The sequence below is a fragment of the Leptinotarsa decemlineata genome, unplaced genomic scaffold, assembly GCF_025532065.1.
Source record: "Leptinotarsa decemlineata unplaced genomic scaffold, Ldec_3_MD MMD2_tig00026369_RagTag_RagTag, whole genome shotgun sequence".
NCBI lineage: Eukaryota > Metazoa > Arthropoda > Insecta > Coleoptera > Chrysomelidae > Leptinotarsa > Leptinotarsa decemlineata.
Genome location: NW_027412709.1, coordinates 2,341,798 through 2,452,580, shown reverse-complemented (window position 1 = coordinate 2,452,580; position 110,783 = coordinate 2,341,798). Strand labels below are relative to the sequence as shown.

Here is a 110,783-nt window from a genome sequence, read left to right as displayed (position 1 = left end):
AACAGAAACATTCATTTTAAATGGAATAATACAAATGAACATTTGCATATAGAGAAATCAACTTCCAGAAAAGATTCGGAATAAATTGATTAGGAATTTTAAGAACAAACATACTAGATCCTTTTTTATTAATGACCATTTGAATGGTGAAATGCATCTACTTTTATCATCCAGTGAGTTTGATGGCTAGGTACTTTGAAGAATTGACACTGAACATTTTCAAGGATAAAGTTTTTCAACGCCTAGTACAGATATCGACCATCTCGAACAAAAAATAAGAGATGCATGTAACGTAACAGCATTACACCCATCATGCTAGACAACAGCCACAGAAATTGTATGGACATATAATTTATGTGCATTCAACAAAGAGGTTGTCAATCCGAATATTTAGTTTAGTTTTTCATCTAGAATCCATTTCTGTATTGGTTTGGTTGTTGTCACTGATAATGCACCTTATTTTGAATGAAATGCTATAAAAATGTCAAGTGTGATATACCTCTGAATTGTGATTTTATCGTTTTATCAATATTTGTAATAAAAGAGACAGGTCCGTATGTGAAAAAGAGGTTGATGGTGGAAGTGTTGACACCACATGTTCAATCAAAGATTTATTGTCACATCGTTATAAAATACATTTTGAATAAAATAAAACTTCCGTTTTCCATTGTTTATATTTTCTGAAATAACAATTATATTCGTAAAAAACTAAGACAGCATTTTCAGTTTTCCCTGTATAACCCGAGAAGGGCAAAAGTCCCTGTAAATGTTTTTTTTCCACGATAATAACCTTTCTATCCCATTTAATCTTCTTCATATCTGTTCCTGTTTAGAATATAGCAATGTTACAACACGATAAACGAAACGTATTGAAATTCTTTTGAAATAAAGTAAACAATAATACAAAATTCAATAGAGTGTCAAAATCTATTTTTTAGGTTTTACGTGAAATAGGAACACCAATTCATATTCACTTTAATGGGTCAACCAGGTCTAGTGCATTTAATCGACATACACCTTTGTAATAGCTATCTTTAATTTTTTCTTCGTTTTTATGCATTGAGGAAAATACTTTATATTTTACTGTCAACCAATTTCGATTTGAAAGTAATCATAATTATTATCCATTGTTCCTATATGGGGAAGAAATATATTTCATGCAATTCCGTTATGGTCCCGCCCACTAGATGTGCGTTCGTTAGAAGACTATGAGAGGAAGAGAGAGAGAGATAATTCTCAAGTCTCCTCCTATATAGTTTTGACAAGCTTTAGTTAGATATATTTATTTTCAATACAACTGATTAGTGAGCTGAAACTAGATACCCTTAATTGTAATTGCATTTACTGTAGTGAATGTCATTCAAAAAATACATTTAAATTACTAGTCATGGCTGTTGTGAAATAGGTAAAAGGCAGTTCAATTCTCCAACGGAAGTCTGATTACAAGTTCGCAAAAATATACATTTTTAATATTTCCACTCACAAACTTCAAATGACTGAGTTTTAATGTTATTCTCCGCACTTGAAAGCTACAGAAGGAAGACATTTTCAAATTGATATTCAGAAAGTTAACATAAAATTTTCAAGAAATAAGGTGGAAATTTGTATTAAATATTAATTGCCTACTATTGTAATGAGATGAAACAGAATATGGATTGATCCGTTCTTTACAATGAAGAGTGTGTTTTCCTTTTTCCTGGCACCGAAAAAATGTGAAATAACTTGTTTTGAAAGCATTTTTTGTTTTCTACTCACATTAGAAGATGAAGATTAAAATGAAAGAAGTTACAAATTAGAAAAGATAGTACATCCATTAACTACCTACTTTTCTCTCTTCAGATACCAAATTCTCTTTAAATCACTGCCTAAGTTATTTATATTTTCAACATTTTTGAATGGTACTTGAATAAGTGTTATAAAGTCATTTCGGGAATTTGAGAGGATGTGAAGAAAAAATGATTTTTAGAAAAATGTTTCTTCTACAGAAATATTTCAGAAAAATTTAAATTCTTTTTGTATTTAATTCTATTCAAAGCATTTATTAACAATGATGAAATGAATGTTTCACATTCACATGTAAATACTAGAAAAATCTTGCAACACTGAGTTCATTTTAATACGGTTGCGTAGAACTTACTGAGCGAGTGACGAAGGTGGAAAAAATGATGAGAGTGGTGAAAGGTTAATATAATATAATACCACAGTAAAAGCTAAAGACCATAATACCGGGTGACAACGGAATCATTGTACGCCTTGCCATTCAATTGTAACTGGGGTAAGAAATTTGAAACGAAGATACAGTTCGTTTGAACTTATATTTCTTGTGAAAAAACAATTGATTAATTGTTATAATAATTACTTTATCTTACTATAAAGTAATTGTCGAAAATGAAAAAAGGAGTTTTCCACCGACACACAAAAATGAACCCTGTTGTATCTATTTTCTGGTTTTTTTATAGTTCAAGAGGTAGATACAACTCAATTTTAAAGTTTAAAAAATACCACTTTCTGTTAAGAGTTTCAATTATTGAATTTTTACTTCACATCAAGTTGCTTAACAATATTTCCATAGATAACATCATAAGGCCGTCATATTGAATTTGGAGATAATTTTCTCTCATATCAATTTTTTTTCCGAAAATTAATCTAATATAGGTATAAATATTATGAGAAATATTAGGCATAGTATAATTCAGTTTCTACATTTTTTTTGTTATTTATAGTTTCACGATGGCGAATCATTCTAAATTATTACTTTATTTATTTTTCAATTCTTATGAAATGTATTTATGATCTATTCTTGAATTAACATTTTACGGATACCAATTATGTTTTCTTTTTTTTTCGATTTTACTGAATATATTGTTTTTTTGTTGGTTACTGATAGGTATTTTGATAAAATAGATTATCAATTTTTTGTCATTGCAATTTTTTGCTTTTTAAATAATCTTTATCATAATTTCCCAAAATAACATATGCCTACCTAATTCAAGTGAGCCATCAGAATCGTCACTGTTCTAGAAACTTAATACCAGATGACTTCTTGATCTTTTCTCTTAAAAGGATTCAAAAATCTGAAAATTTTTACATTACATAAGTACCTAGTTGCTGATCAGAGGACGAAACTTTTTCTTAAATATTTTAATTCCTATTTAGTGTTACTTTCTGATATTCAACACTACAAAGAAAAAAAACGTTTTCTTTAGGAAATCTTTCAAGTGGAAGAAAATTTTCTTTAGTGTACCTTATTTTTTAAAGTGAATGATAAATATAGAGTTTTCTATGAGCCAGTCACAACGGTTGGTACAAACATACATGGTACCTATATACAAGTAGATACGAAGCAAAATATACGTCATTTTTTAACAGAGTAGTTTTGAACAACACTGATGGATCTCACATAGATATCAAACACAATGACAATGAACAACAATAACAAAAAACATAATAATAAGCAATAAATACTCAAAAAAAATGAATGGCCCTTTAGGAAGATGAGTCACTACTCACTACGATTCACTTGTTGATACATAAAATAAATGCCTTCTCTACGTACTTGTTCAGTTGAAAAACATCAATATGTAGCAACCGAGCATACTCAAGGTAAAATTGTTGGTTGCATAATCTAAGTTATATTCGGTCATAAGACAAGAGATTCTTCTCTTGTCCAAGAATTCGGTAAGTATATATACCTGACCTGTATGAGAAGCTTCTCCACCAAAAGTTTGCCTGATTTTGAGAAAATTATACAGGAATTCCTTATACTTTTATTATTTTGACAATAATAAAAAATGTTGAAAACAGCATTTTATTTCGGGGAAGGATAAACCTTGAAACTAATGGTTTTTGGGATTTTAATAAACGTAGGCTGCAAAAATATAAGAAACTGGAGAACTGAATTTTTTAAGAAAGAAAGATTTTGGCTTCTACTTCTTCATTTTTCACAAAAAAAATTGGAAAATTTCCTAAGGAAGAAAGTAATTGATTTCAAAATGAACTCTGTACAAAAATATGTAGATCATGCATAGAAGTTACTTTCAGACACAAACATGAAGAAAAGCCCTCTTGAAACAGCTACTTTCATATAAACATTGAATTACACGAAAGAAAGAGTACTTTCGAAACAACTACTTTTATATGAACATTGAACTATACAAAAAAAAACGTCCTCCAAATATTCATTATGAAATTGAATCAGATATCATTCATAGGATTCGTACACAATAACACAATATAGTGCATGAAAATAATAAAATATCACTTACATGAAACACTGCCTTCCTCAATGACAAACATGGATGTTTCGAACATTTGTCTTATTGTTTCTTCAGCACCACTCTGAATAACATTACGAAATGAAGCACTCAATTCATTCATAATATTACGACTTTATGTCACGATAAGTTGAATCTACCCATGTAATCGATGACATTCATTAGCTTATTTGATTTAACCCCATGATAGAAATCTTGTTCGAATTGAATGATACCTGATTCAATTCCATAACGAATGTTTGGAGTACAAACTGAATTGAAAAAATTTTTTTCTATAGATCAATGTTCACATAAAAGTAGTTGTTTCGAAAGCACCCTTTTTTTCGTCTAATTCAATTTTTATATGAAAGTAGTTGTTTAGAGAAGATTTTTTCTTTCAGTTTGTTTCTGAAAGTTACTTCTATGCATCTTTGTAAAGAGTTCATTTTGAAATGAATTGCTTTCTTCCTTCTTACTGTCCCATATCTTTTGTATAACTATGCAGATGTACTCTATGGACCAAACCTCACAATTAGGAACAATAAAAGACTTCAAAAGATTCAAAACTCCTGCCTTCGCCTTATTCATGGGGTACCTAGAAGGAACAGAATCTCATCAAAGCTGTCAGAAACTTGTTGGCTCAATATGAAAAACCGAAGGTCGTTACACTCAGCGTGTATCTATTCTAAGGTTATCTGCAAAAAAATTCCTACTTATCTACATAATAAAATTACTTTTTGAAAAAAATTGAAAATTTAACTACTAGGTAAACAAACTTGACTACTTAATAATTTATCCATATGTATATGTTTTTCGTTATTCGAATGCTGTTTGATATCAGGTGTATAATGTATTGCTTTTCCTATATTTTTTGTATTTGTTATATTTTTGTTGCCAGTTCTCGTAGCTGGGGCAAATTGTCTAAGAACAATTCGTTCAGGCCAGTCTCAACTCCCTACACAGTAGGTTAAAGGACTGACACCTATCAGAAAACAACTACTCCCCTGGCTAATACCACGAAGGACGTTGGATTATATCAGACAGGTGTCAGTGCAGGATTCTTCACAGAAGTTATTCCTGCATATTTATGCTGTTGCCGATACAACTGCCGCAATAGATTTTCAATTATTGGAACACACTTGCAGACCGGTTTCGGGCTGTTTGGCCGGTATGCCTGTAGTGTTCTATACTGCCTCTTCGCCTCTTATTCATAATATATATCAATGACCTCTTTTCCCATATATTACCAAATGAAAGCATAGCTTTTGCTGACGTCACAACTTTCTTCAGCACTATCAAGAATGAGAGTGGGCTACGCAATCAAACTATCTTGGCTCAGGACAGAGCTTCATCCTGGTTCAGGTGCAACAATCTCATGCTGAATGAAATTAAAACCCAAAAACTATACTTTTCAACTAATGCCTCTGTTGTAAACGGACATCATGTTAAACTGCTGGGTATCATCCTTGATGACTCCCTGAACTGGTCAGATCACGTAGAGCAGCTATGTTTGAAAATATCAAAATATATATTCCTTCTTCGAAAGCTGAGAACTATGATTAGTTATCATGCATTATTATCTGCCTATCATGCGTTCTTTCACTCTCACATATCATATGGAACAATTCTATGGGGTAATAGTACTAGAGCAAATAAAGTTTTTGTTCTTCAGAAAAAGGCGGTAAGAATAATCTCACAGGCCAAGCAGAGTGATTCCTGCAGACTCCTTTTCGCGACATTGAAAATTATGACTTTGCCATCTATATTTATATATCATACACTTTTAGAAATACATAAAAATAAAAGCAATCTCGAAATTAATGCTGATGTCCATGATCATAATACTAGGAGCCGCCTACTCATAAGACCGAACAGATTCGGACAAATCAAGAAAAAATTCTATAAACGTTGACTGTTATAATATCTTGCCTCCTCAAGTTAAAGCTTTCGATTATAATACTTTCAAAAAATACCTAAAGAATCATCTTATCTCAAACACATTCTATTCTATGGATGAATATATGGCTGCCCAACTCTAGATATAATGCCAATGATCTAGTGCTTGTATTAGCTTTTCTAATGATATTAACTTTGATGTATGTCTATATTTATATAGACATTTTATGATGTATTTTATACTGTTCGCTTTGCATAGCCGTGCCTTGTCTTATGTGTACAATGTGTCTGTATGAGTTAATTGTACACCTAAAAGATAAATAAATTAATATACAATATTCTATTTCACCCAAAAAAGACCATGATTATTATTATTAAATGGTGTCAAAACATTTCTTTCCCAACAATTATTCTCTTCTCAAAATATACTCCTTTCACTTTGAACTTTCCATATTTCGATCCCCATGTAATGAGCAAGTGTTACTTTCGTGTCAGTTTTTGAAAGAACTCTATATCCAGCTCCTGAAACTGAAAATTCTTAGATATCTATGGTTGTTTTAGCATCGCTTATTGTGAAAATGATAAGACAGAAAAGTTCAAGTTTGATTTTTTATATTTTGAAGGAAATAACATCTCATAACTTCGTTAAAGTCATCTCCCTGTCTCTTTCTTGCATTTAACGCATTGAGACAATTTACAGATTCTAAAGTTGTGACTTTGTATTTTAAAGTGAAGAAAGTTTTAAACTAAGTATTTTCGTAACCTATATTTTTATTTAACGCATACTGATTATCTGATTTTTTTAAAAGTCGTGTTACCATCAACTCGAATTTTATTTTTCCATATTCAATGTTTTCGCATTATTTGATTGGAGGATGAATACATATTTTTTTAAATAAATAGTACCTAATTCCAAATGAAGGATAACCTCTTCTGACGATATCATATACTATTTCAATGGACGTACATGACTGAGTCATGGCCGGTGGGAGACATCGTATCTGCGTAAAATTTGGGTCGTAAGATTTAATACGGTCCTGAATTTGGATGTTTACGGCCCGAATAGTCTAACAGACTGATAACATAATTCTACACATCTACTGCACATCTTAGGGAGGTGCTTCTCACCGGCTATGACTCAGTCCGGCAGCTGTAATATCTATCGTAAAATATACTTTCTTATTAGTTAGTGGGCTATGTTTGAAGACAGGCAGTTAAGAAATCTAAAGAAATGAACTTCAAATGTTCAACCTACACAGTAGGTTGAATGGACTGACGCCTATCAGAAAACAACTACTGGCTAATACCACGAACGGCGTTGGTTTATATCCGACAGGCGTCAGTGCAGGAATCTTCACAGAAAATTTCCTGCATATGCAATTGGCAATAAAATTGAAAGAGTCGACCTTCAATTTTGGAACGGGCACACTTGCAGACCGGCTTCGGGCTCTAGTGCAAGATAGTGACCATCATCGACCTAAAGTCAATGATATTACATAATTGAAAATGGAAATTCTTTCAGTGTATTTCATTCCTCGTCCTAAGTTGGAGCGAACAACAAAATTGTCACTCCACCTCGTGGACGAGGGACTAACCAACTGCATATCCGAAATTTGTCCGATTCCTCTGAAGTCCGCTCATACCAAAATTGAAGGTCGACTCTTTCAGTTGTATTGCCAATTGCATATGCAGGAAATTTTCTATGAAGATTCCTGCATTGACGCCTATCGGATATAATCCAACGCCGTTCGTGGTATTAGCCACGGGAGTAGTTGTTTTCTGATAGGCGTCAGGCCATTCAACCTACTGTGTAGGTATATTCGAGACTGGCTTGAACATTTAAAGATCATTTCTTTAGATTTATCGAAGAATAGTGTTTGACCATATCTGGAAAGTTTTACCTGCAGTATGATGGTTATTGACCTCGATGGGTACTTAATCCTCGAATAGGTACCCTACCATTCTCATTTCCACTTGTAGTTGAAAACTTGATATTTATGCTGAACACATTTCATCGGTATTTTAACCGCCGGGAATTTCCCAACATTTAAATACTTAACAAATATATCAAATATCAAACTCTCATTAGATAAATTGACTCTTCATGAATCTCACAAAGAAGTAACCTTGATTTCTTTAGAATTTTAGTTTGGTTGGAAAATTTACGGGCCCTGAACTCAAAAACAATTTTGATTCTTGATGGCATCGGCTTACGAGAGTAAAAAAATTATATATATAACTCTCATCTCTCACCTCTCTCTATATTTTCCATATTTTTATAACCTGCATTTATTAAAATCCTAAAAACCATCAAATTTCTCATTGTTTCAAGGTTTGTCCTCTCCCAAAATAAAATGCTGTTTACAACATTTTCATATTATTTTCAAAATAATAAAAGTATATCGATTCTCAGTATAACTTTCCCAAAATTGTCATAATTGTGGTAGAGAAGCTTTTCATACATTTTATGTTCAATATTTCTTCACCTGTAGTGCCTATCCTACTCATTGATTCTTAATATATACAGGGTGAGTCAGAATAAGACCGACAAACTCCGACTACAGATTCCTCGCCTCATTTTGAGATGAAAAGTTTCTATCAAGGTAGGTATGTCCTAAAATGCATCCCCTCTGAGATACAGGGTGTCAAAAGTAGGAAAAAAATTTAGATTTATTGTTTTTCTCTAAAACTCCTGGAGGAAAAATTTTCAAAATTGGTGCACTAATCAAAGTTTATCAACGTGATCATTTGAAGTTGTGATTTTTAATTTTCGTAAACCAGTGTAGTTACGATGGTATGTGGTCATATTTTTCCTCATATTTTCTTTGGACGACTGAATTGACAAATGAGCATTTGACATCAGTTACAGGTTCATCGATACTCAAGCTAAAAGTCATATTGCAAAAAACTGAAGATATGCCCTGAGAAGAGACATAACATCCTGTGTGCAAAAATCGCATGAACTTTCTAATAACAATTGTCAACCTCCTGAACATTTTTTAATGTTGGGAGTATTTATAACATAGTAGAATGAGACCGACAAACTCCGTTTTTTTATTCATCATATTATTTGAACGAATCGATTTCTAAAATTCACCGATATGTGACCATATATTTTTGCATGATGATTATTTTGAAACATCAACCGACAAACCAAGCCTCAAATTTTAATACTCCTGTTAGATATCAGTTAAAAACTAAAATAATATTTGCGAAAAACTGAAAATAAATACTTTTGATTTGTTAAATTTTATTTTGGAATGTCATTATCAAAGTCATTTCACACTGAATTATCTACAAAAATATTTTCCAATCATCATGTTTTTGGTGAAGAAAAACAATTATTGTGTATTAATATCTACTCAAATGATAGAAACGGTTTATAGGGTAGGTACAATACATAGAAACAAAAAAGGCTCATATTAGTATGTCGTTATATATTAAAGAATTACATCAATCAAGTATTACTTTAAAATCAAGAAGAAGAAAACGAATTCATATGAATATAAAACTAATCACTAATAGATGTATTAAATTAGTTTGTGTTCAAACATTGTTACTGTCCTTGCATTTTTTTATCATTTGTATAAGTAAAGATCTAAATAGGATCTAGATAGGAATCTAAACCTTTGGAGAACAGAGAATTCATGACCCTTTTCAGATTTGTTCTATTTATATGTAAATTTACACTATTTCTATAGTGTAATAATTGTGGATGCTATGATTTAAAATAACAAATTCATTAAAATATTCAGGTTGACCTTCCTGTGTTATCTTGAATATGAATGTCATCTAATATATAAAAATGGATGTTTGTTGGTTGGTTGGTAAGTGATAAACTTCTACATCGCTCAACCGATCGTGATGAAACATGACATGAATAAGTTATTTTTCATAGAGAAGGTTTTTAGGCTATCAATTTTTCTGTAACTCGCCACTAGATGGCGCTGAAGAATACTTTTTTGAAAGAACTGTTTTATAACGCTGCGCACGCCAAAGTCCGTTGATTCTGATTCTGTCAAAACATTGGAACAGCAGCGATACAGCAACATAGTAGTAGTTAGTACTACAACTACCAAATTCTACGCGGGCGAAGCCGCGGGCAACAACTAGTAGTCATATAAAACAATCAACAATATCTTTTATACTTTCCCCAAAATATATATTGAAAATTGAAATAGCTCGCCATCTCATCTTCCTTTCTCACTACTTTGATTTTATTATTGATAGTGAAGATTGTTTTTCAAAATTGTTTTTTTTTCTCACAATTTGTAAGTTGCTTCAAATTTTTCCACATTCATTGCATCATATCTATATTTATCAATTTGATTCTCATATTATATTTTTTTTTTTCATTTTTAATTTATTTACAAACTGATTTCTATAATATTTATACCTCTCCCGATACCCAGTTTTATCAGCATCCGTTTTTATAAAGTTTTCATAAGCTCTATCTCTTTTCCTTGCAATATTTGTCAATTCCTCATCAATCCACGGACCTTCATTAGTTCTTTTGCCACAGATTTAATCGGCGCTACTTCGTTCATAATCAGTTCACAGTTATCATATAGAGAGTTGACATTCACATCATAACAAACCCAATTAACATCTCGTAATCATGTTTTTATAGCAAACAAGTAATCTTCTTTGAGATTTCTAACCTTTATCATATCCCAGATTTTCCCATTAATAGGTATTCTTATTATTCAATGTATAACAGATATAATAGAGTGATCACTGATTTTTGGAGAATAATGCACATTTGCTTTCACATTTTCTACGTTAGTTATTACATAATCAATTAAAGATTCACTTTTATTTAAAACTCTGGTGAAATCATTCACAATTTGTTGCATTCCAAACATATTCATAAGATTCATCTATTACTTGTTTGCTATAAAAACCGTTCTTTTCATTAAAATCAATATTTATATCTCCTACTAATACCATTTGGTTATTATTCACAGAAGATTCCCCTAATATATCTTCTAATTTTTCTAGAAACGTCCTATCACTAGCTCTAGGAGAATGGTACACTCCACCAATTAACCACTTTTGATTCCCTAATCAGACGGAAAGAAACTGAATCTAATAGTTTCCTTCCAATAGAGGAGAGTGAACAAATATGGAATAGTAATCCTAATATGGAATACAGGCATTTCTATAAAACAAAACAAATGTTTTATTACATTGTTGTTTTCGTCCTTTCTTTCTTGCCTATTTTGCCCTTAAAAGGATCCGCAATATTCACACAATTAAATGTTTTTCTCTTCCTTGCCTTTCTTTCAATTCTGACACAATTATTGCCATTTGTTTTGATTCTTGGATATTCTTTTTTTCTTCTTCCTGAGTTGTTGCTTTTTTCCCTTTAATAATTTTGATTTCGCTCTTCATATTTTCAACTTCTTTTTTCAAGTTATCAACTTGACATGTTAATTCCATTATCTGCCTCAGAAGCATTGGTCCATTTTAAAACGCTTCTTTGCACTCAAAACAAAAGAATAGAGTGCTATTTCTTGTAGCATTACAGCTCGATAATGACCATATGTGACCATATATTTTTGCATGATGATTATTTTGAAACATCAACCGACAAACCCAGCCTCAAATTTTAATACTCCTGTTAGATATCAGTTAAAAACTAAAATAATATTTGCGAAAAACTGAAAATAAATACTTTTGATTTGTTAAATTTTATTTTGGAGTGTCATTATCAAAGTCATTTCACACTGCATTATCTACAAAAATATTTTCCAATCATCATGTTTTTGGTGAAGAAAAACAATTATTGTGTATTAATATCTACTCAAATGATAGAAACGGTTTATAGGGTAGGTACAATATATAGAAACAAAAAAGGCTTAAAGTAAAAGTTCAAATTGGACCACCATTGTGTTCGATACATAATTGGCATCTCCGTACCATTGACTATCCACGCTTTGGAATACTCCTGGTGTATCATGTATTAACGTATATGCTGCTAAAATTCTTGCCGTAAAATCTTCAATCGATTCTACAGGTGTCGAATACACCAGAGACTTAAGATATCTTCGCCAAAAAAGTCTGGTGACGTTAAATTTGTAGAACGTGCAGACCAGTGTATGAGACCACCTCTACCTATCCACCGATCATGGAATGTTACACCAAGAAACTGACGAACGATTTGTTGAAAATGGGTCGGTACTCACTACTCCGTCATATTACAACCACAGCCTTTGACGAACCAATAGAGGTACTTCTTGAAGTAGCTTAGGTTAAACATGTTCAAGAAAAACTCGGTGATTCTGTCCATTCAAACGGGGGGCAGAAGATATGGGCCAACGATATGATTTTCGATAATTCCTACCCAAATATTGACTGAAAACTTCTATTGGTAGTCTTTTCTTCTACATCTTCTTCGTACATCCACAAAAACCATTCACAAAATATTCTACGAGGGCCATAATCACCAGCATCTAGGTCCATCATCTTCTGCAGGCGTAATGGGTAACAATAATTGTTCACGTGCTACCCGACTTACTGTTGATTGTGACACTTGTAAACTATAAGTACGAAATGGCTCGAATGCTCGCAGAAGGATCTGCTGCTAATTGTTCAAGAATTTGTTCTTCCATAAAATTATCTTTTGCTTTATTCGTACCACAATGGTGTTTACTGAATTTGAAGGTTTTCTTCAATCGTTGATGCAATAAAAGTAGTGAAATGTGGATGACGTCTGTTTGGATATCTATTTTGATATAATTCAGCAGCGGCTCTGGCATTTCCCCCTGTTTCACCATCAACCACAAATGAAATGGGATTCACACGTATTATATCTAACTCAAAAATTACGAGGATTTTTGTTTCACTTCAAACTATTGAAACAATGGCTCGAAATTCCCTATATGACTACTGTATATTATGGTTTAGTTCAATCGCAACTCTCTTATGGTTTTATTATAGGTTGGGGAGGTATTAGGGATACCTACCCACTTGAGATGTCTGGATACTTTACAAAAAAAATTCTAAAAATTCTGTTGAGTAAAGGTAGAACGTTCTCCAGTGAGCTCTTATTTGAAGAAAGTAATGTCCTAGATATACGGCAGCTATACTGCCAAAAGATTATTCTGAATGTCGTTGAGAACAAAATAAAACCAGTGGAACATATGTATAATACCCGTAGAAAAGAAAATACATTTTTAGCTCCTAGATGCCAAAAATTGGTAGGTCGAAGACACTAATTATCTCAGCCCAAAGATCTGGAGCATAGTACCGGAAAATATGCAACTTATTAATAAACAAGTTAAATCCAAATTCAAGAAAGAACTGAAAAATTGACTCAGAAATTCTGATCAAACTCTGTTTCATCAAATTATTAATCAGCACACTTTCTAAAAAATTAAACCCACTGTAGAATGAACTCAATAAAAAATACTTAATTTCAATCCCATTATGTCTTTATTTGTTTCATATTATGTATATAGTTTTTTTTCATCAGTTTATATCTATTCATTGTATAGAATACTCTTGCATACATAATTTTTAGTTTAGTTATAGTTTAGAATTTGGCAATATCATGCACAAGGAACATTTTTTCGGAAATGTTGCTTCTGTGATGCCTACGTTCATTTACCGGATCTCTGTTATATACATGTGATCCAATATGATGAATAAACATTATTATTATTATTATATATTCTTCAAATGAATATACCATTTTGACACGATCTTCACTGACTAAAATGATGAGATGACTTGACAATAATACAAACTTGTTTGGGTTCTGTCAATCATGTCTAATGTAAGTGCCTATATATATATATAGTAATAGTAGTAGTTTATTTAAATAGGAATTCCTAATATACACTAATAAAAAACATTTAACTTATTCAAAATACATTCACTTAAGATTCAAAATTATTTTATAACTATAAAATATTAGTATGTCGTTATATATTAAAGAATTACATCAATCAAGTATTACTTTAAAATCAAGAAGAAGAAAACGAATTCATATGAATATAAAACTAATCATTAATATTATATGCCTAGTAAACAACATTGGGTTGATTTATGATGTATTAAATTAGTTTGTATTTAAACATTGTTACTGTCCTTGCATTTTTTTTATCATTTGTATAAGTATATTATAGGAATCTAAACCTTTGAAGAACAGAGAATTCATGACCCTTTTCAGATTTGTTCTATTTATATGTAAATTTACACTATTTCTATAGTGTAATAATTGTGGATGCTATGATTTAAAATAACAAATTCATTAAAATATTCAGGTTGACCTTCCTGTATTATCTTGAATATGAATGTCATCTAATATATAAAAATGGATGTTTGTTGGTTGGTTGGTAAGTGATAAACTTCTACATCGCTCAACCGATCGTGATGAAACGTGACATGAATAAGTTATTTTTCATAGAGAAGGTTTTTAGGCCATCAATTTTTCTGTAACTCGCCACTAGATGGCGCTAAAGAATACTTTTTTGAAAGAACTGTTCTATAACACTGCGCACGACAAAGTCCGTTGATTCTGGTTCTGTCAAAACATTGGAACAGCAGCGATACAGCAACATAGTACTAGTTAGTACTACAACTACCAAATTCTACGCGGGCGAAGCCGCGGGCAACAACTAGTAGTCATATAAAACAATCTGCTTACAACTAGTAACCATTTCAGTGCATCCAGCGTTAAAGCTATAGGTGTTAATTTATTACATGCCAGAATTATCCTCATCCCTCTATTTTGCATTTTTTGTAATTGAGATTTTTCATTCAAATATAATAATGAGCTGCAATAATCAAAATGTGGTTGAATGATGTAATTATAGCAAGTAATTCGGGAGTTTATGGAAAGATAACAAGAAAATCTTTTTTTTTTATATTTTATTTTTGATGTACTTGGCATGCTTGTGAAAATTTGGATTATTATCAACAATGAATCCAAGATATTCAAATTCAGTTTCAATTTATAGTTGAGTATTTTCTATTTTTATTTTGATCATTTATGTTTATTTGATCATACCTATCTATATATATTCACAATTATCATTGCCTTCGTTTTTTGAACATTCAATTTCGGTTTGTTCATTTTTTTAAATTTTCAATGTATACTATTCATTTTTTCCATTTGGAAATAGTCAGTTGCAAAGATGTTTCACATGAGTGTTTTTTTCTGAAAGCTGACTGATTCAACATAATTATTTGATTGAAATCTAAAAAACTCTTCAACTTGTCTATACACTGCTATTTCTAAAATGTTTTCCAGTCCGGGCAATGTATTAACAGGACGAAAATTTATCGCTTCTATCATGGTCGTAATTTTTGGTATAAGTGTTACTGTTATCAAATTTCATTTCTCTTTGATACTCAAAGTTTTGAATTTCGACATCTGAATTTTACTTTTCCTTTGTTTGTTTTCAATCCATGTTTGATTTTGTATACTTTCAACAATATCTTTTATACTCTCCCCAAAATATATATTGAAAATTAAAATAGCTCGCCATCTCATCTTCCTTTCTCACTACTTTGATTTTATTATTGATAGTGAAGATTGTTTTTCAAAATTGTTTTTTTTCTCACAATTTGTAAGTTGCTTCAAATTTTTCCACATTTATTGCATCATATCTATATTTATCAATTTGATTCTCATATTATATATTTTTTTTCCATTTTTAATTTATTTACAAACTGATTTCTATAATATTTATACCTCTCCCAATACCCAGTTTTATCAGCATCCGTTTTTATAAAGTTTTCATAAGCTCTATCTCTTTCCCTTGCAATATTTGTCAATTCCTCATCATTCCACGGACCTTCATTAGTTCTTTTGCCACAGATTTAATCGGCGCTACTTCGTTCATAATCAGTTCACAGTTATCATATAGAGAGTTGACATTCACATCATAACAAACCCAATTAACATCTCGTAATCATGTTTTTATAGCAAACAAGTAATCTTCATTGAGATTTCCAACCTGTATCATTTCCCAGATTTTCCCATTAATAGGTATTCTTATTATTCAATGTATAACAGATATAATAGAGTGATCACTGATTTTTGGAGAATAATGCACATTTGCTTTCACATTTTCTACGTTAGTTATTACATAATCAATTAAAGATTCACTTGTATTTTGTAACTCTGGTGAAATCATTCACAATTTGTTGCATTCCAAACATATTCATAAGATTCATCTATTACTTGTTTGCTATAAAAACCGTTCTTTTCATTAAAATCAATATTTATATCTCCTACTAATACCATTTGGTTATTATTCACAGAAGATTCCCCTAATATATCTTCTAATTTTTCTAGAAACGTCCTATCCCTAGCTCTAGGAGAATGGTACACTCCACCAATGAACCACTTTTGATTCCCTAATCAGACGGAAAGAAACTGAATCTAATAGTTTCCTTCCAATAGAGGAAAGTGACCAAATATGGAATAGTAATCCTAATATGGAATACAGGCATTTCTATCAAACAAAACAAATGTTTTATTACATTGTTGTTTTCGTCCTTTCTTTCTTGCCTATTTTGCCCTTAAAAGGATCCGCAATATTCAACACAATTAAATGTTTTTCTCTTCCTTGCCTTTCTTTCAATTCTGACACAATTATTGCCATTTGTTTTGATTCTTAGATATTTTTTTTTCTTCTTCCTGAGTTGTTGCTTTTTTCCCTTTAATAATTTTGATTTCGCTCTTCATATTTTCAACTTCTTTTTTCAAGTTATCAACTTGACATGTTAATTCCATTATCTGCCTCAGAAGCATTGGTCCATTTTAAAACGCTTCTTTGCACTCAAAACAAAAGAATAGAGTGCTATTTCTTGTAGCATTACAGCTCGATAATTCTGTTGTTGACATGTCAGAACAATTTTTTCCTTGGTAGTGTGGAATACAGCCTTACAACTATCACACATAATCCTTTCCTCATTGTCATTTATCGATTTTTCACATCCTTTGCAATGCTCTCCCATTATATCTTAATTTATAAACCTTTGTATTTATATTTGGGTCCGGTCCTGCTTTGGTATTCTGATACTTCAGCTCTTGTACTAGTAAAAAACAAACACTTATCTCTCTTGTTTTTGTTCATGTGTTTTTATCTTGGTAACAAAAACTGGTTTTGATAAAATTAAAATGATTTTCTTTGTTTGATTGTTTCAAACTATCAATTTGATAACTGTTTATCCAAAATTAATTTCGGGAGAACATCTGTCACATCCAATAGTTTGCACCGTATAAATTTCACGATTTTCACTTCATTATTGACTTTTTTTTTTAACTAAACAATGTGGAGCAATTTGACATGTGTTTTGCTGCAATATACAGAGTTGATAGAAACAAACTGTTTCTACCGGGAATAATGACGGTCTATTAGCTTCAGCTTTTAGCTTCTGAGGATGCTCACTAAATCAATCGACTGTAATGTTCCTGAATTTTTTTCTTCTAATTCGTGATAACTAATTGCAAAGTCGAAACTTCCAAACTAGTTTGAATGTCATTGATCAATGCATAAAAAATATACAAAAGTTTTATTCTTGTACTTCTTGGAAACTACATGCTGAATGGATTAATTTTCCTCGATATACTAGTTGGAAAAGGCTCTAAAAATGATACTCCAACATAAAATTCAACAAATCAAGAGTATTTATCTTCAGCTTTCCTCAAATATTGGTTCAGATCTAAACTCTTAGGTATTTGATTGGAGTATTATGAATTTAAAGTTGGGCTTTTTTTTCAGCAGGTATGTCAAAACGATCATATGGAAGAAAGTATGGTAACATATCAGTGAATGCATGTCATCGATTCGATCAAATAATATAACGAACGAAAAAATGGATTTGTCGGCCTCATTCTGACTCACCCAAATTATGTTTTTGATTCTGCCTACATTGAAAAATGTTCTGAGAGTTGACAAATATTCCAATATGTTGTAGGACATTAGCATTATGCGATCATTGCACATAGGAAATTACGTTGATACTCAGGACATATCTTCAGTTTTTCTCAATTATCTCAGAAATCTTCACTTTTGGACACAGAATGTTATGACTTTTGGGTTATTATGGATGAGCCTAACTTATGTCGAACGCTCTTTTATCAATTCAGTTGTCCAAAGAAAATTCGTTCAAATAATAAAACGAATAAAAAAACGAAATTTGTCGGCCTCATTCTGACTTCCTGTACTTTGTTATGAATACTCCCAACATTAAAAAATGTTTGGGAGGTTGACAATTATTCCTATATGTTATAAGAAAGTTGCATCATGTAATTATTGCACACAGGATGTTAAGTCCCTTCTCAGAACATATCTTCTGTTTTTCGCAAATATCTCAAAAACCTTAACTTTTAGACAAATGGAATATCATGACTTTCAGGTTGAGTATCAATGATACTGTTGTCCAAAGAAAATATGAGGAAAAATATGACCACATACCATCATAACTACGCCACTGGCTTACGAAAATTAAAAATTATCACTTCAAATTATCACGTTGATAAACCTCGATTAGTTCACCAAGTAAGATTTTTCTTTCTTCAGGAGTTTTAAAGAAAAAAAAAATAAATCTAATTTTTTTCGTACTTTTGACACCCTGTATCTCAAGAGTCCCCTCTACATTTCAAGACATACCTTGATAAAAGCTTTTCATCTCAAAATGAGCTGAGTCAGAGTTTGTCGGTCTCATTCTGACTCACCCTGTATAATTCAAAGTCCAAGATCAGGATTGTATACTTCAGTTTGTTATTTATACTTAGATTATGCAACCAACAATTACTTCTTCGGCATACTCAGCTGCTATTCCTACATATTGACGATAGAGAAGACATTCATTTATCAACAATCAACAAGTGCTTACTATTGTTTGTTGTCATGATATCTGTGTGATATTCATCAGTGTTGTTTAAAACTACTCTGTTAAAAAAAGAGGTAAGTATATTTTGCTTCGGACTTGTATAGTTATATCTTCTTACAATCCGTTGTGGCTGGCTCTTAGAAAACCCTGAATTCGTCTTTGACACCACACTAAACCACAAATGCATTACTGGAATTAACTGTTCTTAAAGAACTCTCTGGTTTACAACTAGTTGCCTTGAAGTAAAAGCTGCAGGGGAGAAATGGAGGACAAATCTCGTCGGCAGTCAATGTTAAAGCTGGCCTTTGCAACTGACTGTATGGGAAGCCTAGTTTATCTTTGATATTAAAGGATTGAGTTCTCTGTTGATCCCATAGATGGCGTCTTCGTAAGGAGAGGTGCCCTTATTTCCTCAGGAAATTTTCCTCAGGCTTATTCTTATTCTTTAACGACAGTTGAGTCCAGCAATACATGTGTGGTCAAGCTCAGCACCACTGAAGAGACCTATATAGCGGGTCGAAACTGCGCTGTTTGGTGTTGAATCATAAGTGCATTGTATTTGGGCTCTGGTTTTCAACTATTTGCTTTACAGTGAAAGACAGAGGATACGAATCTTGTCGGCGGTCGATGTTGAAGCTTGGCTTTCCAAATGGCCGCCTTTGGGAGCTCCATTTATCTTTGATATCCGAAGATAGAGTTCTCTGTAGATCGACATTATTTCATAAAGTTATTGTCAATAGAACACCTCCCTACCTCTATAACAAAATAACTTATCGAACTGATGTTCATAATGTGAACATCAGTTCACATTATGAACAACAAAATGATCCATGTTGTTAGACACTCCATAGAACTATTCAAAAGGTCATTTACATATACGATAGCTGAATTCTATAACAACCTACCACCTTCCTTTCGGTCGAAATTTGTTTCCAGTTTCAGGTACTGCCTGAAAAAACACCTTCTGAAAGATCAATAATACCCGAATATATTCTATGACACATTGGCTCTTGTAGGCCATACCCAAAATATTTGTAGTATCCTTATGTTTGTATCGATATCCGCCTCAAGAATTAAATGTTGTACCCACTATTACAATTCCAATTTTATTTTAGGTCCTTTGTTACTTTTTTTTTTTGTTTTTCATCTTTTTCATTTTTTTTTGTAAGGTGCAAGAGGAAGAATGAACTCTGTTCAATCTTGTATCCTATTGACAAATTTGTATTTTGTTTTTCTCCATATTGTATCATGTTATTTCAGCTGTCAATAAATTCATTTATTATTATTATTATTATATAGATGGACTATTCTGTATGGCAAGATGTAATCGCCCTCATATGAGAAAGAAGGGCACATTCCAGATCTCGACGTCGATGAAATTATATAGAATAAAATAATAGAAAAAAGCGAGAATCCAGTAAAACACTTGAAAACAACATTTTAAATGTCATTCTCTCAAAAACTACACCCGAATAATAAATGAGAATTTGTAATATCTTTTGGATAACATATAGAAAATATTAAATTTTTGCTGGTTCATCTGTAACGAATTTTTTGTCGTTTGCGGGCAACACTGACAAACATTTCCCTGCATTTTTCAACTCATTGACTGACAGAGTTGAAAGTGTTTTATGGCTTACATCGTTGTTGAATTGTTCTATGATACCCAACCAATCCTCATCATTGTAGTGGCCTCCTCGATGTTTAAACCAGTAAAATCACTCCACCTCCACTAAATTGGAATAAATAAAATGTTTCTAACCTGCCACCTGTTCGTTTGACTGACGTTAGTGACGTTTCTTCACTATTAAGAGAGGAATGAGGCTAAGTTAGAAGGAATTATTTCAATATTGATGTGATAAACACTGTAAATGGTAATTTAAAAAATACGGAGGAAAATTATTCAAATCAATTTATTTGAAATTTAGTAAGTTTTACCTTTCAGTTAAGTATTTTATTAGGGATAACCTCAATTTGTTAACTGTTTTTTCAGGTTACCATGAAATTTTCAATTATTATTACATTTTTGCTAGCATGTTACATGAAGGTGACTTACATAAATGCTTTAGCTGTGATGTCGGTAGATTTGGGTTCAGAATGGATGAAAGTTGGCATAGTATCACCTGGCGTTCCAATGGAAATAGCTCTAAATAAGGAATCGAAACGAAAAACTCCAGCAGTGATCAGTTTCAGAGATAATACAAGACTATTTGGTGAAGATGCTCAAACTGTTGGTATACGTTTCCCAAAACTAGCTTTCAGTTACTTGTTAGACTTGCTGGGTAAAAATGTGAACCATCCACTGGTAAAACTTTATCAAGAAAGATTTCCATACTATGATATCCTAGAAGATTCAGAAAGAGGTACAATACAGTTTAAACTTGATGAAGACACGTTTTATAGTCCAGAGGAACTTATAGCTCAATTACTTGTGAAAGCAAAGGAATTTGCTGAAAGTAGTGCTCACCAGCCAATCAAAGAATGTGTTTTAACAGTACCAGGATTTTTTAATCAAGTTGAAAGGAAAGCTCTTCTTCAAGCTGCTGAACTTGCTGGATTGAAAGTTTTGCAATTAATAAATGATTACACTGCAGTTGCATTGAATTATGGGATATTCCGATCCAAAACATTCAACGAAACTTCTCAGTATGTAATATTTTATGATATGGGTGCCTCATCAACTACTGCAACACTTATTAGCTATCAGACAATTAAAACTAAAGAAAAAGGTTATGTTGAAACTCACCCTCAAGCTTTAGTTTTGGGTGTTGGATTTGATAGAACTTTGGGGGGTCTAGAAATGCAAATTCGCCTGAGAAATTTTCTAGCAACTAAATTCAACGAAATGAAAAAAACTAAGAATGATATCTTTAAAAATCCTAGAGCTATGGCCAAATTGTTTAAGGAAGCTGGTAGGGTGAAAAACGTATTATCAGCAAATGCAGAGCATTATGCACAAGTGGAAGGCCTTTTGGATGAACAAGATTTCAAACTCCTGGTTAAAAGAGAAGAAATGGAAAATTTATTCATTGACCTATTTGAGCGAGTTGGTAAACCAGTGGAACAAGCATTGAAAACTGCTCACTTGACTATGGATGTTGTCAGTCAAGTTGTTCTTGTAGGTGCTGGTACAAGAGTACCTAAAGTTCAGGAGTATTTACAAAAAGCTGTTGGTATTGAACTTGCAAAAAATTTGAATACTGATGAAGCAGCAGCAATGGGAGCAGTTTATAAAGCAGCTGATTTGAGTACAGGTTTCAAAGTATCCAAATTTATCACAAAAGATGCTGTAATTTATCCCATACAAGTTTTATTTGAACGTGAAACAGAAAATGGTCTGAAGCATGTTAAAAGAACACTTTTTGGTTTAATGAACCCATATCCCCAAAAGAAAATAATTACTTTCAATAAACATACCACAGATTTTACTTTCAACGTGAATTATGCTGATTTAGATTACTTACCAGAACAGGAGGCTGCTTATATTGGTTCAACAAATTTGTCAGAATACAAATTAACTGGAGTGGCTGAAGCTCTAAAAAAAAACTCCGGTGAGAATACTGAAACTAAAGGAATTAAAGTACATTTTTCAATGGATGATTCTGGTGTGTTGAATTTGATAAATGTTGATTTAGTTGTGGAAAAAACCATTTCACCATCTGATCAGGAAGAAGGAACCTTATCAAAATTGGGTGAGTTCATAAACTGAACAGTTGAGATTTTTTCTTATTTGATTATTTTTATGGTTCAAATTATTCATAGGATTGACTTGAACTTTTTTGAGTATTTGAAATAACAAAAAATATTACTTAATTTTTCATTCAAATCAGCACTAAAGTTGAACAGTCCTTGAAAATTACACTCACAGATATTGAAAAGTATTTTGTTTTTCCGTTGACTAGCTTTATGGTCGGTCGGTAGCCAGGCGGTTCGACGTGGGTGCTTTGTTCACTCACTTGAATTGACTGTCATGTTGGTCGGTGGTTCAAGCCCTAGTCTGAACGATCGATTTTCACTTGTTATCGTCCAACCCGTCTTAGGAATCACACGTTAAAAGGTAAGATCTCGGTAATCCTTAGCTCGCACAAGTTTCGACTTTTGAGGGTTGACGTTCGTAGGGGTGCGATAGCTGGTTAACGGAAAAACAGATTTTAAACAGATTTAAACCTCATTAGGAATGACAAACTTCTTTTTTTTAATGACAAAACACAAGCACTATAAAAAATCCTCAAGGCGCTTTCAGAGCGGTGCCTGTGCGACAGTAGTGATTCACATTGGATTCGAATAGCTGGAGAATAAATCCATTTGGAAAAACATTCTCAGAAAATGTATTTCATATAAACGCAGTTCTCCAGATGAAAGAGTTCTTAAATAGTGAAGTTCAAGGTGTACTGAGTTGAACCTCAAAACGATGAGCAGCCACAGTCCGTCGCGTATTTCTGATATGTACCGCTCTTAGTGGAATCAAATGTGCCAAGTCACTCGAACACCTCCCGTGAAAGTATCTATTGAAGAGAGACAAATCTTCAACCTTTCTTCGATGTTCCAGGCTATTAAGGTTGCATGTGATGTTATCGTCTTCAATCAGGCAGATGTCTCAGTTTCTGGATGCCTTACCTTTTAACAAGCATTTCCTTGTTTTGGACGGTACACAAAAGTCTGTCATCCTACTCGAACTTCCGTGCTAATCAACTGGCTACAGTTTCTATACAAAATGTGTAAATACTAATGTATTTAATTTCCTTCTTTGTTAAGAAGTTTTCCTATTTCTATGTGATGATGAGGAAATGGAAAACCTAAAAGGTTTTTTTCTCAAAAACTTATCACTCTTAAAAATATCTCCAGAGATTCAAAAGACAGATTCTAGTCCGATGAAACAGATTGCAGCGCTCTCCCTTGTAAGAGAGTCAACAGCTTCATTTTATTCCAGGCCAGTGCAGACAGAAATCCACGCCAGAGATTATTTTTCAAATCTTCCTATTGAGGAGAGTCTTTTTGGTAGTTCTCACAATTTAAACGCTAGGCGAGATAATTTCTCCAAACGCATATCAATATCATAAATTTCTGCTTGCACATGTCTGCACTAGAACCCGAAGGTATTTTTAATCCAACAGTGAACCAATGGCTATATATCTGCTCATAATATCTCTGTAGATCCAATCCTCTCTTAGTGAGATTAGGACTGTGAAACACAGTTTGTAGCTGGCAGTTGGAAGCAATAAGTCAGAGTCATTCTCAGAATACTGGGACTTTCAGTGTCAGCTATACTGTGTATAAGCCTGTTTTATGCAATTGGCAATATACACAATTCTGTATGATGTCCATCTAGCCTCCCTCTCCAGAAAGACATCAGAAATAACCAGGCAAGCCTGTCTCTGTACATCGAGAGATTCACCTTAGCCGTTTACTATGAAACTTTCTATCATCAAGGCAATTGCTCAGTACATTGGTCTGATGATCATTATATATATTCAATGGGTGTGTTTTGAGCTTAGCTCCAAGATTTTATATAATCAAGTAACACTTTGTGATTTTCACTGGATCGTTTACAAAACTGCAATACGTGTTTCTCTATACAATAGCTTTCTCGGAAGTGTTTATTTCTGATTGAATTCTACGTAATTAGTGTATTAGTGGATCATAAGTATTATATAACAATTTGAATGATGTTTAGGTACAAACTAATTAATTTTTTCTAAATATTATAGAAGAAATGGACATTTTATAAACCAATTAGCAGTTTCCAAACTAGAAGCTAGATTTATTGTATTATATTGAGTGTGTAAAAGCCAAATGGATTAAATTCATTATTTCGGTTACTGTACATATTTTTAAAAAAATCCGAAACACGTCAAATGTAAATTATAATTTGACATTCTTCAACGTAAAAATTCCACCCCTACCTTCAACCCCCTTCGAATGACAGGTACAAACCCCATTTTTTTAAAGGGGAAGTATAGGTTTGTGATAAATCATTTGAAAGGTCTCTTCATTCTCTATTCAAAAAGTTATCGCTTTCAAGTTTATTGCAACAATTAAGATAAAATAAATTAAAATCATGTGGTTACCGAAATTCGATAAAATACACTCAAAAACTGAAATGTAATGCAAAACGAAATGAAATGTAGAATACGAAAAAGAACTATGGATTTTAACGAAGTAGATGTTCAAAATGTTCACCGCTAACGTCTTGGCAACATGATAATCTCAAATAAAACTGTCTTCTAACATTATTTAATTTTGTACACATTGCTCTTTACATATTCCCATAAAAGGAAATCTAACGATGAAAGATCAGGTGATCACGCTGGCCATTCAATCGATCCTCGCCTCCTCATCCGCCAATTGAAAAATGTTGTATCGAGGTATTGCCAGACATTAACTTGGTAATATGCTGGTGCTCCATCCTACTGAAACCATATCGTATTCACTGGAATTTGAAGGTTTCCTGGATCAGAATATAAATTTGCTGAACTTGGAATGACATCATTTTGAAGTAGTGCCAAATAGTTATCGCCCTCAAAGAAAAAGGGACCAATGATATGGTTTCCTACAATCCCAGCCCAAACATTAACGTTTTGAGGGTATTGCGTGTGTTCTCTCATCCAGTGAGGATTTTCCGTTGACCAGTAGCGGCAATTTTGCCGATTAGCATGACCGTTAAGAGACAAAGTACCCATCAGAGAACATGACGTCTTCTAATTGGATGATATTGTTATCCAACATGTCCATCATTTGCTCACAAAAATAAGTTATTCTATCAAAATCGTCTTTCATGAGCTCCTGAGTATGTATCATTTTATAGAGATGCATTTTTTTTTCTTTTAATATGTTTACTATCGATGTATGACTAACATTGAATGTAGTGCATGCTTGTCTTCTCGATGTATGTGGGTTTTCCCCAACATCAAACATCACATTTAATTTGAGTTCATCACTCATTGCATTGGCAGTATGGCAGTTGGTTTTTTTATGTGCTCCACATGACCAAGCTCGCGAAACTGCTTCTCTATTTTGCTTATTGTTCCTTGATATATGAGCGGTAAATTAGGAAATTTTGTTAAAATATGTATTGTAACCGAAATAATGAATTTATTCCATTTGGCTTTAACACACTGTATGTATTCATTTCCAAGCATTCCAAAAGATTGAGTTCCAAACCTTTATCTTTCAAATGTAGTAAGTCATAGTTGTGGTCGAACTCATGTCCCTCTGCCAAAACATGGCTTGCAAATGTGGTATTGTTTTTCACATTCAAAAAACTTCCGACATGGTTATATTAATGTGGTTATATTATTGGTGGGTTCACCAAAATATAATGTACTATGTCTTTCTTGAAGTGGGATAGACCTGGCAATGGCTTGATTTTGTTGTTTTTTGGAAAGAATGGAGTTGATAATATCTACCTAGTAACCGTTGTGGACAGCAATTTGATACAACTCAGTTCTCTCTGAAAATTACTCTCTGACAGTAGAATATTCAATAGCCTGTAAAGTATACTATTGAATGCTGCTACTTTATTCTGATAGGGATGTGTCGAGGGATGTGTCCCTATAAGATGGTTTTTGGAAAATTGCAAAATCATGTTTATTATTAATTTTAGAAACATTTTTATTGAATTATTTACCACCATTTCAGTGTTGAATTTAATTGATGGGTGAGTGGAATTGACAAATTTGACTACTGCCTACCTATACCAGTAAAACAGACTGAGATATCATTTATGCATCTCTACCACTGTGAAAAACTTTATTCAAATGATTATTATGAATTTTTTTGTCAAGATAGTCAAAAAAAATTTGCTAGCAAAGGACTCAACAGATTTTCAATTATTAGCCTTTTGCTGCAGGAATAAAACTTTTCATTAAATTTAAAATAATTTTAAGATAGATAAATAATAGGTAGACGTAGAATTTCCTGTTTTGCTACAAGATTATTATGGTTTCTGTCTAAGAGACACTCAACCAGCTCAATTCTTTCAATTGGCAAAATACTGGGAAATAAATTTTGGACATCAAACAAACATTATGAATTTAGTTTGAATTGAAAGGGGTATATTTAAAAAAAAATATACAAAAAAATGTGGGAATCTTCCAAAAAAGGGAAGAAAGCAATAAATTTCAGAAGAAACTACATTTTTTTGTATAAAGATGGAGAATGTGAGAGCTTAAAACCTTTCTCATAAATTTATTATCATCAGATAGATTTACATTTTTAATGTCATTCACCAATTGATATCTATTATATTAAATTATGGTTTAAAATAAGTATAAATTTTAGTCAATTGTGTGAGCATTTCTGAGGTTTTCACAGATGGATGGACAAATGACAACACAGGTCTAATTGCAAAATTGGTTGTATGTAATTCATTGAGCCAATAAAGTTTGAGTGATTGTGAATACATGATCACCATCCTGCATTTATCACTTCCATACATAACCAGCTCTATTGACTTTAGGTAGGGTTTCCTTTACCTCTTTCTGGTACAGAGTTGTTGGATCATGCCTCAGAACATCGAAGATTCCTGAATTAATGAAATCTAGAGTCTTACCAACGTATTCTTTTTTGTCTATTGCAATAACAGTTTTACCTTTGTCTGCTCTCGTAAATATAACCTCATTATCATTACTTTTTGTTTAATTGATTTTGCAGTTTTCATTTTCATATTGAACTGGATTTGATCAACAGGTTCGGACTTCAATATATTCAGAACAGATCGTTTGAACATACGTCCCATGTTTTCATTCGTTGAGAAAAATAGGTATACCATTTTTTATAATACACAACACCATAAGTCTTAATAATTAACTACTAGAATATTTTCGAGTAATGCCTGTCAAAAAGTCAAAACCAAATTTTAAAAAAATTGCTATCCAAGGCCTAGAGCCTAGATTATTGACGAATTTTTTGAAGATGTGTATAATTTTCAATTTACTTATTTTGCATTAATTTTAGCACGATTGTATACATTATTTTTATAAATTTTTGTCTTAAAATGTGCTATATATATATATATATATATATATATATATATATATATATATATATATATATATATATATGATAGTGTAACGACCGTATGTATGTATAGAATAGTAGTTTTTCGGGGATTCGGTCTGATTAGAATAAATATTTACTCTTTTTAGCTGCCCGAGCTTTCGCTAATGTTTATTAGCTTTATCGAGGGCTGTAATATAAAAAGGACATAATAAATATATTATATATATATATATATATATATATATATATATATATATATATATATATATATATATAAAACATAATAACGGATAAAACAGAATACCTGTGCTATGTGAGAATATTCAATTTAGAAATTTCAATTTTGAAAGAAGTCTTCAACATCAAAATGACAACTTTTTGACATTGAATAATGTGAAATACTTTTTCAAATTTTTATTATCGTTCATTATGGGGATTTATACTGTGTTAATATTACAGGATGTATTCAGATTTATATTTTTTATTAGTAAAAATGAATAAATTTTGCTGAGGTTGTCGATGTCTGTCTTTTTGTTGATATTGTTTTCTTTAATTTTGATCTCAGCCATTTCCAGAAATTGCCTTTTATTTGAATCTGGTTCGAAATGGAGAATTTTGGTGTTAGTATAATAGTTGTGATAAGATATATATAGGTCAAACAAAAAACAATTTAAAAACCCGCATAGCTCTTCATAAAAGTAATTGTAAAAATTTAAAACGAAATTCTTGTGCACTCACACAACATGTTCTAGATAATGATCATTCAGCCAATTATACTAACACCAAAATTCTCCATTTCGAACCAGATTCAAATAAAAGGCAATTTCTGGAAATGGCTGAGATCAAAATTAAAGAAAACAATATCAACAAAAAGACATACATCGACAACCTCAGCAAAATTTATTCATTTTTACTAACAAAAAATATAAATCTGAATACATCCTGTAATATTAACACAGTATAAATCCCCATAATGAACGATAATAAAAATTTGAAAAAGTATTTCACATTATTCAATGTCAAAAAGTTGTCATTTTGATGTTGAAGACTTCTTTCAAAATTGAAATTTCTAAATTGAATATTCTCACATAGCACAGGTATTCTGTTTTATCTGTTATTATGTTTTATATATATATATATATTTATTTATTTATATATATATATATATATATATATATATATATATATATATATATATATATATATATATATATATATATTTATTATGTCCTTTTTATATTACAGCCCTCGATAAAGCTAATAAACATTAGCGAAAGCTCGGGCAGCTAAAGTAAATATTTATTGTAATCAGACCGAATCCTCGAAAAACTACTATTCTATATATATATATATATATATATATATATATATAATATATAATATATATATATATATATATAATATATATATATATATATATATATATATATATATATATATATATATATATATATATATATATATATATATATATTAGTTTCTTTACTCGTGTAGCAGCGCATATTGAAATTGTTTTATTTAGTACCGTCTCCTACTGATCACATTCCTCATGTGATCATAATTGTCAGATTCCATAGAAATAAGATTACATCTAAAACAAATTCTCTAATATTGCTTCAAGACCATTAATCTTCTTTCATTTATTCTAATGAATAACATTTTTAGAGTCATAACTCATAAATTGATGAACGGAGCTGTTACTATGTGGTAGGCTAACTTTTATCGTATGTCACTCATATTTGGAATAATGCAATCAAGCCGAGAGCTGTAGTCCTTGATATTTCTAAGGCATTTGACCGTGTGTGGCATAAGAGTTTGCTGGCCAAACTTCAAAGCAATGGCTTGTCGGATCATTTTTGTGTATGGCTCTTCAGCTTCCTGAAAAAACATTCCCTGCGGATATCTTTCGAATACTTTTACCATCAACGCTGGTGTTGCCCAGGGATCTATATTGTCTCCAACCCTCTTTCTATTGTATATCAAAGACTTATTGGAAAAAACCAAGAATCCAATATATTGCTTTGCTGACGGCAGCACACTTGTTTCGTCATTTTATTTGGATTCAAGGACATCGGCGGCGGATGCACATCTTCACCGGTAGCAGGAGGTTGCATATCTTAATGAGAATCTAGAAGTAATTTCGAATTGGGGTGAAAGTAACCAGATTCAATTCAGTGCCACAAAAACCCATGCATCGGTTTTCTCCAAAAAGATAAATACCTCCGAACCACATATAATAATGTCAGGTTAGACAATTCCACTTTCTGCTTTGATATGTTTGTTGGGGGTTAAAATGGTCACCAATATGTCTTGGCACAATCATGTCACTGGAATTGCAAAAGCCGCTTCTCAAAACATGGAACACTGTTCCGAACCAGAAAACTGTACACACCTCTGCAACTTTTGATGCTTTATGAAGCTCAGATGAGACCTTCTTTGGAGCATTGTTCTCATGTATGGCGCTCCGCCCCTAAGCGTACCCTGAAGCTGCTGGATTCTATTCAAAAAAGAAACATTCGCCTGATTGGAGATTCAAACATCACTTGCATTCTTGGTAGTCTGGAACATCGAAGAAAGGTTCGAGATTTATCTCCCTTCTATAGATACTTCTACGAGAAGTGTTCAAGTGACTTGGTACATTTGATTCCACCAAGAGCTGACTGTGGCTACTCATCGTTTTGAGGTTCAACTCAGTACACCTAGAACTTCACTGTTCAAGAACTCTTTCAACTGGAGAACTGCGTTTATGTGGAATAAACTTCCTGAAAACGTTTTTTCAAATGGATTTAATCTCCAGCGATTCAAATCCAATGTGAATCACTACTTTCGCACAGGCACCACTCTTAGAACGTCTTTAGGATTTTTTGTAGTACTTGTGTTTTGTCCTTAAAAAAATCATGGTAAATAAGAAATGAAACTTTCTATAGGTATGTTTTTACCACTTTCAATTGTAACTAACGTTACTGCAGTTTGACGTTATTAGTTTGAAAATCTCCTTATAGGACGAAACTACAATAACGGTAATTACAAATAAAGGTGTTAAAAAACAAGAACGGATCATTTCTCATTTTTTATCATAACTGTTTCTTGATGTTAATTCTATTGGATAATTCAATGGCTGAATCGGTGTTTCTACACATTTTGTTGAAGATGTTTGGTTTAATTTTTCAAGTTTTAGGATAGATTCAAATAATCCTAATTCAGTTTTAATAAATTATTTACATTTTCCGAATACTTCTCAATTAATTGTATCTATTTCTATTGTAGGTAGTACGTTCAGTAAACTATTTGGAGGGGAAGAAAAACCCACTGAAGATCAACCAAATGAGGAAAAACAGTCTGAGGATAAATTTGCAGACGAAAAGCCAGTCCATGAGAAAGAAGATAATAAAAAGGAGGAAAGTGATAAAGACACAGATAAAACAATCGGTAATGAAACCTCAAAAAATATAACTGAAAAAGTTAAGGAATTGAAACCGAAAGTAGTCACTATCAAAGAACCTATCAGTGCATTAGAAAATGTTTTATCTATAAAGATCCTAGATAAAAATCAACTCAGTGTATCATCTGCGAAGTTATCAAAACTGGAGAAAATAGAAAATGAAATTAATCGAAGAGCATCGGCTTTGAATAATTTAGAGAGTTTTGTAATAGACGTTCAAAATAAATTATATGAAGATGAGTACGTACAAGCAGGTGTTGAATCAGAAATAGAAAAAATAAAAACTGCTTGCTCAGATACATCAAGCTGGCTCTATGAGGAAGGGTCTGATGCTGATGCTGACACATATGAAAAAAAACTGGATGAACTACACATTTTAACGAAAGATTTGTTTTCAAGAGTATGGGAACACAAGGAAAGGCCTGAAGCATTGAAAGCATTAAAATCCTTACTGAATCATTCATCAAACTTCCTAGAAAGTGCCAAGAACCTCACAAAAACTGCTAATCCGGAGAAAGATATATTTACAGATATTGAAATTGATACTCTTAGTAAATTAATAAAGGAAACAATTGAATGGAGAGATAATATCATGAAAGAACAAGAAGCATTGAAAAATTATGAACCTTTAAAAGTGACGGTGAAAATGTTAATGGACAAGATGGCCGCCCTTGATAGAGAAGTCAAGTATTTACTAAATAAAGCCAAACTTTGGAAGCCCAAAACTATTGAAAAACCTGTCAAGGAAACCTCAGACAGCAACGCAACCAATTCAGTTGATGAAAATCCAAGTATTGTAGAAGAAGAATTGGCTGATGAAACAACTATTGAAGAGCCTATTGAAGACAGTGAGGCAAAGGAAGGAGATGGTGAAATTCATCCTACTAGAACTTCAGAACACCCGGAAGATAGTCACACAGAACTGTAATTAGTGAAATTCGTTAGGTTATGAACAATTTTTAGTTTATATCTCAAAGTTTAAACCTTTTTTATCGCTTCAGTGTGTATTGAATGTATTTCGTCAAAATAAGATTTACATTTTCAAAAGTGAATAAAAGATTGATTGTCTTGAATGAATATACCTAAGGCAAAGACATTTTCATTATTTATTTTTTTTTTCATTATTTATGGAATGGTTAAATAGGCATTAATGTGATATTAGTAGTACTATAGTATTCACTGCTGGGTGGTTCTGATTGACAAATACATGTATAATGATCAAATATTAGGTTTTTATTTCAATAATTTTACACAATTTCAGAATGGAATTTGAAATAACGATGAATTATTTTGCAAACTAACTTAAATGTTACCAAAAGCCATTTCGAGATCTGTTTTTAACGATTTTTATGTGAAGAATTCAAAAACTCTGGATATTCGGATCTTCTACAGATTATCTGTGTATGAATCATTTCAATATAAATAAAGAAAAAATCTACGCCTTCTCTGACCATTATCGAAAGATACCTGATACTTCGATCAACATTATTTGTACACCTTGAATTGATAAATTTTTTTCTACACCAGTTGTTGATTTTCCTTTCTTGTCTAATTTTTCAATAGGTTTTATCGCCTCACTTTCCACTACCAAAAAACAGTCAATTACTCTGGTATGTGGGATAGAGTTACATCCGCTCTTCCATACTACTCAAGTGCTGAGTTGACAATACAAATTTATATGAATCAGAATTTAACTCCGGTTCACTTAACCAATCTTACAAATGTCAAAATAAAATATTTTTGAAAATGTAACTTCATATATTGAATATGTAACCGGTTCAGTCGGTAGCATAAGAGCAATTTTTACCAGAATACACAGCATCGTGACCGGTTTCGGACTAGGAAAACGTGGCTTTTTACTCTTCGGCACTTGATGATATTTTCAATGGTTTGATCTTTGTTTCTGTGCACCAAAAAGGGATTGAGTTAACCTGAGGGGCCTTGCGAGGAGTTCTGGTAATTCGAATAGGAGCAGAAAATTACTAGAAGAAGGAAGTACATTGTTGAGTTCAAGTATTCTATTTTTCTTTCTGAATTCTATTTCCTTGGTAAGGAAAATTGGAATTATTTAATTATAGTTGATCAATCAATAAAATTTAATTTTTTTTTGTACAAAAATTCTATGAATAATAGTCAACCAAATATAATATTTCCTTGAACGTTTCTGATTTATCTGAAATCAAGACTACCAAATATTGCTCAACTGGCAAAAGCAAATGTTATGTTGAGTATCTTGAAAATATTTGTCAACACCATACCTAATTATGATGGCGACTTGAATACTTCAACTAGTTGTACATCTTGTGAATTTCTCTTTGACACATGGAACCAACAATAACCTTATTTTGGAAAGATATTTGATTATAGTAACTCAAACCAAATCGATAAACAGAATTCATTTACTACTATTTTGTAAAAATGAATTGAAAATTTTGCATTCAGTTAATGGTGCACTAATTCAATGTTTTGGGGATAAACGCAATCTTGAATGTTTGGCACAAGATTTGCTCATGATTGAAAAATTAATTTCTTTTGGATTTTGGCAACAGAATCTACAGAAATGGATGCTGTTACACATTTCATTTAAGACAATACCACCAATTTGTTTGAGAACTTTCATAGAAGTCTATCAGGACCGTTAGAAAGTCTGATTAGATAAAAGAACCCAGATTTTTTGGAATCTGCTATAGCTTACATTATAGAGGAAGAAAATATATTATATGTTCGAAAGCTGTCACTCGACCCTAATTTCGGAACGCACAAAGTTGAAGGATTTTCTGTAACACCCCAAATTTCATTCATACTCCTCCTCAAAGATCTCAATTCAAAATACGACAACCACCCTCAATCATATTATGCACACTCAATCTCCAGACAACCTATCAACGTTCAGCCACGACCTCTCCACAGAAAATTTCCAACAAACAGATAAGTCTTTAGTAGGTACACCTCCCAATGTTTTCAAACCTAGAGGAAGGACACCTTCATATCAAACTTAAACGATGTAGACTACATCCAGAAACACATTCCATAGGCAGTCGAGTAAGCCCTATAATAAATTTGTATCATCTGGTCCTAAGTTTTACCTCTCAGGAAATCATTCAATTGACGGAGTGTTACCTGGATCTGTGGAGACTAGGTACTAGTATTTCAAACTATTCCAACAATATCCCCAAACACAAAAACTTAGGATTCGAACACAACTACTTTACTTATAACCGTCATTCAGACGTAAATACTAAAACTGAAATCTACAAAAACTGGAGATTTTACCGAAACCCTCGAAAATTTTCAACAGATGAGCCATATCAACTAGGTATGGAACATTACCACTAACCCCCCCTCAATGAAATTACTAATTACTGCAGCACCACATCATGCAGCTGCAGTTTCGTAAGAATGTATCATCTTTCCCTCCAACCGATTTCCTGGAGGCTTTGAAGTCTACTAGATACTCGTTAGGACAAGAGGATATTCTTGTTGAATAATCTTCGTGAGCAAAACAATAGCAGAATCAATACTCCTGACCGCTCTGGATTAAATAATTCCATACAGTATATCTTGTCTTGTATTTGTAAATCTTTCACTTGAAAAATCCTCACTTGTTTACTTTGTAGTCAATGTTTAAGAAGTAGCAAAAACGTATGTGAATTTCTGGAACTTCAACTAGCGTTTCCTCATATGAGTAATAACTAGTCCGTGCAACCCCAACGTCGGAAAGGTTTGTGTCCCAAGTTGCGGAGACCATGGCAAGGACCTTACTTGGTAACCAAAAAGATAAACGATCTGGTGTACAGAATCCAATTGTTACCCAGAAGCAAGCCTAAAGTTGTCCATATAGAGAGGCCGAGTCCTTACATGGGTCGTGATGTACCCTCTTGAAATGTTGTTCGGGGTGAACAACCTCAAGGAAGGGGGTAGTGTTGTAAACAATTTCCTAAAGAAAATAACGCCGGCCGCCACTGTTTGCCATAAACTAATCGTGTCGTAGCTAAGAGCGCGCGAATGTTCCCTGCCGCTCTAGAAGCAGCGAGAATAATGCTACCGATTTCGATGGAACTTCGGCGAAATTTCTACTGCATTCGATTACGATATATAAACGCTAGCCAGGAGCGTATCCCCGACAGTCAAGTGGACGTTACAGTGTGGTACGCGAAGTGATCTAGTAAGGCGATAGACATTCAAATAATAGTTGAAGTGTTTGTTGTATTTGAAGTGAAATAAAGTTAAGTTTGATTATTCAGTGTAGTCAATTATTAGTCAACCCACGGGGAATATATATATATATATATATATATATATATATATATATATATATATATATGAAATCTGAAGTTTTCACGGATAGGAATATGCTGAACTGGTTTTCCGGGTATTTGATCCGTGTATGTGATATTATCTCTAATTTCACCGACGTTTCGACAAAATCTCATTTGTCATTATCTAGGTGTGCTAATACGTGTTCAGAAGTTTTGTTGACCTTGCTCAACTCACTTCTTACTATACTGGTAAAACGGTATTCGTTACGTGTTCAGATATAGAGGGTCCATAAACTCTCTACTACCTACCCTTTAAATGTTGTTGAGTTTTACCTGAGTTCTTCTTCTTCTTAGTTGACCTCATCTCCCCGTTAAGGTATCGAATATGAAATCTGAAGTTTTCACGGATAGGAATATGCTGAACTGGTTTTCCGGGTATTTGATCCGTGTATGTGATATTATCTCTAATTTCACCGACGTTTCGACAAAATCTCATTTGTCATTATCTAGGTGTGCTAATACGTGTTCAGAAGTTTTGTTGACCTTGCTCAACTCACTTCTTACTATACTGGAAAAACGGTATTCGTTACGTGTTCAGATATAGAGGGTCCATAAACTCTCTACTACCTACTACTTAAATGTTGTTGAGTTTTACCTGAGTTCTTCTTCTTCTTAGTTGACCTCATCTCCCCGTTAAAGTATCGAATATGAAATCTGAAGTTTTCACGGATAGGAATATGCTGAACTGGTTTTCCGGGTATTTGATGCGTGTATGTGATATTATCTCTAATTTCACCGACGTTTCGACAAAATCTCATTTGTCATTATCTAGGTGTGCTAATACGTGTTCAGAAGTTTTGTTGACCTTGCTCAACTCACTTCTTACTATACTGGTAAAACGGTATTCGTTACGTGTTCAGATATAGAGATATGATATCAAAATATCATTAATTTTATTGATAGCTGTTTGTAATTCAGGATCACTCACTGCAATCAGAGTATCATTTGCAAATAGGTTGATAAATTCACATCCATTAATGAAGTTGATGTTATTAATGTAAAGAACAAATAGAAGCGGGCCCAAGACACTACCTTGAGGTACACCATTATTGACACATCTTTGGTTTGAATAAGTCTCGTTAATTTTAGTCTGTGGAGTTCAACCAAAGTAATGATAATATTCTTTATTGCCATAAAATCAACTGAGGACAGCACGTCAGGGGTTATAAAACAATGCATTAAAATGTATGTACAGTGACAAAGGTTACAATACAATTCATTGACTAAATAAAGTAAATACAAGTACGCATAAATACATCTACTAAAAATTATTGTAGTTTGAAAGTTTATGAGACAACTACATTAAGACCCATCACCAACTGTTGAAACTGTAATAATTTTTTTCTTTCAGATACTCTATCGTTAGGAGTCTGAATTTTCTAAGGTACTGAGTATTTTTTATTTCAGTTGGGAGTGACTGATATGCCTTATACATGCTTTATAGTGGGGTACCTTCTCATAAAATGATGTTATGTGTTTTGGTATACTGAGGTCAGTTCTTCCTCTAGTATTCATTGCCATTTGATCGGAATAATGACCTCAGTACAAGGAAGGAACGGTTAATATAGCAAGTTCTTTGAAGTATGGTCTACATGTTGATCCATAAGGTAATTTTAACATAGAGCGAATTATATTCTTTTGAGTTCAGAATATTTTGTTCGCCATAGTAGATGTGCCCCAAAATATAATGCCATATTGAATAAGTGCATAGTAATATACCTTCATGCTGTTCAACAAGACTTGGTCCCTTGTTGCTCGAATTACTCCTGCTACAGAACAGAGCCTTGAGTTCAGTTTATTCACGTGTGTGTCCCATCTGATACTGCTATCAACTGTGACCCCCAAAAATTTGAAATCGTTTATGCAATAGTTCAATTTGACATAGATCAATTCCTGTCTATTTTGGAAAGTTCTCAAGTGGATTAGTCATGTTTTGTTTGTATTCAATTTTAATCCGTTCTCCGAACACCACCTGAACATTTTTTCCGCTACCTCAGATAACCCTGTGGAGAGAGCTTTTGAATCAGACCCAGACACTGTTACCGACGTATCATCTGCGAATTGACAGACTAGATCTGTACCAAGTGGTTATGAAAGGTCATTCACGTATATCAAGAACAATATTGGTCCTAGGATAGACCCCCTGTGAAACTCCTTGAGTAATTAGATTTCTATCAGAATAAGTTTGTTGATCATTTTGAATGTCTACGACTTGGTGTCTTCCTGACAAATATGATTTTATAAGGTCGTGTGCATTGCCTCTAATTTCATAATCTTCTAGTTTATCTAGTAAAATAGTATGACTGACCATGTCAAAGGCCTTTGATAGATCAAAGTACAAGCTTCCTACCCTATTATTTTCTTCAATATTATTCAGAATTTCTGTTATCGCATTATGAATTGCAAGTTCAGTTGACATCCCTTGTCTAAATACGTATTGTTGTGGAGCAAGCATCTTATTTAGATTCAAGAATGTTTGCAATCGCTTGTAGATTACTCTCTCAAAAACCTTTGAAGGCGAAGGTAGAATGGATATCGGTCTATACTTATTTGAATCTGCTTTCGATCTTTTTTTGTGGATCGGTATTACTCTTGCTATTTTCAACTTATCTGCGAAGATACCAGATACTAGACTTTCATTTATTGCATCTACCAGATGATCACAAATGTATCTTCCAGCTTTTTTAGAATTAAAGGGGGAATGGAGTCAAGTCCACTAGCATCACCAGAAGACGATTGTGGATACTAACAAATGAAACGTCGTGAACTAACTTGGCTTGAAATTAACGTTATCTTTATTTTAATTTTGTATTTCTTTATTTTTATTTTCTGTTCATTTGTTTTATTTTTACTTGTATTTTAGATAAATAGATAGATAATTATTTAATCTCTTATGGTTGATTTACAACATGAGACAAGTCACAGTACATAAAGAGGGAAAAATTCTCATTATATAAACATTAAGAAAAAAAACATCACAAACATTCTAGTCGTTACAAATTGATTAAGAATAATAATAAAATAAAATAAAAAATATTTAAATATAAACACATGTTAAAATACATTGAAACAAAACTGCCTAGTTGCTCCGTTTTTTATACTCGTCTAATGAATAAAAGGCATGGCGGATGAGAAACTTTTTCAAAGATAGTTTAAAATGTTTCATATTGGTGATGAGTTTCAAGTCTTCAGGCAAAAAATTGAACAAATGTGCTCCAGAATATTGAAGGCTCTTTATATGTTGCTTTCTTTGCAAGTGGTTCAAATGGAAGTCATTCTTCTGTCTGGTATCATATTCATGGTAGTCAGTTTCTATTCATATTTTTAGCATTTTGATGGGTATACATTAATAATTTTTAGAGATAGATAGATGTTAATGTTAGGATATTGTTTCCAATGAACGTGTTTCTGCACGTTTCTTTATAGTCCAAATCATATATTAACCTTATGAATTTTTTTTGTGATATGAAAATTCTGCATGTGTCTGTAGCTCTTCCCCACACAATGATGTTACTACTAATGATACTGTATATTAAAGAATAATATAGGTTTACTAGGTGATGCCTATGAAAACTCTATTTCAGAGTAATAAATGCAAAGTACAGCTTGTTGAGTTTTTTACACAGAGCATCAACTTGTCTATTGTAAGGAAGTTTTTGGTCTAGTTCGAGGCCTAGGAATCTCGTTGATTCTGAGTTGTGAACTTCTGTGTTACCAACATTTATTGATAATTTATTACTGCGCTTTAAGGTACTAGTGAATTCAATGGAGACCATTATTGATGAGGTGATTTACTTCACACCAGTATATAAATTCTTTTATTATAGTATCTATTTTGGCCTGTACCTAATTGATAGTTTCAGCTGTAATGATTGTTGTGTCATCTGCGTAGACGAAAGTACGTCCTTGACTGATATGGTTAGGAAGGTCGTTGACATACAGCAGAAATAGCAATGGCCAAAGAACCCTACCTTGGGGTGTGCCAATCTTTATATCAAAATTTTTGGAGAACTGCTTCTCAACCTGCACCTTAATAGATCTACCGGACATATATGACTCATCCATTTTTGAATTGGACCTCGGATGCCTAGAGCTTACAGTTTTATTTGCAGATACCTAGGGTTGATTGTGTCAAATGCACGAGATAGATCAAAGAATAGTCCAACCACAAGCTTATTTTCGTTGATGCTATCATGTATATATTGTACAAGATCTGCTGAGGCTGTTTCGACAGAATAGCCAGGTCGGAATCCAAACTGTCGTGGGGTTAATAAATAATTATGTTTAGTTAGGTATGATGTTATTTGATTATAGACTGCCATTTCCATAATTTTGGAAAAACAGCTCAGCAGACATTTGCCTATTATTTCATTTCAGGTTTTTTTGTTTGATATAATTGTTATTTACAGCTATTTATTTTTAATTCTTCTTTTTTAGTTGTTTCAGGGACTTCAAATCATTTTATATATTAGACAATGGAAGTCCGAACTTTTGAAATTAATCAGAAATTCCATAATATTAGAGTTTATTAGTAGGATAGTAACATCAATTGTCTCAAATGCCCTTTTAATGTCTAGAAACACTGCAACAATATATTTATTATCATCAACAGCAAGTTTCCATTCGGATATGGAAACTTGTAATGTTGTTTCACATGAGTGTTTAGATCGAAATCCGGATTGGTTCATCATAATCAGTTAATTACTTTCAATGTAATTAATCAATTGTTCATATACTGCCATCTCAATAATTTTTTCAAGGGGAGATAAAGTATTTATCGGACGAAAGTTGATGGCTTCATTAGTATTTTAATTTTTGGTACAGGAATAACTGTACTATTTTTTAGTTTTTGCGGTATTTTACCAGTTCTGAGTGAGGTATTAACCAAATTTAATAATACTCCACCGATTACCTCAAACACACTTTTAAGTAATTTGTTGTTTATATAATTGGAGTTACTTTCTATGTTTTTTAACACTTTTATTTGTAACTAAAGTTACTGCAGTTTCGAAATATATGAACATTTTCAAAATTATAGAATAGAATATTCTTTATTCGCCATAAAAAAATACAATAGTATTATAAGGTTTTGTCAAATATCATATACCATAAGAATATCATAAAAACACTAAATGTGTAAGTAAATAAAAAATAAAACAAATAAGGAAATGAGATGTGAACAATTTCAATATAAATATCACTGTCTAACCTAGCAGACCACTGTTATAATATTCATGCAGTCATTGTTCACTGTGGTTCTGGCGTTGAATGTGGTCATTATTACGCCTTGGTCAAAGAAGAAACGGACTGGTTTAAGTTTGACGATAGTCGTGTCACGAAGTGTTCTGGCGATGCATTGAATTTATTGGAGCCTCTGGAGACACCCTACATTTTGTTTTATGAGAGAGAGGACATTGTTAGATCAAGATCTTCAGATGATGTGGTGCTGCAGGTTTTTCCGGGTTTTCCTGCAGCTGAAAAAGCAAATGCGCCACTGGAATCAATGAAGTCACCCCGGAGCGCCAATTAATTTTTATTGTTGTATTTATTTTACCCACGAAATTAAATATTGGGTAGGTAATAAAAAAAAAAAAATATTGTAAATTCAAAATATTAGTTGGTGTTGAAGTCAAATGATAAAAATTCGTCGATACTATAAAAAGCGTTTTCCAGGCAGATATTCTTCATATAATTTGTAAACGAGGCTGTATTTAAATTTTTTATATCTTCTGGTAGTTTGTTAAATAAAATAGGACCATAATAATTTTTCAAAAAACAGCAGTGATTTAGTCTTGTGAATTCAATTTTAATCTGTTGTGCTTGTCTGGTGTTATGTGAATGAAAATCGTTTTGATTCAGGTATAAGTGAGGATTTTTTTTACATAATTTATACATGAATAGACGTAAAGAGAAGGTAGTGTAAATAATTTATTATTAATAAATGTTGTTTTAACGTCTTCTTGATATCCCAGTTTGAAGATAACTCGCAAAACTTTTCTTTGCAGTCCAAACACTCTTTTTGCATGAGGCGAGTGCCCCCAGAGTACTAGACCATAAGATACATGGGACATAAAAAGTGAATGATAAGCAGTGATAATGGTTTCAATAGATGAGATGCCCATTAAACTTCTTATAATATAAATGCTCGTTGCCAATTTTTTGCAAATAAAATCTACATGTTTTTCCCAAGAGAGCTTTGGATCCATTTGGAATCCAAGAAATTTAATCGATTCATTTTGGTCTATAGGCAGTCGTTTGTGTGTAAAAAAGTAATGTTGCGTTTTATTTGTATTCAATTTTAATTTATTATTTGTCAGCCATCTATTAGCATTCGATTCTGCTACTTTCATTTCTTTAACTATAGCCTCGTAATTTGTGTTTTGGAGCGTTAATGACGTTATACATTAATGTATAAGCTTGAAAATGTCGGTGAAATACAAAATTCATCAGTTGCAACTCAATGGAATGGAATTCGTGTTCCTGGCAAATTGAACGTTGCCGACAAAGCATGATAGGGGTATCAAATAAAATGGTTAGCTAAATACAAGACAGTAGACAGCCCAAGATGGTGGACTAATTTTTTAACGCACCTTTATGATATGAATTTCATATGAAAAGGGGTTTACCAAAAAGAATACAGAAAATAAAATGATGTCACTCCAATATGGATAACTCCAAAAGATGGTAGACTTATGAACTATTTTTTATGAACACCCATGGTATGGATATCATATAAAAGGTTCAAGAAAAAAAAAGGTTAAGTTGAAGTTATAACACGGCAAATATTAATGATAGTTTGATGGTACTTGAGCAAATATTGTGACTGACCATAGAACAATGTCGCATTCAATGAAATGAACAGATAAAATATATGAAAAATAAACTAATATAAAAAAACATTTTCAAAAACACGTTTCTAGTGACACCTCTGAATGGAAGAAAATAAACTTTGAATTATATTAAACCCACCAATCTATTACATTACACGACTTGAATGATATAAAACAAGAATAAAATATGTAATTTGATATTGACATATGCAATGCAGTACCTATATTGATAAGTTTGATTACATATAATTCATCTTCTTTTTTTTGAGCATGTTGATGAAAGATTGTTTTCAATTTTTTTTTTATATTGATTCGTTCTCATTTCTTTTCTGTCTTTTATTCGTTATGTTCCATCTCGAAACCTTTTTCTGGTCTTTTGCTCATTTAAAACAAGCCTCGTGAAATATTTCACTGCACTTGATAGAATTCACTTTGTCACATTTTTTGACAGTATTTACATATTGAATCGCTTTTCAGATAGTGGGATAACACAGAAAATGTCATTTCCAACATCTTGAAACAATCATGAAAAGTATATCTTATGATTATGATGAATGAGATACTTATCCATGAAAATATGTTTATAACAAACTCAGCAGTGTGGAATAGAATGGCAATATTATTAGACTAAGTCAGTTTCAAATCATTTATTTGATATCATTAGATGAGTATGAAGTGAAACTTATTAGTAAAATAAACCTATTTGTAGAATTCATGTTCACTCTCGTCCTTCTTGATATTATTTTTATATCCCTTTTCAAAATCTTTAGGCAAAACAATGTAACGATTTTCTCTTACAGCATGCATACCAGCTTCTTGACAAATAGCATTGATATCTGCCCCAGAAATTCTGTCAGGTCTGGCAACGTAATCTTCCAAATCCACCTGTAACAAAAAAAAAAAGAAATGAAAACAAATTAGCAATTCAACAATTTAATCAAAATAATTCAGTTTTTTGTTGTTAGTATAGGTCAAACAAATACAATAGATAACCTAGATAATGATTTTTCTCTGGTTACATATTCTATAAATTATTAGATTGAGATTTTTTATTCTTCAGTGGTACTTGAGGATCTAGTTTTACTTTTTCTAGATTCGAATTAAATAATTTGAGGGGTTGTTTTTACAAAAATTCTATTGAGGTGTTGAAGTTGGTTTTGGCAGCTCCTCAGTAGGTCAGATATTAATAATTTTAGATCAATTAGTCTTTTGACAGACAAGACTAACGTCTTTCTTATCAAACTTTAATGTTTTCTAGTCACCAACACGCCTATTTGAAAAAGAAATCCATGGAGGCAGCTCTTGGTAATTTTAATAATGAAATTCTGGAAGCGATGGAAAGAGGGGATCTATCCTGTGGGAACTGAACTTGAAAGATACAACAGCACAATCGGAGACTTTGGACACGTCTATGAGAGTTCCGCAGAGTAGTATATTGGGCCCAATACCCTTCATTATATTTACAACTGACATAAATATGGTGGTAAATTCAAATTCCACTCACATAGTTAATTATGCTGATGATACTAACTTATTGTTGACAGGTGCGAACTTACCACACATAATAAAACATGGTATAGTACTGTAATAGAAAGGACTAAAAACTTTTTTCTGGAAAATAAATTGATTTAAATGATGAACAAACAGATTGCATCATGTTCAAAATTTATAACAGCATGGAGACACCGAAGAGCATCACATTCAATGATTTTAGAGTGACCTGCGACACCTCCGTGAAGTTTTTAGGTATGTATATCAAAGGGAAAATTTGTGGACAGAACACTCAAAAAATGGAGGCAAACCGCGGACACGTGTTTCTGGCTATTGGCCTCATCAGCGCGGTTCAGCCAATTGCAAAGATGGACAACAACTGGTTACCAAAAATGAAAAACTTTATATATATATATATATATATATATGTATATATATATATATATATATATATATATATATATATATATATATATATATATATGCCGAAAGCAGGAAACAACACATATGCACGGAGTCAACAACAGGAGCCAACCACACATTTGTGGTTCCTAGAATTCCCAGGCTACATCTAACATGACCACGTAGGCAGCTATAGCTACCTGCGTGACATCCGGGTCCAGGCTCCTGTCGTTGACTCCGTGCATATGTGCTGTTTCCTGCTTTCGGCAAACAAGTGTTGCCCACCTTTACTGCACCGCGCTGATGAGGCCAATAGCCAGAAACACGTGTCCGCGGTTTGCCCCCCTTTTTGGAGTGTTATGTCTACTAATTGTTTCATTTTTGATTTGTACATCATACACACTTGATAAAATCTTTATATATATATATATATATATATATATATATATATATATATATATATATATATTAGCAGAAGTGACTGGACTGGACTGTAGACAGAAGTATTCGGATACTACCAACTCTGTTGCAGATGATAAATCATTGATAACCCATGGGGAAAATAAGTATTGAAACCATTTTCATCATTTCCATTTTTCTTATGGTTTTTCCACAAGGTTCTGCTCCTCCGAGCAGGACCCTGTGGAAAAACCCGTGGTATGACGTCACCAAACTTCGAATCGTGACTAGTGGCACGTAAAATGAATGGGGAGAGGATGCTGTGTGCCCAGAAGATAAGTCTCATTTTCGAGGTGTGGACGTGTTAAAAATAATGGTTTGGTGTTAGGATAAAACTCCAGTAATATTAAAATGACTACAAGCTTGCCAAATAAGCACTAAGTCGATTTATTATAATAGTAAGATAGTGACGTGTATGGTGTATGACATGTTAAATGAAAAGGAAGTAGATGCTAAATTGAGAAAAAAAATAGTGATTCGTAATTATTAGCAAACTGTTTACCAAAATCTTTGGAACGGCGGCGGTTGACCTCAAGAATGGCCACCAAGGTCTCCAGACTTCAATGCCTTAGATTTCTTTTTGTTAATATATCTTAAAACTCTAGTGTACAAAGTCCCTTTGAAGAGGAATTGAGAGAAATAATATTTGCAGCATGTGGTACAATAAAAAATACGCTTGGGATTTTTCAATGAGTGCGAAATTTCGTAAGAAGGAGAGCATTCATATTAAGTGACGTTTCCTTTACTCAAAAATGGCGCATCACAGAAAAAACTCAAGAGAACTCTCTTGTAAGCAGTATCTTTTTTTTTTCACAAATATCAAAGTCAATTCCCATACCCACGCCTATTTTGAAGTTGTAAATAATTTTTTTTAATTGAAAATTATGAAATTTTACCAACTGTTTCTGTTAACCAAATATCACTAAAATATCCCAAATGGTTTAATTTTTTTCTTAAAACTTCAACACCTCGTATTTTTGTAACGGGAACATTTTTGGACCATACTTTATTTATATAGCAACCTATCATTATTTTTTCCTGTAGATTTACACCCTTGAATACTTGCATATCATTGAGGAACAACCTGTATAATAATGAAAAATCTCATGCCAAAATTGGCAAACATTGAGTAATTCAGGGATCCATATTAATGATCTTTACACCTATGAAGACAAAGCAGAGGTTTTTCTATATGTCGATGATGCAACTTTTGTTACAAGTGATAAACAAGTGCAGTTAGATAACTTGTCATGTAAAACACTGCTGAAAAACAAAACTTACAGTCATCACCCGAAGACGATTGTAGATACCAACAATCGAAACGTCGTGAACTAACGTGACTTGGAATCTCTACACTTTTTTATTTTTTATTATTTTCTTTTTGCATTCCTTTAATTTTTATTTATTCAATTATTATATTTTTACTTGTAGGTTATTTCACTATCATTGCATTTCAGGTTTATTGTTGCTTAATATAATTGTTATTTTCAACTATTCTTTTTTAATTATTCTTTTTTACTTGTTTCAGGGATTTCAAATCATTTTATATAGTAGACAATGGAAGTCCGAACTAGTGAAATTCAAAACTTACTTTAGTGCTAAGATAGTAATATTATCAACACGAAAAAACTACTTTTTGAGCCCTGAAGAAGAACTTGATAAAATTGGAAACGTCGGCAAGAAAACAATGGTTTTTTTTAAGAAAAAATTGATTCTGTTACCGAACCAACCCAATGTTCTATGCTTGAAATCAAATATTACACAAGAAATAACTATTGTAAATATCTGATAGTGACAATGAGATATATTCACTAGGATTCTACATTGACAATAAATTAAATTGGAAGGTACATACAGATCATCTATCATGTGAAATACTGTCGAAAAGGGGAACTCCCTTCAGCGCTAATGTTCTGTGCTTGCTTGCAAATATAACAAGAATAATCATCACAAAAGTGTGAAAACAGATATGTCTACTAGGATTCCACCTTGATAATAAATCAAATTGGAAGGTACATACGACACCTTATGTGAAAAGCTCTTGCGATATCTAAGAACTGAGGAGTTTAGTTTCACTGGTTGTGCTCAGAATAACATATTTTGGTGTCACATAAACTGTGAAACGCTGGTATGGGGTACTCCCCATAATCGAATGAAAGAAGATTATGATATACTTAGACTAAGTTACTTTCATAATAAGTACGAAACCCATAATGACATTGTACTTAAAATAAAAGTCAATATAATGGTGGATCCAGAATTCACATTTATCACACACATAGAAATTATCAGAGTTCTGAAGATGCATTATCAAAATACAGCTGATGAGGTATCATTTTAAGTTATTATGAACTATAAGTTGTTACTGTCCTATAGGAGTTTTTGTTTAAAAAGTATCCAATGTATTTATTGTACGTATGACGTACCTGAGCAAAATTTGTAATTTCAGATTTTCTCTAATGTAACAGAAGTTGTACTTGGGGTATATAAAATGTAATCATTCATTCATGGCTGAATTTGTCGTTCTGATTGTGGCTTATAAAATTGATGAAAAAACTATTGAAAATTGGTTCATACTAGATCCTTACAAATATGAAATAATTCAAAAGTTCCTCTTCCTTATTTTCATACTATTTGAATGAAATCCCGTAATTAAAGTTTTTTCTGAATAACATAAAAACACCCATTTCTTTTATAAGGACAAAACACAAGCACTACAGAAAATACCTATTTCCCCGGATATTTTAAACAATTACTTTTGTACAATTGCTAATCAGCTTAGTAATAGTCTAAATCCCATAGAAGATTCTTTTATTCATATAAAATATCATCAAATTAATGAAACGTTCATTTTGTATGACAGTGATCTCCAAGAACTGAAATTAACTATTTCAAATATTAAAAATAAGAAAACATCCGGTATTGATGAAATATCAATCCGTATTATAGAAAGTCTACCTGATGAAACATTATCAATTCTGGTTCACCTATTTAATAAATCTTTCCATATTGGTCTATTTCCTCACCAACTTAAAACCTCTGTAATAATTCCATTATTTAAAGGAGGGGACCCCGAAGTTTCAGCCAACTACCGTCCAATTGCCATCATTCCCACTATTGCGAAAATAATAGAAAAATTAGTGAAACATAGACTCCTTAACTTTTTAGAAAAGCACAAAGTTATAAGTACTGCACAATTTGGATTCCAAAATAAAAGAAATACAACTGATGCAATTTTTCACACACTTTTTGAAATTTACACTGGAATCAATGGTGGCGAAGGGGTTGCGGCAGTGTCTTGTGATCTGCCTAAAGCATTTGATTGCGTTGATCATAAAATTCTGCTGCAAAAACTTCACTACTATGGTTTCAGGGGTCTTTCCTACCAGTGGATTCAATCATACATATCAAAAAGAAAACAAATGGTCAAAACTACAGAATGCTCGGGTATGGAAAAAGTCAATTGCGGGGTTCCTCGGGGCTCCGTCCTCGGACCAATTCTATTCCTACTTTACATAAATGATTTAACATACATCAAAATCTCGGGCAAATTCACTCTATTTGCCGATGACATCTCTATTATTTGGCGTAATAAAGACACTGATGTTCTAAAAATACAAGTTGAGAACGATTTAACAAAAGTCTTCATCTGGTGTGAATCGAATCGTCTCTCATTCAATACACAGAAAACCAATTTGATGACTTTCAAATGTAATTTTGATGACTTAAATATTAACTCAAAGAATATTGGAAATATAGGTACTGTGAAAACACTGGGAATACTAATTGATGATAGACTTAAATTTGATAATCACTTGACTGTTCTTAAAAAAAAATTATCTTCCGGTTGCTATGCAGTTAGACTAATCTCTAAAGAATTAAGTTTTCCAACTGCTAAAATTGTATATTATTCATTATTTGAATCACACTTAAGATATGGCATTCCATTTTGGGGCAGTTGCTGTAATTTTCTGTTCAATAGCATATTCATTTTACAAAAACGTGCCATTAGTTACATGTGTAAAGCTAAATTTAACGACCACTGTAAACCTCTATTTAAATCTCATAAAATTCTAACTGTAGTAGCATTGTATATTTTAGAAACGGTACTTATTGTAAAAAAACATTTGAATAAATTTGGTTCAAATTCTTCACATTACGTAACTCGGCAAAGTAATGACATCAAACTCCCACTGCCTACCACGTCTCTTGTATATGACTCTTTTATCTACAAAGGTGGCAAAATATATAATCACTTACCACTTGCAATAAAAATCATTGGATCCTTCTATAAATTCAAAAGAGCAGTAAAAAATCTATTATTAGACAGAGCCTATTACAGTCTGAATGAATACTTTGGTGAAACACTAGAATAATCCTTATTTAATTTCCATATGTCGCATAGTGTTGCTCATCTTTTATTATGTATAGTTGTGTAGATTTTAGTATTAAGTGTGACATGTTACCTTTTATTAACAAGTTTAATTGTTGTTGACATATTTTCTCTGGTATCAGTGCTATGTATATTTTATATATTTTTTTTTATTTTTTAACTTTGTAACCATGATGTTATTCATGAACAATAAAGTACTTTCTCTCTCTCTCTCTTGAGGCGATCCAAGAGCAGTGCCTGTGCGAAAGTAGCGATTCACATTGGATTTGAATCGCTGGCGATTGAATCCATTTGGAAAAACGTACCAAGAAAGTTATAAACGCATTGATAGTTAATATCTGAAAAATATTTTTATTGTCTCCCCAAATATGCAATTTATCAATCTTGTAAGTCTACCACTTCCGAGACACCAATAGTGAGATTAGTTTGACAAAACAGTCTGTTTCTGTTTTGAAATCAGTTTAAAATCCGTTTTTTCAGTTAACCAGCTGTCGCACCCCTACAAACGACAACCCTCAGAAGTCGAAATTTGTGCGAGCTAAGGATTAACGAGGTCTTGCCTTTTTAATGTGTGATTCTTAACACGATCTATATATTAAAATTATATACTTGAATAAATGATTGATTGATTTCTCATACAAACTCACCTCTTCAGATAAATTCATTTTTGATGTGATAGTGCTGAATATCAAACGTTTTTGTCTACGGTCTGGCAGAGGAAATTCAATTTTCCTATCCAAACGACCAGGTCTGAGCAGAGCAGGATCTAAGGTGTCTGCTCTATTTGTTGCCATTATAACCTAAAAAAAAAACTTGATATGAGGAATTTTCAAGTTAGTCGACAAAGCTGAACAATAGAATTCCACTATATGATAATATAGTGCAAGCTTATATTACTTTACTTCTTTGTATGATGATAATCTTATTTCAATCAGATTAAATTATAAATTAAAAATAGTTTTAGAAATGTTTTACATATAGATGATAAAAGAAAAAAAATCTAGTAAATGGTATCACATAGCATAATACTTAATAGACTAGATTCGGCAATAGCTCATCAATCAGAATATAATCACAAATGTACATAATGTATTGTTAGGATGATACTAAGAATAACTAAAAATGTTTCGAGTTGCTGATTGACAGGTTTTACAGTTTTTACGTGAATTACTCTCTTTCAGGTCGTTTCAAATGATAAGGAAAGTACTTTCAGCAACAAGATTCATAAAACATGCCTTATTCAAAATGTTTACCGAATTTCTTCAGTAAATTGTGATGGTTCTACAAGATTTTCAAGTTTCATGTATACTGGATTATACATGTTCAAATTTTCCTTGTTTATTGTGTGAGAGCCATTACCTGCTTATTGTGAAAAAATATCTTCACTGTCATACTCCATAAACATAACCGATGGATGTTCAACAGGAAAAACAAGTTACCACAACTATGTGCTGGGAGAAAAATTTAGAAAATAAAGACCCCTTTATTAACTTTCAAACATATTTCCAAAGAATATATGGAACCAAATAATGGAACAGAACTTTATTTTACCAGAGTTTTAAAGAAGTTTGAGTTGTGGCATCATTATTGCTAGGGTGCGATGTAATAACACGAATATGTCTTAGATATATAATAATAATTGATTTATGAATTGAAAATCCTAATATGAGTATACAAAAGAGTGACAATGTGATGATATCTGAAACATTGTTTGAAGATGATGTATCTATTTCAAAGACCCAAATACCAGGCTATAATCTGCACAATTTGTTTACATTGGATCACCCCCTCAATAATATGAAACCAAGGGGTGGCAGTATACCCATCATACTAAAAACTCTCCATGATATTAAGTCATTGGAAATCACTTCAGCCTACTTACTTTAACATTTGTAGTTTGGTCAAAACCATCCATTTGATTGAGCAACTCTAGTAAAATTCTTTGAACTTCACGATCTGCCCCAGTTTGAGCATCAAATCTCTTAGTTGCTATAGCATCAATTTCATCAATGAATATAATGGCAGGAGAATTTTCTTTGGCCAAACGAAACACATCTCGTACCATACGGGGTCCTTCTCCAAGGTACTTTTGAACAAATTCAGATCCCACTACTCGGATAAAAGCAGCTAAAAAAAATTGAACATCAATAATAATAACAATAATTATAATATGTCTTTATTGGAACAGCATGGAAAACAAAACAAATGTGTTTTACATTCATTTACACATAATTGCTGACCTAAAAGGCGAAGTTCAGTAGCCCACTATGTATAAACTAGTGAGGTCCTGTTCTACCACTTAACCTTCGACCCTAATATTATCAGATACTTGGACACCACACTAGCTTAACCTACCTTATCCTAACTTAACCTACAAGGTTCTCCTAGTTTACATTCATTTAGAAGACCTTATCCAAAGTAACCAAATGTCAATATACTTGTTTGTTTGCTCCAAGGAAATTTAATTAGTGAAAGTGTTTAATTAATTTTAATAAATTAAAACTACATGGTTCAGATGTGATTGTAAAATCAATTAGAAAAGTTGGGAAATACTATGTTAACTAACGGTACATCAGATTTGATCTCTTATTAAAAGTTGACAATAGCTATATATGATATGAGAGTTGAAAGTTAGGTGAAAAAGTTTTCGAAACGAGGGTATCGAGTTGAGGTATTTCACGAACAAAATAAAATTTACTTTCAACACAAATGTCATGCAGAGTTTTTTGTATAACTGTCCTGTTTTCATAATAAAATAGATAAACTTAATACTCCCATAAAAACACATTTTAACATCTCTTGTCAGTTAACTATTTTCATGTTATTGCATTTGCTGTGAAATGGCCGTGTCAGGTGACGCCGAATCACCTGGTTACCAACAAACAGTATTGTTTACAGCTCACACGTTTTATTTAAAGTCACATTTAAAGTTCTTGCTGGTGTTTAATGTCTTGCATAATGAAGAACAATAGTGAGGAATTGTGTATTCCTGACGATATTGAAGAGTTTGCAAAAAGAGCTTCAATTGAATTGTTACCAAAAAAATCGGCTCAGCAGTACGACATCACATTTTCTAATTTTCGTAGCTGGTGTAGACTTAAAAACGTCAAAGGAAATTTCAGCGAAACCGTCTTCTTAGCCTATCTAGAAGAGAAATCAAAAATATGGAACTCGTCAACTTTGTGGAGCAAGTTTTCAATGATAAAGTCGAGAGCGCTCGTTAAAAATAGTGTTGATACAAGCAAATATTTCAAGGTAATAGCATTATTAAAGCAGAAAAATGAAAGTTATAGGCCCAAAAAATCAAATACTCTCACATCTGAATAAGTCTAGAGGTTTATAAATGACACGCCAGATGAAAAATATTTGATGATAAAAGTTGCTACTATTTTCGGAATATATGAAGCCTGCCAGCGTGAAGAGCTGTACCATTTAATGATAGAAGACATTAAATTAATGGATAAATCATTGATTGTTCAAATTACCTCTCGGAACCAAAGGAATATACAGGTCACTGTGTCAGGTCTTCTGCTTCTTTGTTAGTAGAATCAGGGGCAAATATAACGGATATAAAGAAGCACGGAGGATGGAAGTCTACAACAGTAGCTGAAGGTTACATCGATCAATCTATTTATCATAAAAAGGCTATTGCTGAAAGAATAATCCCAACAGCTAGCTCCAGCGTTACAGCATCGTCTTCTTCACTTCAATCATTAAATGTAAATGCTTAATAAATTGTCAACTCAGATAGTTCAAATATACAGTGTCACCATTAAAGTGCGCACCATAAGGGAAACCTTTTTTTCGAAAAGTTTCAATGAAGTTTAACTTCGGCACTTGTTTGTGCTTTAAATTTAACTTAAAATGATGCGGCCAACTGCGACCCACTGACGTTCAGTGTTTGTCAAATTCAACTTTTTTTTTAATTGAAAAAGTGCGTTTCTAGATCGAATTTAACAAAAAGTTACTTGAAAAAGTTGTTTCTACGGCAATTTTATATCCATATGACAAATTTTATGCAACTAGGATAAAGTTTACGTTTTGCTTATTTTTGACAGATATCCCCTTTATTTTAAAAAACAAGTTCGGTTAATTGTCATCAATTCATGTATACATAACAAACTCATCATGGAGTTTAACTTTTCTGATACATTTTTACTTATAATAATTCAGCAGTTGTTCTAATTGTACTTTTCATATTAATGTTCATAAATAATAAAAATAATGTAATTAATGTATATAATACATTTGTAACAGAATTTAATTGTACCTTTATATATTGTTCATAATAAAACTTCCTTGAACATTGAATAATTATGTTTTGTTTATTGTTATTTGGTTGAAAAAAATCGTTTTAAAAATATTTTTAACACGCTACTTTGTAAACATCATCTTTTAATACTCTTGACAACCATTAAAAATGTCACTTTTAATTTATTTTATTTATCGGTCAAGTACACTACAGAATTATTATAAAATCCCAAATGGTACATCAAGAAAGTTTCAATTGTTGAAACCAGTCAAGCATTAGAGTTCAGTTATGAACCCAACAAGTAAAATCCTTGATATAAACTATTGTAATTGCTTGAAAATAAATAAACCTATTTATTTTTCATTAGTCCAGTGCACCACAAACTATTAATAAAATACCAAATGGAACATAAAAAAGAAAAGAATAAGCTTAAAGACATTCAACACTAATGATCAATTAAATTAATGACAGTTGTACAAAAACGTTCTTTTTGAACTTTTAATAAGAGGTATTTATAATATCTGAGGCAATGCATTCAGGATACTACCTATATTATAAGAAAATGAACGTTTAAATAAGCTTGAATTGTGTCGTGAGATATGGATTCGATTTTTCTGTCGAATGTTTACAGAGTAAATTTGCAATCAAAATGATATTTTGCTATATAGATATTCAGGTATCTTTTCTATAAAAATTTTGTGAAAGGTACATGCACTATGAAGGAATATTCTTTTTTTCATATTCAGGCAACTGAGTTCCTCAAGTTTAACTGATACATGGGAATGATATCTTGTCAAACCCTTTATGAATCTGATACACAAATTCTGAATTTTTTGTAATCATGACTTATCTTTTACACTCAAACAAGGACCATAAATCACATCGCCAAAGGTAGGTTGGGACAAGATCAACAATTCTGATTTCTGAAGAATAATCACAAAAGGTTACAAAAACAGAAATAACGTCACCAGTAAGATAGATATCAGACAGTATGGCTGAGGTATTCAGCTATAGTATAGGGTTCTATATTCAATAGAATCTTATGAATTCCCTTTTTGAATTCACCAAGTTTATTCATTTGTTTAATGCTGGTGGGGAGTTTGTCGAACGCTTTCATGCTTTGATAGAACGGGCGCTTTTTTGTAACAGTTAGTGTATGTTTTGGGTATACATAGTAAAAATTTCTAGTGTTATATACATTTTGTGGTAGACTATTTTCAAAAAGATGTTTGTTTCTAAAAAGGAATAACAAGGGTTCCTGTATATAGACTCCTATAAGTGTTAGTACTTTAAGACTAGTGAATTTGCCTCTACATGATTCTCTTGAGTTTAGTTTCAGCATAGTCCATATAGAAACCCAAGTCTCTGACATTGTCAACTATTGTGAGGATTTCATTGTTAATTTTAATAACAAAATCTTTCAGAAATTTTAAACGCTTAGCCTTAGATCCAAACAGTAACACTACGGATTTGGAAGGATTCATTTGGAGACAGTGGTCATTTGCATCTGCATATGAGGTATACACCGATAACAACAGAGGACCTAAGATTGTTCCTTGTGGAACTTTACGGCTTGAATTCTGTCACACAGATAATCGCTTAGTAAAAGCCTTGCACCATCATTCAATCCAATGTAGTTCAAAATTGCTAATAAAAGGCAATGATTAATAGTATCAAATGCTCTTGAGTAATTCAGAAGTACAAGAGCGTTCAGCTCTCCAGTATCCTGTAAAGTGAATGCACTGTCTGTAACTTTGAGCTATGCTGTAATGTAACCACAATTTTCTCTGAAACCAGATTGAGTTTCAAGCAAAATTGAATATTTATCTAAGTGATAACGTAACTGATTTTCAATAACATGTTTCATGCCATTTTGTGTTGGTGTTGTCTCGGAAGTTTGGTTGTTGCAATGTTTTTTATTTATTTTTTTAATATGTATCTAATATGTCTGATGGTTATAAATAGTAATATTATCAACATGCAGAAACTACTTTTCGAGCCCTGAAAAATAACTTAATCAAATTCGAAACGTCGGCAAGAAAACAATTGCTTTTTCAGGAAAATTATTTGATCACTAAACTAGTTAACTAAAAATAATAACTACACTTCATTTCCAAAAAAACTGTGTAACAAAGTCAATAGAAATGAAAAAAAAAGGATGAAAAGCATAAAATGTTCCATCTCATGAGAAACATGAGAAATAGTTACATGAGTAAAATAAAAGAAACTAAATCTAGTTGTTATAATGACAACATTTTGAACATTGAAAATGTTGGTAAAACAACGTGGTCAATAATGAATCAATTTAATGGAAAGTCACAAGTCTTCCATAAAAATTCAGATATTTCTGCTGATACTTTCAATGACTATTCAACTTCTGCAATTGATGAGCTGATTACAAATATTACTGTCCCATGTACTGATGGTGCAGATCTGATGAAGATTTCACTGAAAGGCTCATTTTTCTTGAAGCCAACAAATGAAACTGAAGTGCAAACTGTAATTGCTATAGTGAAGATGGCATGTGATGTTCTTAGTAAGCCTATAGCACAAATATTTGCTTCTCATGTGGAATGTTTCCAACGAACCTAAAATTATGCCGAGCAACACCAATCTAAAAACTGGAGATCTTAATGATTGCAATAACTCTAGATTTATTATCATAACTACCATTATATCAGAGATTATTGAAATTCTAGTCAAAAACAGACTTCTTGATTTCTTTGAAGGGAGTAGATACTTGAATGGTGATCAATATGGGTTCAGATTGATGCACAAGCAATGATGGAAATTGTTCACACCATTGCTCATAATAAAGATTTGGGTATCTGCACTGGCTTACTTCTTTGTGGTCTATCTAAACCATTTGACAGTGTTTCACATGACATATTATTGAGAAAACTTGAAAAATATGGTATTAGAGGCATAGCATATGACCTAATACATTCTTTTTTAACAGACAGGCTGCAATACATATTATATAACAATGTGAAATCTGATACCAAAATTGTCAAGCATGGAGTACCTCAGGGGTCCGTACTTGGACCCCTTTCATTTCAAATCTATATAAGTGATCCTTCTACATATTGTATTGATACAGATGTGTTTTTTTTTTATATGCCGATGATGAAACTTTTGTCATAAGTAACCAACAAGTGGAGGAGCTAGATCAGTTGTCATGTGAAACACTAACAAAAAGCGAAACATACTTCAGCGATAATGTTTTATGCTTGAACGCAAATAAATCTCAGGAAATAACTATCGCAGATAGATCCTAAATGTCTGACGGTGACAAAAGGGTGTGTTTACTAGGATTCCACCTCGACAATAAATCAAATTGGAATGGATATATGGCATCGTTATGTAACAAGTTCTCAAGGTGTTGCTACGCATTGAGAGGAATGAGGAGTTTAGTTTTGAATGATGTGCTGAGAATTGCATATTTTGGTATGGCTCACTGCCACATAAACTATGGAATACTGATATGGGGTACTTCCTCACCTGCAAGTGAAGTATTCATTCTCCAAAAAAAAGATAATGAAAGATTCAGAAAAAGTTGATTCCAGAATCCATGCTAAACCAATCTTTATAAAATGAGTCATACTTATATTACCTTCCATTTATATTCTAGAAGTAATATTGTTTGTACATAAAAATAAATATAATAGTGGCTCCAGGATTCACAACCATGACATCAAACACAAGGACACCATCCTTTTATTCCAATAAATTTGATATTAGAAATGCCAAACTTGATACCAACTAAAAAACGGATTTACTTTCTATGACTGATATTCATAAAATAGTAGATAACTTATCACCAACTTATTTGAATGTCATTTATAATATAATATTTATCATAATACAAAAAACAGAACACAGATTCATGTACCTAACCAAGTCAGGTCATCACAAAAACTATTATTTTCATAAGTTTACAACACTTCAATAGTCTTCCTGGTACTGTAAAAAATGCAGGTAGTCTTCTCCAGTTCAAGCATAATTTACTTGGAAATGAAATTAAATATGTTCGTGAATAACTAATTTATTTCTTAGCCGTATAGATCCATTTATGTAAATTTGTTAATATGATGCTTTGTACTTATTAATTAATTCATATAGTTTTGTAAATTAGGTGATTATTTTTTTAGATAAATATCATTATTAACCCCTACAGATAGATGTCTTTTGCAAATAACCCTATGTGTCTTTCATTAGTATTTAGCCATCAGGATATCACAACAATCGCAATTACGATATCTATATGTGGAAAATAGCAGAGTTAATCTCAAAGTTTTGATTTACTTAATTCTATTTTTTCCGTTAGAGCGAAAAAAATATCAGAGTTGTTTCACGGTTTATCAGCTATTAGGATAAAAAAAAGTTAAACTTCATTTCAGTTCCACTAATCTATAGGTAGGCAATGTATGTCTGATATTACTAAATATTTTAATGAAGTTACCATATATATACATGACAAGAAGGGCAGCATTTAACATATTTACTCTACTTACTAAGAACATTATGCTATTATTACCTGTTGTATGATGGGCAACAGCCTTTGCCAACATGGTTTTTCCACATCCAGGAGGTCCATACATCAACACCCCTCTAGGTGGATCAATACCAATTTGTTTGTATAGCTCAAAATGAGTAAGTGGTAATTCAACTGCCTCTCTAATTTCTTGTTTCTGCATATCCATTCCTCCAATATCACTATACTGTACATCTGGTTTTTCATCAGCTTGCAGCATACTTATGGAGGAATCTGCTTCTGGAGGAAGCACATCGACAAGTGCATTACTGTGCTTGTGAAGAGCAACACTTGCTGAAGGTTTCAAAAGTTCCCGATCGATTGTGGAGAGAATACGAACAAAGTAATTGGAACCTATAACAAAAAAAAAGATATTCATAACATGTACCATCTAAAGCCTTCTACATCTACGTTAATGAAAATAATGTACCAATAATATTTCAGGTATGAGACCTATAGATATTGAAGTGCTTCTAGGTTGAAATATGAGACTCACCCTATTCATAATATAAAAGGATAAACTGAAATATTTTACTGTTATATAAATGTTGTTACACCTATGTTTCAGTTAAATGGGTATCACACTTATAAATTTACGAACTTATTTAATGACACATCCAACGGTAGCTAGTTGGGTTGGCGTGAGTAGTTTGTTCCACTCATTCAATCGAACGTCAGGTGAAACGGAGGTTCGTGGCCGGACGATCGAATTTCATTGCCTATCGTCCAACCCGTGCTAGAAATTGCACGTTAAAAGGTAAAACCTTGTTTATCCGTAGCTCGCACAAGTTTTGACTTTTGAGGTCTGTTGTTCGTAAGGGGGCTACAGGTGGTTAACGGAAAAAACAGATTTTAGCGACACAAGCGTCGAGAGATAGTATTTTTGTTCGGGTGAGGAAAGAGTGTTTTTAATAAACTAGTTCATTTAGCTTCCTTTTGTCTGGTATCACTGATACTATTTAATATAAATTCTGTTTTTGTTTTTTCACAAATAGATGAAAACGGAAAATTTTATTGTATTTGAAATGTACTATAACGATGTAACAATAAATGTAAGGCTCTATTGAGTAATTGGTATGTATCTTTGTGTAAACAAGCTATTGAAATCAACACGAAATGGCTATCAATGTTCATTACGTAGCATTATATATTTACATTTACTCAATATTCATGTACTTATCTGTTTAGCTGGGCTTAATATTGTTCTGTCCATATTCTGACCTCCTTCAAATCTCCTGGAGAGGATGGCATATTTCCAGCATTTTTTCAAAACTGACTGGAAATAATTTCACCTATTCTCATTAAATTTTATAGAGCTAGTCTGGCATGGAACTATATACCACCCTGTTGGTTGGCAGCAAGTGTGGTATATATACCAAAAATGAGTCGGACAGACCCACACCCTAAATCGGTATGACCAATTAGCCTTAGATCCTTCCTGTTGAAAGGTATTGAGAGGATCCTGGAAGGACACATCAGGAGGGTGGCACTATATGCACCCCCTACCTGAATAACCTCCAGTATGCTTATCAAACTGGCAAATCGACAGATTTAGCATTAAACAACCTTGTAGAGAAAATGTACCAATTCCTTGACAACAGATTGCCGTGACTATATTTCTCGATATTGAAGGAGCATTTGACAATGAACTACCCAAATCTATAGGATCATCACTGGTTAGGAAAGGTATAGAATCGACCATAATTGGCTGGATCTATGCCATGCTAGTAAACAGAACTGCCACTACGACTCTTTAAGGCGAGGCCATTAGGTTCAGGGTCACAACAACTGTGAACAACAACCCCAGCAAAACTGTGATAATCCCCTTTATCAGGAAGAGAAAATTGGAAGATCTAACGCCACTTTCCTTCAATGCAATGGTGAGGTCATTCCATTTGAAACGGAGGTGAAATATCTTGGCATTGATAAAAAACTCACCTGGAACGCTCACCTGGAAAAAATTTTACACAAAGCGAGACTGTTCCTATGGATATGTCGAAGGATTTGTGGTAAAACTTGGGGTTTAGGTCCCAAACAAATCCAATGGATTTATGTGATGATTGTCAAACCAATGAATACATCAAACCACATTTTTCTGGAGAGGCTAGAGGCTAGATGGACTGCATATAGATTTGTGGACATTGCCAATTGCACAAATAAATTTAATGCAGAATGCAACAGACTGTTGGTTGATACTACAAGTCACAGCATTCTAGAAATGACCTCTGACTTTATGCCTCCAACTGTCAACTAGAAACTGCCTTATAAAGTATTATTCCTGATTAGAGAGGACTGGATCCTTCGGGAGAAGGAAATATTAAGAGTATTTCAAACGGAAATTTACGCTATTGAATTGTGTGCGGAGAGATTGGAAGAATCCAACCTCATACACAAGTCAATAAAAATATTCTCAGTCAAGCGGCGTTGGAAGAACTTGGCTCCTACCGTGTAACGTCTAAATTGGTAGCAAATTGCCAAAAACGACTCTTCTCGATAGGAAGACTTAACAGATTGTCTCTGGTCTGAATTCCTGGCCATACTGGCCTGGAAGGCAATGAGGCTGCTGACTCCCTTGCAATGCTGACTAACTTGCGATGAAGCTGCAAGCAGCTTTATCGGACCAGAACCTGTCATTGGCATCGCTTTAGGCTTTGCCACACAAAGATTGAACACCTGGATGGCAAGAAGATTTATGAACTTCTGGCAGAATCTTCCAGGATTGGCTCAATCCAAGGCGTTTATTCACCATTCGAAGCTTGATACCAAACAGTTGGACTACAGTAGGAATGAACTACGATGTCTAACAGGCCTTCTTACAGGTTACTGTCATTTGAATCATCATATAGAAATGATGAAACAGCAGAGCACATACTTTGTGCCTGCCCCGCTGGGGACCGAATCCGGTTATTAGAGTTTGGCAGAACCATACTCTTACCATATGACCTGAAAGACCACTCACCATACAAACTAATTGGCTTCGTTAAGAAGTTGGGTTTATTTGGTCGAGGGTGAATAGGTGTGAGCCACAATAAACCCTTGCGGGTTGCGGTGGAGTGTCAAATAGACCCACTCCCTTTGGACCTAACCTAACCTAATCTGAATCAATTTATATATACAACATTTTTATAAATCTCAATCGTGGAAGTAACGAAAATATTAGTTTTTGGTCAAAATATGATTGTTGTGTAATTTGGTACGATTAAATAGCATCTTACTTCATAACATATTAAAGATGTATTCAAATGACGAAAGGACTGATATGCTTTTTACTTACGAAAAATCAAATAGAAATCCTGTTTTGGCAAGAAATATGTATAGTGAGCTATACTCAAATCGTCTTATTCCGAATTTGATATTGTGGTGCATTTGACAAAAATGAAATTAAAAGATGTGTTGTTACTGAAGTGTGAGGAACCAAATCAATGTTTTGGGTAAGCAAATATCACCTCATAAAGATTAGCAATATTTAAAAAAAAATATGTAGAATTCAGGATTGGTTAGTAAAAAAAATATTTACAATCAAGATTGTTTGTTATGAGAAATTGGCCACGAACTAGTGATTTCTATAAAATCTACCAGACACATTTAAAAAAAGAAAAAATACAAATGCTACAGGATACGCAAAGTTAATCACTCTATGAGCTGCGAAGTGGTCGAAACGTAGTAATAGGAAAGTTGAAAATATTTGTGAAAAAATAATGTGGACGGACCATTAAAATTCACCAGCAATGGTTGGTTTAACAGAAACAACCATTATAGGTGGAATGATACAAATGAACATTTACATAGAGAAACCAATTTCCAGGAAAGGTTTGGAATGAAGATATGGTTGGGAATTTTGGGAACAAACATAATAATAATAATAATAATAATAATATTTATTCATCCTCAAAGACGTTGACAAACGTATAGGATAGGTCAGTATTAAGCAGATAAAAATCACATCAAACGATAAAATTGTAGATCAGTAGATAAAAATAATACAATAAAAATTTATACAAATAAGTCAGAATAACAAAAATTAAAACAATTGTAGTTATAAAAATTGAATACGTCATGCCAAAGCCGCATGAACCCATTCAGTCGAGATGGTCCGAGAGAAATTCGCCAATACTATAGTAGGCCTTAGAAAGAAGCAATGTTTTAACTGCTTTTTTAAATGCTACAGTCTTCATCTGTTTGAAATGGTCTGGTAACCGATTGAATAATTTTATTCCCATATATTTGGGAGAATGTTCGAATTTTATAGTTTTATGTTTAGGAATGCTCAACTCCTCTGCATATCGAGTTGGGTAGCTATGATAGAATGAGTTCTTAGTACAGTCTGTTATACATTCGCGAACATATAAAAGTATTTTAAAGATGTAGATGCAGGGAAAGGTTAAAATTTGATGACTAATGAAAAATGTCTTGCATGATTCCCTCCAAGGGATGCCTAGTAATTTCCTAACGACTTTTTTTTGAGCAATGAAAACTCTATCTTTGTCAACACTGTTTCCCCATAGGATCACATTATAACTTAGATGGCTATAGACCAGACTGTAATATACATCTAAAATGGCGCGTAAAGGCATACAATTCTTAATTCTTGAGATTGCATAATACCCTTGATTGATTTTTTTACAAACAACTGTGATATGGTCAGACCACTTCAAACAGTTGTCTACATGAACGCCAAGGAATTTTGTACAACTTGTGCATGCCAGTGTCATTCCATTGATTAGTAAGGCAAGCGATTGCTTTTTCGGATCGTTTTTTAAATTAAAATAGATATATTTTGTTTTGGTCAAGTTTACAATCAGATTGTTCCTTTCACACCAATTTAAGAACAGTGATATTAATTCCTCTGTTTTTGATTTTAATTCCTCCTGACTCTCTGCTGATACAGCTAAAGACGTGTCATCTGCGAAAAGAGTGAGAGCATGTTCATTACTGGTGAAATAAGTAGGTAGATCATTAACAAACAATAGAAAGATCAGCGGACCTAACACAGAGCCTTGAGGAACTCCAGAACATATATCGTGATAGTCTGATTTCATATCTTTAATCTTGACGAACATCCTACGATCTGTAAGAAAGTCAATGATCCATTCTAGGAAGTCCCCTCTAAATCCTAGATTATATAATTTGCTCTCGATGAATTTAAAATTTAAACAATCGAACGCACGTGACAGATCGAAGAATACTCCTGCAACATGCTTACCCCTATCTAAAGAAGCGTATATGATTTCTAAGAATCTCCAAGTAGCTGATTGAGTGGACTTGCCTTTGCAAAAACCATGTTGAGAATCGGACAGGATCTTGAACCTTGATAAAAATCTCAATATTCTCTCATTCACAACCTTTTCAAAAATTTTTGAGAAAATGCTAAGCAGGGCCACGGGGCGATAGTTTGTAATATCCGATGTATCGTTCTTCTTATGAACTGGTATGATCATGGCTGTTTTTAGAATTGAAGGGAATTTGCCACTTGTGACTGATAGATTCAACAAATAAGCTAAATGTTTTGAAATGTGTAACTTAATTTCTTTTAAAATTCTCACTGATATATTATCAATTCCTGTACTTTTTTTATTTTTTAGATTGTTAATTACTGCGTCAATTTCACATTCGTTAACGGGCATAAAGAAAAAAGTATTCGATTCAATTCCAGAAACCGTGCATACGGATGATCTATTGTCGCCAAAATGGTCTGCTAAGCTATTTTCTACTACTGAAGAGAAATAGTCCCCAAATATGTTCGCAACATGATCTCTGTCTGAGATTACTTTATTATTATAGTTGAGAGTAATATCTCTTTGGATTTGTTTTCTGTTCGTTTCTTTGTTAACTAGGTTCCAAACTGTTCTATTTTTATTGTTAGAATTCTTAATTACATTTTCGTGAAAATTCAACTTTGAAGCTTTTATTAATGATTCATAGTCTTTCTTCGCTTTTTTGTATGCAGCACGAGAATCTTTGTTGCCTATATTTTTACATAACCAATGCATACTTTTTAAATCAAGACTGGCCTGTTTCACTTCAGGAGTTATCCAGTTATGTTTGTTACTAGCGGACGATTTGTGTTTTTTGGTCGGACAACATTTATCGATAGCATCACTTATAATATTCATGAAGGCCAGAAAGCTCTCATCTATATCAGTTTTGTTATATATTACATCAAAACTGGTTTTGGACAATGTCGAGGAGAGTTGTTTCATGTTGTGCTCTGATACATCTCTATAAATAACATAAGATTGTTCAATAAGTTTAGATTTTTCTAATGGCATATTATAAGTAACTGTGAATACTTTGTGATCACTGAAACTACCTTCATAAACATTGGATTTGCAAAACATGTTCTCAACATTTGTTAGTATGTAATCGACTTTAGTAGATGAAGTTTTCCCTGACTGGTTGGTAAAAACTCTAGTAGGAGTCAAAGATGTCACTTGTAAATTGAAATTGAGTAGTAGTTCATCTAATTTGATCTTTTCAGTAGTATTTTCTAGGTAATTGACATTCAAGTCGCCACAAACAAAGATATCATCAGCATAGCCTACACTGTTCTCTAATATGCAAAATAATTTATTCAAAAACGTATCAAAGTTACCGATTGGAGATCTATAAATACTAAGTATACAAATCTTTCTGTCCTCTATAACTAATTGTATCCCACTGCATTCGCAATGGATTTCTTCGGACCATCTCCCAAAATTTAGGCTCCGCGATGCATTGGATGATTTAACATAAATTGCCGTTCCCCCATGTATATGAGTTGTGCGACAAAATTTGGATACAATTTCATAACCAGGTATAGACATGAACTCAATATTTTCAATATCACACCAGTGTTCAACAATACTAATAATGTCCGGTTTCTCTACTGATGCGAGAACTTCCAATTTGTTAATTTTATTAGTCACTGACTGTGCATTCAATTGAAGTATTTTTAATGAATAGTTATTACTTTGTTTTTCCTCGGATAAAAACCCTGAGTTACCATCAGCAGAGATTTCGGATGAGGTATATGTAGCATATTGTTGATCACTGATCGTGAAAGGGACGTATAGATAAATTAGAGGGCCAGTTATCAGGATCCAGAAGTTCGTCCAAAGATAAATCGAAACTTCCTATTTTGAAGCACTTCTTTTTGTATTTAGATTTCAGGTCAAAACAGTCAATGCTTTTATCTGGAAACGCTTCCCTCAAATATCGTTTAACATTTTCAAGGGTGGTGCACTGATCAAGACCACCAATCCAAATCCAATTTCTTTTTGGTGCAACTGGGAGTAGGTTGTTCGGTTGCCCTGTGCCATACGATTTAGGAGGAAATGGTGACCCATCAATTTTTTTATTTATGTGTTTCTTGTAAGAGACTGATTTCCAATTGTTATCATTGGGGTTGCTGTCATGGCTAGCTTCAAGATCGTCATTCAAGTGAATAATTTCACTGCACTTCACTAATGTTTTTTCTTGCAACAGCTGAAATTCTTTGTTTTCTGTCTTGCTTGGGACATCCTGTATTTCCATAGAGACAACTGTGTCCGCCCATTTGTTTTCTTTTGATGTCTTTTTGCTACTTTTGTTTGTTTGCTGAGATAAGTTTTTATTTTCAGCTTTTTTTGTCGCACCAGTGGAATTAAATGAGTTAATTTCAAGAGATGCCCTGTCAGATAATGGATTTACCAATAAACGAAGTGAATTGCTTTCTAACAAAGTTATTTTTTCTTTGAGAAGTGTTATGAGAGTTTCTTTATCACTGATAATTGTGTCCTTGTCCAAAAGTATCTGCCTTAGGAGCTTGTTCTCCTCTTTCAAGTAATCCACTTCAGATAGAACCTCTGTATTTTGATCTGCTGCCTGGTATATTATGTTAGGAAACACATCACAACATACTTTAACTCGTTTTGCACAACTGTTATGGTAGGTAGAATCACAGGTGATACAGCATAACCCCGAATTGATGTATTTTTTACAATAATTGCAACATTTTTTCGACCCATCTAAACCAACACTTTTGACGGCCGCCATATTGCACTAATAATACTAATACTAATAATACTAATAATATACTAATAATACTGAGTCCTTTCTGTATAACTCGAAAAGGGTGAAAGTCCCTTTACATTTTCTTTGACCATTGTATTGCTCCCCACGATAGTTACCTTTTTCTCATTCAATCGTCTTTGTATCTGTTACACAAATATCAATTTTTATTTTAAATCATTATAGTCCTCCTGTATGTATGCTATGTGTGATTGACGACTTGTTTACTTTATGGTAATTCATGATCCCTTAAATAAAATTATACAACTGACAAGTCATAAAATATGCTACAATACAATACATGAATTGCATACATACAGTTAAATGAAATGAATAAAAACACTTTTGTCTAAATACCACTGGTAGATTTTATTTATAGATTTATTTGTAGCATATTTTATGACTTGTCACTTGTATAATACACTTTATCCATTGTCGAATAAATACTACTACTATACAAGAAACTAATGGTGGAGCAAAGATGGAAATTAGCAGCAAAATCGACGAAAAGAATAACTTGTCAAATGTATGAATAGCTTTCTAAATTTCGATATGGTTCCGCCCACTAGATGCGCATTCTTTAGAAGACTGTGTAAAAGAAAGAGAGAAAATCCTCAAGTATATTTATGAAATTTGATATGTCGTCATTGCGACACCTGTCCCAAAAAACCTATTTGTATTCATTTATTCAATGGGCTCATTTAACAATTTTTTTTCATTTCATTATTTGAAAGTTTATGTTTCAAATAGAACATCTGCAAAAAATCTGAAATTTCACTCTTAATCTTCCCCCTCAAATTAATAGTTGAGTGTGGTCAAGCTTGACGTCGGCGACAAGGGAGTGCTGGCGGCGATGGCAGCGATTCACAATCTCCAACTACAGGCCCTGTTGCCACCGCTCAAAGCTCGTTGCCTGGTGTAACGTCAAAATGTATCGCGGGCGATCTCACATTTTCAATTGATCTTGCTCAGTTGTTAATTGACATAAAAACCGGAAAATTGTGTGGGATACTTGGGATATCATTTACTTTTATAATATTATATAATTTTCAATAAAAATATAAATTATCCTGAATGAGCCCATTGCGGACATGCCATTTTACAATAAACATATAGTGAACTGGAAACCAAAAATACCTACATAAATATTAATTGATTATTGATAATAAGAGGAAGTTTTTTCATAGAAGGTGAATATGTTGTATCTGACTTATGAGTGAGTACATGGAAAAATCGAATACATCAATAACGACACTTATCTTGTTTACCATCCTGAGAATTCTAGTGATGATTTCGTTCAAGCCATAAATTAGTAGCATGGCAAGGAACCTTGAACATCTCCAACTCTCTGGTTCTCTTGGAATTCACATTCGTATCAATAAACTGCATTAAACCTGGACAACTCTTATCACCTTTCATAACTTTACGTAGAAGTCAATCTGGCTCAGCGATGCGTCAAATTAGACAAATTCAAAAGTAGCAGAACATCAGAGAACTCTTAGTCGGTCTTCTGATGTCCAAGCTCAAGACACAATCTCAGAATTTTGTTTCGTACTTTCTCAATCCTAGAAATATGTGTCTGATGTAGAGAATTCCATATTCCGCAATTGAATGCTTAGAATGAGCATACCAAAGAACAATACAATTTTTCAAAAGTATTTACAGAAAATTCATCTGTAGATAATTTAACAAATTTCAGTATTTTCAGTGAGTTTGATATGTAATCAATATGACCTTTAAGTTACCGTAGTATCAAACTTGATTTAATAAGAATATTCGAAAGGGTTCACAAATATTGAGAAAGTTATTTGATAACATTTATTTATATTCAAGTAGGGCATGCTTGAATAAAAATGAGATCAGTTGCTTGAATATAGGTGAAACTACTCTGCATCCAAAAGGCTGTAAAACTCCCCTATAAAGCTTCGAATTGTCTGATAAGTTCAAATGATGGCTGTGGTGTATAATAATAATTTATTTGGCCATTTTCAGTACAAATTAAATACATAGATAGATAGATTTTTATTTAATCACATAATGAACATACATTTGTGAAAAGTCATAGACAGTTGGCACAAATTAGTGTGCAAATAGAGAGAATATAAAAGCAGCATTACATATAAATTTTGAAAATGATTTAAAAAATAGTTTCAAATAAAGAATCGAATTATAAAAAAAAAGATTCCTAAATATATAAATAGTAATGTTAAAAAAATATATGTAAGGCTAATTACTTTACTTCTCCAAATGCTATTTCAATCAAGGCAAAATTATTTATGCCAAAATAATTACTATTTTGAAAACGAAATAATATCCATTATAATCAATTTGTAATTTTGTGTTGAAATTCAGGATGCAGGTGGATGCAATGTAATGCACATTTTTGGAAACAGTAGGTAAATCTAATAGTTCATAAATATATAAATATTTTTTTGATAAATAAAAAAATAGTTGCAAAATAAATGTCCCAACTGGTACATCGAGAGAAAAACTGGATGTCTCTCAGTTTTGAACTGTTGATTTTAGAGTCATGCATTTTTACAATTAGGTAGCTAATTGGACTCCAAGAAAAATATAAATTGAAACATTACCTGTAGTGGACCCAACAATACCAGTATTTTGATCAACAGCTTCCAAAAATTGACCAATTACTAGAGGAACTGATTGAATACGCTTCACTTCTTCTTGGGCATGTAAATATTCCTTCTTCAGATTTCTTTGTTCATCTTTGATATATTCTTCTTGAACCTCTAAAAACTCGAGCATTTGTTGTAACTTTTTATATTTGGTATACAAATCTTCAATATCCACGTCCTGTAAGGTCTGTTTTGCGTCTGAAGGGCTACCTTCTTCCTGCAAGTTAAATATTAGTGAAAATCAATCAAACATTTTTTTTTACCATTTTACGCTTATTCATTCTGATACATCAAACTGACACAATCTCTGATTATTCTTACCTTTTCAGGAACAACAACTTCCATAGCCTCCATTGTTTCTAAATTTTCAAATGCTATTAAAAAGTATTGAAATTGCAGAAAAACTCAAACTCATTTCACTTGACACTTGACAAAAATGACAATGAGTAAGCATCTCTCTCTCTAGGTTTTCTTGGCCTTTGCTTCCGTACGGCGCATTTAGCCAAGCATCGCATATAGCATCGCATATATTCCAAAAATAACCATTTATAGAACGCTATTAACCAAAATTTGTGACAACGGTTACCTGAAAAATATAATATTGAAATAATACGGTTATGTCAATTGTCAAGCGCAGTGTTGTTATTTGAAGCAGTATTACCTATATATATATCAATTTATTGTACAATTAATTCGTAAATATCTTCACGGCCGCAATCGTTATCAATTTTCCTGTTTTACATTCAGCAATAAATTTATGAATCTCTTCATGATGAAATACAGAACAGAATCTATTTTCATGAATAAATTCATGAATTTATTCACGACAATAGATTCTGTTCTATACTTTATCAATTTATTCATGAATTTCTAGGATTTTTTTTACCAAACCAATATTATTTACTCGATCTTAACTTTGACCTTGAAACTTTTTGAGGGAACTTTCAACACTTTCGGTTTTAGCTAGTCAGCATTATCTTCAGGAGGAAAATGTCACAAAAGAACATGCAACATATTATATCAACATCATCCCAGTTCATATGGAGTAGCAAAAGAAGTTTTCCAAAATTACTCTCGTTAAGACGAAGAAACTTTGTATTGAGTAGAATCGCTTTTGAATGTTTATTTGACGAGCTTCAGAACGGTCGTTTTCTCATTTTGAAGCCATGCAGGCCTCACTAATCAATTCTTGATGAATACTTCAGATTATACTTATTATAAGAGTTCGAAAACTATGTGGAAGTGAAATTTGTAAGTACTTACTCGGCTGCTGATCTTGAATGGTATAAATAATTAATACTAAACAAATCGTGATTATTCAACATGTCATATCAAATCTAATATTATAACTTGGGGTTCTTTAAATGATATTGAAACTTCGTGTTCCTTTTCATTCATTGTTGCTTCGAAGTTTCGAATCGAACATCAATTTACGGATATCAGGCCCAACGAAAATCTCTTCTTCCAACTTAGCTTCTGATAAATGAGGAAATTTCGTATACAAGTATTTCAAACAATCACCATCTTTAGGTAAAGCTTTAACACATTTTGTTCAAAGGCGGTTAACAATGTTTCGTTTCATGAATTTCATTTGAAATCCCTGAAAGAACATTCAAAATTGACAATTACTTGGAGCAAAAAATCCTGATATGAAATTACAATCAAATAAAAATCATACAAAAAATTTAAAATTGAACAATCAAAATGAAATAAAAATTAAATTTTAGGCCAAGTTACTTCACGACGTTTCTATTGTTAATATCCACAATCGTATTCGGGTGATGACTAGTTCTTTCAGGGATTTCAAATCGTATTATATCATATCAGACAATGGAATTCCAAACTATGAAACTTCAAGAAATTATTTAATTAAACCCAACTTTATGTGAAGTGGAGGTGAAAGAATCTTCTTGGGGTCAACTTAAGTCCGTGTAAAATGTTTCATGCAAGGAATTGAAGTTTTTCGCAAGAGTAATTGTTTTCGAGTAATTGTTTTACTGAAGAGTAATTGTTTTGATCAACCAATGTTGATCCCTTGCTCTGGTGTCCCATTCACATATAAACACGGAAACTTTGTGAACACCTGTTGTCAACCAAGGGGCATGGAGACAACTTTTAAATCCCCACACAGCATTCATTCATGAGCAGTATAGTTAATTTTCTCTAAAATTACATATATTGAAATTATCATAAGTTTCCTTCATATATATTGAATTTTATGCCACAGGCACAGAAGTATAAGTATTTCCGTTAGTTAATAACACACCTTTCGAGATTGTTTTTGATGTGTCAATAAAAAGTATCAATGTTTCTTTTTTCTATTCAATACCAAATTCATTCATAAGACTGTTCCAGGTTCCAAAAATGTTTCTCTTTTGGTTTAGAACCCAGTAATTCTGATTTATCCTTAGTCAAACCTCTATACGGAGTACACTGAGAATCGTCATCACTCGATTGACTTTGACTATATTCGGGCACAGAATACTAGTTCCGATATTCTGTGATTCAGGATTACACTGTAATATATCATCGATAACCTCAATATTTCCAAAGGAACTAGGTATGGAGGTGGTTTTTAAAACAAGTCATATATACAAAGCCTTTTAGGAAGTCCAAAAGTCGAGAATTTGGAAAAGTCTGTGGAATTTACAAAATTGAATGTTACGAATGCAAGGCAAAACATTATGGACGGACAAAAATATCTATTGAAATAAGATATAAGGAACACTTAGCACACTTAAAATATGGAAGACCTGAAAAATCAGCAGTCGCCCATCATATTTTGCAACAAAACCATTCCATAGACTTCAGTTCATTAAGATTAGTTAGACAAGTTAACAACAACAGGCATCCAGATGCCTACGAGAGTGTAGAAATAAGTAAACATAAAAATATTATGAATAACCATGGTGGACCAATACCTAATAGTTTACTACATAGCTTTATTAGATTTACCTGACTATTACATAAGGACACATTGTAAAATTATTTTAAAACAAATAGATATGGCGACATTGTGAAATTAATTCAAGACACTTAAGACGCAGGTACCTAGAAGAGGTATCTATGGTATAAATAAGGATAGCTTTGTAAGTGTGATTGAAGATGATAAGTTGGTGATCGAAATACGTGTCAAGGTGTTGAAATAACGGTTTGGTGTTGGGGAAAAATTCCAGTAATATTCATTACTACACCAAAGGTTCCAAACAGTGCATCACATGTAATCAAAATATCTTGTACGGAAATTGGAGATGAAGAATTCAAAAGTCATTTCAGTTACATGATTTTCTATCACATAATACGCTGTAAATTTTGAAAATGCCATGATTGATTGCAAACATGAATTATACTCTTAAATTTATGCTACTCTTAAATTTACTTCATTGCGTGTAAGTAATTATTCCATTGATTACTTATGAGATTGAATAATGGAATAAATTAAGAAATTAGAAATGAGAATTACGAGTGACAGATAACATTAATGGGTTAGATCGTTGTGAGCTTGTGTGAGCGAGAGACGAGAGTAATGACGTCATGAATGACGTTTTCGAGGCGACCACAACGACCGCGGTTATTATGTGGAACAGTTTTAGAAGTATTTTGATCGTTGTGAGCGCTTAGTGTAGCCATCCAGCCAGTAATGTCATTCGACGATATTACGAAATCAAGTGAATTTAGTTATTGACTAGCTAGGTAAACTGCTGTACGTGCGGTGGTGAATACAGTGAGTGATGTCATTAGCAAGTTTTTGAAGACAAAATTATGTCGGAAGCAAAAAAGAAGAAACGGCAGTATAGCGCGGAATATATAAAATATGGATTTATTGAAAATCCCACAAATCCTTCATCGCCTATGTGCCTCCTTTGTCAAAAAACATTTTCGAATTAAGCGATGAAAAAACTCTCAAAAATAAAATGCATTCAGATAAAAAAGACAAAAGTGTGACTTATTTTCAAGAACTGGAAAAGAAACACTCAGCTCAGCCAACTCTGTGTCAAAACTATTTCCAGCGGCTCTTAAGCAAGGCGACGACGGACTCCGAGCTTCCTACAATATCTCCTTGCTGATTGCTCAAACAGGTAAACATCACACTATTGGAGAGGATTTAATTTTACCAGCAATAACAGCTGTAATAACTAACTGTGCTCCATAAACCAGCGGCAGAGCAAAAACGAATTGATGAGATGGCTGGAAACTTCGAAGAGTCATTGTGCAACCATCTGAAGACTTCTAAATTCTAAATGAGTCCACTTTACCAACCAAGGAAGTATTGTTGTTGTCATACGTGAGGTTTATTAAAAATGAGAAAATATATCAAGATGTACTATTTGCCAGACATTTAGAGATGGATACAAAAGGAGAAACTATATATTATGCACTGGAAAAATTTTGTGATGAGGAAGAAATTCTACTGAAGAATATAATATCAGCTGCTACGGATGGCGCTTCAGCTATGACAGAACGTCACAAAGGCTTCATAGCGTACTTAAAAAAATTAAATTCCTGATGTGCTCGCTGTACATTGCGTCATTCATAAGCAACATTTGGTGGCGAAATGAGTGCCCCTCTCTATCACTGCAATATATCATCAAAGCAGTCAATAAAATCCGAATAAGTTCTTTAAATGACAGATTATTTAACCAGCTTTGTGTTGCTAATGATGAAGATTTCAACCGGTTGGTATTTCACACAGAAGTGCGTTGGTTATAAAGAGGTAATTATCTGACTCGATTTTACAATCTATTTGACTCTGGACGAGATGGGATGTCCTGCACACATTAACCGTATGGGGAAGATTTCAACTCGGACCACTCAACTCGGTAGGGGCATGTGAGGGGGGATACGAAGAATTTTGGCTACAAAAGCCAATCCTGGATTATGGTCCACCGTTCAACGATTTTTGATAGCATTCCCATCATCGTATTTGTGTAAACGTGGATTTAGTTCTGTGGCAACGTTGCTAACTTAAAAGAGAAATCGGTCGCAGATTATCGAACACGGTGACTTACGGCTGTTTTTGAGTAAATTCGAGCCTGACATTGACAAACTTGTAAAAAATCATCAAACTCATATTTCACATCAGATTAGTTTCAAAATTCAAATTGAAATGTTCGTTTAACATGAATAAAAGTTTACCTAATATTACAAAATGGAGTTTTACATTACCCTTATCAGAAAGTCTTATTTTCACATGACACAAATAATTTAATTAATAAAATAATGACTGCGATTGTGATTCTTGAGATGTAGTAAAGTAGAAAAATGGGGGGGCTAGAAAAGAATTGATTCTTGAAGTGGGCGGTAGGCAAAATAAATTTGAGAACCTCTGGCTTAGTGGAACGCACGGATGATGATTCAAAACTAGCGTGAGATTGGTTTTGAAACGGATTTTGACGTTACGTTACAAATTCGATTCTAATTGAGGTTAGAGGTTGTTTTTAATATTGTATTTGAATCTGAGTAATTTTATTCTGGCGAATCTCATTATTAATAACGTCATTACGAATCGTTTTTGAATACACGCTTTAATACGATCAAACGCCAGAAAACACCTCTGAGGTTTCAGCACGTATTCATCCTACACAATCTTGACCGAAGAAACATCGTACCTCAAACATCAGTTGTAACCGACGTGGAAGGCATCGGTCACATTCAAGTATACTAAGTGTATCATGATTGGTTAATAAATATTCTTATCTTATATCAAACGCCAATCGAGACGTCTTTGAGAAACACACCTATTGGCAGTACTGGTGTTGTGCTAGATCAGTAAGTCACTAGGCAAGTTCTTAAATTCAACAGAAAAAAATCATGTGGATTTTTTCTACCATTAGAAATGCCCTAATAGATGATTCTATCGGATCAGGTGCTGACAGATAAGTTTAAGAACTCACCACCTGTCAGTTGTCAGTACTGTCAGGTGGTGCAGGTGTCACTCTGGTGAGTCTAGTGGAAAAGAAGTGGAAATTTTATTTTGTATTTGTGTTACTTTATTGCGTGTAATTTTTCTGGTAAAATCTTGATCAATATTAATAGAATATTACCTCGTGTAAAATATTATTTATTTGTTTTAGATGGATCCAATAAACTTGTTAGAGAGCCGTATTGAAAATCTGGAAATTCAGATTTTCGGAGATAAATTACCAACTACAAATACTAAAAATGTTACTAGTTTACTTTTGGAAACTCATGCAATGATTACTTCAGCTTTAAGTTGCAGAGAAGTAATTAGTTCCATGCTTCACCATTTGTCTATTATAAATGAATATCTAGATCCAAACCTTGGAGTAGATGAGCTAGAAGCTGAAGCTAAGAGGTATCACTTACTCCAATTATACTCGGAATTGAAAGATACTGTACAGAAGATTGGAACTTTAGAGTCACTGTTACCCTTCATTGATTCTGAGAACATAGCGAAAGTAACTGAACTATCAGGAAATATAGAGCAGCTGGCAGTTGGTAATATGAATATATATTCTGAATGCCAAGAAGTTACTCAGAATGTATTGAAATCTTTGCGAAATTACAATGAGATCATTTCGACTATAAAGATATTATTTGCTGATCTGGATACTGAAGTTTCTCTTCTGGAAAATTCTTTAATTACAGAAGAATAGTTTTATCCAACTCTCTCACAATAATAATAATACTGTCCTAGTCATAATACTTTCTGAACTTGTACTTGTATACTTAGAAATGATACTGTAATCCAAATCATTGAAAACTAAACATTGTTCTAATGAAATATCTGGAATTATTCTGAATCTCCCAAATTCATGGGGACCATTGTCGTAAAAAACTAGAAATAATAATTTTTTTCATGGATATAATTGGATTGTGATTCAAGGTGTCATACCTCATATTGGTAATATATTTTTCATATCATTTGTACTTTTCTGGGTGTTGACTTTGAATTCAACAAAGAATATCAGTTACCTGAAAGAAAACGACTGAAATGAATGAGATAAGAAGAAAGCTTTCACAGCTGGAGATAACTATGCCGAATCTATTTGCCAGGTTTGTCAGCCATGGTCTGCAGGTTTTTATAATTGAAGGTTTATTTACACCACGGGTTCCCAACCCGCATTATGCTTACCACTGGTGGTACGTGTGGGTGAGTGAGGGTGAGGAGTGATGGCGCCCGACGTAATGTGAAGAGAGCTGTGCTCTCCACTTCCCCCCACGCCAACATTCTTCGGCCTCACAATATTGCCAGTGATTGTGCAATGTTTATATGTTTTTGTAGTGGTCCATTGTGGGTGTTGTAATATTTAATTGTGATTTTGTATAAGAAAACTGAACTATGAAACAATTTCTGACGTCCTCTTCTACTTCAAAGGGTTGTGCTAAAAAAACCTAAATCACTGGTCAATTGTAAATATGATGAAAGCTACTTACAGTATGGTTTTATAGTAAAGCCAGGGACTGAAACCAGTGACATCCCATCCCTATTATTCCTATTCCTCAATGTGTTATATGTCTTGAAACACTTTCGAACCAAAGCATGAAGCCTTTTTTACTGATGCGACACCAAACTACTAAGCACTCTGATTTGATTGGTAAGCCTATTGCATTTTTTAACAGAAAAATCTTTTTTTTTCAAGAAAGACAAAGTTTGTCAATATCGATACTAGTTTGTCAATACCGATACTAACTTGATAAAGACGTCATACCTTGCTAGTTTAAGAATCGCAAAAGATGGAAACCCGCACACAATCAGTGAGACGGTTTTACTGCCAGCTGCTGTGCATATGGTGCAAGCCGTTTTAGGAGAAAAGGCAGCCAAAGAAATTACAAAAATACCACTGTCAAATAAGACAGTAAAGAGACGAATTGTCGATATGTCTAATTATATTGAAGAAAAACTGGCTTTTAAATTTCAAGAATGCACTTATTTTGCACTTCAGGTTAACGAGAGCACCAATGTGACAAACATGGTGGAGCTACTTGTTTTCCTGCAATTTGATTATAATGAAGAGGTGGTAGAAGAGTTTTTGTTCTGAAAACCATTCGAATCAAATACCACAGCAGAACTCATTTTTAAGGTAATTGTTGAATATGTGCTCAAAGTGGGCATTCCCTGGTCCTAGTGTATTGACTTGTGTACAGATAGGGCAAAAGCTATGTCAGGTTGAATGCCAAGGCTTGCAGCAAAAATAAGGGAAATTGCTCCTAAATGCAAAAGTACTTAGGTGTTGTGCTTGATACGAAAATTTCATGGGAAAACCAAATCACCACTTTATGTTGAAAACTCGTCACAATCACGTACATTATTAGGATCAGAAGTTCTTATGTTTTTAACTGGAAAAAATCATAACATGAAAACATTTGCTGATGAAGAATGGTTGTCAAGACTGGCTTGTCTAACCGACATTTTTGACAAACTCAACATACTGAACTTGGTACTTCAGGGACCAAACACAACAGCCTTCACATCCAGTGACAAAATGAACTCCTTCAAGAAAAAGTTGGTCCTTTTTATGTTCACAAATACAATAGGAGAATTTATCTGCATTTTCCACTCTTATCATCAGTTTTTGAAGAAAATGAAATATCTTCAATGACAGATGTGGTTGCAGATATCATTGTTCACTTGGAAGGCATTCAGCGCCCGATCCAGCTATTTTGCCGCTCCGGGCAAAATTATATTTGCTGCCTTTTATCCATGTGTTATTCAATAGATGGTATAATTTTAACCTATTTTTGCCGCCCGGGCAATTGTCCGGTTTGCCCCTCTCCCTAGATCGGGCGCTGAAGGCATTCAAAAAGCTTTAGGAAGTATTTCTCTGAAGATTATTCAAAAGTGGACTGGATCAGAAATATTTTATCGGAATCTCACCAAATGAATTGGAACTAAAAGTTTACAGAAGATAGTTCCATGAAAGATTATTTTTTAGAGAAACCTTCAATTTTAACTTCTGGGTCGGATATAAAACCAAGTACTCTTTGATCTTCTGACAAGCTCTGCTATTTTTGATATCATTTGTTACGAGTTACTTGTGTGACATTGGTTTTTTTGAACATTTGTACATGAAAAATAATCATGGAGGCAGAATAAGTTTTTACTAACTTTTTATTCAAATTTAAATATCAGTCAAAGAAAATGAAGCATAAATTAATGGATGTGGTTGTTACTACGTAGTAGGAGATCATCATGAAAATGAGAAATTAAACTTTTTATGTTTTTTACCACTTTTATTTGTAACTAACGTCACTGCAGTTTCGTCCTATGACATTTTCAAACTATTACAATAAATAATAATAGTTTGAAAATACCCTTATAGGACGAAACTGCAGTAAAGTAATTACAAATAAAAGTGGTTGAAAACAGAAAGTTTCATTTCTCATTTGTTGAAGAGACTAAATAACTAGAAAAGTCCTATCCTAGTGGATCTGAAAAACGGGAAAAAGCTGTACATCAGAAGAAAGTAATTGAAAAGTTACCAAAATTAACATCATATTTTACTACTACTAATAGAGAAACTTCTGTAAGTAGCAACCAAACCAAAAACCTTCCACATGATGAGTCGTGTCGTTCACAAATTGCGCTAATTTCTAAATCCTCATTCTTCAATAATTTCTACCAACTTTGGAAAAGACATTGAATCAGAAAGCGACCGTCCCTATGACGAAAGAGCAACAAATTCGGTGATTTCACAAACAGCGACAACTGTGTCAGTCGAACGACAGTTTTCCAACCCGGAAGAAATATCACGCGATCTCGCTGATTATTTTTTTGAAAATTTTACAGAAGAAAATCGCGAAATATTGATTCGTAAGGGATCCGCATATTTTCAAAATGAAGATTCTGACTTTTCAGATACATCCAGAACCTACAAAGATAGAAATACATCAGTAACTAGATCGGGCGCTGATTTTAGTTTCAGTATATGTTTTATCGCAAAAAAGAACCCTAGCGATACATTCCATGTAGTTTGCAAGACCTCAGTTGAAAGTTGGTGGGGAAAAGTTTCTCCAAAAATTTGAATAACGCGTTTCAAAAGAACCATGATGACACATTCCGTAGTTTGTAAGGCTGCGGGTGGGGGTTGGTGAGAAGTAGTTTCACAAAATATTCTTATACTTCGTTTTGTTGAAGTAATTTTCTTATATGTTTTTACCGCAAAAAACCCCGATGTTACATTTCGTAGTTTGTAAGGCTGAGTTTCATCTTCAAAATTGTATTTTGTGAAGCACCTTCTTACTTCAATAAGTTCATCACATACATTAGTGAAATTCATGATTATCCAACACGTAGCAATACTCACCTATATATGTTTCTTGTACTCATTATTCGCAATCTATGAAATTAATAAATTGATGGATGTAGCCGTTACTACGTGGTAGGAGATCATAATGAAAAGAGAAATGAAAATTTCTATGTTTTTTACCACTTTTATTTGTAACTAACGTTAGTGTAGTTTCGTCCTATACGGACATTCTCAAACTTATACAATAAACTTTTTTTTTGTTTATTTATTATTATACTTATTAGGTACATATTATTATTTTTATTTTGTTTATTGTATAAGTTTGAGAATGTCCGTATAGGATGAAACTGCAGTAACGTTAGTTACAAATAAAAATGGTAAAAAACATAGAAATTTTCATTTCTCTTTTCACTATGAACTCAACTATTCATCGTGGTTTGTTAAAATTAAATAAACTTCCAATAGAGGTGGAGCAGTATTGTTCAGTGAGAAAATTCAAGGATGCTTTGATTGAACATATAAAATTAACACTTTAGATTATTTATTAATGTAACACATTTATTGCATACTTATGGCAAATATTTGTTTGTTTCATTTATTTATTTGCTTTTTGTTGTTAGATGTACATTTATTCATGTTTGTATTTATTATGGTTACCAAGAAAATTCTTTGTTTATAGAGGGATAAATCAAGCAATTTACTTGTATATGTATTGAGTTCTATTTTATTGTTCTATTATATTTTATAAAGATTTGTAAACAATTTTAAGTAGGGTTTGGTGAGCAGAGGCGGCGTAAGGCAAGGGCGGTGCGGGCCATACGTTAGAAAATTCTCAACTTGAAGATATTCCACTTTTCGGCGCACGAAAGCATATGAAGTAAACATTCGTGAATATTTTTTTTTTCTGATGAACTATATTATATTATAAAATTAACTCATTAAAAAAAATTCTCATCTTTATTAACGCGTGTCAATACCATAAGCACATTTTTGCAATCTGTATAGTTCGAAGTGTGAATATTATTTATTATTATGGATAATGTTATATCTGTAGCATATCGTATAAACAAAATTTGATTTTATGACGATATATATCAACTACATTGCCTCGAAAGTAAATTTTTGGTTTTTTATTAGTCGAAGCTTTGTTCCTTGAAAAACAATATTATTATATACCTATGTAGGTACTTTCAATAGGTGATATGGGACCAAAGTTGCATTCTAGCACTGACAAAAAAGTATTGAATCGAAAAGAGAATATTTTTAGGAGAGATTAATTTAGGGTAGAAAAGGTTTTGTCCGAAATATTCCCTCAAATCCACTAGCTGAATAAATCGCGACTATGTACCAATACCGAAACAGTGACCCTTTTACCTCAATTCAACTAGTCAAATAAAACGCGAATAATTCCCAAATAAACTTTGAGAAACATTGACTTGAAATATTTCGTATTTCCCCGGCCAGGGGCCCTCGCACGACTCACTAAAAACTTTTCCAACCTATTTAGCTACCATCCCCTAGGGGGTGCAGTTCAAAAATCCTACCAATCTATAAAAGAGTCCAAAAAATTTTCTTGACGGGCACCTTCGAAAAAAATATGTAGGAATTGTTCACGGTTATCGGTTATTAGATAAAAAATCAGCTATATCTATATGGACAGAAACAAACCACACAATAAATAAAGAAAATATGAAAATACGTGCAATATAGGAAGGAGATAAATTTGTTGTAAGTATTGGAAATGAATAAACTGTACAAAAACTCCAATTTCAAAACTCTCAAAAACCAACTAGAATTCTACAGCTCTCCCCTTTTGAAATGAATTTTGATAACTATATAATATCACATGAGATGCGTTATAGTTCACTAATTATTTGAATCACAAAATCATTGTATTTATGAAATGTTGAGCCAAGCGACTTTTATCATATTATAGAGAGATCATATGAAGACGTAGGGGAAGGCCGGGCAACGTGAACACCCCAGGCAAAGCGAATACTCCCCACTACTTCTATATTATTCATTCGACTGTCATCATACCACCGTAGTGACATTCCGCCATCTTGATTTAGTGCGCGGCAAATACTAAAGCATGAGGCCGCGTCGCTTGCCGGCCGCAGAGAAGAGATTTGTGTTTTTGTAAAAAAAGATTGATTTTACGAGGTAAGTATATTGATTTTATTTCCGTTGCTATTGGTTCTTGATCTTTAGAAATATTTCAATTCAGTACCATGTCAAAGTAGGTTTTTGTTGTATCTTTCACAGAAGTTAAGCATTATTCGTTTTGTACAAAATTTGTTAACCTCAAAAGTTACCTAGTCGGGCAAAGTGAATATGGTATCCACTTTGCCCGCTATTCCTTATTATTGACTTATAATTTCATCATGTTGTTCATTTGTTTCAGATCGATAATAAATATAAAAAAAAAAAACTAAACAAGGGTCGTGGGATGAGAATGTCATGAAAACAGCTATCAATTTGTGCAAAGCTGGCAAATCCATAAAAAGCACAGCTAAAAAGTATGGGTTGGCCTATGCAACCGAGAGTAACAAAGAGTGACGAATATTGGAAAAAACCTGTCATGCTAGATATCTCGAAAACCGTCAAAATTTTCGAAGTGGATATATACATAAAGTGTCTTTTATTTTCTATATAAAAACCTTAATAGCGATAAAAAATCTAGGTTGCCTTTTGAAAAAACACAGTTGGGATCCGCCCAGAAAAAATTGAACACCCTGTGTGACTGCAAATATTTTCATTTTGTCGAGGTCAAGCAATAAGGTGATATTATAGAAATTCAGATTGCTATCAGTTTTCTAAATGAAATGATAAGTTGAACCGAGAGCAACTCTAGATGATATTATTGAGATTTAATATGAAGGGGCCCTTCAGTTCCCTTTCGTTATGCATCTTTTCATAAAGAAATCAGTTTAATGAGCATTCCTGACACCGACGGATCCCAACTCCTCAGATACGACTGTTACCTAAGTCGATTTCTTTACCTGTTTCAATGTATCTGGTCGTCAATAATAGGGAAATAAAATTTTCCAAACTGAATCAATATGCATTTACTTTACATACTCTCACGTGAGATGCGAAATGTTGAGCCAAGCGACTTTTATGACATTATTGAGAGATACGAAGAACTTCGCTTTTCATTCGAAAAGAAAGTCCTCGAATGATAATTTCTTAACTGAATCAATATGTAATCCTTTCACATAATTTTACGTGAAATTGTTTATAGTTCACTAATTATTGAATTGAATAATTATCATTAAATCGAACAAATAATGTATATATGAAATGTCAAAACCAGTGAATATACAGTATATGCAAATTTCAGAAGGAATCAGTACGATTGGCATTCTTAACAGCGGCGAATCTCCAGTCCTCAGATACGATTGTTATTTGGGTCTGTTTTTTCTGTTTCAAAGTGTCTGTTCGTCAATAAGAGTGTTATAAAATTTCTCAAGCTTAATCATTATATATATTTTTACATCCATTAACGTGAGATGCATTATAATTCACTGAATATTTGAATCATGAAATTAATATATATATGAAAATGCTGAGCCAAGCAACTCAAGATTATATTTTTGAGAGATCATATGAAAAATAACTTCGGTGCTCATTCGAAAAGAGAGTCCTCAAATAATTTGGTACATTAGTAATTTTTTTGTCACCTGTACCAATGTATCTGTTCGTTAATAATAGTGAAATATCTCATTTGATTAAAATCCATCGAAATTCATAAGTGACGCCCCCACTCGAACAAATCTGCAGGTACTATGCGGACGGCCGATTAGACACATAGTATAAAAGAGTCTGGAAATTAGAGTAGTGAACATCAGTATACTTGTTGATATACGTATTAATCGAGTGATTGCCAAGTAAGGATAATTTTCTAGTTCTATCATATTCCAGATTAACAATCAAACTTTTCCATCTTAACGATATTTTCTGCTCAGAAATGGAGGGTTACCAGCAACGTCAGTTCAGTAATCATTCACAAGAAGATGTTTTGGTATCATTAGCAATCAGTAATCCACAAAATGATCGAATAAATTCAGGGGAAGTTAATCAATTCGTTGGAGAACTGAATGACTGTCATTTTCAGTGTGATCAAAAAGGCGTTAATGCCGTTGAACAATCAGAACAGCACTCTGAGAAAATTCCCTTTGAAGCAACGGCAACATATTTTTATCAAACGTTCATGGACCAGGAGAAGGATATTGATTGTTTGAAGGTGATTGACAATGTTTCGTGATGAATTTCACTAGTTCGGACTTCCATTGTCTATTATATAAGGGATTTCAAATCATTTTATATAATAGACAATGGAAGTCCGAACTAGTGAAATTCAAGGATATTGATGTTTTCGCGAACCCGATCTTTTTTCAGAATGAACCTGGGGACAGACAGCAAATTCCGGAAATTTCTTTACAAGAAGACGGTTTGGCATCTTCAGCAATTCACTAAACGACCAAATAAATTCAGGGGAAGTTCAACAATTCGTTGGAGAACTGAATGACTGTCATTTTCAGTGTGATCAAAAAGGAGTTAATGCCGTTAAACAATCAGAACAGCACTCTGAGAAAATTCCCTTTGAAGCAACGGCAGCATCAAACGTTTATGGAACATGAGTCTGATATGATGGAGGACGCGAACGCGAATGAAACTGGGGACGGTGAGCGAATTTCGAAATCTGCTGATCAGCAAACAAATCCCTTCGTGGGATATGATGGTATCAATCAGGAGAGGACTCCGAACCACGTTGAAGAAAGAAACAATGGGCAAGAAATTGTCATCGGTCAGGATTGTTTCGATGAGAATCATTTTCGACAACAAATAAGTCGTTTTTTTGGATAATAAAGAAGATGGGTCAAGTTCAGGAGTCGAGATCCCCCGCAGTTTCGGAGACATGAATCGAAAAGGTGGGGTTAATGCTGAAAACGACACTGAAATCCCCAAATTCAGATGTTCAATCTGCAATAGGTGTTTCAGGCGATCTTGTTATCTCCAACAGCATATGAATTCAATTCATGGGGAAGCAAGACATTTTAAATGCAGCAAATGTGGAAAGAGGTTTTTGACCGCCGAGCTCCTGAAAACGCATTTTGGACGCCATGTTTCGAACAAAGAGTTTCAATGTGAATGCTGTCCAAAAGGCTTTCATTATAAAGGCGATTTAAAGCGGCATCTGTACATACACGCCGGAGTTAAGCCTTTTATTTGTAACGAATGTGGCAAACGCTTCACCAGGCGTGATCACATGCAGAAGCACTTCGGTACCCATTCGAAAACAAAGTCATCGAATTGAATTGTTACATGAATCCAAAGTCTTTTTTTTAACTGTTTCAATGTGTCTGGTCGTCAATTTTAAAGGATTACAATTTTCAAACCTAAATGAATATGTATTTACTTTTTAGGATTCATTGGTAGTTGTACCAATCCACAAGTACTATAGTTTTTGTGATCAATATTGGGTAATTGTTTTGGTATTGATTGATTGATTGGTATTGATTATTGTTTTGGTATTGTATCGATAATTCAGGTAACATTTTGCTATTGCCAGGTACCTGTTGCAGGTACCAAAAGCACCTTAACTATTTCATTGTATATTTGGGAACTTGTTTGTGAAACATACTCCAGGTTACTTGAATATGGTTTAACGAACCAAAACCGGTCGTGAAAAATAAAAATCGCAGTAGAAATCAGACATATATTCAATTGTTTACGGATTGTTCAAGATTGAATTTATTTAAGTACCTACAAATTTTTCATTCTCTATTGGTGGAATACATATGTTTTCGAATAAAAATTAGAAAGATATCTGCATCGATTGTTGTTTACCAAAAGTTATGCATCTCCGGACGCGAAATTAACATTGAAATCTCCTGCTGAAATTAATGGCAACGTATGATAGTTTTCTCCTAATTCTTCAGAGCTTACTCGACCGTAAATGTGTGCTCGCACCTCTCTCTCTTGCCCCTACAGTAATTTACAAAACGTAACTCTCTTTTTCTATCTTCTCTAAGTTAATCTTTGGGCGAGACGAACTTTCGCAATGGTCTCATCACGCATTCACCAGCTCACTCCCCAAATCAAGCGCACTTACAGAAGTTTCACTTCAAATATCCTTTTGCAATGTTCCTCAGAGAACAGGAATCAAGTTACAAAGGCATCCTAGCAAACAACCAACTAGCAAAATTTTGTTTCGATACCTGCAAGTTGTCCACCTGCCGGCAAATTCGGCATCTATTTGTGCAATGTTCTTCAAGGACAACACTTGCGGTGGTACTGGTGACAAAGCAATAAGTATGATTCTTTATTCAGTTGACAATAACCACCTGCGTACATGTATGTTTCAATGTTGTTGCATCTCAAGACAACCAGCTGGGTAGGACAAGCAAATCAATTATCTTCATTCGTCAGAAACTTTCCGACATGATTTTATACGTTTCATATTATTCATACAGTATGCAAAAAAAATTGTATTTCATCCATTTCTGAGTTCTGTTTGAAGTTGCAAGTCCCTTTAGCTCCCCAAAAACTTATTTTCAAATCGATTGCAAAATTTGAACCAAACAGACAAGGAAGGAGTAAAAACGTGGAACAATTCGAATGAAAAATTCAAAGCGTATTATAATATTCTACATTATTACGAAACACCCATTTAATTTTCCATGAAATGTGTTTTACTGTCGAGTAGTTCATATATATTATTCACTTGTTGAGCAGTGTGTAAAATATCAAACGCTGACAAATCCACACGTGGTCCTAATAAACTGAAACTGTGTCAGTGAGACACAAACACCAAAGGTTTCGACAAGAATGACACTACTGGTTTGAGCTTTATTGTGGCCGAGGTACCTTTTCATAATCGCCCATCGAAATATTTCAAGTCCAAACTCGTTATCTGCCAATTTGTCACTTTCACCACGAAAAACTATCGGTTAGTATTTTTACGGTTGGTTCACCAGTTTTCAGGGAACCGTGTTCCATATATCCAGAACAGGGGTACATTTTTGTCGAGTCAAAACAATTTTTCTTTTCATTTATTTATTATGAAAATATTGAAATTTTATTTGTAATTTCAACTAGTTTTCATAGTTTGAAATCAAAATATTTTAAAACTGAGACATATGCGTGGCCCCTATTCATTACTAAATTATTCGCATGGCAACCCTGTCATGATTTATGCGAGGTTAACAAAACTATAAAAGAAAGATATGTGTATATTTTGGGAGTAATTAATATATGAAATCCGGCTTGAAAGAACCCTGGTATAATTTTTTTAATAATCTGCTTCATTTTTATTTCAATGGTATATTAATAAAATAGTATCAGTTATAAAAGTATTTTTAATTTTTTAGGTTAGATCTCTACTTCTTGGTCATAAAATTCGAGAGGATCTTTCAATAATATGTCATGTCTGACTTAAGGAGAAATATATTACGTTTCCCTGGTAAACGGACAGGAATCGTAAAGACCTCCATGCAAAATTTTTCACCAATAAAATGGTCAGAGTACTTCAGTGAAGAAGAAGGAATTCAGACCACAGATGGTGTTTTTCATGTTTATGGTAGAGGTACAGATGGTCCTATTTTATTGTGTCTCCATGGTGGTGGATATTCTGGGTTGACATGGTCATTATTTGCTGCTGAAATAGTGAAACTAATAAACTGTCAAGTAAAGGCAGTTGATTTAAGAGGTCATGGGAAAACTACCACATCCAATGATGCCGATCTTTCTTTAGAAGTAATGGCAAATGATGTTATTGAAGTAGCCAATAAATTGTCTGAGAAAACTGGGCAGCCAATTATTTTAATGGGTCACAGTATGGGTGGAGCAATAGCAGTTGAAACAGCTCGGAAATTAGATTCAATTCTGGGACTTTGTGTTATTGATGTAGTTGAAGGAACCGCACTTGATGCATTATCTTCTATGCAAAGTATTCTAAGAGGTAGGCCCTCACATTTTAAAAGCCTCCCTCATGCCATACAGTGGTGTTACAAAGGTGGGCAAACTCATAACTTAGAAGCTGCTAGAGTATCTATGCCAGGTCAAGTTCTTAATACGAAGACAGGGAAATTGGCAGCCGATGAGTGTGACAATGCGGGTTTGTCAACTGTAGACGAATCACCTTCTCATAGTGATGATTTAGTAGCATCATCATATACCATTGCAGAAGTAGAGGAAGAGTTGGAAGAAAGTGAACAATCTGATAAGTGTACTGACTGTGGAAAACCCCCTCTCCCTAAATCTCAAAAGACCAATACTTTCAAAGATCCAAATATCATCAAACTAGAAGATAATGGAATGATCTTCAAATGGAGAATCGATCTCAGCAAAACTGAAAAGTTTTGGACTGGATGGTTTAAAGGCCTGTCACAAAAATTTCTGGATATTCATGCTCCTAAATTGTTGCTTCTGGCTAATATTCATGGACTTGATACAGCTTTAACTGTTGGACAAATGCAAGGAAAGTTTCAGATGAGGGTATTAGCGAAATCTGGTCATGCTATACATGAAGATCAACCGCAAAAAGTAGCAGAGGTTTTAAGTGGATATGTAGTTAAGCAGAAACTAGCAACACCAAAGCCTGCATTTGTTCATCCAGATTTACCTGAATGTTGATATGTACTGTTCATGGTATTGACTAATAATGTGTTCTATGATTTCTAATAAATTCAATTCTTCAAAAATACAGTTTGGACAATAAAAGAGTATATATGTATCATCAACAAAATATATTATAAAACAAATTTTGTTTTATACCATTCTTTTCTTCTTTGGTGAAAAAGGTAGACAACGTGTAATTTTTGTGTTTAGTCAGAGAGGGTTCTTATTTAGATGATAACTGAACAAATGTGTTTTGAACAATTTCTTTTATTTTGAGAACTTTTGGCTTTATTGTTTATTGAGAAGTTTCTATGGTTTCAATTCTTTTATGCCACACAAATAGTTGTTTTCACAACAAATGAACTTTTATGCACTTCATACTTCACAGTAAGTAAATTTAAAATTGTAATTATAAAGACCAACTTCAAATTGAGAATGCCTCTGTATAATGTTCTGCATACTAGAAATTTTAAATTGATAGAAAAAATGAATATAAAATATGTTTTTACCAAATACTTAGTGTTGACTAACAATATGAATTTGACCCAAAATATTAATGGAAGCCTTCAACTATTAGTGAATTCCAAAAATAAATGCAATTCTTCATTAAAAAGTTTGGTTGTTCAGAGCTGTAGCTACATTGTGTAATTTTCATTAGTTTGTGGACTTATATGGATGCACAAAGTGATAACACATGTATATTCTTCTATTGTCCCAAAGGTATATCAGATGTAAGTACAAAATTTGAATATTCAAGTTTTTCAAACAACACCTGACTTGGTTCACTTTTCCTTAAATTAAGATGATTGCTTCTTCCAGAAAAAAAAAAACTAGAATTCAGTTCTGATTTATACAGACCGCTTTTTTTAGCTGATTGTATTATTGCTATTTTGGAAATGGTAGGACTTGGAAGGTTGGTTAAATTAGAAAAATGTTGCCTATTTGCGGAACAATAAAAATTGTTTTTTCAGTAAGTTATCATCAATGGTCATTTTTGTAATTATTGCTTTGTTGTAATTATTGTAACAAATTGCTTTATTTCATTTGTTGGCTATACCACCTTCATTTCAAATATTGTGAAATAAGGCAGGGACACTTTTTTGTGCCATTTCATGTTCTTATGATCTAGTATGAACCAATTGTTCGATGCAACAATCTGTTCATTGAATTTCATCAACTTTTTTTCAATTTATGGAAATCTAGTTTTTTTCCATCAATTTTAATAGCCACTGTTATGAAACATTCAGCTATGTATCATAACAAAAATATTGGAAATGAAAAAAATCAAGGCTGGTAGGCCGTGGTAGAACCAAACATTTTTTCTGCTATGTCAAAGTTTCCGTCATTGCCCATACTTCAAAATACTGTCTTCATCCTCACAGTCAATACTTACACCACTGAAGATATCTGCCTTGGTAGTAGATTAAACATTTGATTACTTACTTTCGATCATTGTTCAACAACCCAGCTTTTGTTCTTTTTAATCGTTACTCCTGTTGTGAAAGCCTGTATTCAATATGTATGTATTCAAGTTATACAATTCTTTGTCAGAAAGATGTATAAAAAAATTAGAGATCAATATTCTTTGTTATAGTAAACAAAAATTGTTTGAAAAATAATTTTTATAGAAAATAATGTACATATTTTGATGTAATTTCGTTTTGTTCATCAGTATTTTACATATTTTTCAATATGAATTTTTCTCAAATAGAATATTTGGAAAATTTTAAATAACGAATTTTTATAATTTACAATAGACACGTCAAAAATATAACTAACAACTGTTTTGGAGTGATATTTGATTTTTTAGAAGCATTTGTTTTCTCAATAGTAGGATCAGCTAAAAACAACCCCTATATTAAATTATTTATATGAACATAACTGTAATTCATTGGAATTCAATAATAGGGAACACATATGGTATTTTTTGTATTATTACTTCAAATAATTGATGTGGACCTCAGATATCTCAATACTCATAATGAAAGGTCCATATGTTTATAAATTCTCTACAGATTGAGAAAGAGATGGATTTTTCAAGGTCAGGCGAGCAAAAGGTGTTCTAACAGTAAAATATATTTTTGCTCAGGAGATGAAAAATGTCTTTCCAAAATAGAGTCAACTAACTCAAAATCCGTTTGTGTTAATGAAGGCTATTGGAGTATTATTCAAAAATTGGTCAGAAAGAAAATTATATGAAGTGTCTGTGGGTCAAATGTGGAAAAATTTTCATGAAAAAAGTGATAATTCGAAAGTGTCCCTATACGATAGAATCAGCAAATAGTCTTAATGCTATCCAGTAATAATAAAGTGAAAATGTTAACTGATTGTTTCAATAGTATGAGTATGTTGGCTTTTGATCTAGCTGCTCTTACAGAGACTTGGTTGAACCCATCTGTGTACAATAATGAACTAATTGGTGGTATAAATTATTTATAAATGACAGGAATTTTATAAGGATCAGTAAAGCTACAGGCGGGGAATTATTACCCATATCATGTAATTGTATTATTAAAGATTTTATTGATAGAACTAGAATCGCTATTTTACACTCTGTATACAGCGTGACTCACGGTCGATGTTAGGTTAGACGTTTATGGTAAACGCAACGTATGATTTTTCTGAAAATTTCACATCTTACATTACCTGACCTGTTATATCGATCGAAAATATTTTCAGCATTGCGGCGTTGCCACTTTATTTTTTACCCCATATATTTACACCTTTTTGGAATCGTTCTTTTATTATAATACTTTTTTGTTTCACTCCATTAACGCAGAGAAGACAACGATAAAAATAAAATAAATACAACAATAAAAATTAATTGGCGCTCCGGGGCGACTTCATTGATTCCAGTGGCGCATTTGCTTTTTCAGCTGCAGGAAAACCCGGAAAAACCTGCAGCACCACATCATCTGAAGATCTTGATCCAACAATGTCCTCTCTCTCATAAAACAAAATGTAGGGTGTCTCCAGAGGCTCCAATAAATTCAATGCATCGCCAGAACACTTCGTGACACGACTATCGTCAAACTTATACCAGTCCGTTTCTTCTTTGACCAAGGCGTAATAATGACCACATTCAACGCCAGAACCACAGTGAACAATGACTGCATGCATATTATAACAATGGTCTTCTAGGTTGAAATGTTCATCTATTTCGAACCTTCCAAAGAGTTTCTTGCTTCCGTTAGAGGTTGAGTCTTGTTTGAAAATCATCAGTGTTATTATTAGATTGACTGGTGCCTCAGCTATACTTGTTTCCTTATAACAGTCAGTTAGTTTGGCGCATGTTTGACAATACAGTCGATCATCACCTGTTAAAAATTCCATTTTCAGATGATTTAACAATAAGCTTTGCACGGACTGGTAATTAGTCGTATTAGGAAAAGCTAGATGAAGTTCCAGAAATTCACATAAGTTTTCAGTACTTCTTGAACATTTACCACAAAGTAAACAAGTGAGGATTTTTCCAGCAAAAGATTTACAAACACAAGACGAGATGGGTTGTACGGAATCATTCAGTCCAGAGCGGCTGGGAGTATTGATTTTGTTAATTGTTAATTGTTAATAATGTCCTTTACCAATCTCTATTGGTTTTCGAGATAAAAAATAATATGTGCTAAATAACGTCCATTACCTAATAGTCTTAATTGACCTTGAGTACATCAGTACTCTCAATTCATGAAAAAGTAATATTTTGATGATAGTTTGGACAAACTAGAAATATTTAATTAGCACCAGAAAAATCGACTCCATATCAAACAGGCCGTACTAAAATTACTATTTTTGCCATTATGCATAAAAGTGGTCAAATGTTCATTTTTCAAATAAAATCCCTGTTCCTTTATGTGTGGTAGAGAGTAGACGTGTTTCAGGTCGCTCCCCAAAATTCGTTGTTAGTTTCAACTTCTGTGTTGAACCAAAATGTCTAGATCAAGAAAAGAAAACCAACTTGATGTGGATGTGGAACATACATGTTCCACATCCAGACACGGCATGTTCCACGATAAGACAAAAGTTTTAGTACTGTTTTAACGAACTTCTAAGACTGAAAAATTAACTTCAAATTTGATTGCTGTCGTTTTGTTGTTCCCACGTGTGGTGGTTTTGGTAACACCATCTTAATGTTTTCCAAGCATACCAAAGAGACGTCTTCTATTTCGGGGTAAATTAAGCTGTTATCATACTTAACGTACTTTTTCAGAAATTTAACTTCACATTCCTTATCTCTTTTACATACTACTTCAGCTATGTAATACATTTTTTCTTTTTGTCTATAAATTCTATCAAAATAAAATCGGCAACTTCTGGCTCTTTATTAAGCTTGTCTAGAAGAAGTGGTGGATCGATTTCTCCTACAAAATTAATATCATCATCAGAATCTTCAGTTATCAGCATCGCCGCGTTCTCATTTTCTTCGTCTGTTGAGTCTTCATCGAATCCTACTTTTCTTTTCATGATATTTTTCTTCTTTAAGCTTTTTTTTTTCTCTCTCTATCTGTTTAGTTTCCATGGCGATCTTTTCTGGAGTGTCGGTGGCGATAATACTTTTAGCTTTTTCTCTCTTCTTTCTCTGATTCTTTCGTTCTTCAGCTTTTGCGGACTTACGAAAGTTTCTGTGTTTTGATTTTGTGTGGGAGTTGTGTGTAAATTAACTAATGCTGAAAGTGAGGAGACTGACATAATATTTTCCTCAATACAGCTTGATGTTGATGGTTGATTGGGATCTATATGTGGTCGGTCATTGTTTTGATCCACATTCCTATCAGTTACGCTATTATTTGCAAAGTCGTTATCTGTAAATATGAATTTAACAAACGGATAAATCCCAGTTTTTCGAAATGTGGATTTTATATTAGCTGGCGTCATCGATTTTTCTAATGCATTATTAACACAGCCAGCTATATCATAAATAGAAACGGGTATCCCAGGGTGTTCTAAAAGGCAGTATTGTAGAATGATTTGAACGAAAAAAAAAAAACACAGAGATATCTAACGGTTGCATCTTGTTGGAAGTATGAGGTGGTAAAGTCAAAATGATCACTTCATTTTCCTTTCCTAGATTCATTCCTTCTATCGTCAGATGACTCTCGTGATTGTCAAAAATCAGGAGGAAAGGGTTTTCTTTTGTGCTGGACGTATGTTCAATGAAGTGCCTCACAACGCTTGGAAACAACTCACGAGTCATCAATCCAGAGAAACCAGGTTTCAAATAAAGCCGCAGTCATATCTTCGTGGTAATCAGCAGACAAATCTTTTATATTTTTGGCCGACAGAAGCAAAGCGTTAGGTACGAAACCACTTTCATTCCCGGCATGCAAAATTATAACACGTTTTCCCCTTGAAGAAGGTGTGTTCAAAGCACAATACTTGGTTTCGTCTACCCCGCCATATTTGACAACATCATGGATGTCAAACCAAGTTTCGTAGATGTAGATTATATGTCTGCTGAATTTTCGGTAGCTTTTCATTCGCCTCAAATATTCTTGTCGGAGTTGAACAATGCGTGTCAATTCCATTATGACCATCCGATTGTTAAATTTTTTATATTTGAAACCACAAGACAATAAAACACCTCGTAGTGTTTCTAAAGATTTGTAATTGTAATCGGGATAGTCGAGTAATTTATACCAAATCATTTCCAAGGTTGGTACTTCATTTTTTTGGTATATACCATAAATTGTTCGCCGAATCACATCTTTTGTAGCACCATCAACGTTTGTATTCCTTTGTATTCCTTTGTTTTCGTTTCATCGCATGGTCAAGGACATAACCTATTTTAATGACTCGAAGAACTGTCGAACGAGATAGTTTCGTTAACTCGCATATTCTATTCACAATAGCATTCTGTGAAGTGTGACAGTTTTCCTTCTTCAAGCATTCATGAATATTTATAATTACTCGCTGAACTTGAACATGTAAGTCCTTATTTTCAAATTCCGGATCCCTGACGATTGACACATATTCCTCACACGTAATGTTATCATTTGTTTCAAAAGGTCTCCAGAAAGCCATTGATGAAAGTACCCAAAGACACTAAGATTTTCACAATTATCGGTTTAAACGATGGGATTGGAACCTTTGGTGTAAAAGTTGAAAACTTTTTCTAGAGATCAATTACCCCAACACCAAACTGATATTTTTGCACTCGACGCGCGTTTCGGTAACAAGGTTAGCACAAGAGAAGCAAATTGATACTGAATCTAAAGTCCGCTCTTTAATCTATTGTTGACGAATTAATTTGCAGGTAGTGGTTCCACTAGTTAATTACCGAAAAATCAATTAGGATGATCATCATTTAACAAAGTCCACATAGGACCAAAAAATGTTAGGTATATAAACAGCTAACCCTTGTCTTTAGATTCAGTATCAATTTGCTTCTCCTGAAGATGCTAACCTTGTTAGCGAAACGCGCGCCGAGTGCAAAAATATCAGTTTGGTGTTAGGGTAATTGATCTCTAGAAAATTTTTTCAAAAATCGGTTTGTAAAACCACTCACTACCTCACCTAACCCCACGAACACACGGCACTGATAAAGAAATATTGCAACTACATTTGATAGCACGTTTACTAACTATCTGGGCGACTAGGGGCCACAGACAAGAAATGTTTATGACAGTACCAAGGACGCATTGAACATTAAAGCACTGGTAGTATATACATTTCCCATTTGCCAGGCAGTGATTATGAACACCCCTCGTAGTGCTCTTATTTTGATTGCCGTTCCAATTGGGAATGGATAGACTATACCTGATATTTATATTGTTTCTTTAGTTATTATTAAAATATGATACAGAATAATATTAGAATAGTGCACTTAAATGTTCGTTGTATTTTGGGTAAATTCACTGATTTCAAGAATTTGATCCTAACAAATAAATGTGATATTATTGCTATTAGCGAGACAGGGTTGGATGAGTAAGTAAAAATGTCGGCAGTTACGATTAGCGGGTATGAGTTCTTAAGAAAAGATAGGTGTTCGCGTGGTGGCGGGATAGGCATCTATATTTCCAATAAAATTAAATTCATACTCAATGAAACCTCTACAAAAATTGAGCAGTTACGGTTAATAGTTCAAATGACGTCTGTGAACTTCATCTGTGGTGTAACCTATCGCCCACCTAGCTCAGATATTGCTTCCTTCTTCGATGAATGTTTGATAATATTATTTGTGGATGTTTACAATCCTAATAATTATTCAAGCAAGTATTTAGAAAATTTTATGAGCGATCACGAGCTATCGCAAATCATAAACTCACCAACAAGAGTGTTTGAGAAAAGTTCGACACTGATAGATTTAATAATGGTTACACGAACACAACTTATATCCAATTCTAGAGTCATAGTTTATGATATATCGGAACACGATGCGGTTTTTGCAGATCTTGGTATGTCAAAGCTGGAACCTGTCATGAAATACTGTAGAATCTTTAAAAAAGTTGATACGAATAAGGTTTGCTCCGACCTAGAGAAAATGAATTTACATGGAATATATTATACCAGAAATATAGATGAAAAATTGAAAATACTCAATGAATCTATCCTAACAGTAATTGATCGTCATGCCCCAATGGGGTTAGTAAAATTAATGGTTGAACGATAATCTCAGAGAATTAATGAACCTCAGAGACAAAGCAAAACTGAAATACAAGCAAACTAAATCAGAGGACAATTTTCGTCATTATAAAAATCTCCGAAACATTACCAACACTTCTATAAATCATGAAAAAAAAGTTTATTTCAACCGTGTTTGTGCCAATAAAGACCAGAAGTAATTATGGAAAGAGCTGAGAAACCTGAATGTTACAAGCAGAAAACCTTTCGTTGCAATCCCAGAACATTTGAATGACGCCAATCAGATCAACTCACATTTTGTAAACAGTGTCCCAAATTTCAATAATGACAACAAAGAACATATTGAATTTTATAATAACAACTTATCCCCGAATCTGGACGGAAATAATTTCGAATTTCACCTTGTATCTGAAGAAGACGTTGTAGATGCAGTGAATTGCTTGAAAACTAATGGAACTGGAGTGGATGGTATTATTATGACAATGATAAATATGTGCTTTCCGATAATAAAAAATGCTTTATTACATATAGTCAATAGCTGTATTCTTGAAAATTTTTTCCCAAATCAATGGAAAATTGTGTATGTTATACCTGTCCCCAAAACAGCTGATATTTTAGACTACAAAGATCTCACACCCATAAGTATTCTACCCACAATGTCTAAGTTATTGGAACGCATTTTGAACAAACAAATCAGGCAATATATAAGTAACTTTAATCTAATGCCTCTCTTTCAGTCGGGTTTTAGGCCTCTACATAGCTGTACAACAGCTTTGCATAAAATAACGGATGACATATTGGCAGCAATAGATACAGGAGACATCTCCTTATTGATCTTACTGGACTACAGTAAAGCGTTCGACTCATTGAATCCAGAAATACTTATATCTATGCTAAATTATATTGGCTTCTCTAAAACAGCCGTTAAGATAATGAAAAAATACTTCACAAATAGACATCAAATGGTGAAACTCAAAGTCGAACTATCTGAATCGGTGAGATTAATGCGCGGTGTTCCGCAAGGATCTATACTTTGCTTTTTAGTTTATATACCTCAAATATACTGACTAAGATCAATCTCTGTAAGTATCATGCTCATGCTTACGTTGATGATACCCAACTTTATGTATCGTTTAAACCAGAATTGCAGAATGAAGCTATTGCTGACATCAATATTGAACTTCAAAACATTTATGATTTTTCTGTGAAACATGAACTGCAATTCAATCCTAATAAAACGCAGGTTCTTATGTTTGGTCCCGAGTTATTATGCCAAAGGTATTTACCTCAAGTAAATATTTCTCTGAATGGTACAACTCTAAATATAGTACCGGAGGCAACAAATCTTGGCTTGATGTTAGATAATAATTTCAGGTTCAAAAAGCAAGTTTCATTATATATTCGCTTATGCGAACTTAGATTAATTTACCCTCACCGAGCATACCTAAATACTCAGACAAAAACCAATTAATGCCAGACTCTCATCCTTTCATCACCTACTGTTCACCTGTATATTTTCCCTGTTTCCTTAATGAAGTCACTTCTTCTGGAATCATTTTTTTTAAAGAATTTGGTTTTAGGTAGCAGTGGAATTATCAAGCTTAGGTATAACAGTTTGGTTACTTTTATAAGTAATTTACAAATAGTTATCAATGATGTTTTAAAACATCTTCCAAAATGAATGCAAATATATATTATTCAAATGGAGTTCTTATGAAATTATTTATTACACATGAACAAAGTGATCAAATCATTGTCAGAACTTGTAGCAACCGAATGTATCCTGTATTAACAGTAATGAACGAGAGGAAGTTTGTAAGGTTACAAAATAATTTTCCTAACTATTACTCATAGTTTCCAGGGAACAACTGTATCAAAAGTCAGGCATTTCTAGGTAAAACTATGATTTTTTTGGGCTATAACATGTGAAAGTACAGAAAATAACAGAATTAGGATGATTAAAATTAACAAAATTGTAACAAAATATCACATTTTTACAGTAAATGCTGGTAATGTTGTCCGTTACATTCTAAACATTTTGAAATGTTTTTTTTGTACCCGACTTTTCGCTGCTTTTTCAATTTCATGGGGATCCAGATCTTCAACACACCGCACTATTCGCAGCTCTTCTTTGGTAGGCACTGAAGTACTGTACACCCTTCTCTTTAAAATAAAAGTCGCATGTGATCGGGTGATCTCGGTGGCCAATCCCACGGCCAAAACGCTCAAACCAACGATAGTCAAACATTTTGTAAAGTTTCCTGGAAACTTCCTGGGTGAAATGAGCTGGTGCTCCGTCCAGTTGAAACCATGAATTCCTATATTCCTCTAAAGGCAAATTTTCGAGGAAATCGATAAGAGTCGTTCTTAATATTTGGAGATATATCTCTGCCTTAAGTGAGTTTTCATAAATAAAAAGGGTAATTTTATCGTTCTTCAAAATACAGAAAATATTCAGGTAAATTTTTTCCTGAATAATCATTTCTTTTGTCACATGAGGATTATGATCAGCCCAAAATGTTTATTTCTTCTATTAAAAATGCAACCCCTCCTAAATTTTGATTCGTTGCTCCAAATTATTTTTGACAAAAATTCCCGATCATCTTGTATATGTATTAAAAGGGTTTCGCAAAAATGCACTCTACGTTCAAAGTCTTCTGCTTGGAGGGCTTGAACTTTGGTAAATTTATACGGATACATTTCGTGATTTTTCAAAATTCGTTGTAGTGAAGCATGTGATACACCCAAATCTTTTTCTACATTGCGAATGGAAGGTTCTGGATATGCATAAAAATATGCCAAAACGTTAACAGTATTGTCCTCATTGAATGTAACGAGTTTTGGTAATGTTGAAGGCACTTTTAACTTTCAGCCATAGTTAAGGAAATTATTTTGTAATCTTACAAACTTCCTCTCGGTCATTGATGTCATTTCAATTTGGTTGAATTTTCTGCAGGTTCTGACAATGATTTGATCACATGTGTAATAAATAATTTCATAAGAACTTCTTTTGAATAATTGATATTTGCATTCATTTTGGAAGATGTTTTGAAACACCGTCGATAACTATTTGCAAATTACTTATAAAAGTAACCAAACTGTTATAAGCTTGATAATTATTCCACTGGTACCTAAAACCAAATTTTCGAAAATATAGTTTCCAGAACAGACTTCATTAGGAAAACTTTATGATTTAGGTAAAGGGACATGATATATCTTCTTGAAGCATTTTTCATAATCTTTCAATTTATTGAGTAATACACAGGGGGCTTAATTTGAAAAATTGAATTTTTAACCACTTTTATGCATAATGGAAATAATAGTAATTTTAGCACGCCCTGTCGATTTCCTGGTGTTAATTAAATATTTTGATTTTGTCCAAACTATCATCAAAATATTAACTTTTCATGAATTGAGGGTACTAATGTACTTAAGTTCAACTAGGGCTATGTTTTTGACCATATTTAGCACAAATTATTTTTCAATCTGAAAAACCGATAGAGAGCAATTTAAAATACGTGTTAATATACGGGGTGTTCTATTTAAAAAAATAAAGTTGCTTGGAACTTTTTATGGAAGTGGCAACGCCGCAATGCTGAAAATATTTTAGATTGATAGAACAGGTAAAGAAATGTAAGATGTGAAATTTTCAGAAAACTTCTGTGTTGCGTTTTCCAGAAACGTCTAACCTACCACCGAGCGTGAGTCACGCTGTATAGTATACAGGGTGAGTCAACAAGATTCCCTCGGTCCATTGCTATCAGAGGAAACAATTTCTCAAACTGCTCAATTTTTTATGCAGCCATATCGACAACTACTACCTTTTAAAAATATTTTGTCGCATATTTGGTGAATCAGCCGAGTGTGGCCAACCAGATCACCTGACCAAAATGTATTTTTTATGCGGTTATATCAAACGGATTGACTACCAAACTCCTCCAACATCTATAGAAGACATGAAACGAAGAATCACTACAGCTTTCAGGGAAATCCCAGAGGATATGCTGGAACGTGTAGATAATTCGTTTGAAAAAAGACTGACATTATGTGTGGCAGAAAATAGTTGTCATTTTGAACATCTTTTGAACAACTCTATTCAATGAAAAATTTAGGCGTTATTGTTCATATGGAAAAATTTTTGAGTAGGTAAACGTACATTAATGAATTTTTTGTGGTTATAACAATTAATAAAACCGGGTATAATTTGTACAATATTTGTTTTTCGTATAGTACACCTCTTATAAAAAAATGTAGTGAAATGTTGAAACATTCCATACAAATGAAAAAATACAGGGAGTTTCATTTGAAAAAGTTGAATTATGTCTGTTTGAAAATGAATGAAACTCGACCGGTTTTACCAAGCACCCCATATATTGTTTCCGAAAGTAGATATTTCCGAAATTATCATAGTGATGTTGACTAACTATTCCTAAAAAAATCTACTCAATTGCTGTAGACATGAGGGTAGCGAATTAAAAAAATATTGTCTGCAAAATAGGTTTTTCTGAAATAACTTGGCATTGACGTAATGGAAATTTGAAAACTAAAATTCCTCAGAGAGCTAAAAGAATATGGAATCAAATGACGTATTCATATACTGGGTATTCCATTCAAAAAAATATTACTTTGGCCACGCTTCGCTGAATTACTCAGTATGCGATAAAATAATTTCAAAAGATAGTATTTGTGCTGACCCACTGTGTGTAATGATAAGGCAACACTTCACTTAACACTTTATTCACTTCCCAAGACTAACAATCAAAATCCCAACTTAATCCCCGAGATCTGCACTCGCTCGGTGCTTGATTCATACTCCCCCAGTCGCCTTTGATTATCCAACCTTTTCCATGATTCATTCCAAAGCAGTGGTGTCGGTACGCTGCCACATTCCGTCCCTTTTCAAAAGCTTCAATGGCTCTATCCTAGGGGGTAACTGCTGGACTAGTGGATGACCGTTTGGTGGCTCTAGTTGTCCGGGCTCACTGTTGGCGGTAGTCATTTGTTCCGGCCTTTCATCTTGTCCGGTGGCTGAAAATCATAAATATATAATTAGTATTATTGAAAGTTCATGACGTGGTGTGTATACTTCCTGTTTCAGCATTTTTATACGAAGGAATCTTTTTTACGTGGTGTACATGCCGTTTCATTGTCTTCCCATCTCCAACAAGGGTTACTTCATTTCCAACCCGTTGTGTAACTACGTATTCTATGGGGTTGTACCTGGAAGTGAGCTTATGAGGAATCACCATATTTTGTGTAACAACCTTGTCCCCTATTTTCATGTCACTATTCTTTGCTTGCCGTTTTCCATCTTCTTTCCTTTTACCTTTTTCTTTATTGATCAAGTCATTATCCTGGGCTTCTTGGTCGATTTCTTCTCCAACGAGGTCAATTACCGAAGGGATTTTGTCCCTTATCCTCCTGTTGAATATCAATTCCGACGGTGATTTCCCAGTTGTTCCATGGGGAGTTACATTATGCATCATGATAAATTTCCTGATTTCGCTTTTATAGTCTCGTCTATTATTATAACTTATTTGTAACCTTTTGAGCAAGGATTTATTCATGTTCTCAACTTCTCCATTAGCTTGTGGCCAATACGGTGGTGTGTGTTCTAGCTGGATATTGTTTTCGTCGCAAAACTTCTGAAATTCCTTACTAGAGAACTGTCTACCATTGTCTGCTCGAATGGACTTCGGGATTCCAAGTTGACAAAATATTTCTTCTAGATGATTGATAATAACAGCAGACGTTGTTGTTTTCAGAAACTTAACGTTTTGGTATCGTGAGAAATAATCAATTACAACCAGAACTTGTTCTTGGTTCGGTAGCGGTCCCATGAGATCAATGGCCAGGTATTCCCAGGGACCGTTAGGGAACATGTGCCGAGTCATTGGTGGGGGTTTTTCAGGTCGGCTAACCAACAGACAATTCCTGCATCGTTTCACAAATTGTTCGACCTGCTTGTCAATTAAGGGCCACCATACCTTGGCCCTAAGTCGACGTTTCATAATCGTTTCACCTGGGTGGCCTTCATGTGCCAGATTAAGTACTTGGGGCCTCTTCGACGCTGGTATAACGATTTTATTGTTCCTGAGGAGAATTGGTCCGAGGGTAGTCAATTCAAAACGGAAAGGGAAAAAACATTCTTATCCGCCGATTCCCAGCTATCATCCTTGACTTTGTTCACTGCGTCTGCTAACTCTGGATCTATCAGACTTTCCGCTGTGATTTCTGTAACTGACATTGCCCTTGGGGTGCTCTGTTCGATAATTGAGAATATATGGTGGTCACTTTCTTCATCGATCGTTCCCATATTATTTACCTGACATAGTCTTGAAACGGAGTCCGCGATGTTTTCTTTTCCTGCTTGGTAAATGATTTTAAATCTAAAGGACTGTAGTCGTAGTACCCAGCGTTCAATGCGAGCTGGAGGCTTCGATGTCGGTTTGAATATCGCTTCTAGTGGTTTGTGGTCGGTAACCAATTCAAATTCTACGCCTGTTAAAAAATAATAGAATCGTTCGACCGCCCAAACCAACGCGAGACTTTCTTTCTCCGTCTGAGAGTAGCGGCGTTCCGTGTCCGACAGACCCTTGCTTGCGAATGAAACAACTCTTGGTATGTCGCCTTCGAATTGGAGAAGCACTGCACCTAATGCGAAAGGACTGGCATCCGCTATTAATCGGGTTCTCTTCAATGGATCGAAATAACTCAGAGTAGGAGGCCTCGTCAAGGCTTTTTTGAGTTTTTCGAAATTACTGTGATGCTCCTTCGACCAAATAAATTTGGTATCCCGCCTAGTGAGTTGCCGGAGTGGTTCAGTTGTAGTCGCTAAATCTGGTATGAATTTTCCAAGATAAGTAACCAGTCCTAAGAAGCTGCGTACTTCTTTTTTTGACGAAAGGGGTCTGAATTGTAATATCGCTTTGATCTTATTTTGGTCCGCATCTATTCCTTTATGTGATAATTTATGTCCTAGGAAATGTAGCTGCTGAACCTTCGTGATGCATTTTGTTTTGTTCAACAATACGTTATTTTCCCGGAACGTCTCCATAACCTTATTTAGAACGAAGTCGTGTTCCTGTTCCGTAATTCCATAAACGATAATATCATCTAGATAATTGATACAATTTTCGCATTTGGATAATACATTTTCAAAAATCCTCTGGAAAATTTCAGGCGCTGATGTGACCCCAAACATCAGACGCTTATATCTGAACATTCCCTTATGTGTTATGAATGTTGTAATGGGACGACTTTCTTCATCAAGTTCGATCTGGTGGTAGGCCCATTCTAAGTCCAACCGCGAGAAATACTTGGCATTTCGAAGTTTTGTCATGATGGAATCGAATACCGGCAACGGGTAATTCTCTCGAAGAATCGCTCGATTTGCTCTGCGCATATCTACACAAAGTCTGATGTCACCGTTCGACTTGTAAGTTATGACAATGGGCGAGATCCATGGGCTATGTCCTTCTACGGACTCGATGATGTCACGTTATACAGCTTCTTTAAGTTTAGTTTCCACTAGTGCTTCAACTGCAACAGGCACGCGTCTTAGTGGCTGTTGTACTGGTTTTACCGATTTGTCAATAGTCAGTGATACTTTTACATTCTTTATTTTTGGAAAAGGTAATATATGCTCTATTTGATTCACCCCTAGTCCCAACCTCAACACGCCCAGCCGTTTAGCTGCATCTTTTCCCAAGATTGACATTTCTCCTCTATCAACTACAAAGAAAGAAGTAACTATTTCCCGTTTATCCGTTGTGCCTACCGTTGTTTGAAACTGAAGTTGAATTTCCAAAAATTGTTTTGCTGCGTACGATTTGAGGGTGTTCCTCGTTTGGAAATCAACATTCCAGACAACTGCTTTTTTGTTTGTGAGTAGTTTCCAATCAAGTCCATTAATAATATTTGCCTTCGAACCAGAGTCTATGAGGAGGGTTATCGACACTCCTCCCACTTTACATTCAATTAGCTCATCCTGTTTAAATAGGCTTTTAGGGTGTCTAACGTTGTCGATTTTGAAACATTCATAACTCCTGGGGTTATTCCCCTCACGCTGGTTTTCCTCATCAGACATTTGCTGATCTAGGTAATTCACACGTGATGATGTTCCCCTTTTTCTTTTGAATCCGTTATTACCCCCACTGTAAGGCCTTTTCCTCTGCTTCGTCTTGCATTTGCTTGCGAAGTGACCTACGAGGTCACATTTGTGACACCTTGAGTTCTTTGCTGGGCAATTGGAACTTGTCCCAAGGTGGTTTCCCCTGCAACGGAAACATTCCTGTATTCCTTGGTCACGTACCGATATCTTGTTGACAGACGTACCCGGCAAATTTATCGTGCCAGCGTCCATGGCTCTAGATTGGTCTGTTATTTGCTCGTGGACTTGACAAAGGTCAATAATTTCCTCCAATGTTCTTTCCTTCTCTAAAAGTTTCTTTTTTAGTTCTAAAGGAGCCCAGTGGTCGATTATTTTGTCCTTGATGTTTATCTCCGTTGCTTCATCTGCCGTGTTCCCAAAAGAACATTTCGTCGCCTGCTGCCTCAATCGAATGAGGAATTTATTGAGGGTCTCCCCCTCCCCGGGTTTGATATTGCTGAAGGTATGTCTTTCGAATGTTGAATTTTGAAGTGGCGAGAAATATTTTGTCAAGGCGTCCACCAATATTTTGAACACATCATTATTTTCATCCTCATTGTGCTCAGCAACTGCCCCAGGTATGTTATAAGCTACTTCTTGTAATTGAACTCCTCCCAGATGCAATAGTTTGTTTCTTTTCCTGGAGCTATTCTGAATATTTTCAGAATCCAGATACAACTGGAAAGCCCTTACCCACTTCTGCCATTCCGTTCTGATGGAAGCTTTCTCAATAGTATCGCACAGAAATGGCCTGATTCCGGACTGATCTGACATATTGCTATGCTGTAACCCAAAACGATTCTCCTGTATAATACGTTCTTCAACATGGGCAAGTTACAATCAAATATAACACTCTCCACTTGAATTTGATTTGTGGACAAGTTACAATTGAATGTAACACTCTTTAACTCGATTTCGATTTGTGGACGAGTTACAATTGAATGTAACACTCTCCAACTTGAATTTGATTTATGGACGAGTTACAATTGAATGTAACACTCTCCAACTCTATTTCGATTTGTGGACGAGTTACAATTGAATGTAACACTCTCCAACTTGAATTTGATTTGTGGACGAGTTACAATTGAATGTAACACTCTCCAACTCTATTTCGATTTGTGGACCAATTACAATTGAATGTAACACTCTCCAACTTGAATTTGATTTGTGGACGAGTTACAATTGAATGTAACACTCTCCAACTCGCTTTTGATTTGTGGACGACTTACAATTGAATGTAACACTCTCCAACTCCAATTTGGTTTGTGGACGAGTTACAATCAAATGTAACACTTTCCAGCTCGATTTTAACTTGTAGACTAGTTACAATTGGATGTAACACTCTTCAAATTGAATTCAGTACTGTAATAAACATATAATTAAATGTAAACAATATGTTCATCACCCCTCGCATGCCATCACTTGGTTGATAAATAATGTATAACAGATGCTTTTACGTTGGCTTTATTGCTGTCTTGAATTCAGAAAATGAGGAGAAAAAAACTGACTAAAAGCATTTGTTTCCCATGATTGATATTTCTGAGTGTATATCTTGTTTTTAATGTGCATAAAATAATTCCGATGAATCCACTCAGTAAATATACGTTAGTCTTTGTTAAACAAACAACCGTCCCTATAGAAATAGCTTTCTTGCGATTTTGAATACCGAATATTTCCATACTACTTTTTCTTTGCCTGTACTTCATTAAATGGAATTAGTATTTACCTCTGTCGCCAGTTGTGCTGACCCACTGTGTGTAATGATAAGGCAACACTGTATTTATCGATATGTTTTCCCTGATAGCAGTGGACAAAGGGAATCTTGTTGACTCACCCTGATGTGTGTATATACCACCACCGATAAAGTGGTACAATACGTTTTTTAATACATTTGAACAATTTCTCGATAATTCAATTGAAAATATAATTTTTTTTTCTTATTCATTCGGCTGTTACTTGATGAAGATCCATAATCATAGTAATAACTCGAAACCGGTTTGACGGTGATCTAGGTACTCGAAAAATTCCAGAAAGGTCCTGCTGCTGGATGAACGAAAAACAGCTGTGAGTCTAACCTCTGTGAGGTATCTTGTATAAATGTCTGTGGGATATAATTCAATATCCAGTGTGGTATTATCCAGGAAAGTGGTTTTCAGCCAGGCATTACCAGAACCTACGGCTTAGGTAGTAGGAGTGGGTAGTTTATGTATACTCGTATGTATATCTCCTCGATACAGTATTCAGACAAGATTTATAAATTTGGAATAAAAAAAAAACAGATATTGAAAAAGCTAACAGAGGGTATATACAATAAGAGGAAACTCCTCTACATACACATAATATAACATATGGCATATAAAAAGTTGGATTCTTTATTAGCAACTTATGTTAGGTAATTCAGTGGTAAGTAAAAACTGAAAAGTCGGGATTGATTATTCATATTTATCGGTTATCTGGTCCCAATTTATGATTGCTTGACTCAAAAAACTTTTTAAAATATTGATAATTTAAAGTACACTGGATACATTTTTGGTACTTCGTATATGACTTCACTGAAATAATTTCAATTTATTGAATAAGAAGTTAATATTTCAGACAAATTTGAGAAGACCAACTTATTACTAGAAAAAAAAAGATTGCGTTACTGAAACGCAAACCTGAAATAAAAGATGAACTCAAACCTTGAAATTCCCAAAAATAATTAACCGGAATACTCGTATACATAACTCAAGAAATTTTCACTTTTGTAAATTTGTATACACAAACAGACTTCCTAATCGACTAATCAAAAGCTCAACAAAGAAATGTTTTTCCTTGTGGGTTGACCAATAATTGACTTGACTGAATAATCAAACTTAACTTTATTTCACTTCAAATACAACAAACACTTCCACTAAACTTTAACTATTATTTGAATGTCTATCGTCACTAGATCGTTTCGCGTACCACATTGTAACGTCCACTTGACTGTCTCGATATCCTCGTGGCTAGCCTTTAAATATGGTAATCGAATGTTGTCGAAATTTCTCCGAAGTTCTGTCGGAGTCGGTAGCATTATTCTCGCTGCTTCTTGATTGGCGGGGACTCATCGTGCATTCGTGAGCTCTTAGCCACGTCACGCCTGGTTTATGGATACCAGCGGCGGCCGGCGTTATTTTCTTTCGGGCATGATTTACAACAATATTTTAATATTTCCTAAACAAAAAGAACTCGAAGATTTTCACTTCAAAATTTTCGAAGACATTCTCGAAAAATATCATTTTTTTCATATACCCCGGGTAAAGCAAGTATCAGAAATGATATTTCTAGTGATATTTTTCTGCGTCACAACTTTTATAGGTCTAGCCCCCATTTCGATTATCGCGGTGTTCAATCAGGAGTCGATCAGTAATGACTTTTGAATAAATACTTTCCTAATTCAAAGCTCATATGGAAGTTCTTCAAAGAAACTGCAACTTCCAGAGAACAATAATGAAAGATCCAACCAGTTCTTCGTTTCGAAGATACTAGAGAACATATGTTTTGCTGGTATTTTTCATTTTCGTGAATTGTTAGAAATATACCCAGGCCGTTTCTTTTATCATGTGGTGGATAACGTTGCTATATTCTAAATTCTAAACAGTAATAGATATGGAGGCGATTTAACGGTTCAATGTCCAATGTGCAAAAAAATTACAGGGATTTTCGACCTTTTTGAGTTATACAGGAATTGAATGTTTCGTGCCAACATGTCTACCATAAACTCTTTTTCAAATACAGACCTGTCTCTTTCATTACAAATAAAGCGATAACATCGCAGTTCAGTGCTATATCAAATTTGAAATTTTATATCGTTCTATTCAAAATAACTATCATCATCAGTGATAACATTTCTTAAATAAATAGTCGTTATTTCTTTCGTAAATTGATGTGATTTCTTCAAAACTTATTTAACTATTGACATACCTCAGACATTACTCCAATAATTTCGATAAGGAGATACCCCAACACAACGACCATTCCTATTTTTCCTTATTGGAAATTTTTGAATTACTGATTTCTCCTGAATAAATTTTTATAGTGCATATTTTTATGATGTTGCTGGTAGCCATGAACTAAGCGTGACGTGGCTAAGAGCGCGCGAGCATAGGATGATTCTCGCCACCCTAGAAGCAGCGAGAATAATGCTGCCGAATAAAGTTAAGTTTGATTAGTCAGTGTAGTCGTAGTCAATTATTGATCAACCCCCAGAGAAAATTGTAACATTTGGTGTCGGAAGTGGAATAATTAACTGAAATTTTACTGTTTTATGGTGAATGTAATGAGAGCCGACATTTCCAACAGAAGCAGTGTGAAGAAAGTATCAGTAGAACCTGTTCTGGAAACAGCCACTGGAGATAGATTGACAGTCTACTGAGAAGATGAAGTGAGACTGAGGCTTGGAAATTGCGAAATAGAAACTAAGGTATTAGTGGTCAACATCGTCGACGAATTCATTCTGGGACTAGACATCATGTCCCCCTACGAATTCGTGGTGGACATAAGGAACGAACTGTTGGAGGTTGGAAATGAGGAAATTTTGCTCAACGTACGTTCGCAGCCTAATGAAACCGGCAAGCTGGTTATACTGTAAGATTCCAGAATCTCTCCTAATACTGAGAAAATTATTCAAGCGAAAATAGCTGTACCTGGCGGCTTGAGTGCAGCATTGATAGAGCCTTTGTTTAAAGGTGGTTGCAGAACTAGACACTTTCCTGAAGCACATCAACAACGTAAGTCCTTCCATCACTTTCAAAATGGAGAAAGAAGTCCACAACGAATTGCCTTTCTTAGACGTATTGGTGAAGAGGACCGACACTGAATAGGAAACATCTGTATATCGAAAACCCACTCACACAGGACAGTATCTGAACCAGAAATCCAACCACCATCAATCGACTAAGAGAGGAATCATCAAGCCTCTACTAGACCGTGCTTTCGGGCTCTGTAATACAAAGGAAGGTCTCGAAAAGGAACTAGGCATCATCAAAAATGACCTTCAATGGAATGGTTACACCAGAGTGATGGTAGAACAGGCTTTAACTAGAAGACAGCAAGAGCTCCACAAGGAAGAGAAGCCGAAACAGCCATTACTCGTACTTCCCTACATCAGAGGATTATCGGAAAGGATAAGAAGGATTGGGTCCAAGTATAACATCAGGACCTGCTTCAGATCTGGGAACACTATCCGTAGCAGCCTCTCGAAAACTAGGCCACCAAACGCGGACTGCGATTCCAAGAATCCGCATATATATTGTCCAACAACGCATTTAGTCAAGCTAGCGTAGAGATACGTAACATATGGAAACCTTTAATCAAGCGAAAAACGACCAACTCACGCCACACGGCCATTTCCCGCTAAAACCAATGAAGCGGTGAGAGGGAAGAGGAGATAGGTGAAAGCACTCGAATGACCTATAAATAGTCAGATCTCGGAGGAATAAGTCCAGTTATCACCCGAAGACGATTGTGGATACTAACAATCGAAACGTTGTGACGTAACTTGGTTTGGAATCTTTTAATTTTAATTTTTCATTTTTTGTTAATAATAATTTTTTTTAATTTTCAGCTTTTATTATTATTTCAATTTTTTATTTTTTGGGTTGTTGCTTGGATGTTATTTCTTTGTAATTTCAGTTCTTTGTTTATTAAAATTGTTATTTTCGGTTAATCTTTTTATTTTTTTCAGGGATATCAAATCAATTTATATTATATTAGGCAATGGAAGTCCAAACTAATGAAATTGATAGAGCCATCCAACAGCTGTGAATCAGGAATTATCGTGGCCAGATTCCTCGTGAATGGTAACAATCAGGCCGTTCCAGTAAGAATAATCATCCCAAATAATAAGAGGGCGACACTCAAGAAAGGGCAAGTAATAGGCACTTACGAACGTATCGTGAAAATTGCCAGAATCGAAGAAGAAGTCCCTTCACAGCGTGCTCAACAACCCTCAAAGGAACTCATAGACTCTTTCAAGGAGACGTGGAACCATCTGTGATTAAGAACTATGCAATGTCACCAGATTCGTCAAAAAAGAGAACGATATGTTTGTGAAGGGCAAAATTATTGGTCGAACGGATTTAGTTCAACATCGCATCGATACTGGAGATGCCAAGCCCATACGTCAAACACCGAGACGTATTTCCTTCGCAAAGCAAGACAAACCTGCATCCATTATTAAGAACATGTTGGAGGAAGGAGTAATCGAGGAGTCAAACAGCCCCTGGTCGTCACCTGTTGTGTTGGTGACTAAGAAAGATGGATCGACGGGATTTTGCGTAGACTACAGGAGGCTTAATGATGTCACCAGAAAGGACAGGTACTGCACTCAAGGCAAGAGGACTGCCTAAATGTTATAACTGCCGCAGAGAAAGACATTTAAGGCGGGACTGTCGATCACGTCCAGCATCCGACGAAAGAAGAGACGTGCGTTCGAAATCACCCAAACTGAAAGACAGGGTTTGGAAAAACCAAATCAGCCTGCGTTGAAAGAAATACATTGGATGATGCATTCCAAGACCCCAGGTAACAGTAATAGCTTAGTTGTCGACGGATTTCTGAATAATTATCAGTGCCTTTTCACCATCGATACGATGTCAGTAATGAGAGCCGACATTTCCAACGGAAGCAGCGTGAAGAGATTATCAGTAGTACCTGTTCTGGAAATAGTCACTGGAGATAGATTGACAGTCAATGGAGAAGCTGAAGTGAGACTGAGGCTTGGGAATTGTGGAATAACTGAGGTATTAGTGTCCAACATCGTCGACGAATTAATTCAGGGATTAGACCATTATGTTCCCCTACGGATTCGTGGTGGACATAATGAACAAACTGTTTAAGGTTGGAAATGAGGAAATTTTGCTACACGTGTCCTCTAAGCTTTTTGTCAGCGCCAAGGTGGGTATACTAGAAGATTCCAGAATCTCTCCCAACACCGAGAAAATTATTCAAGCGGAAATTGCTGGACCTGGCGGCTTGGGTACAACATTGATAGAGCCATCCAACGGCTCTGAAGCGGAAATTATCGTGGCCAGATCCCCCGTGAATGGTAACAATCAGACCATTCCAGTAAGAATAATCAACCCGAATAATAACAGGGTGAATCTCAAGAAAGGGCAAGTAATAGGCATCTGCGAACCGATCGTGACAATCGCCAGAATCGAAGAAGAAGTCCCCCTACAGCGTGCTCAACAACCCACAAAGGAACTAATAGACTATTTCAAGAAGACGTGAAACCATCTGTCTGAAGAAGAACTATGCAAGGCCACCATATTCGTCGAAGAAGAAAACGATATGTTTGTGGAGGGAAAAATCATTGGTCGAACGGATTAAGTTCAACATCGCATCGATACTGAAGATGCCAAGCCCATACGTCAACCACCGAGACGTCTTTCCTTCGCAAAGCA

General features: G+C 33.6%; 4 protein-coding genes and 1 long non-coding RNA gene across 9 annotated transcripts; 4 read left to right on the top strand and 1 right to left on the bottom strand.

The window, feature by feature from the left end:
* Positions 1 to 18,875: 18,875 nt before the first annotated feature.
* On the top strand, positions 18,876 to 44,464 carry LOC141486762 (uncharacterized). Of its 2 annotated transcripts, XR_012468023.1 has the most exons (4): positions 18,876 to 19,078; positions 37,173 to 37,372; positions 43,854 to 44,078; positions 44,140 to 44,464. It is a non-coding gene; the product is annotated as an uncharacterized lncRNA (long non-coding RNA). The 2 variants fall into 2 exon arrangements; XR_012468022.1 differs by having other exon boundaries at positions 43,854 to 44,464.
* Positions 20,712 to 32,669, top strand: Grp170 (hypoxia up-regulated Grp170 co-chaperone protein). The gene is made up of 3 exons (XM_023163410.2): positions 20,712 to 20,931; positions 20,998 to 22,696; positions 31,272 to 32,669. Exons 2-3 carry the CDS (start codon positions 21,004 to 21,006, stop codon positions 32,372 to 32,374), a joined length of 2,796 nt encoding a protein of 931 aa, XP_023019178.2. The 5' UTR covers positions 20,712 to 20,931; positions 20,998 to 21,003; the 3' UTR covers positions 32,375 to 32,669.
* Positions 43,228 to 69,268, bottom strand: Rpt3 (26S proteasome regulatory subunit Rpt3). Of its 2 annotated transcripts, none has more exons than XM_023163409.2 (6): positions 69,112 to 69,268; positions 68,746 to 69,007; positions 58,130 to 58,480; positions 51,223 to 51,467; positions 49,988 to 50,140; positions 43,228 to 43,480 (listed from the first exon to the last, which is right to left on the bottom strand). In XM_023163409.2, the coding sequence occupies exons 1-6, from the start codon at positions 69,142 to 69,144 to the stop codon at positions 43,295 to 43,297; spliced, it is 1,230 nt and encodes a 409-aa protein (XP_023019177.1). In that variant the 5' UTR covers positions 69,145 to 69,268; the 3' UTR covers positions 43,228 to 43,294. The 2 variants fall into 2 exon arrangements, with proteins under 2 accessions (XP_023019177.1, XP_074041378.1); XM_074185277.1 differs by having other exon boundaries at positions 69,054 to 69,190.
* A 5,321-nt stretch (positions 69,269 to 74,589) lies between these two features.
* Positions 74,590 to 75,681, top strand: LOC111507998 (dynactin subunit 3). Of its 2 annotated transcripts, none has more exons than XM_074185224.1 (2): positions 74,590 to 74,730; positions 74,865 to 75,681. In XM_074185224.1, the coding sequence occupies exon 2, from the start codon at positions 74,865 to 74,867 to the stop codon at positions 75,405 to 75,407; it is 543 nt and encodes a 180-aa protein (XP_074041325.1). In that variant the 5' UTR covers positions 74,590 to 74,730; the 3' UTR covers positions 75,408 to 75,681. The 2 variants fall into 2 exon arrangements, with proteins under 2 accessions (XP_074041325.1, XP_023019176.2); XM_023163408.2 differs by having other exon boundaries at positions 74,653 to 74,801.
* A 10,156-nt stretch (positions 75,682 to 85,837) lies between these two features.
* Positions 85,838 to 90,158, top strand: LOC111507997 (protein phosphatase methylesterase 1). 2 transcript variants are annotated; one of them, XM_023163407.2, is made up of 2 exons: positions 85,838 to 85,956; positions 86,378 to 90,158. In XM_023163407.2, the coding sequence occupies exon 2, from the start codon at positions 86,433 to 86,435 to the stop codon at positions 87,639 to 87,641; it is 1,209 nt and encodes a 402-aa protein (XP_023019175.2). In that variant the 5' UTR covers positions 85,838 to 85,956; positions 86,378 to 86,432; the 3' UTR covers positions 87,642 to 90,158. The 2 variants fall into 2 exon arrangements, with proteins under 2 accessions (XP_023019175.2, XP_023019174.2); XM_023163406.2 differs by lacking the exon at positions 85,838 to 85,956 and adding an exon at positions 86,149 to 86,287.
* Positions 90,159 to 110,783: the final 20,625 nt, after the last annotated feature.

Excerpts from the sequence above, each read along its gene's own strand:
- Rpt3 (XM_023163409.2), bottom strand. The coding sequence starts at position 69,144 with ATGGAGGCTATGGAAGTTGTTGTTCCTGAAAAG. Across the intron at positions 50,141-51,222 it reads ACCAAACTACAAATGTTAAA|GTTATAATGGCAACAAATAG; the intron begins GTAAGTAGGCTG and ends TTTTTTTTTTAG. Across the intron at positions 43,481-49,987 it reads AAATGAATTTATCTGAAGAG|GTGGATTTGGAAGATTACGT; the intron begins GTGAGTTTGTAT and ends TTTTTGTTACAG.
- LOC111507997 (XM_023163407.2), top strand. The coding sequence starts at position 86,433 with ATGTCTGACTTAAGGAGAAATATATTACGTTTCCCTGGTAAACGGACA.
- LOC111507998 (XM_074185224.1), top strand. The coding sequence starts at position 74,865 with ATGGATCCAATAAACTTGTTAGAGAGCCGTATTGAAAATCTGGAAATT.
- Grp170 (XM_023163410.2), top strand. The coding sequence starts at position 21,004 with ATGAAATTTTCAATTATTATTACATTTTTGCTAGCATGTTACATGAAG. Across the intron at positions 22,697-31,271 it reads AGGAACCTTATCAAAATTGG|GTAGTACGTTCAGTAAACTA; the intron begins GTGAGTTCATAA and ends TTTCTATTGTAG.